Source organism: Gorilla gorilla, chromosome 9, assembly GCF_029281585.2.
Source record: "Gorilla gorilla gorilla isolate KB3781 chromosome 9, NHGRI_mGorGor1-v2.1_pri, whole genome shotgun sequence".
Classification (NCBI taxonomy): domain Eukaryota; kingdom Metazoa; phylum Chordata; class Mammalia; order Primates; family Hominidae; genus Gorilla; species Gorilla gorilla.
The window spans coordinates 63,278,407-63,422,585 of NC_073233.2; the positions used below are offsets into that span (position 1 = coordinate 63,278,407).

Genomic DNA, 144,179 nt, shown 5'->3' on the forward strand with positions numbered 1-144,179 from the left:
TTGCTTATGATTGCTTTGGCCATTGAGGTTCTCTTTTCATTGCATATGAATTTTAGAATAGTTTTTGCTAATACCAGGAAGAATATCATTGGTAGTTTGATTGGAATAGCATTGAACCTGTAAATTGCTTTGAGATGTATGGCCATTTTAACAAGATTGCTTCTAAGTTTTTCTATTTGTTTGTATCATCTCTGATTTCTTTGAGCATTGTTTTGTAATTATTTTGCAAGGATCTTTTTCCTCCCTCTTTAGCTGTATTTCTCAGTACTTTATTCCTTTTGTGGCTAATGTGAATGGGATTCCATTCTTTATGGCTCTCAGCTTGGATGGTATTGGTGTATAGAAATGCTATTTTTTTTTAAGGTGGAGTCTTGCTCTGTTGCTAGGGTAGAGTGCAGTGCCACGATCTTGGCTCACTGCAAACTCCACCTCCTGGCTTCAAGTGATTCTCCTGCTTCAGCCTCCCAACTGGTTGGGACTACAGGTGTGCACCACCATGCCTAGCTAATTTTTGTATTTTTAGTAGAGATGGGGTTTCACCATGTTGGCCAAGATGGTCTCAATCTCTTGACCTCGTGATCTGCCCCCTGTCATCCTCCCAAACTGCTGGGATTACAGGCATGAGCCACTGTGCCTGGCCAGAAATGCTATTGATTTTTGTACATTGGTTTTGTATCCTGAAACTTTGCTAAAGTTATTTATCACACCTAGGAGCTTTTGGACAAAGACTGGAATTTTATAGTTATAGAATCATATAGTCCGAAGAGAGATAGTTTGGCTTTCTTTTTTTTTTTCTAATTGGATGCCTTTTATTTCTCTTCTCTGATTGTTCTGCTAGGATTTCCAGTACTATGTTGAATAAGTGTGGTGAGAGTGTCATCTTTGTCTTGTTCCACTTCTCGAGGGGATTGCTTTCAGATTTTGCCCTTTCAGAAAGATATTGTCTGTGTGTTTGTCATAGATGACTCATATTATTTTGTGGTATGTTCCTTCAATGTCTAGTTTTTTGAAGGTTTTTCACATGAGGGAATGTTGAATTTTATTGAAAGCCTTCTGCATCTATTGAGACAATTATGAGGTTTATACTTTTTGTTCTGTTTATATGATGAATCACCTTCATTGATTTGTGTATGTTGAACTAACCTTGCATCCCAGGGATAAAGCAAACTTGATCACGATGGATTAGCTTTCTGAAGAGCTGATGGGTTCAATTTGCTAGTATTTTCTGGAAGATTTCTGCATCTATGTTTATCAAGGACATTGACATGCAGTTTTGCTTTTCTATTGTGCCTCTGCCATGTTCTGGTATCAGGATGATGCTAACCTCATAGAATGAGTGACAGAGGAATCCATCCTCCTCAATTGTTAGGAATAATTTCAGTAGAAATTATACCAACTCTTCTTTACACAACCTGTAGAATTCAGATGTGAATCCATCTGGTCCTGGGCTTTTTCTGGTTGGATGACTTTTTATTACTGATTCAATTTCAGAACTCATTATTAGCCTGTTCAGTGATTCAATTTCTACCTGGTTCAATCTTGGGAGGCTGTATGTTTTCCAGAATTTATCAATTTGTTCTAGGTGTGTTAGTTTGTGTGTATAAAGGTGTTCATAGTAGTAGTCTTTGAGGTTTTTTTTTTTTGTATTTTTCTGGATTCAGTGGTAATGTCCCCTTTGTCATGTCTGATTGTTCTTATGTGGATCTTCTCTCTTCCTTTATTAGTTTAGCTAGCAAGCAGACTTCAATTTTATTTAGTCTTTCAAAGAACCAATTTCTGGTATCATTTTTCTTTGTATGTTTTTATGTATCTCAATTTCTTTCAGTTCAGCTCTGATTTTGGTTATTTCTTGTCTTCTGTAGGCATTGGGGTTATTTTGCTCTTGTTTGTCTAGTTCATCTTGGTGTGATGTTAAGTTGTTAATTTAAGATTTCGCTATCGTTTTTTGACATGCACTCTTAATGCTATAAACTTTCCTTTTAACGTTACTTTAGCTGTGTCACAGAGATTTTGGTATGTTGTATATTTTTTTCCCATTAGTTTCAAAGAATTCTTGATTTGTTCCTAAATTTCATTGTTTACCCAGAAGTCATTTGGGAATCGGTTAATTTCCATGTAGTTGTATTGTTTTAAGTGATCTTCTTAATATTGATTTCTATTGACATTGTGTTGTGGTCTGAAAGTGTGTTTGGTATGATTCCTTTTTTTTAATTTTAATTTGCTGAGAATTCTTTTATGTCAGATTGTGTGGTTGATTTTAGAGTATGTGCCACGGGCACATGAGAAGAATGTATATTCTGTTGTTGGGAGGAGGATTTAGTAGGTATGTGTTAGGTTGATTTGGTCATGTTGAGTTCAGGTCCCAAATGTCTTGGTTAGTTTTCTGCCTTGATGATCTGTCTAATACTGTCAATGGGGTGCTGGAGTCTCCCATTATTAATATGTGGTTATTTGATCTCTTCATAGGTCTCTAAGAACTTGTTGTATAAATCTGGGTTCTCCTGTATTGGGTGCATGTATATATTTAGAATAGTTATTTCTTCTTGTTGAATTGAACCCTTTACTATTATAGAATGCCCTTCCTTGCCTTTTTTTTCTTGATACAGAGTTTTGCTCTTGTCATCCAAGCTGGAGTGCAGTGGCACGATCTCGGCTCACTGCAACCTCTGCCTCCTGGGTTCAAGTGATTCTCCTGCCTCAGCCTCCCGAGTAGCTGGGATTACAGGCATGTGCCACCACGCCTAGCTAATTTTTGTATTTTTAGTAGAGATGGGGTTTCACCTTGTTGACTAGGCTGGTCTTCAACTCCTGACCTCAGGTGATTGGCCCACCTTGGCCTCCCAAAGTGCCTTCTTTGCCTTTTTTGATTATTGTTGTTGTAAAGTTACTTTAGTCTGAAGTTAGAATAGCAACTCTTGATTTTTTCTTTTTAAAGTTCGTTTTGTCTGAAATTAGAATGGCAACTCCTGTTTTTTTTTTTTTTTCTATTTTCTGTTTGCTGGGTAGGTTTTTCTCCATCCCTTTGCTTTGAGCCTATGGGTATCATTGCATGTGAGATAGCAGCATACCATCAGAGACCACTTCTTTATTCATTATGCCACTCTGGGTCTTTTAATTGAGGCATTTAGCACATTTACAATGAAGCTTAATATCGATATGTGTGGATTTTATCCCACCATCATGATGTTAGCTGGTTATTTTGTAGACTTGACTATGCAGTTGCTTTATAGGGTCAATTGTCTACCTACTTAAGTGTTTTTTTTTTTTTTTTTTTTTTTGGTAGTGGCCAGAAACAGTCTTTCATTTCCTTATTTAGCATTCTTTTAAGGACCTCTTGTGAGGCAGGTCTTGTTGTAGTAATATATTTCCTTATCATTTGCTTGTCTGAGAAGGAATTTATTTCTCCTTTGCTTATGAAGCTTAGTTTGGCTGGATATAACATTCTTGGCTGGAGTTTCTTGCCTTTAAGAATACTAAATACAGGCTTCCATTCTCTTCTGGCTTGTAAAGTTTCTGCCAAAAGGTCTGCTGTTAGCCTGATGGGGTTCCCTTTTTAGGTGACCTGCTTCTTCTCTCTAACTGTCTTTAATATATTTTGTTTCATGTCGACCTTGGAGAATCTGATGAGTGTGTACTGGAGATGGTCATCTTGTATAGTATCTCACAGGGGTTCTAATATGGCTTAGCTACATCCCCACCCAAATCTCATTTTGAATTGTAGTTCCCATAATCCCCATGTGTTGTGAGAGGGACCTGGTGGGAGGTAATTAAATCATGGGGGAGGATTATTCCCATACTGTTATCATAACAGTGAATAAGTCTCATGAGATCTGATGGTTTTATAAATGGGAGTTCCCCTACACAAGCTCCCTTGCCTGCCACCATGTAAGACGTGGCTTTGCTCCTTCCTCACCTTTCGCCATGATTGGGAGGCCTCCCCAGCCATGTGGAACTGTGAGTCCATTAAACCTCTTTTTCTTTATGTATTACCCAGTTTTGGGTATGTCTTTATTAGCAGCATGAGAACAAACTAATACAGTTTTTTTGTGTTTCCTGAATTTAAATGTTGGACTTTCTGGAGAGGTTGGGGAAATTTTCTTGGATGATATCCTCAAATATGTTTTCCAAGTTGCTTGCTTTCTCTCCCTTTCTTTCAGGGGCACCAGTGATTTGTAGATTTCACCTCTTTACATAGTTCCACATTTCTCAGAGGTTTTGCTCACTCTTTTGTTATTTTTTCTTTATTTTTTTCCGGCTAAGTTAATTCAGAGAACCAGTCTTTGGGCTCTGAGATTGTGTCCTCAACTTGGTCTATTTTGCTGTTAATACTTGCAATTCTATTATGAAATTCTTGTAGTGTGTTTCTCACCTCTATTAGATCAGTTTTTTGCTTTCTTAAAGTGACCATTTTGTCTTTTAGCTCCTGTATTTTTTTTTTTTTTTGTATTTCTTAAATTCCTTGGATTGGGTTTCAACCTTCTCCTGAATCTTAATAATCTTCCTTCCTATCTAAATTCTGAATTCTATGCCTGCCATTTCAGCCTGGTTAAGAACCATTTCTGGGGAAGTAATGTGGTCATTTGGAGGTAAGAAGACACTGTGGCTTTTTGAGTTCCAAGAGTTCTTGTGCTAGTTTTTGTTTTTTTTGTTGTTGTTGTTGTTCTGTTTTGTTTTGTTTTTTCATCTGTGTGGACTGATGTTCCTTAAACCTTTTAAATTGCCGTCATTTGGATGGGATATTTTGCTTTTATCTTCTTTGATGTTTTCGAGGGTTTGACTGTGGTATAAGAAGGGTATAAGCTAGCTGACTGGTTTTGATTCTGGAAGATTTCAGGGAGCAAAGGCTCAGCTCAACACTCCTTGGCTGTGTGCTCTAACACTGAGGGCTGCTACCAGCCTTGTTCTCTGGTCCCTCAAGACTAAGAATCTGCTGCACTGGAGGGACCAAGATGTTCCTGGTCTGCTGGCCCCAACACTCTGATTAGGGGTGTTGGCCAAAGTGCTTCACTGAGGTAGTGACAGCAGGATCCTTGCTTGCTAGTGTATGTCAGTAGCCATGATGGTGACTGAGTTGCCTATACATCATCAGCAGGGTCAGAACATTGGTGGGTGTGGGGCATTGGCAGTGGCACTAGCATATACACACTCACACTGGTGGTGGTGGCAGTGCAGTGGGGATGGTATGCTAGTAGGTGTAGGAGTGCTGGCATCCATGCACACTGATTGGCTTTTGGGTCTCTATAATATGCGCTCTAATTTAACTTTAACATTTGCCACCCCCCTCAGGTTTTTACTTATTTATTTACTTATGTTTTAACTTTAAGTTTAGGGGTATACATGTAAATTTGTTACATAGGCAAACTTGTGTTATGGGGATTTGTTGTGTAGGTCATTTTATCACCCAGGCTTTGAGCCCAGTACCTATTAGTTATTTTTCCTAATCCTTTCCCTCCTCCCAGCTTCCACCTTCAAGTAGGCCCAGTGTGTGCTGTTCCCCTCTATGTATCCATGTGTTCTCATCACTTAGCTTCCACTTATAAGTAAGAACATGCAGTATTTGGTTTTCTGTTTCTACAGTAGTTTACTAGGAATAATGACCTCTAGCTCCATCCATGTCCCTGCAAAGGCTATGATCTTTTTCTTTCTTATGGCTGCATAGTATTCCATGATGTATATATCACATCTTCTTTAGCCAGTCTATTGTTGATGGGCATTTAGGTTGACTCTATATCTTTGCTATTGTGAATAGTGCTGCAATGAAGATATGTGTGCATGCATATTTATAATAGAACAATTTATATTCCTTTGGGTTTATAACCAGTAATGGGATTGCTGGGTCAAATAGTATTTCTATCTTTAGGTCTTAGAGGAATTGTCGCACTGTCTTTCACAATGACTGAACCAATTTACACACCCACCAACAGTGTATAAGTGTTCCTTTTCTCCCACAACCTTGCCAGCATCTGTTATTTTTTTACTTTTTTTTTTTTTTTTAGATGGAGTCTCAATCTGTCCCCTAGGCTGGAGTGCGGTGGCGCCATCTCAGCTCTCTGCAAGCTCCACCTCCCAGGTTCACGCCATTCTCCTGCCTCAGCCTCCCGAGTAGTTGGGACTACAGGTGCTTGCTACCATGCCTGGCTAATTTTTTGTATTTTTTTTTTTTTAGTAGAGACGGGATTTCACCCTGTTAACCAGGATGGTCTCCAACTCCTGACCTCGTGATCCACCTGCCTCAGCCTCCCAAAGTCCTGGGATTACAGGCGTGAGCCACTGCACCTGGCCTTGACTTTTTAATAATTCCATTCTTACCAGTGTTAGGTGGTATCTTATTGTGGTTTTGATTTGCATTTGTCTAATGATCAGTGAAGTTGAGCTTTTTTTCACATGATTGTTGGCCACATGTATGTCTTGTTATGAAACAGTGCCTGTTCATGTCCTTCGTGCACTTTTTTATGGGATTTTTTTTAATGTTTGTATGTACATTTGTTTATGTTTCTTACAGATGCTGGATATTAGACCTTTGTCAGATACATAGTTTGCAAAAATTTCTCTGTCACATTCTCTGTAGGTTGTCTGTTTACTCTGTTGATAATTTCTTTTGCTGTACAGAACCTCTTTAATTTAATTAGTTCCCATTTGTCAGTTTTTGCTTTTGTTGCAATTGCTTTTAGCATGTTCATCATTGAATGTTTATAGCAGCACAATTGACAATTGCAAAATTGTTGAACCAACCCAGAAGCCCATTGATCATGGAATACTACACAGCCACAAAAAGGAATGAATTAACAACATTTGTTGTGACCTGGATGAGACTGGAGACTATTATTCTAAGTGATGTAACTCAGAAATAGAAAACCAAACATTGTGTGCTCTCACTGATATGTGGGAACTGAGCTATGAGGATGCAAAGGCACGTGAATGATACAATGGACTCTTGGGACTTGGGGTAAAGAGTAGGAGGAGGGTGAGGGATAAAAGACTACAAATATGGTGCAGTTTATACATGGGTGATGACTGCACCAAAATCTCACAAATCACCACTAAAGAACTTACCCATGTAACTAAATACCACCTTACCCCAATAACTTATGGAAAAAATAAAATAAAACAAGAAACAAAACAAATTGATTAAAAACAGCAAGATGGAAGACTTCAACACAATCATATAAATAATTATTTTAAGTGTGATCTAAATATATCAGTTAACAAGCAGAGATATAACTATGTGATTAAAAGTAAGGGTATAGATGGCCAGGCTTGGTGGCTCACTCCTGTAATCCCAGCACTTTGGGAGGCCAAGGAGGGCAGATCATGAGGTCAGGAGATCCAGACCATCCTGGCTAACATGGTGAAACCCTGTCTCTACTAAAAATACAAAAAATTAGCCAGGCATGGTGGCACGCGCCTGTAGTCCCAATAAATATAGATAACTGGCTTTAGACGAAAGAGGAAAGTGTAATCTGATAGAGAAGAGGCTGAGGCAGGAGAATCACTTGAACCCAGGAAACAGAGGTTGCAGTGAGCCAAGACTGCACCACTGCCACTGCACTCTAGCCTGGGTGACAGAGCGAGACTCCATCTCAAAAAAAAAAAAAAGGAACTGTATAGAGAAAGATATACCACAAAAACACTAACTGAAAGAAAACTAAAGAAATATTAACTTCTAACAAAGTGGCCTTCAGAAAATGAAAACTATAAGCAGTAAAGAACATTACATAATGACAAAGGGATCAATTCTCTGAGAAAGCATGACTACCCTAATATATGTGATCCTAAAATCAGAGTTTCAAAATACATGAACCCCACATTGATAGATCTGATAGATAAATAAACAAATCAAAAATTACAGTTGAAGACTTCAATGACCTTCTCTCAGTAATTGATAGAAAGTAGAAAATAATTCAGTAAATCTGACGATTATTTCAACAGCACTACTAAGTAACTTGATCCAATTGACATCTATAAAACATTTCATATCAACAACAGCAGAATAAACATTCTTTATGAGTGAACATGGAACATACACCAAAATGTACTATATTCTCAGTGATTTAACAAGCCTTAACAAGTCATACCATAAACTTTCAACCTCAATAGACTTAAACTAGAAATTAATAACACAAAAATATCTGAAAGGGTTCTAATATTTAGAAATTAAACAATATCCATAAAGAATTCATGGGTGAAAGTGAAAATTTCTAGAAAGAATTTTTAAAAATATTTGAAACTAAATGAAAACTCATCCTCCCAAAATTAGCAGCATGCAACAATAGCAGCACTTTGAGGAACATTTATAGTACTGAAGGTATACATTTTAAAAATGAAAAATCTCAATAACACAAGCTTCTACCTAAGAAAATTAGAGAAGAAGTTCAAGCCTAAACCAAGTAGAATGAAGAAAATAATAATATTAGAATAGAAATAAGTTAAACTGAAAACAGAAAAACAATACAGGAAATAAAATCAAAAGCTAGTTCTTTGAAAAACACAATGAAACTGATAAACTTCATTTCAGCTTAATAAAGAGACAATGTGAGAAAGAGATAAAGAAGACACACATTACCAATATCAGAAATAAAGAGGGGACATGACTCTTCATACTCCAGACAGCAACAGGATAATAAGTTTGATATCATGAACAACTCTGTCTGATAAATTCTACAACTTAGGTAAAATAGAAAAATTTGAAAGCCATGTACAATGAAAACTCAGTAAAAAAGAAATTTATAACCTTACTAGCCCTATATATATTTTAGAAATTGAATTCGTTGTTAAAACCTTTTAAAAATGCTGTCCCAGAAGGCTTCACTGCTGAATTCTATCAAACACTTAAGGAAGCAAAAATACCAATTCTACACATTCTCCTTAAGTGAAAAGGAAATATTTCCCAATTCATTTTGTGAGATATCACCCTAATAACAAAATAGATAAAAATGCTGCAATAAATGAAATCTAAATACCATTATTTTTTATGTATATAGATGTAAAACCTTTAACAAAACGTTAGAAAATTGCATCCAGCAATCAAAATAAATATGCTACAACCAAGTTGGGTTTATCCAAGCAATACAAGGCTGGGTAAACAATTGGAAAACAATCAATGTAGTTTACCATGTTAAAAGACAGAATAAGAAAAGATGTATGGTCATATCAATAAATGCAGAAACAATTTTTAACAAAATTCAACATATTTTAAAGCTAAAAGCTCTAAGTAAACTAGGAACAAAAATGAACTTCCTTAGTCAAATAAAGAATGCCCATGAATAACCAATAGCTAACATAATAATTAATGATGAAAAACTAACTTATATTATCTAAGATGTAGAACATGGTGAGAATGTCTTTTTTCACTGCTTATTATTTAATACTATGTGGAAGGACCTAGCTAGTGCAATAGGCAAAAATAATTAAATTTATAAAGTTTAAAAAAGAAGAAAGAAAATGGTCTTTATTTTCAGCCAACATGATTGTGTTAATGTTACAGAGAATCTACAAAAATCTCTTGGAACTAATAAATGAATTTAGCAAATTCATAGGATACATAGTCCACATACAAAATCAACTGCATTCTTACATATGAGCAATGAAAATTTGAAATATAAAATTTAAAAAAGTGTAACGCCTATTTGCATATAAATTTAATAAAATATGTGCAAGGTCTGTGTGCAGAAAACTATAAAAAACTGATGAAATAAATTAAAGATGATCTAAGCAAACTCACAGATATGCCACGGTCATTGATTAGAAGATTCAGTATTGTTAAGACACCAATTTCTCCAATGAATTTTAGATTTAATGCAATCACAATAAAAATTCCAGCAAGCTTTTTTTTTAATAGATACCAACAAGTTGATTCTGAAATTCACACAAAAAGGCAAAGTAACTGGAAGAGCTAACATAATTCCAGAAAACAATGTTGGAGGGTCCAGATGACCAAATTTCCAGACTTATTAAAAGTTATAGTAATCAAGGCAGTGTTTTATTGGTGACAATGTAGATACATAAATCAAAATACAGAACCCAGAAATAGGCCAATAAATATAGATAACTGACTTTTGACAAAAGAGAGAATGTAGTTTGATAGAGAAAGGATAAGCTTTTTATCAAATAATATTAGAAAAGCTGAATGTTCATATGCAAAAAAATGAGCCTAGATCGATGCCTCACAGCATATACTATAAATAGATTAAAATGTGTTAAAGACCTAAAAGTACTCTTTAAACTTGCCTTTAAAGAACTTGGGAAGATATACTTAGATGCTTTCTGTTAAGGGGGAAGAGAATCCCTGGAGTAGGAGAGTGTTTTGAGTAAACAAATACAGTTAGAAAAATGAATGGGCACAAATGTCTGCAAGAAAAGAAAAGAGGAACATAAGGGACCCCATGGAGAAAATGCTAAGATCTGAAAACAATATGAAAACACTGACTAAATCAAGGGTGGGGGAAGACATATAACAAACAGAGAGAAAAAATGTTGAAAAAGAAAGTTTAATTGGCTTGTAAGAAATAGACTGATCATAAGCAAATCTTCCAGAATCCTTTGGTAATAGTACTTTAGGGGCAAAGCAAACTTACAGGTTGAATTATTTTTTTAATACCTTGGTCTATGACCTTAGGGTATTATTATACTTTTATTATTTTAATGTTCTAATCATTAAATAAGACAGATAAATTAATGCATAGAATAATGAATAATTATACAGAGAGTTCCCATATAACTCCCCCTCAAGGCAAGAAATGGCATTTCTGTTATTTCAGTTGCATCCTCTTTCTCTCCCTATTTGTAATCTGTATTCTAGGAGCATCACTTCCTTGCCTTGTAACTGTTTTATGCCCTAGGTTCTTCATCTCTGAAATGCAAATGGTAGTGATATCTATCCTGCAGTGTTGTTACAAAGATAAATAAGACAAATGTCAATTTGTTCATTATGACATAGAGTAAATGTTTACTAAATATTTGCTCTTATTAGTGGTGCTCACATAACAAAATAGAAGCAAGGACTAGCTCTGAATATAGATGTAAAAAAGGAAAAGTTTATTGAAAATGACATGACCAATGCAAAATTACAGAATGTTCAACTGTATTGTTGACAAATATTAAAATGAATATTTTGTAAACTCAAAAAAGTTATACTTTTCCTGACAAGTCACCTTAAATGTAAATAAAGTGTATAAGAACACATACTTTTCCCCAGAGAACATGATGAAAGCACTGCATGGGAATTGATAGAAATAATTTTCTTACATAGGAACCAGAACTAGAGTTTCCCTCTCAGATTATAGAGAATGGAAAAAGAAACTCAAATTGCATAAACAGCAGATTTCAGCCATAAAGAACTTTGTAATAAATAGGATTCAAGTTACATGTTCTGGTAACGTGGGTCTAAGAGGATGCTAACTGGTGAACTGATTACATGGGGGACATAAAAATAATTAACTGTAAGTAAGTAAGCAATGCCTTGGGAAGAAATAAAAGTGTAACTTTAGAATATAGCCTTTACCTAAAATTTTGCCTAGCATTTGAGCTTGAAAACCTTCAGAAATCACTTGGTTCTATTTGGACTATGATTTGGGTAGTTTTTGAAAACAAGGCAAGTACTCCTCTTGCCTTCAAACTTTTTTTAAGGGGTGGCCTCCCATCATTTATTTGATTTGGTGATATGACAGGTAATAGTTACTAACATGGTATGAGTTTTGTGTTTGTTTGTGCATAAATTGGGGAAAACAGGAGGTGAAATATCAGTAGCACTCAACATGCTGAAGATGTCAAGTCAGATGTTGCAAAGAAACAATTTAAATAGTTAAGGAATGACTAATTTCAATGAAGAGAGGATGGAATTGACTATAAAGGAAAAAGGAATAGATTCCGAATAAATTCAGAGCATATGTGAGTCAATTATTTTTTCTCTCTTAGCATTGCCCTCATAAACATGTGATATTTGTTGAAAATATATTTTTTACTCCTGTGTTAAGAAATCATATTAAGCAGTAGCTAATTTTTAAACAAGCTGTACTGCAAATTCTATAGACTAAGACATTTTTGGATTAAATGAACACTAAGTTTAAGGAGGACCTGGTTGTCCACTGGGGATGAGATGACATATTCTAGAAAAATAAGATAAATGTCAACAGATAATAGCGCCTACTTTCTTGGAGAACTGCATGTGAGAAAAGGGACATGCTGTTACAACTCTTGAGAGATAGCCTGAAAAACTTTGACAAAAAAGAAAGTAATTCTGAAAATGATATTGTGAGAAGAGTTCTTAGATAGAATTGAGGCTAGTGTCCTCATTTTGCAGAAAGGAAACATATGGGCCAAGAATATAAGGTCATAAATCTAAGTGGCAGTGTTAGGGTATACACTCAAATCACTTTTCCCCCAGCAATTTTTCTTACATGGACAATAGCTGAAAATGCAGTATTGCTATTCATGTTTGGGAGAACAAAATATATCTTGCTTCCTGCAGAAATATGTGAGCTGTACTTTTGTTGCTTTCTAGAGCTGGCTTATATAAGGATCCCGAACTGATTCAGTTTGTGTTTTTAATAAATACTTTGGCCTAATTTATAGTTCTATATTTCAACTTAGACATTTTCCATTTAAGTATGAGTGTCTAAAATGGAGCGATGACTGAAATTCAAGAAGTGTCCTACTTTGCCTGAGAAATTCAGACATGTATGCAAACTTCAGAGTTGGGACAGTCAGGATTAATGTTCAGTTTATCCCGTGTGAGTTTTCTCACTTTCACATGGACATATGGTGAGAGGGTTATAAATTCAGATTTTGGAGTCAGAAAACTCAGATTTTAAGCCTTAGTTTGCTATATACCATTTGTGTTACTATGTACAATTTCCTAAAGCTCTAGAATCCTAATGTAATTTTCATGTGTTTTACTTGTGATATATTAATATTAGCACAACGATATCATCCCTTGTACACTATTTTATTCTTTTAAATGTCCTTTCTCATCTATTATTAAGGTTGAGCTTCAGCATCAATCTCTAAGTACACAGAGGAAGACATATTTCCTTACATTTAAAGTGAAGATAAAGCATTTTAAAACAAGTTAATAAATTTGCAAGATTACATTTGAAGTTAGTGGCTGAATTAAGACAAGTAACGGGGATTGCCTCCAAATTATAAAGCATGATTAGATTTTTACTGGTAAATTAAAAAAAAAACACTAACATTGTAGTAGTTAAACATGGTGGTTCTATGTCTGTAAAAAAGTTGAACCCAGAAGAAAAATTGCCAGGTAGAGAATTTAGTCATCAGCTGTAGCTGACAAAACCAAGACAACAATTATAGGGATTCAAATTACGTTTTTAGTAAACTTACAGTAAATGAAGACAGAGTGATGCACTGGTTTTTTCTGAGAACATTCTGTGCCTTACTTTACTTAGAGGCTTAATTTTATGTAAGAGTCTTAATATGCTTGTTGGGGTTAAGAAGTGTATTTCAGGTGGGTTTTAAATAACATACATAAATTTGTGAAAATGGAAATGTATAAGAAGCAATTTTAAGAATAATTCAAACTAGTAGTGTATTCAATATTATAATTTTCTTCTTCAAATAAAATGAAATTGCCTTTCTTATTTATTGGCAAAGATTAGTGTGATTATGGAGAAGATCATAACCTTTTTCTCAAAAAAATGCCTTTAATCTAATTCTAGTTCTTGAAATTCCACTATGAAAATGAATGTCTTCTTGAAATTTCAATTTCTATTACAATGAAATTATTCATTGTATTGGTAACAATGTTAACTTGGTAACATGGAGAGATGAGGAAGAAATTTAATGGGCTTTGAGAAGTCAAGAATGAAATTAGGGCTGAAAATGTATATTATAAATGGACAGTCATTCTGAGGACATCTGGTAAGAATTAATTAAAATATTTTGATGTAATATTATTTTTAGAAAGCAATGAAACACATTGGATAATTCAGTGTCATCTTTGCAGCAACATCCAAGACTAACAACTTAAGATATGTTTGTTCACCACCTACAACGTTGGTTTTAGTTTATGCAATCAAATCCCATTTGTTGATATCAATATTGCTAATGCTTAGTGCTATGGTTAATTCAATGAATTTTCTACATTATTTTAAAAATAATATTTGTATGACTTGTTTCCTTAATAAATTTTGAATCCCAGAGAGTAAAAGCAGTATCCTTTGCAAGGAATTATTTTGTATTACAATATTGTATATTACATTAGACTTTGGAAATAAACATTCCCTATGATAGAATTTTAATATTGTTGATTGAACAATAGAATTCATACCTACTAGGGCAGGGATTGATCACAGTGTGCTAGAGAGCTAATGGAAATCATCTAGAATATATATATATATACATGGAGAGTCTTATTAGAAAGGCATTTTAATTGAATACCAGATAATTACTCTCTGAACCACTTGAATGAGGTAAATTAAATCTCGCTAGTTCCTCAAATAAAGTATGATCATTGTACTTCTTAACAAAGACTTGTAAGCTTATAAATTATGTCATTTCAGGTGACTTATATGTTCTATCTACACTGGACCATGGAAAAAAGCAATAATAGCACTTTGTTTATTCTCTTGGGGTTTTCCCAAAATAAGAACATTGAAGTCCTCTGCTTTGTATTATTTTTGTTTTGCTACATTGCTATTTGGATGGGAAACTTACTCATAATGATTTCTATCACGTGCACCCAGCTCATTCACCAACCCATGTACTTCTTCCTCAATTACCTCTCACTCTCCGACCTTTGCTACACATCCACAGTGACCCCCAAATTAATGGTTGACTTGCTGGCAGAAAGAAAGACCATTTCCTATAATAACTGTATGATACAACTCTTTACCACCCATTTTTTTGGAGGCATAGAGATCTTCATTCTCACAGGGATGGCCTATGACTGCTATGTGGCCATCTGCAAGCCCCTGCACTACACCATTATCATGAGCAGGCAAAGGTGTAACACAATCATCATAGTTTGTTGTACTGGGGGATTAATACATTCTGCCAGTCAGTTTCTTCTCACCATCTTTGTACCATTTTGTGGCCCAAATGAGATAGATCACTACTTCTGTGATGTGTATCCTTTGCTGAAATTGGCCTGTTCTAATATACACATGATAGGTCTCTTAGTCATTGCTAATTCAGGCTTAATTGCTTTGGTGACATTTGTTGTCTTGTTGTTGTCTTATGTTTTTATATTGTATACCATCAGAGCATACTCTGCAGAGAGCCGCAGCAAAGCTCTTGCCACTTGTAGTTCTCATGTAATGGTTGTGGTCCTGTTTTTTGCACCTGCATTGTTCATTTACATTAGACCGGTCACAACATTCTCAGAAGATAAAGTGTTTGCCCTTTTTTATACCATCATTGCTCCCATGTTCAACCCTCTCATCTACACGCTGAGAAACACAGAGATGAAGAATGCCATGTGGAAAGTGTGGTGTTGTCAAATACTCCTGAAAAGAAATTAACTTTTCTGAATTGTTTCTGCTTTTCATGCCGTGGTTCCCTGAGACCACACTGATGAATGAGAAAGATTCACTCTCATCTTGCTCTTGTCCTTAATGTTTGGAGAGAAAAGTGGGCAAACAGGAAGCATATCCCTTCTGTGGTTTTATACTTCTACATTGGCATCTCTTTAACAAATTGAACGTTATTCTTATCCATACTCTCCTCCGCCTTTCTTAATCATTACGATTGTGCTTATGTGACATGAAATAACCAGAAAATTTCTCAAAAATAAAGGATTACATGGCGTTGTGTTGAAAAAGTAAAACGGATTATGTGTTTTTTGTGCCTTAAACTTCTGAGAAGATCAATGAAATATTACTCTCAGCTTTTACATTTTTACTCAAGTCTAAACACAAAAAATGCATGTATTGCCTGTGTACAGCTCACGAATTTTTGCAAACTGAGCATGATTGTGAAATCAGCAACTGAATTAAGAGACAGAAATTATCAGCACATCAGAGGTCCTCCTTATTCCTCTTTATGATTAATACCTCCCAAAGATAACCACAATATTTATTCCTAAAATAAATAGTTTTCGGCTGGGCACGGTGCCTCATGCCTGTAATCCCAGCACTCTGGGAGGCTGAGGCGGGTGGATCATGAGGTCAGGAATTCGAGACCAGCCTGGCCAAGATGGTGAAACCCAGTCACTACTAAAAATACAAAAATTAGCTGGGCTCAGAGGGGAGCACCTGTAATCCCAGCTACTCGGGAGGCTGAGGCAGGAGAATCGCTTGAACTCAGAAAGCGGAGGTTGCAGTGAGCCGAGATCATGCCACGGCACTCTAGCCTGGGTGACAGAACAAGATTCCATCTCAAATAATAATAACAATAATAATAATAATGTTTTTATCTGTTCTTGTACTTTGAAGAGTAAGAGTGATTGAGATTTTGCTGCTGAGTGTGTGTCTTCTCAGTATTTCATTTGTGAGTCACTTCTCATGTTGGTAAGTTTTCTGACTGTTTTCATTGATGTATACGGTATCTTATCATATGAATATATAACGATTGATTTATCCATTCACTTGCTGCCAGACATTTGGGTGGTTTCCCATTTAGGGTTACTATGTATAGTGCGGCTTTGAACATTTTGAAACATGTCTTTTTTGGTGACTGTAAGTCTTTTATTATTTCATTATACTTTATAATGTAATTAAAACAATTTTAAGATAGTAGTACTATATTTGTATTAATATTCTTTCATAATATATTACCGATATAAAATGAAAGATATTTATTGAAAAAATAATTATCCATAGAAAAACACTAAGTGAAATAAAACATTTAGAAATAAGTAAGTGGAACCTCTTGCACTTCTAGGATCCACACAATGGGGTATGGGATAAGCTGATTAATGCAAAATTGTCTGTCAATCATAGGGAAAAAGGAAGAAAGCTCTTAGAATGGTAATTTACACAATGAAGCTTAGAAAAACTTCCAGAAATGCAGCATTAGATTATGATAGCAAGATTAAGACACAGGTATCACCACTGAAAAATGTTATCAAATAGAATATTCATTGTAGCATACGAAGTCACTTGCCATATTAAATGGAACTGGGAAAATTCTGTATTTAGCTTCTAAGAAGGAATAAAAAATATACTTCACTGTACTCCCAATAAGGGCAGTGATGCCAAATGAAGAAGGCATGCTATGAGTTTATACTAATACTGGATTGTCACACACACACTCAAACACACATATGTGTGTGCAGGCACATAATGCACAAAATAAAGTCTTTTCAGGAATTTATACTTAAGGCATAGTTGAAATAAATCTGCTCAAAAGCAAATGATCACACAATAAAAATGACTGAATATAGGAGGACATTAGGTTGGAAACAGCTACGTCAGAGCACAGCATACAAAGACGGTTTACTGTAATTAATGGAAACAAAATATAAATCTTTATTGTATAAAATAGAAAATGATTTTAAAGTCAAATTACAACATTGGTTTAAAAATTTTCTGGGCTGTTAGAAAACAAACAAAATAACTTCAAGAAATAAATAAAATGTTATTTTTATTAGAAACTCAGTGGATAAAACATAGTAGTGTATCCTAATTAATCAGTGAATTCCAGATATCAATAAAATTACTCAGAACAAAGAAGAGAGAGACAAAGATGTGGAAAAAGTTAAAGGGATATTAAGAGACCTTAGAAATGGAATAAATGGGGGCAACATATATCTACCAAACTTCAGGATTTATAAAATAGTGAGAAAATACAATTAAAGAGATAATAATTGACAGTTTCTAGAACTATGAGAAATATTTAGAAAAAAAATTACAACAAAGTGAAAGAGTTGCTCTCAAAAAGAGCCCTATAAAATATTACTTCTAATTAATAATAATTTAAAACACAGGGTAGAATGCAGTGACTCACACCTGTAATCCCAGCACTTTGGGAGGCCGAGGCGAACAGATCACCTGCGATCGGGAATTTGAGACCAACCTGACCAACATGGAGATACCCTGTCTCTACTAAAAATGCAAAATTCGCTGGTGTGGTGGCACATGCCTGTAATCCTAGCTACTCAGGAAGCTGAGGCAGGAGAATCGCTTGAACCTGGGAGGTGGAGTTTGCAGTGAGCAGAGATCACGCCATTGCACTCCAGTCTGGGCAACAAGAGCGAAACTCCGTCTCAAAAATACATAAATAAATAAAAATTAAAACACAGAAAGACTAGAAGTCAGAAGAAAATAAAATTACATTTTAAAAGTGCCAAATATAAAATATTATCCTTGAAGTCTATATTTTTTCAAGAAAAGTGAAGTGGTGAGTCTTCAGTAGAATAAAACAAAATAAACCGCAATTTAAAAATGGCCAAGAGTTCACTATACAGACACACTCACTTAAAGTAGTTGTAAATATTAATTTTTATTAAGAGGAAAGATGATGTTCCAAGAAGGAAAATTTAAAATCCAGGAAGGAATAATGAATCAGGAAAATACTAACCTTATTTGTAAACTGAAATATTGTGTTAAAAATATTAATCATGTCTAATATATAAGATGAAAAATAGAGGAGAGAACAAAAAACTTAGACCACAACATCGTGGAAGTTGAAAAGAAGTATTGTTTGGTAGGAAATAAAAGACACTGATTAAATTCAGACTTGGTAATATTAATGTACAGATGATTTTTTGAGTAATTACTAAAATAGCAGGAGTGGGAGAGAAAAAGAGACAAAGAAATGTATTATTATTATTTTTTGAGACAGAGTCTCCCTCTATCACCAGGCTGGAGTGCAGTGGCACGATCTTGGCACACTGCAACCTCCGCCTCCAGGGTTCAAGCGATTCTCCTGCCTCAGCCTCCTGAGTAGCTGGGACTACAGGTGCATACCACCACGCCCAGCTAATTTTTGTACTTTTAGTAGAGACAGGGTTTCACCATATTGGCCAAGTTGGTTTTGAACTCCTGGCCTTGTGATCTGCCCGCCTCGGCCTCCCAAAATCCTGGGATTACATGCATGACCCACTGCACCCAGCCAGGAATGTATTTTTAAAAAGGAACAATACCATTCCAAATAAAAGGCAAGAAAATGGGAAAGAAACAGAAAAATTGGGCAAAAGCAAAAATAAAAGCAAAAAAAATCATAGAAGCCAATTAAAATATATAAGTAAAACGAAATTAACACAATGTAGTAAATTCTTCAGCAGGATAATGAAAATTATCATAATGGTTTAAAATACAGTTTGTCAAACGTGCTTTCACAAAAGATGTACCTAAACCATCGATTACACATACACATGAAAGTGAAACTGAAGGCATGAAAAGGATAAAGCAGGCAAATATGTTAGCATTTGAAGCAATATTGATTATTGTGTCTTAAATAATTAAATATTAATTGAATTTGCAAGATAGAAACATTTACAAATTCTAACTTTGCATGGATGGAGAAGGATAGAGAGAATTTGATCCAAAACCATAAGCAGCATTAATAGACATATATAGAACAGTATAGTCAACAACTAAATTAAAGGGATTTATCATATTTTGTAGTTAATTCTTCCACAGAATAATTAATTATAATTAACCTGCCACAAATTAACTCTTCATCAGCATTGAATAATCCACACCACAATCTAGATCTAGGTTTTAAACCCTTTACAAAAATTATCTTAAAATAGATCACAGGCCTAAACGTAAAATATAAAACTATAAAATTCTTACAAGGTAACGTTACAGAAAATCTAGATGACCATGAGTTTGGTGATGACTTTTTAGATATAACCTCAGAAGTATCATCCTTGAAAGAAAGAGTTGATGATCTAGATTTCGTAAAATAAACATTTCTTTGCTGTGACAGGTAATATCAAAAGAATGAAAAGACAAGCCACAAACTTGAAGAAAAACTGGCAAAAAACATCTGATAAAAGACTGTTATCCAAAATATACAAAGAAATCTTAAAGCAAACAATAAGAAAACAAACAACGTGGAATCAACCTAAATGCCCATCAATGATAGATTGGATAAATAAAATGTGATTTTATATATATATGTATACATATATACATATGATTTTACATATATACATATATATATACATGTGATTTTATATATATATATGTATACATATATATACACCCTGAAATACTATGCAGCCATATAAAAGAATGAAATTATGTCTTTGTCTTTTGCAGGAACATGGATGGAGCTGGATGCCATTATCCTTAGCAAACTAATATTGCATGTTCTCACTTATAACTGGGAGCTAAATGATGAGATCACATGGACACACAGAGGGAAACAACACATACTGGGGCCTTTTGGAGAGTAGAGTGTGGGAGGTGGGAGAGGAGCAGAAAACATAACTGTTGGGTACTAGGCTTAGTACATGGATGACAAAATAATCTGTGGAGCAAATCTCCATGACAAGAGTATACCTATATAAAAATAATAAAGAGAAAAATAGAAAGAAAAGAACCAGACTAAAGAAATAGGCTGAAGTCTTTAACAGACATCTCACCAAAGAGGAGATACAGATGACATGGAAGCCTATGGAAAGATACGACATATCGCAGGTCACCAGAAGAATATGAATTAAAGCAACAATGATATACCACTGCATATCTATTAAAATGACCAAATCCATAATACTGGCAATGCCAAATGCTGGCGAGTGTGTAGAGCAAAGGGAACACTCATTCATTGTTGTTGGGAATGAAAAATGGCACAGCCACCATAGACGAGAGTTTAGCAGTTTCTCAAGTACTAAACATACTTTTACCATAAGATACAGCAATTATACCACTTGGTATTTACCCAAAGAAGTGAAAAACTTATGTCCATGCAAAACCCTGGCATTCAGGTGTTTATGTTAGGTTTCTCTGCGTCACCAAACTTGGAAGCAACCAAGATGTCTTTCAGTAGGTCTATGCATAAATAAACTGTGGTATATTCAGACAATTAAATATCGTTCAGCACTAAAAAGAAAGAAGCTATTAACCCATGAAAAGACATGGAGGAGACTTAAATGCATATTATTAAGTGAAATAAGCCAATCTGAAAATACTAATAATGTATGACTACAACTATATGACATTTTGGAAAAGGTAAAGTTATCGAGATAGTAAAACTGTGTTGGGGTTTGGGAAGGATAAATAGGTGGGGTGCAGGTAATTTTAGGGAAATGAAACTACTCTGTATGATATAAGAGTGCAGAAATGTCTTTATACATAGTCCAAACCCACAGAATATACAATACCAAGAATGAATCCAAGCGAATCTCATTATAAAACCCTGTTGTATAACAAGAATAAACCCTATGGACTTTCAATTATAGTGATGTATCCATGTAGATTCACCAGTTGTAAAGAATGAAACGCTCTGGTTGGACAATGTTAATAATAAACGAAGTTATGCATGAGTAGGGCAAGAGGCTATATAGGAAGCCTTCTATATATGCCTTCTGTTCAATTTTGCTGCGTGAGAAACTAAAAGTGCCCTAAAGATAGTGTATTTTTTAAAAAAGACAGAAAAGAGGATAGAATTTTATACTACACAAAAACATTTCTTGATTAGGTCAAAGTAATAAAGAACATTGGGAAGAAAGTTATAGAGGAGACAAAGTAAACTGCAGCAATAGAAACTTAAATTCAAAAATGTTAATAACGTTAAATATAATTATACTGCATTTAAAAGACAAAAGTTGTTAGAGTAAACGTTATAGGATGTTTTTCAGCAAACACTCTTCTGCAAAGGAAAATAATGGACTAATGATACACAAAACAACATGATAAATCTCAAAACAGTCTAGACACAAATGAATAAATGCTTCAATCAGTCATAATAAGTTTACAATTGGAAAAACTAAAATTGAATCATAAAAACCAGAAAAGTAGTTGTATCTGGGGGAATGAACTGAAAAGGTGCATGACAAAACTTCTGAGTTGTTGAGTTTTCTACATCTTGAATTTATTAGTGGTTACATGAATATATACATGTGTCAAAAATCATCAAAGCATATACTTCAAAACATTGCACTTCATTGTATGTAAATTTAATCTAGAGAAAACAATGTATTACAAAAAAGCGTTCATATCTATTGGTCTCAAGAAAAATATGGCTTTCAAATCCCACTTATAAGTGAGAACATGCCTTATTTGGTTTTCTGTTCCTGTGTTAGTTTGCTAAGGATGATGGCCTTCAGCTCCATCCATGCCCCATCAAAGAACATGATCTCATTCTTTTTTATGGCTGCAGAGTATTCCATTGTGTATATGTATCACATTTTTTTATCCAGTCTATCATTGATGGATATTTTGGTTGATTCCATGTCTTTGTTATTGTGAATAGTGTTTCAATGAACATATGTGTGCATGTGTCTTTATAATAGAATGATTTATATTCCTCCAGGTAGATACCCAGTAATGGGATTGTTGGATGGAATGGGATTTCTGCCTTTAGATCTCTGAGGACTCACCACATTGTCCTCCACAACAGTTGAACTAATTTACACTCCCATCAATGGGAATATCTTTAAGAATGCTACGGCAAGTGAAAGAAGCAAGTTACAAAAAACTACATATTGTATTATTATTTTTATGTAAAAAAAAGTCCAGAGATGCCAATCTGTAGTAATAGAAAGTAGATTAGTGTTTGCCTAGAGCTGGTGGTGGTGGTGTGAGAGAGGAATGAGGAGTGATTGCTAATGAGAATGGGGTTTCTTTTTGAGGGGACAAAGATGTTGTAAACTTAGATTGTGTTGATGGTTGCCCAACCCTGTTTATGAAACATCAATTAAACCGTACACTTTAAATTGATGAACTACATAGTATATGAATCATATCTCAATAAAGCTATTATAATAAATGAATGTTAAATCTATTGACCGTTGCTGTGTATGTACTATTCTTATATCTTTTATTAATTTACTATCATTCTCCTATCACATGACATGTAGCTGTCTTTTTTTAATCCAAGAGATAATTCTCATCAGATATCCTTCCTTTGCACACATTTCTGTTATAAAATATGGACATTAAAATTCCATTATTTATATATTATATTTAGCATTTGTCCCAAAACATATTTTTAAACATCTCCTAGATCTCAAAGTACATTTTGCAAAGTAGGAATAGAAGATATACTGACTCGCCCCACCACTCATCCAAATAACTGAGCAGCAGAATAGGGATCTCCAAAGATGTTCACATCTTAGTCCTCAGAACTTATCAATATATTTTGTTACATGATAAGGTGATTAAGATTGTAGATAAAAATTAAGTTTGCTAATCAGTTGACCTTAAAACAAAGATGTTATCCTGCACTATCCATGTGGGCTCAACATATTCACAAGGTTTATTTAAAATGGGAAAGTGAAGCAGAATAAGTTAAATTTGAAGACGCTACACTGCCTGCTTTGGAGATGAAGGAAAGGGGCCATAAGGAAGCTGGTAGATTCTAGAAGCTGGAACAGAATGAGTTTTCCCCTACAGACTTCAGAAGGATTCACATCCTTTCCATTGCCTTGATTTTAGCCCAGTGAGCCTCATTTTGGACTTCTCACCTGCAGAACTGTGAAATACTGACTTTGTATTGATTTAAGCCACTAAGTTTGTGGTAATTCGTTGCAGCAGCAGCAGGAAACTAACACACTAGCTTAATCATGATGAATGTTTCCACAAACCTGGGCGTAATTGCTCTTTTACTTCCTGCTCTTTATTTTTCACTCATTTCTTCTGCTAACTCCAGATAGTGAAAATATAACTAGGATCTCTTGGACATTTTGGATGTTGTTTGAAATAAAGAAAAAGGTAAGATAAGGTAAGAAGAGTAAAGTAAAAAAGTCAACCATGGGGAAAGAAACTAATAGAAATAGGAAGAGAAAAAGCAAGATTATTGTTAGTTTTCGTGAGTCAACCTTAAGGATTTATAACATAAAAGTAAATGAATTAAATTCAACACCATACTTATTCCAAGCATAGGCCAAACATGAACCTTATCCCACCTATTTCTCCATAAATCAGCATAGAATCAATTAAGAAGAAAAGCAATGTTCCCAAATAGCACAATCGAATATACTATTTTCTATTACAATATAGCTTTCAAGAAAGAACAATTACAATTCAATAAATAACATAAAACGGATATCTCAATATGTTATATCAAATATGGACTATTTAATGCATATAGTAAAGCATATTAATTCAAAAACAAGGTTTAGAATGATAAAATTATTACTTCTCTTGGCTGAATTGCTTTGGATTAGGGCTATAGTCGTTAATATGAGAATTGATCGTTTTTTGTATTTAGCAACAATTTTTAAAATTTAATTTTAAAAAATTGAACAGACACTAGAATTAAAGTTCATTGGTAGGGCTGCAATTTGGTTTTGACTATGGAGGAAGACTTTGGGGAAAAGCTGTCTCCAAGGTCATTTATCATTTTGCATCTTCCTCTTTAAGTAGACCTGTAAGAACAGAGAAAAGAGCATTTATTGTCAAAGACCCTGTGAAATGGCAGGTATCATTAGGTGAGAAAACCAGGAACAACAAAGACTCATTTCTACCAGCCTTTCAGTTTGGGGGGTCAGGTATTTTCTGGTACTAGTTATTCACAAAGGAATTCCCCAGGCATCACTGTTACTTTACTTTGAGCAGCTGCACCCAAATTAACTCAAGAAGAGATAGAAAAATAAAGTGAACTCAAGCTCTGGAAAATACTGGTGAGATTTTTTTTCTTTTAAAACGAATACAGAATATTTGTGGAAAAAGATAATTAAATTGTTAGATTTTGAAAATTTGTAAAATAATGGAAAAATATTGTTCTCTGAAATACAGAGGGAATGAAATTATTAAAATCATGATAGTAAGATAGTAACATGTACCTAAACATGACTGTGAGGAAGGGTAGGATGGACACAAATAAGAAAATGTCAATAATTTCAAAGGAAAGTGAGTCATTATGCCCAACATGTCCAGATAAAGGAGGAAGGCATCCTTGTGATGGATATTGGCTTAAGGAGAGAAACAGCAAGATGTTACTGCATCACTTGGAGTCAAGAGAGGCCATGATTCAGAAGGTTAACAGCCTTTACTAGGATGCACATTCTGATAAATGGAACTTTAGATCTCAATCCTGCAATTAAGATAAATGAATACCTGAATAAAATAGATTGGTGAATGAAAAAGAAATTCCTCTAGAACCTTGTGATATGGACGGTAGGGGAAAAAATCCTCAGGCTTGTGTGCAAAAGCCCAGTTTCTTCTAGATGAGAGCAAAGCAACATAAATAATTGTTTCCCAAAACTGCTATGTTGTGAGCTTCCTTAAGTTGAGGGGCTCTCTTAGTGGAGGATAGTATTTTTCTTTTAATTCAGCAGGACAACTGAAGAGGAATGAGCATGTAAAAGCAGGGGATGTGCTTGAGACTGTATCTAAATCATATTACTATTACTCTTACAATCATTATTTTGTAATGCACAAGAGATAGCACACCTTTAATGACTATTGTGCCAACTCTAACATGAATACCTGAAGAAACACAATCCTATAGATTCCCAAAACCTGGAAGTATTAGGCACGACTTCACTGCATAAGGATAGCTGAGAGCACAGAGTTTAGTAGGAGTTGTCAGCATTCAGCTGGATGGATCTTGAGAGGATCTACAGGTCTCTGCTAGACCACCTGTAATTGGAGGGATCATTTACACCTGCGGTTGATTAGAGAAAGAATCCTAAAAGCTCCTTTAATCAAAACTATTACAAATACCCTTTTCCATCCATGTACCAATGACCCCATTGTAGTGCCTGAAATTTCACCAATGAATATTCATCCATTTAGATAAATGTCATTTTCCTAAACCCATTAAAATTGTCATTCAGTGATGATCTCTTCCAGAAATATAAATCGACCAAATTGGGAGAATGAATATGGCCAGAATAAAACTTGAAAGATTAGAAAGATGTATGAAGCAATGTTGACATTAAGGGACAGTCTTCTCTTTTTTACACCATTTTCTTCATTTCAGTTAATAGACAAATGTTTAAAAATACAAAGCAAAGTCAGTCCTGGAAAATCCTAAAGTATTCTGAGTTTGCACATGGAGAAATTACATAAGACTTCACTCCCTCCTCTCCTTTCAAATCAAACAGGTCTTGCTTTGTCTCTAGAAGTTTCTTTTATTGCTTTACCTTATTTCTGCCTTCCTATCAGGGTTTTATGAATATTTCATACTGACAGAAGTGATTTAAGTTCACGGCTGAAATAACTATTAATGCGATATGTAACAGTGAAATTGAAACTGTCATTTCACAAATGGGATGAGAGAATTTCTGTTAAGTTAAATAATTTACCTTGGGGGTTACAGTAGTATCATTTTAGAATCAAGTTTGTGTAATTTTGCTCCTCTTTCTATTACATCACACTACATCTTGACTATCAGGGCTCGAGACAACACTGGTGGAGGTGCATACATCATGTGCACAAAGATAGAGTTTCATGAGAAGAACTTGCAAAGCGCAAGAGTGGTTAAACTTGCAGAGAAATTGCAGAGTTTGTGAGTGGATGTGATAATCAGGCCTGGCAGTATTCAAAAGGTGAAATGTGGGCGTATGTTTTCACTTATGGGTCGAAAATAAAGCAATCATTTCCAGACATTTGCCAGTAGATAACATAGATGTTACCATATCCCAAAATACAGAAGTTGTTTCAAAACTCAGTGTCTTATACAAAATAAAAACTAAATAAAGTTTAGAAACAGCTAAATAAACATTAATAAAAAGTGAGAGAAGAGAGGCGTATGGTAACATATATATGAGATTGAGGGGATTTACTTTATCTCTCTGGATTTTGCTTTCTCACCTGAAGTGAATGAATGTGATCTTATCTTGAGGTAAGATGATCAAAATAGATGCACTTCAATTTCTTCAAGTATGCATGCCAATCAGCATTTTTTCCTCTTTTGATCTACTGTGATTTTCCATTGGTTCTGTGTTAGAAATAAAATACAGTCTTTTTTATGTTTTCTTTTTTTCAGGTAATTTAATTGTCTCCTAAGAACTTGACCCATTCCATGGAAAAAATAAACAACGTAACTGAATTCATTTTCTGGGGTCTTTCTCAGAGCCCAGAGATTGAGAAAGTTTGTTTTGTGGTGTTTTCTTTCTTCTACATAATCATTCTTCTGGGAAATCTCCTCATAATGCTGACAGTTTGCCTGAGCAACCTGTTTAAGTCACCCATGTATTTCTTTCTCAGCTTCTTGTCTTTTGTGGACATTTGTTACTCTTCAGTCACAGCTCCCAAGATGATTGTTGACCTGTTAGCAAAGGACAAAACCATCTCCTATGTGGGGTGCATGTTGCAACTGTTTGGAGTACATTTCTTTGGTTGCACTGAGATCTTCATCCTCACTGTAATGGCCTATGATCGTTATGTGGCTATCTGTAAACCCCTACATTATATGACCATCATGAACCGGGAGACATGCAATAAAATGTTATTAGGGACATGGGTAGGTGGGTTCTTACACTCCATTATCCAAGTGGCTCTAACAGTCCAACTACCCTTTTGTGGACCCAATGAGATAGATCACTACTTTTGTGATGTTCACCCTGTGTTGAAACTTGCCTGCACAGAAACATACATTGTTGGTGTTGTTGTGACAGCCAACAGTGGTACCATTGCTCTGGGGAGTTTTGTTATCTTGCTAATCTCCTACAGCATCATCCTAGTTTCCCTGAGAAAGCAGTCAGCAGAAGGCAGGCGCAAAGCCCTCTCCACCTGTGGCTCCCACATTGCCGTGGTCATTATCTTTTTCGGCCCCTGTACTTTTATGTACATGCGCCCTGATACTACCTTTTCAGAGGATAAGATGGTGGCTGTATTTTACACCATTATCACTCCCATGTTAAATCCTCTGATTTATACACTGAGAAATGCAGAAGTAAAGAACGCAATGAAGAAACTGTGGGGCAGACATGTTTTCTTGGAGGCTAAAGGGAAATAGTTGGACTTAATAATTTAAGCTAGATGACCTTAAAATTTCTCAGCCTTGGTTAACTCATTTGTGCAATCAAGACAATAACAACCTCATGGGATTTGGAGTGGAAAAATGAGACAATAACACATTCAAAAGAGTAAGGTATTATTTTTCATTATTATAGTATTTTTTATACTATTTCATATTTAGATAACTTCCTGAAATATCTATGACACAGAAATATTATTAAACTTAGAATCACAAAAGTGCAGAAGAGCAATTCCTCTTGGCTTTCCTTTGAGGACAGATTTCTATTACCCTACCTTGCTATTCACTGGTTTTAGCATCATCCCTGAAAGCAGAAACTCACCATATGTATAAAGTGGAGGAAATAAATTTTAAAAAATTTAGAATTTCCAAAAGTGTGGGAAGTCTTTTCATATTTTGGGGCTTAAATTGTGAGGTTTCGGGCAGTACAGTATCACTCATATATTTCCTTCTAAAAAAACAACTCTCTACCCTGCTGCTTAGGCTATGTATAGAGTAGTGGGGAATTGATAAGGTTGTAATGTGTGCTGACTGCTGACATCCTGGGAGCAGCAAGAGGAAAGGGCCTCATAGTTCACACTGTAGATTTCACTTATCCTTGCACATGCGTGTTTCATCACTGTCCTCCACATTAATACTGGGAATTATTTAGCTCAGTCTTTCAAAAGAATAAACCTCCAATCTTTTGTGAAGTAATATAGAGGAATTCTTACCTGTCTGTGTAGAAAATGGCCTGTGGAAATAAAATAATTTTCATGTAATACAATGTATGTTTCACTCCTACATTCTGTAGAATCATATGCTACAAGCATTTAGCATCTCAGGAGTTTTGCAGGTGAACTAACTTGCTAGTTTTCTCTGTCCTTGCTCAGATGGCTATAACTTCCCCCACAATACTAAGTTAACTACTTAGTAACACTGTTCTCTATTTCTCAAAAAATGTGTGAAAATCTTTCACCAGCTGGTATTTCCTGTCTGCTTTTTTGTCATTGTGGATTAACATATAATTTCTATTTTGCTCGTATTTTAGCAACAATTCAGATGGCAGAGGAAATACATTTTTGTGGATACTTTACTATGTTTCACAGAGATTCTATTTTTTAAAGTATGCATTTATTAGCTTTTGTCATAATACAATGACAAAAGAAGAGAAGAAAAGAATAAAATCAAAAGTTACATAATATTACCATACAGATGTCTTATTTACATGAAAATATAAAGGAACACATGCATATTGAACTGTCCAAAAACTCAAACAGTTCAATAATGTAAAAAATGAAAGAAAAACATAATAATCACTTTCCTATCTTTTCTTACAAACACACCATTGTTCTCAGTTTCTTATGATTCCTTCCATTAAAAATAATCCTATACCTATATTCACTTATAATTTCTATTTTATTTTATGTTTGTAGTCACACAAAGGAATAGTATAAACATTGACACATAACTTTTTCCTTTAGAGAATAATATACTCTGACCATCTCTTCACGACAGCACTTACAAATGAAACCCCAGGGTCTAGTCAGATTGGACGTGGATGCTCTCACCATGGCAGTTACACTAGAGACCATGCCAGAAAACAGTCCTCTCCCAGGGAAGGTCAAAGCAGCCGGCAGTGTGAGAGGGTGTTCGCAATTCATTGAGCATGTGGCCAGAGACTGGGAGGTAGTAACTGAGAATGTCCTTAGGATTGCGACCAGTCCTGTTTTCCAAACTAGACCTAAAGAAAAACACAACTGAGATAACTTCCTTAGTGTTGCAACAATTCCCAGAACCATAGCTGATAGAGAACATCTTCCTCTTCCAGTACCCATTTTCTCACCCTTGATTTCTTTCACCCTTGGCCAGAATTTCAGTTAGTTTGGGTTGTCTGCCTTGTGGGGTGACTGAAAGCTTTATCTATAAGAGTTTGATCCCTAGTTGCCTTGTTCTTATTTACTGTAGTTGCTGCAATTGTCCAGTTACAGATATCCCTGGTGTGCAAGTGCTAAGAGAGATTCCACTACATTCTCTGCATTCTGGATATAATCATCTCTGTCCTAATCCATTATAACAACACTAGCTACTCATAAAAACCAGAATCAAGTACCCTAGTAAAAATAGTAACTGTTTTTTTTTTTTTTTTTGCGTGCCGGTCCATTTGTATAAGGAGCACAAAATAGTGTTCCTGCTGTGTTCCTGGAAAATATCTTCTTCTCTCTAGAAACCGGGACTTCTGTCCTCATGAATCCGAAGACTAAGAAAGTGAGTTTCTGGGAGTGTAAAAAATAGAAAACACTCATTTTCACCCTTTGGATCTCAGAATGATGTGTGGCAGGCAAATGGGGACTCCACACCGCATATCAGGCATCGGTTCAGCATTCAATGCATAGGCGGAATCTTGAAGACAGCATCCTGTCTCCTCCAGCGCTGACTTCTAGCTAGTCCCTTGATTGAGCTCTTAACAATCCTTTCCCCTCTTTAAAGAAGCTAGAAGCTTACGGGTGATGGGCTATATGGTAAGATCAGTGAATTCTGAGATCATGAGAACATTTTATATCTCCTTTGCCCTAAAAGGTCCTAGGCAATCTTTAAGGGATGTTATATCAATGTATCAATCTGTCTGCAAGTTGTCAAATGTTGGTGTAGATGAAGGCCCTATGGAGATGGGAGGCAAATCTATGTCTACAGTGTCTATTGTTTCTGATTAGGAGCAATTGCTTTCACTTTCAGGGTGGAAGAGGTTTTGTATAATTAACCCGCTATCAGTCACATAAATATTTTCCCAGAGATAGGCATCACATTGAGTGCTCAGGCATGGATTCTGCTACTGGCATATTGGACACTCAGAGGGGGCAGACGGCAGATCAGCATTTATGGTAGGGAGCTCGTGTCTCTGAGCCCAAGCATAAAACATCCTTGCCAGTGTAGACACTCAGTCCATGTGCTTATTGTGCCATCACTGGAATATCCTTAGGCTGGATCATGTCAGAGCACAGTCCATCCTCATCATGTAGATAGTTAAAGCCTGTTCTCTTGTACATGGTTTCAAGTTAGTTCCAACTTCAATAGGTCTATTCACATAACTCTTTTCCAGATCACTTGGTCCAGTCTTCTGACCTTCCAGACACTTGATCAACAAACTAGGCATTTTCCACTGCTTCAAGTCAATGTGTATTTATTACCCAGGACTCTTCCCCTTCTATACAAAGTTGAAACCAAGAATATTATTCAGGGTTTTGTCCACTAGCAGAAATTCTCTAGGCTACGTACCTTTGAGGCCACCATTTAGGGCTGGGATGTCATTTTAGGTTAATATCAATGTATTGTGGTGACTTGTTTGTGAACCTGAACAGAATCCTTTCCTCCTCTGTCAGATCATCTCAGAGCATTCCCTGTGAGGCCATATGTGTGACTTGAGGAAGAGGCATTGATTTAACAGAGATGAGTCATATGAGAGTCAGAACTATCCATTTGTTCCTGAACCACTCTTTTCTTCTGATCTGCTCAGGCCAAGCTTTTACCAGTTCAGGCTTGTATTTGTTGAATTCAGATTGTTTTATTCCAAGTATTATATTTTATTCTATTTATTTCATATATTAACATAAAACCTTGAAAAAATTTGATTATTCATTTTTTCCCATTCTTTTCTCTAAATTGGTGTCAAGATTATCCTTTTGAAAGCAGCCTTCCCATAGAATATAGGAAAAAATTTTTTCCTGCTTGTCAGAGGGAATATTTCAAGACATGATAAAAGGTATTAGCATCCTAGACAATAGTATTCCCTAAAGTTTCCCTTATTTTGCATATTGAAAACAATTCCAATGTTGTAATAAATTTAACTTTTGGTTTGTCTATTTAGCCTACAAGAACAGTAAGTTAATCTTCCTCATACTCAGTAATTAGATACAAATGAGGATGTGGAGGTGCCTCAAGGACACCAAAGATATGAGGGAAAAAGAGGAAAAATACAAATGGATGGTGGAGAGGGTGATAGAAAACAGAAAGGCATTGGTTAAAGAAGCTGTGGATCACCAAGAAATACTTCTACTCCCACCAGTGATTTAAAGTTGCCCCTCCCTGCATTGGGGAACGAATTTTTCTAGCTTCTGTAACACACTTATAATTTATTTGCAAGTAGTATGCAGGAAAGGAAGTGTGATGTCTCAAAACAAGAGGTTCTAGTCTGTGGGATATAGACATCTCCCTCTGAGTACCCTCATATTTATAGCAAGTGGTCTGAGAATTAATATGTATACCAAGAACTTAATCTCACTTTTTTCAACTTCATTTCTATTTGTTTTATTAACTCAAGTTAGTAAAATAACACTTATTAAAACACATTTTATTAATATAATTTTATTCTACCAAATATGTATTGAATGCTTTTTATATACTAGGCTCTGTTTATCATTTTATAAAAGTCTGATCTTTTAATCCATATAAATATTCCATGAAGTAGGTAATAAAACTGAAAGAAAACTGAAACTCACAGAACTTAAGCAGCTTGCCCAGATTGACACTTATCTACCCTAAGAAAATGTTGAAAATGACAATTAATGGCCGGCATTAAATAATCAATTGCTATATAAGTAAATTAATAAATAAGACAAATGAAAACACAGTGGAAGAGAGCTTGGGTAATAGTTTATAACTAACTTTTCTGTAAAATTACCTATGCGATGGTTAAGGATATAAATAAAATATTCTTTCTGAACTACACTAAAACTAATTATTTAGAAGAATAGCAATGTAAGTGAGGTCGGGACTTGAGATACATCAAATGCTCCAGTAGAAATCTCTTTCACTGATACGACTTAGCACTTACAATCAACACATCAAATGAGATGTTGAAAATGTCAGGATGCGCCTATTATACAGTGCAATATTTTTCATAATATGGTATGGAATGTAGTCTCAATAAGGAGAAAACGTGCAATATTTGGTGGTCATTTGCTGTTTTTATGTACAATATCTAAATACTTTTGCAGATGCATCCTGCCTGCCTTGTAAGAACACTAACGTCAAGTTGTGGAAACTCTCTTGGTGGGCTCTGAACTCCGATTTTCCTCTAAGTAGCCATAACTTTGACATTTTCAGTATATCTGTGTAATATTTGGATTGGGTTAATTTCTTCCCAAGGGTGTTAATATGACTCTCGCTAGATTGATTATAAAACAAGTCTCCTAGGAGTTAATCTTTGGATTGAAGCATTATTAGCGAACAAATGCAAAGTCAACACATTTTTCTGGGCTGTTGAGAGAAGTCATTTTATTTTTCCTAATAGAGTTGCTGAGAGTACAGATACAGGACTCCTGCTTATAATCTTACCATGAGTGAAAAAAGTCAACACAGAAGGAAGCAGAGCCAACAGATAATTAGAAGGAACTAGTTCTTATAATAAAATTTTAACAACAGAATGTACCTATTTTCAAACAATTTTATCATATTTATTTTCTGTTATTGCTTTTTACATTTATTTAACTACTATAACAAATACATGTAAATTTACTATCCATACCAAAACTTAAACTGTTACCAAAAATTAAATCCATTTTTAACCTCTTTTCTATGCTGTCCCCTGTCTTACCTGAAAGGTAGCCAATATCCTGATTTTGTTAATGCATAATTCTCTTATTGCTTAAAAATAAAATATATTTGCCTAAGATTGATATGTTTTTTAAAGATTTATCTGGTTTTGAATTTTAAAGAATTTAACATACTATATGTAGAGTTTTAGGCATTGATTTTACTTTTTATTCAGCATTAAGTTATTAAGTTTTTTATTGGTTATTAAGTATAGTTGTAGATACATTTCATTGATATACAGTATTGTTTGTGTGATTATTTCAAAATGGGTTTATCTCTTACCTTGTCAATGAATAGTTGACTTCAATGAATAGTACAAATGTGGACATTTTTGGAGTGTTTGTGTACCAACTTAGTAAGTTGACCACACTAGGAGAGAAGGATTGGGTAGCAGAATGTCCTATTTTTTGTTATTGTTTTCTTTTTTGAGATTTTGTTATTGTTTTAATTAGAGGAAAGGATAAATTTTTATTCCACAAGACAACCTGGGTTTACATTTTTTACTGTCAATTTTAAAGTGTCAATTTTTAGTCATTTGATCTAAGTGATATGCGGGATAAAATTTCTTGAACACTAAAATAAACTGGTATCCTGTGAAAATTTGTGATCTAGAAGGTTAGATTTGAGGTATTTGATTATGCTTCTGGTAATGAGAAACTTATCTAGAAAAATATTCTCATCTACCTCTACACACCTACATTAATTAAAGATCACTTGCATAAGTTAGGAGGGCATAATAATGAAGAATCTTGGGATATTTTATATCTTAGAATTCTTTCGTTCTCAGAATATAGCCTGGACACAAAAGCCCAGTCAAGTAGAATAAGATCTCCTGTCTGAAAAATTATAATGAGATGTATCATCTTTACTTTCTTATTTACTTGTTTCACAGCTCAATAAATAGACTTCCAGAACCTTGAGCCTTAAATGAACGTGGTAGCTTCTATTGGCAGACTTTGTCTGCAGTTACTTTAGCCTATAAGAAATTCTTTAAAATGAAGACCTCAAAAAGGCTGGCAATCAAAGACCAATTTGCCTTGGTCAACCCAGCTTTACCTCACTTTTCTTGCTTGTGGTTTTCAGAAAAACTGTAGATTGTGCTGGAAATGCAACATTCTGAGATGAGTCACTGTGTGGAATAGCCCAGGCTATGTTTCTGCTCCTCCGAACAGGATGTCCTACAACACTTTAGCATTTCAGCTAGTTAGGTGTCCTTGGGGCATAAAATCCAGAGAGAACTTCTTTTAGTGTCCACCAGCTATAGGCAACATGAGGCAAACACAGATGAGGTTCCATCTGCCCTTGGCAGCTTTTCTGAGCTTTAGGTGACTGACTTGCCATGAGTCCTAGATTTTACTGTCACTTGCAGGCTATCTGTGAGTAATAAAGTGAAAATGTTTTGTCTCATCAGACTCAGGCAAGTGGTGGAAATTACAGCCCAAGATGCAGTGGGCTGAAGTGTTCACACCCCTATTCCTGGTGGGTGACATTGTGATAGTCTTTACTATCCTTTGCTCAGTGGAAGTCCTCCCTTGGGACTGATAGCCTGTGCACAGTGAATCTACTACATAATTTTCATTCTATTGCATCAGTTTAAAACTCAACATAATTTATTAGATTATATAGAGAGGTTAAATGCATAGGTCGAGTGTTTCTCTAGTGTGTAATTTATTGGAGCCTTCACTAGTCTTGCCATCCTATCTGAAACCAGAAAGCCTCCATTTATGTTTAAAGTCTAGGAAATTAAAACAAACAAACAAACAAATAAACAAACAAAACCCAGTTATTTGGAATCTCCAAATGTGTGGCCAGTGTCTGTATATTTTTAGTTTATTTTGTGGGCAAGCAGCCAGTATAGCAGTCATATATTTTCATCTAGAAAAAGAATCCTCCACCTTCTTACTTAGCATATGTGCATAGTAGTGGAAAATTAAGGAGGTCATTATGTGTGCTGGCTGCTGACATCCTGGGAGCAGCAAGAGGAAAGAGCCCCATAGTTCACAGTGTAGATTTTCACTTATCCTTGTACATGGTGCTGCACATTTCATCACTGCCCTTCACATTAATACTAGCAATTGTTTAGTTCAACCTTTCAAAAAAATAAACCTCCAGTCGTTTGAAGGATAGTGTAAAAGAAATATCACTCAGCTGTGTGGAAAATAATGGCCATGAAATTCAACGGATGTTTCACCACTACATTCTGTAGAACCTGATGGTCCAAGCTTTTAGCATCTCAGGAGTTTTGCACGTGAATTAACTTGCTAGTTTTCTCTATCCCTACTCAGACGGCTACAAAACTTCCTCTACCCTGCTAAATCAGTTACCTGGTAATATTCCTCTATATTTCCAAAAATGTGTGAAAAATCTTTCAACCAGCTGGTATTTCCTGTCTCGTCCGTTTTGTCATTGTGGATTAACACATAATTTTCTATTTTACTCTTATGTTAATAACAATTTAGATGGCATAGGAAATACATTTTTACAGATAGTTCACCATATTTAGCAAAACTTCTATTTTAAAAGTATATACTTATTAGTTTTTGTTGTAATATAATGACATAAAAAGAAGAAAATCAAAAGTTGCATAATATCACCATGCAGATGAATTATTTACATAAAAATATAAAGGAGCACATGCATAAGTTTTGAAAATTCAAATATTTCAATAATGTAAAGAATGAAAAAATCCAATCATCTTCTTTTCCATTCTTAAAAAGGTACTCATCGTTAAATGTTTCTTATCATTCTTTCTATTAAAAATAATCTTATGCCTTTATCCACTTGTAGTTTCTATTTTACACTGTGCTTATAGTCACAAAAAAAAGATAGTCTAACCCTTGTCACATAACTTCCTCTTTTAAAGAAAAATGTATACTAACTATCTTTCCATAGCAACACTTAGAAATGAAACTCCAGGATCTAGTCAGTGGGTGCTCTGGACCCACCGCAGATACACTGGAGACTGTGTCAGAAAACAGTCCTCTCAGCCGGGCACGGTGGCTCACACCTGTAATCCCAGCACTTTGGGAGGCCAAGGCAGGCAGATCACCTGAGGTCAGGAGTTCGAGACCAGCCCTGGCCAACATGTAGTGAAACCCCATCTCTACTAAAAAATAAAAAAAAAATTAGCTGGGTGTGGTGGCACATGCCTGTAGTCCCAGCTACTTGGGAAGCAGAGGCAGGAGAATGACTTTAACCTGGGGGGCAGAGGTTGTAGTGAGCCAAGATCACACCACTGCACTCCAACCTGAGCAACAGAGCAAGACTCAGTCTCTCTCGCAAAACAAACAAACAAAACAAACAAACAAACAAACAAAAAACACTTTGGGAGGCCGAGGCAGGTGGATTGCCTGAGCTCAGGAGTTCAAGACCAGCCTGGGCAACATGGAGAAACCCCATCTCTGCTAAAATACAAAAAATTAGACTGGCGCCTCAGCGTTCGCCTGTGGTCCCAGCTACTCAGGAGGCTGAGGCAGGAGAATTACTTGAAGCCAGGAGGCAGAAGTTGCAGTGAAAGGAGATGGCACTACTGCACTCCGGCTTGGGTGACAGAGTGGGAATCCATCTCCAAAAAACAAAAACAAAAATGAAAAAAACACAGTCCTCTCCCAGAGAATGCCAAAGCATCTGGTAGTGTGAGAGGATGAGATGAACGTGATAGCAGCCAGTGTTCTCAATTGAGTGTGTGGCTGGAGTCTAGGTGGTAATAATTGAGAATCCCCTTAGAATTGTGACCAGTCATGTTTTTCAAACTAAACCTAAAGAAGGACACAGACCTGAGATACGTTCCTTACTGCAGCAATTCCCACAATAGCTGATAGAGACCATCTCCCCCTAACACCTCTCATTCTAGATTTCTCTCACTCTTGGCCAGAACCTTCAGTTGGTTTGGGTTGTCTGCCTTGTGCGGTGACTGAAAAATTTGTCTACAGGAGTTCTATCCCTTGTTCTTATTGGGTTGTAGTTGCTGAAAATATCTAGTTACAGTTATCGTTGGGTGTGTAACTGCTAAGAGAGATTCCACTACGGTCTCTGTATTCCGAATACACTCATCTCTGTCCCAATCTATAGTGTCAACCCTAGCTACTCCCAACAACCAGAATCAAGTATCCCAGCCAGAACAATAACTCTTTTTTTTAATCTGCTGATTTACTTGTATAAGAAACACAAAGTAGTGATTTCTGCTGTGTTCCTGGTAAATATTATATTCTTCTCTAGAAACCAGGACCTCTGTCCTCATGAAACTGAAGACTAGGAAAGTGAGCTCCTCGGAGTACAAACAACATAAAACACTCTACTTTTATCCCTTGGCTCTCAAAATGATGTATGGTAGGCAAATGGGAACTACACACCATATATCAAATATCAAATATATGGTGTGTAGGGATCGGATCAGGATGCATATACAGAATCCTGGGAACAGTATCCCATCTCCTCCAGAGCTGACTTCTAGCTATTCCCTTGATTGAGTTCTTAACAGACCCTTCCCCTCTTCTATGAAGCTGAATGCTTATGGATGATGGGCTACATGGGAAGATCAGTGAATTCTGAGGTCATCGGAACATTTTACATCTCCTTTGCCCCAAAATGGGTACCAGATCCTAGGCAATGTTTAAGGGATATTACGTCAACATATCAGTCTGTCTGCAAGTTGTCAAATGTTGGTATAGGTGAAGGCACTGTGGAGATGAAAAGCAAATCTATGTCTACAGTATTTATTGTTTCTGATAAGGAGAAATTGCTTCCATTTTCAGGATGGAAGAGGTCTTATATAATCAACCCGCTATCAGGCACATGACTATTTTCCTAGGAACTGGCATCACACTGAGTGTTCTGGCACGGAATCTGCTACTGGAAGGTTGGACACTAAGAGGTGGCAGAAGGCAGATCAGCATTTGTGGTAGGGAGCTCATCTTGCTGAGCCCAGGCATAGCTCACATTCTTGCCAGTACAGACACATTCTGTTCATGTGCCTTTTGTGCTGTTACTGGATACCATTAGGATGGATAGGCAGAGCATAGTTCATCCTGATCATCTGGATAATTAAATTCTACTCTCTTGTACATCTTTTCTAGTTAGTTCTCACTTGTATAGGCCAACTTACACAAGTCTTTTCTAGACCACTTTGCTCAGACTTTTCATCTTCCAGATGGATCAACAACCTAGGCACTTGCTACTGCCCCTGAATCAATGTATATCAATAATCCAAGGCACCTCTCTCTCTTTATACTAGGCAGAAAACAAATTTGTGACTAAGGACTTTGTTCACCAGCATAATTTTTCCATGCTACTTATCTTTGAGACCACTTTTGAATTATACTGTGATGGGCAGCTGTTCCTTACAGATTAATGCCCATGTATTGAGTTGACTTGTCTGAAAACCCAACCAAAATCCTTTCCTCCTCTGTCCATTCATCACAGATTACTGCCAATGAGGCCGTACACATGAGTTTGGAAAGAGGCATTGATTTAACAAGAGTGAGTGATATGAGAATTAGAATCATTCATTTGTTCATGTATTACTCTTGCCTTCTGACCTGCTTAGGTCAACCTCTTACCATTTCAGGCTGTATATCCATCAGAACTTAAGATTTGTTGAATCTGATAATATCCAGTTCATAATGTGTAGTTGGAGGTTGCAAAGAATTTTAGTATTCCTGATCGGTCACTCAGTATCTTTTGCATGTGCTATTTAAAAATAGCTGATTTTGTCTTCTGTATTTATAAGGATCGATAAGTATGCATTTACCTGCTGTCAAAATTTCTGCGATCAATCTAAGTGTAAAGTACTCAGGAAAAGGAGCTGTGATTGATACACCATCATTACCCACTATAATCCATTTGGTTTTAGCAGAGACCAGATGAGTTAATAAAAGAGACAAAGGTGACAGCCATCTCCACTGCAGAAATATACTTTTTATCCAAACATCTCCATTGCTCTATTCAAGTTCCTTTCTTCTGCATTATTTGGAAATGTCACTAAAATAATTCGTATCTGTGATGTAACTATTTCTGTTTCAAATCCTAAAAAGATTTCCCTGGGTTATCACATTCCTTGTTTAATCTGTTAATATTATCAAAGTTTCTACCATCAGCTTATTGCACTCTGTATTTCTAGCTCACATAAATATCTCTACCTTAATTTGAGCTATCTATCTTGTAGTCATAATAGCCCTCTCTTATAAACAAATTACTATAATTGTTGATTCAAGAGAAACATTAATGCTTCCCCAAATTAGAAGAGATTCCATTAAAAATAAAAAGTAGATTTTACAAAAAGAATAACTATGTGACTACAACTCCAGCAGTGAGAGTCTCCCTAATATCAATAGCTCTTTCAGAAGGGTGGATTTTCTCTCTGGGTTCTGTCACTGTTTTAGAAAGATCTAGGTAAACTTATGAACACTTATGATAAGATTTCAGTATATCGCTTAAGAAATTGAAAGGGAGATTACTTAAGTCATATATACTGTCCCTTACAACAAGAAGCTTCTACACTTATTTAAATCTGGTACTTTCTGCTGAGTCAGGAAGAACAACTAAGTTGATCATCAGACATGACAAAACCAAAGTATCTAATTAAAAAAACCATTAAGAAGAGGGAAAATCTGTCAGACTGTGAGTATATATATGGGTAACTATTAGCAGGGAACTCCAGAAGAAGTCAACATGGAGAAGAACAGACAAACATCAGACCAAAGCCATAAATGACATTTGGCAGTCAGGAGAGCCAGAAACACAGCAGTAAAGGAAATGAACTTTATGTATCTTTTTGTACCTCATGCTGTCTCTTCCTCACATAAAATTGACTCAACACTAATCAATGTTATTTATCCACATTGTCTTTTTTCCTGAAGGAACTAACACTCATGCTCCAAGAGTTACATTAAATCAACAATAAGGAGATAATAGTCTCTATTGACTTCTTCCAGGCCATTCCAAACTATAATGAAGAATTTGGGACCTTCATTCACGTTTTTACATCTGAGATCAATTTCTTGCTCCACAACTTTCTCATGGCACTTTTCACTTCTGCATTCCTCAGCGTATAAATCAGAGGGTTGAGCAAAGGTGTTCCAAGTGTATAAAACACAGCTATCATCTTATCCATGGGGAATGTGGTTGCAGGGCGTGTGTATATAAATATGCAAGGTCCAAAGAACAAGATGACCACAATAATGTGGGAGACACAGGTGGAAAGTGCTTTCTTTCTTCCTTCAGCACTGTGGTTTCTCAGAGAACGCAAGATGATGGCATAGGAGAACATCAGCGTGAAAAAACTCAGTGTACAAATGGCCCCACTGTTGGAAACCAAGAGTAGGTTGACCACATATGTGTCTGAACAGGCTAGTTTCAACAAGGGCTGCAAGTCACAGAAATAGTGGTCAATCACATTGGGGCCACAGAAAGGCAAACGCAAGGCAAGAAATATCTGAGCTAAAGAATGCACACAAGATCCCATCCAGGCCACAGCCACCAACACACCACATACCCGGTGGCTCATGATGGTCACGTAGTGCAGGGGCTTACAGATGGCCACATAGCGGTCAACAGCCATGAGGATAAGGATGAAAATCTCCAGGCAGCCAAAGAAATGGAATGTAAAGACTTGGATCATGCACTCGCTGAAAGAGATAGTGTTATTCTTTGAAAGGGCATCCACAATCATTCTAGGGGCTATGGAAGTAGAGAAACAGGTATCAGATAAGGACAAGTAGAAAAGAAAGAAGTACATTGGGCTCTGAAGTGTCTGGCTGGTCTTGATGGTAGTAATAATCAACAAGTTACCCAACAATGTCCCCAAATAGAAGAAAAATATAATAACAAACACTATTTTCTTCCATAAAGGATCCTGTGTCAACCCAAGCAGAATAAACTCAGTCGCATTGTTATTCAGTTGCATGGTTTCCATGAATGAGAAGAGGCAAATATGAAATTTTTTATCTGAAAAAAGGAATTAATTTATTGTATGTTATGTGATGTTATTCAGCATTTTATGCAAAATTGAATATTTCTCATCAGAGACATTTTATTAGTGGTTTCTTAATAAGTCACTTCAGTACTTTGTTTTTCAATTTTAATGACCATTTCATAGGGTTACTATGAGTCTCAAATATGCTTATGAATATCATACTTTGCTGTAGCATTCTTCACATACAAGCCCTTGTTAACTTTGGCATCATTCTGATTACTTTTTCCAGTTCAATGTATGTAAAAAGGTATGGATCTATTGTAAATTAACTTCATTTTTTTCCACTTTCAATAAATATTAGCATCTATTTTTTGCATGGTTTATCACTCAGCATTTAGGATATAGTAAACTGCCCTTGGAGATCTATGATATAAAGTCCCACACCACCACCATCCCATAGAGAACGTCTTATTTATACATAGTTTATAATTACAGATTCATATAGATATATATTATTTATAAATACATAATAATCTCAACTTCTATGCAAAATTTCCCCCAGGTATTCCAGGTTAAAAAGAGGCTAAGGAAACACCTACAACCTCTAATTAATATGCTCCTACCTTGAAGCATCATTATGATTGTACTGACGTGTACTAATAAATTCAAATGAATATTCTTTGATAGTTGGTAATATCTTAAATTCTGCATTTCTAATTTTCTCCTTCTTATTTATTAAAACACCTCTTGGAACGCTCAGAATTCCTGAGTTTACATTTATATGAAAAGAAATGAGAATGGGGTATTATTACTCACTAGTTTATGATTTCACAATTTAAGTTTTCAGCTTGAGCATTTTGTGACTGGGGTGGTTTGGAGGAATGTCACCAGAAAGTTAGTGTAGGCCCGGGTCATAGTCTTAATCCCCAGCAGGTTTTTCATTATCCATGTATCTGAAAACCCCATGTTCCTAGAGCAGAGCAGAGATTCAGAAGAGGGAGGAAAATGTGGTTTTAGAGAAAAGAGAGATTATAGTTAGTCGGTAATTGACTTCTTCAATTTTTTTTTCCAGGAAAGTCAATGATCATTCAACTTTGAAATGTCACTTCTTTCAATGAAGATTTGTTTATTTTAATGTGGAAAAAATATTACCATGAGGCTTCACTTTCAATAACAAAATATTTACTCGAGATCTTTCTTGTTAAGATGATATTGGAAGGTACATATATACACATCAAAATATAACCGGAAGTGTAATTTATTTATCTATAACCTAGAAGACATACTTAACCCATTGTATTTCTCCCCAATTCCATCCTTACCTTCAAAACGTCGTGTTGAAAGTTGTGAGTTGGCCAAGGCAAATAGTATGATAGATAAAACAGACACAGAATTCCCCTTATATATATTTCTTCCTCCCCTGGATAAATTTTACTCTCCTGAACAGATTTGAAATATACCTTATTTTCCTCCAAAAAAAAAAAAAGGAAAATGATGAAGTTATTCACTTTGGAGTGCTCAGAATAAAAAAGTATATGTATCTTTGGATTCTATAACCTCTGAAAAGTGCCTTAAACTATAAGGGAACTAAGTTGGTATGTTAATCATTACAATAAGCTTATTTTTTCCTTATTCATTTAAAACAGTGATCCATCTTAAAGTATTTGTACTTGAGAAAAACATGGTAGACTTTGGAGGCAATGGTCATTTTCATCTCTAATATTCCATGATTTTGAGCATTCTGTTGAGTGTACAGCTGTTGGTCTTCATATTAACAATCCCATCAGGCTATTTCCAGAACAAGATTATTAATATTATACATTTGGACATAGTTTTTTAGGTAAATTAAAATTATATATATATAATTTAATTAACTTTTTTTGCTTTATTATTTTAAATTATATATAGTTTAAAATTATATATAATTTAATTATAGTTAACTAACTATAATTAATTAAATAATCATTATAAATCCTCATCAAATATTTATTCAATAGTTTAATCAATAGTCAATATCTGTCTTCCTCTCTGGAATTCCTTTCCATTTCTAGCTACTCCAACCATCTCGAAACTTCAAGACCCAACTGTGAAGAAACGTCCTGTAAGTGGCCTTCAATAATTGTCTTGCAATAAAGAAATTACCTCTGCTGCTTTTCAAGGCCTACCATTATACTTTTTCTTATACCATTACACATAATTGCTTAAAGACAATTATTTGTGTACTTCTTTCAGCTTCCTTCTTGGAATAAGAATATTGGAAAGCTAGGTGTTCTCTGGATATTACTTTCCACTGTACCAAATCCAGTGTCTAGTATAACATAGGTGCTTGGTGTTTTTAACTTGAACATTCTCTCTTACCTCTAAAAATGTAATAGTAGTATCGGTTATTTTAATATTATTCTGATTGCAAAACACATTCACATCATTGATTTACTTGAGCTATTAAGAATAGTAGACTGACAAATATGCTCTTCACTTAAAATGCCAAAAAAACAAAACAAAACAAAACAAAACAGCCTGAGATCAATTTTAAATAACTCAGTCAAGTAGCTCCATGACCTGGAGTAGATGTTCTCTGCACATCATCACATGGCCATGGAAGGCTTTGGGACTCTGACTCCCATAAAAATGATCATCTCAAGAATTTTTTTTTTCTTTATATGAATCCTTGGCCCTTAAGAGATGCAAGGAAAGCCTTTACATTTTTCATAGCCTCCTGATAGTAATGCACACTTTTGTGCATGTGTGTGTGCATGATTCTACATTCACTTTTTTTCCAGAGAAGTATTAACAACTTTCAAGTTCTCAAAGGAATCAGACACAAAAGTGGGTTACAATGGTCTGGAGACAAAGCAGCACCAGTAATATAGCATATCTTCTAATAACTACTGCATTTGCTTCAATTTCTCAAACAAGATTAGCTAACTTTAAGATGGCTGGCTACACTGGTCAAACAATAGTAAACAGGCAATGGAGGTTTTGGAGGCAACAGAGAAGAGCTGAAAGAAAAGCAACCAGGACACCGTGGAGGACAAATGAGGGTAGAATTCAGGGTTAGGAGGCTCCTTCTATGCTTCTATGTGGTATTGCAGATGCCACAGTGAGAAGCAATGTTTTCCTTAAGGATTCTCTTAAACTACCCAGCCCTCCCTAAATCAGTTTTATACTCGACTTCTATAGTTGAGAGAATCCCTATTCTCATTTATTTATAGGCATAATTTACCATTCTCTGCGGTAAAGAAAACAGGTTGTCCCAAGCTGCTGTATCCTTCCAAATGCCAAATTCAAGCCTGATATAATCTGTCCTCCTTGGGCGCCTCACTCTAGTCACTGAATCCCATGATTCCTGTTATCCAGCCAAGAGATGCCGTGAAAAACCACCCGGCCTGAGAAACGAAAGGTTGTCATGCAATTCAACACCCATTACCTACGCTTCCTATATCAGGTTGTTGTTCCAAATGTCATATAATTAATATTTAATTACCTCTCTTTCCAAATCTTACTAAATAGATAGCAGGAGAATAATGGAGTTATGAGGGTGTTAAACATGACACATGGGCAAAGGCTGGGCAGGGACAAATATTGAACAAGAGAGAAGATTTTTTTAACCCAAAATATTATCAACCACGTTCCTACCACATATATAGCATATTATTTTTCATCTTCAATATTTAACATTAACCTCCACATTTTCAGGTTTGCTCTAAACATTTCCTGAGGAGTAGTTATTTAACTTTTTATATGAAATCTCAAATGTGTATCAATTACAAATTATATTATGGTACCTTTTAAGAAACAAGGAAGGGGCAATAATTCTATGCTGTGGTATACAGTATGCTCTTCAAATTTGTCACTGGGAGGAAAATTTGGCATTCTCCAGAAACTTTGTTAAGGTCACTATTCTCTATTAGCCTTTTCTCTAGTTGTTTAACAGGCATAATCTTTCCTAAGTCTCCAGTACTCATCAACCTTTAGTGAGTGCTTATCTTGCACAGGTATCTTACATTTAAAAACAAAATAGTGAACTTTTATTCACTCTGCCATCTCAAGAAACTGTACTAAACCTCAAGACAAGGAAAGTATCCTTTTCTCCCCACACAAAAATGATGGCTTTTCATATGACTAGCACTCATAAAATATTTTTTGAGTTCAAAAGATGATTTTATTCCAAAGGTGATGTATTATTCCACATTAACAGTAAACCTTTAAATTTTGGGTTGTTTTTTTCCTGCCATTTTTTTTCTCAGAGAATTTGAGAACTGTACAGTTTCAAAACATAGAAATATATTTTTAAATTATTTTGAATTAATCTGTAATAACTCTCTGAGCTCACAAAGATGAAAATAACCTATCACTTACATGCCAGAAGAGTCTCTAAATTAGTCTTGCCCGTACATCCCTTTTTGAAAGCAGCCTTCCCATAGAATATGTTTTAAAATGTTTCTTTCTACAGCCTTGAGGGAATAGTTTAACACATAATGACTGAAGAGAAGAGCATTCTAGAGAGAATTATTCCCTAAAGTTTTTCTTTATTTTGCCAATCAGAAACTTCTCAGGTGTTGTGATAAATTTAGCTTTTGTTTTGTGTATTTAGTCAAAACAAAAAAGTTAAACTAACAAGTTAACAACAAGTTAACCCTTCTCATATCCAGTAACCAGATAGATGCAAGGATGTGGAGGTGTTAGGTGCTTCAGGCACACCAAAGGTACCAGTGAAAAAGAGGAGAAATATAATATAGGTGATGGAGAGGGTAAGACAGAACAGGAAGAAGAAAAACTAGCATCATTGGTTAAAAAAAAAGTGGTTCACCAAGAAATAACTCTGCATCCACCCAGTGCCCTAACTTGCCACTCCCTGAATTAGGAAACAAACTTTTTTAGCTCCTGTAACACACTTGTAGTACATTCGCAAGTACAATCTAGAGAAGGCAGAGTGGTGTTCTGAAACTAGAGATTCTATTCTGTGGGCTACAGACAAACCCCCACCAATGAACCACAGATTTATAGCAAGTCACCTGAGGATTGACATATATGATCAGCACTGAATCTCATACTTTTTTTCAAATTAATTTCCATTTTATTTACTAACTCATGTTAGTAAATAAAAACATGTATTAAGGAATAAACTTTGTTGGAATAATATTACTTCACCAAATTTTTATTGAATACCTTTTATATACTTGGCTCCGTGCTTGTCACTTTACATAAGTTATATATTTAGAGTTCACATAACTATCCCATGAGTTATGTGTTAATGTTAACAAGAAGAGTCAAACTCTGTAAAATATTTTAAGAGATTTATTCTGAGCCAATTATGAGTGACCATGGCCTGTGACACAGCCCTCAGGAGGTCCTGAGAACATGTGCCAAAGGTGGTCGGGGCACAGCTTGGTTTTATATATTTTAGGGAGGCATGAGACATCAATCAAATACATTTAAGAAATACATTGGTTTGGTTCAGAAAGGCTGGACAACTCAAAGTGCAGACTTCCAGGCTATAGGTAAATATAAACATTTTCTGGTTGTCAATTGGTTGAGTTTATCTGAAGACTTAGGATCAATAGAAAGGAATGTTCAGGTTAAGATAAAGCATTGCAGAGACCAAGTTTTATTGTGCAAAGGAAGCTCTCAGCAGACTTCAGAGAGAGCAGGTTGTAAAATGTTTCTTATTGGACCTAAAATGGTGCCCAACTCTTCGTTGATTATCTCCTGGACCTGGAAAGGAAGGAAGGAAAATAAAAGTGAAAAGGATATTCTTTATAAAATGTAGATTTTTCCCACAAGGAACAGTTTTGCAGTGCCATTTTGAGATATGACAGAGAAACATGTTTTGGGGTAAAATATTTTGATTTTCTTCCTTGTTATACCAGAGTCAGATTGGAAAGTAAGTCATGACATACAGGGTCAAATAAAGCCCTTCTGATGAGAATTTATGGTTTGCAGGGCATGACTCCCCAGACCCCCTAGATAGAAATTTGAGTAAGATTAAAATATTAGAGCTTAGTCCTCAGTAATAACATTTCACATGAGAGAAAACTGAAACTCACAGAAGCTAAGCAGCTTGCCCAGGTTACATATTTAGTAAGTTCAATATTAAGATCTGTACCAATTACTGTTTTATTCTGTGTTTTTTCCTCTTTCCACTTTTTTTATACTAGCCTAAGACCAGAGAGTACTAGAAAGTGTTGATGATGAATGATATTCAGAATGGCTGAGTAGTGGTATCTCAGGTTGAGGATCTTAGAATAAAAGTAAGGTAATGAGGACAGGTTGAAATTCAGGCAACCATGGCATATACAAGTAGAAATATTCAGTAGACCATTGAATTTTTTAAGTATAAATTTCAAGTCAGTACTGCAGAATTTGATTTGGAAATCATTATTTGTAAATGACAGTTTAAATCATGAGGTTGTGTGACATCATCCAAAAGAAACAGAGAGACTGAAGAATTGAGCCAGAACCAAAATGTTGTGTTGCACCAAAATTTAAAGGAACAACCGAAGGATCTCAATATACATGTTCAAAGGATCATAATAAAATCATGAAAATATAAAACCCAATGAGTAGACTTTCAGCAAGCAGTGTGTGAGTTCTGTGCATAAGATCACATGAGCATGACAGCCTGAAATTCACACACATACAAGTCCTGATTGAGGTGATCAATTACTAGAGAAATTTAAAATAGAAAAATTTTATATAAGGCCAGAAACCAGGAAAGAATTTTTATTTCCTCCTCAAACTCTTAGCAGTACTCTAAATTGTAAGCATTTGTTGAGGTTAGGAATCATGACTATCTTGTTCTCCATCATATCTACCATAATAAGCACTTGTAAACCACAATTTATAGTATGTAAGTAATAATCAATAGCAATGATTGATGAGATACCATTATAGATTAACAAACCACCACTAAAGAATTTACTCACGTAACCAAATACCACCTGTACCCTAATAACTTAAGGGAAAATACTAAATAAACAATAAATGAAATGAAATAAACTAATAAAAATGGGAATAGAAATAATAAAAAATCAATGGTAAATGGATGAATGAATAAAACAAATAAAATCAAATTTAAAAAATATGAAATACATACTTATATTTTCTGTAAAACTACCTCTGTAATGGTAAATAAAAGAATCTTTTCTATTTCTTTCTGAACTGCACTAAGACCACTAATTTATAAGGCAACAGATAGAAGTGAGGTCTGATCCTCCAACACAACAAATACTCCTTCAGGAATCCCTTTCATAGAAGTGATTTACTGATGCAATCAATAGCACTGGGAGACCTCAAGCCTATTATGGGGACATTGAAAATGTTGGTTGTCTCCATGATAGAATATAATTTTCATGATGTGTGGAATGTAGTATCAATAAGGAGGATGCATTCAACTTTTGCAGGACATTTATTATTTTGCCACACACCATCTAAATACTTTTGTGGGTACATCCAACCTACTTCATAATGGTGGCTAAACCAGAGTTATAAAAACTGCCTCAGTGAGCCCTGATTTTCTGTGTCTGACAGGAGCCCGTTTTCCTGCTTGGATAACAGAACCCTGATTTTCCTCTGAAAAACCACAACTTGCCCAAATTCAGTATATGAGGTTTGGGTAGTGTTGTTTCTCAAAAATGGAAATATGGCTCCTGCTTGGTCAATCAGAAAACATATATACAAAGCTGTGATGATCAGATCAGGAATCTAGTAGCAAATGAGATGTAAATTCAATGCTTTCACTTGAAATATTGAGAACAATTGTTCTTTTTTTTAAAAAAAAAAAAAAAAAAAAGGAGTTTCTGAAAGTACAGACCCACAACTCTTGCCTGTTATCTCACCAGGAGCAGAGAAAGCCTGATCAAAAATGGAACTAATACAGAAGAAAGCAGAGTCAACAGACAAGCAGAAGGAACCAGTTCTAGCAATGTCAACTGTAGAGTTCACCTCTTTCCAAACTACTCTATTTTATTTATTTTATATTATTGCTTTTTCTACCTTTGTTTAAGTAGTACAACAAATACTTGTAAATTTATACCCATCTCCAAAATTAAAATGTTACTAATGATTAAATCTATTTTAATCCCTTTCCTATTCTCTAACTTGTTCATGTATAGCTATCTTCCTTTTTAAAACTAAATTATCTTTCTCACATATGTATGTTTTTTATTTTTACCTGGTTTTGAATTTTAAATAACTTATCATGCTGTATGCAGAATTTTCACTCAATATAGTTACTAAGTTTTGTATCCATTGTTGAATGTAGTTATAGAATTATTTTCACTGCTATATCATGTTTTATTGTGTGATCATTTCAAAACATGCTTAACCATTATCCTGTCAATCAATATTTGACTACTATAAACGGTACAACTATGAACTTTTTTTTTTTTTGAGTTGGAGTCTCTCACTGTCGCCCAGGCTGGAGTGCAGTGGCACAATCCCAGCTCACTGCAACCTCCGTCTCCCAGATTCACGCGATTCTCCTGCCTCAGTCTCCTGAGTATCTGGGATTACAGGCACACACCACCACATCCGGCTAATTTTTTTGTATTTTTAGTAGAGATGGGGTTTCACTACGTTGGTCAGCCTGGTCTTGAACTCCCGACCTCGTGATCTGCCCGCCTGGTCCTCCCAAAGTGCTGGGATTACAGGTGTGAGCCACGGCACCCAGCCAACTATGAACATTTTTTAACATGTCCCCTCGGAATGAAATTGACAGGAATGCATTACAGGATATCCCAATATTCAGCATTATAGGATAATATTATGACATTTATACAAGCAGCCCAGGAAATACAATCGCACTACGTGCAAAAACAGAAGAGGGCTGGAGTATTTGCAAACAGAACTAATAATCTCCACATTATAAGGAAAGAATTAAATTGAAGAATGCTCAGTTTTGTTATTGTTGTTTTTATTAGGTACATGGATAAATTGGTAATCCACAAAAAACATGGGTTTATCAGTCAATTTTAAAATGTCAATACTTAGTCACTGGATATGTGTCATATTTAGACTAAAATAGATATCTAAATAGATGTCTAGTAAAAGAAGTAGAATTTCTTTGAGCCATAAAGATGTCACTTCACTTGTTAAATAGTATTAAACTATGTCATCTGGAAAGTTAGATTTGAGCCATAAGATTATGCTTCTATTAATAGCAACCACATTTTCAAAAATATTTTCTTCTACCACTATATACTGGAATTAATTAAAGATGACTTGCAGAGGTTAGCAAAGGCATAATAATAAAAATTTTAGAAAACGTATGATATATTAGGGTTCTTTGTTTCCTAGGCTATAGCCTGGACTCAAAAGCCTGGCCAAGTAGAATAAGATCTCTTGCCTGGAAAATGGCAATGAGCTGTTCTCTCTTACAGGTTTGTCAGACATCTCAATAAATAGATGAACTTCCAGAACTGTGAATCTTAAGCAGATCTGATTGACAGATTCTACTGACAGACACTTTGGCCTCAAAGATAGATTTACCTTTATCCTATTTGATAATTAATATAAAACCCAATATAATGTATTAGATGATGTATAAATGTCAGTTGCATATGTCAAATGTTTCTCTAGGGTATAATTTATTGGGGCCAGGAGCTATGCTGAGGTGATGGTGATGATGCATTCTTTAGATCAGCCCTGCTTACAGATTCCTTGGAACTTCAGCCCCTGCCTCTGGCTCATGAAGCAGGTAAAGGAAAAATGCATTCCCTGAGGTCTATGGCAAACTGTGGTCAATATCTCCTTCCAACATGGTCTCTTGGTCTCCAAGGCTGATGCAATACTTTAATTATTTGAATATTTGCTGCCAAAACTGCTTCTATGCTAATTGGCACTGTTGTTTACCAACTCTCCTGTGATAACTTCTAGCAGCCAATAATTTCTTGGTCAGAAGCATCAGAGAAGAATCTGAAGCTTTGGTGACTATTGAGCCACCACAAATGGTCCCTACTACCAGGCCCCAACTCCCCTAACATAGCAAATATTCCCTGAAATCATTACATCAGTTGCCTTCACGGTGTTTCTCTATCCAGTAACCTACCCAGTCAAGAATTGTGCTAGCGCCTCATTTGTTTCTCCCAGTCTGTGAATTCACACCAATTCTCTGCCTTTTCACAGGGTATATTCCTGTTAACATTTTATCCCCTTCCTTTTATGCAGATCAAATGCATAGATCTCCTCTCACTCAAGACCTTCATGTCTCTTCAAAGTTTCCATTAATTATACATATGGTACCTGTGGGTACCTTTTTAGTGTATAGACAATTATTTCTCAAATTTGAGTACCTTGTAGCAGAGTTTTAAACAGCAATGCTCTAAAGTTGAACTTCAGCCTTAGTATTTAGCCAAAGTAATTTGTCAGCTTAGAAGTCAGCATTGGAAAGGCTAAAGAGCTAAGTGACTACATCCATGTCATTTCTGACATTTCCATCCTTCATGGATATGACCATGTAGGTTACCAACAAGTACCCACAGGTACCACTTATAAATTAGTCATGGCAATCAGACTCACTGTTAAAATATGAATGTTGACTCTCAAATATTGATTTCAAATCTTGATAAACATTCTAGAGTAACTTGGAGAGAATATCTCTTATTTGTTTTGCCTTTTACATTTTGGTTTTCTTTTGGATATCAAACATTAACTAGATTTACATTTTTATAATATCAGTTATTATAATGCTAACCTTTTTTCCAAAATGAGAACACATAAATGACAGCCACAGCTGTAACTGATGCTAAATCCCTTTAGTAATAAGCATAAATAGGGTCACAAAGCAAAATGAAATTACACAATTTTTAAAACTTTACATCTCATATAGAATAAAATCTTATTTTTTTCTTGTTGCCTTACACAAGTTAATAAAATTACCTGACAGGACTAACATAGTTCTGTACTATTTGTAAGTGTGCATGCACATACACAGAACCCACTAAGATGTCTGAAATTTATCTTTCAATAATATTTTTACTCTTTGTTTGGTTTGGACAGTTGTAGAGAATGATGGCTATTAGAAGGGATCTGGATGATTTTCTCCAGTAAGATGTTGAAGAAATGTTTCCAGGATAGGGCAGGAAAGGGGAGAGGGAGAAAGAAGAGTTAGGAAGCAGGATACTGGGTCAAATTAAGAATGCAGTCTTTGGAGGAAAGGAAAATAAGTTCTTCATCCACGGGGATGGTGAATGCTCTAGGTGCCAGTTCTGGTACCCACCAGGATTTCCAAAATGATGTCTCTTGATTGATTTTCAGCAGAGAAGGCCACAACAGAAATTAATCTAGGGTTTCCAGCTACTGACGAACTAACAATTGTCAAGATTTCTATTCTTCCTATGTGGATCAGACAAGGGTTGCTGAGTATGTAGGGGAGGCCACTGTAATATCAGAGGTATAAGTGGTGTATGGTTAAGTCAACCGATTAGGGATAATATCTGAAATCAGCTTTGTGACATGTACTATGTGGGAGCTGAGGCCTCTGGGAATGTAGGATCAGAGCTTCTTCCATAGGTCATAGAAATCAATAAGGAAATGTGCTTTGAGATAGGAGTCAACTTTATTTGAGTGTAGAGCTGTTAGTTTGCTTCTTGGTCACCTTGGTTAGCTTTGGCAAACTCTAGCCTCAGGATCTCTGGGTTCTTAGTATGGGAGCAAATGCCATGCAACTCATATTCAGCCACTTCTGCTTTCACTTCAGCCACCCAAGGTGACAGTCTTGGTTGCCTGAATGTAATCCTGATCAATGACATTGGTTAACTTATTTTTCTTGACGGTTTTTAAAAATGCCTATTCTTTGTGTTATTATGTCTGAATTTTTGAAAACTACAATTTATTATGTACATCATTTTGGATATTTTTCTTTTAATATTTTTGTGATGATAGGGTGGGAATTCTGTTTTTACTTTTATTGCTATCCTATGTGAAGAATTTCTTTAAAAAATGTGTTTTCTTGAAGGATTCCTGACCTAAATGAATTACATATTTTAAAATGAAATAAAATGATTAAAAATATTTTTATATTTTAAATTTCAATATTATATAAAGATTAGACTTTTGACATGTTAGCCTCAATTATTCTCCTTGATTTAAAATTATTTAAATAAAGAAAATTCTTGTCTGAAAAAATCTCTAACATTCTTCCCAAAATTTTATGCAACAAACAAAAATTCTTGTTTCATGAAAGGGTCATATATGCAAAGTGACTTCCAAACACAGAACGAGCTGAGAAACCAAAGAATGAGGGAGACAAATTCAGCTTATTGGTAAAAAGGTGATTTATTGGGGAAACTTACAGGGATAAACATGATGTTGGGCAGCCGCAAGACAGATAAATCTCTACACCAAAATCCCCAAGACCCAGGGCTTATATCTCGGGGAAAAATATATGTGCTCTGGAAGGGACATGTAGGTGACTAATAGAATCTACAAGCATCACAGCCTATGATGTATTCAACAGTATCAAGGGTTGTCTTAGAAGAAAGGTGAAACTTACAGTGAATAGGCGTTTCTACATAAATAATAATACATCAGCTAGACATCTTGGAGGCATTCTCAGACTTGGGGTTAATCAGCAGTTACATGAAGGATTAGCATCTAAAATAGAGTCATTCTTGTTCCCACACCTTTAATACTGCATTACACATCAATCTATTTTCCTATTTATTTAATTACATGAAATATCTTAATTGTGTTATGTCTGTTCTTGCACTGCTATAAAGAAATACCTGAAACTGGGTAATTTATAAAGAAAAGAGGTTTAATAGTTCCGCAGGCTGCATAGGAAGTATGGCAGCATCTGCTTAGCTTCTCAGAGGCTTTAGGAAACTTCCATTCACGGCACAAGATGAAGAGGAAGCCAGTTTTCTCTACTACATTTATATATATTTTCATTTTAAACTTGTATCTTTTAAAAATTTATCATGTTGTAAGTATTTTTTAAAAATTTGTAAGTGTAAGTATCTTTTAAAAATTTACCATGTTGTAAGTATTTTTCCATGTTGTAATATTTTACCATGTTGTAATATTTTTCCAGATAGTTGCACATTGCCCATCAACTTTTTGGAATAACTATTTTTTTCCCATAATTTGAGATACCTACCACCTTAATCTTATTCCAAAATTTGGTACCTATTATGATCAGGGGTTTGTGTTCAGTTATGGTTATTGTCAATTTGTGCTATATTTTAATATTTTATAGGCCTTTCCTCCAATTTTTAGTCTAAAGTTATCAGACCAGATTTTACGTTTTTATTTATTTTTAAAATATAAACAAACATGGCTCATTAAAAAATATTTATTAGTTATTTTACTGGGAAACTCTTTAATCTGTATGTTAATTTGTGGAGAGTTGAAATCTTTAGGATATTGATATCTTTAGGGCATCAGTCAGGACTAGTGATATTAGATAGAAAATTCCTGGAACTCACACAGAACCTGTAAGAGTTTGGGTTTCCCACTCACCAGAATAGAACAACACAATTCTCAGTGCCCCAGGGAAAGTATTCAGAAATGGTTGGCCTCAGTAGTGACTTAACAAACTGTCATAAACCAAACACTGCTCTAGTCCACTAAAGAAAGTTCAAAAATGCTTAAAGGAATGTAAAGTATCTGGCAAACAAGATAAAGTTCATACTATTTATCATCCAATAAAACTTTAGTAAGTATATAAAGTAGCAGGACTATATAATCCAAAATCAGAGGAAACACAAGTTCAAACCAACACAAAAACGACAACAACTTTTGAATTTGTAAATTGAATGCATTAAAATAATTATTATAACTATGTTTAATATTTTCAAGACAATAAACATAAAATTGAATATGCTATGCAGAGATATGAGAAACATAAAAAAGACCCACACTGAAATGTTAGCAATTAAAAAATACAGTAACTGAGATGAAAACACACTGGATGGAAGATTAACTGAAGAGTGAACACTGCCTAAGACTGGCCACTGCTGCAAAAAAAGGTTAGCGAACTTGAAGATGTACCAAGTATCTAAATTGAAGAATAAAAAAGATCAACTGAAAAATAAATAAACATAACTTTGACTGGCTGTGAGAAAATGTTAAATAGCCTAACATATAAGTAATTGGAATCCTCACAGAATACATTTGGAGAAAGAACAGAAAAAATATATATGTGAGGAAATAATGGCCAAAAATTTTCCAAATTTGATGAAAATTATAAACCCACAGATCCAAGAATTCAACAAACTCTAAGCAAAAATATTATGAAGAAAACTATACTAAAAGATATTTCACAACAAATTGGTAAAACAGTGATAAAAAGAACATTTTAAAAGCAGCTAAAGTGAAAAACACATTATGTACAGAGGAATAAAGGTAAGAATTGCAGTAGATTTCTCACCAGAAACAATGTAACCCAGAAGACAGTGGAGCAAAATGGAATTGTCAACCCAGAATCAACACTCAGCAATAACATCTTTTCACACACAAAAAAATGTGAATTAAAGACTTGTAGATATTTAAAAGTCAAGAAATGCATCAGCACCCAACTGCACTACGCTAAATGTTAAGCTAGTCTTTTAGTCAGAAGGAAAATGAATTCCAGATGGAAATCTGGATCTACTGAATGGAATGAAGGCCACGAGAAATGATCAATGTATGAGTTCTATGTCCCCAAATGTCAACATTGATTTATGTTTCATTATTGAAAAATATACATTTTGTGACAAAATAAGATAATTTACATCTTAATATTTTTCCATCTATAAACTAAATATTAAATACTCAAATTTAAATGCCATTTTGATGTAGCTACCACACCCCTTTTAAAGTCTCTGAAAGTTAAGTATGCTATCCCCTATAACATAGACCAAAACCAGAGTATAAAATGAGCTTATTGTAATTTTTACATTTAATTTTATTTTTAATTGACAAATTATTATTGTATATATTCATGGGGTACAACATGATGTTTCAATACATGTATACATTATGGAATGACCAAATCAGCCTAATTAACATATTAATTACTTTACATACTTATCTTTTTTTTGTAGTAAGAACATTTAAAGTACAATCTTTTAGCAATGATTAAATACATTGTAATTGATGACAGTCACCCTGCTGCGCAACAGATACTGCAAAATACATTTCTCCTAACCAGACGTTGTACCCTTTGCCTAACAGCTCCCTTTTCTTGATCTACCTCCTTTCCTAGCTTCTGGTAACCACCATTCTACTCTCTACTTCTATGAGTTTGACTTTTTCAGATTCCACATAAAAGTGAGATCATGTGTTTGTCTTTTTAAAAGCTTCATAAACTATGAAAAATATCATCAATTTACCAAAAAGGCCTTAACTTATGAAAAGAATCTGTTGATTTTAAGGAATGTCTCTCTACTGTATTAACTCTGCTTTAGCAGACATTTGTCAATATAGATAAATGCCCTGCCCCTGAGACCAGAAGCCATCCTCCCAAGAGTAGAAGCCTGTGGTCCTGGAATTGTAACATGCTCTAGGTAAAAATGTAACTGTGTAAGAAGAGTTATTTTAACAGTCTGCTCCATGAAAACTGGTTGGAACCACATTTACAATGACAGGTACAATAAAGTGGAAGAATTTTGCTAATTGTAGGAAGAACTAGAAACAAATATTTGAAATAAATTAGGAACAGATGAAGCTCAAGATGGCTTCTGGAGCAGCTGCAGCTTTAGTATCTGGACTGCCTCCAGATTTAAAATGTCTTAAAATCTATTTGGAGGGGGTTAAAACAGACGATTTACAGAACTAATAACTGATGCCCAACACTTCAGATCATTCAGAGAAAAACAGAAGGATAAAGACTTTCAATCTGAAGGGAAAAAGAAAAGCCTATTAATAAGGGAGTTGACAATATATTTTTTAAAACTGGGAAATTTGTCAAACGTGTGGACAAATAAGCTAAGGTCATGCTATCATAAATGTGTAGATGTAGATATATTCTCAGAACCATTTAATAAACTGTTACAAGAACAAACCACACACCCTAATCCCTGCTCAGATTAGGACAATCTGGTTAATTGTAATTTCGGTACCTAAATCACCCTTTGACTAATTTCCTTCCCACAAGGTGGTGCCCAAGTCAAATGGCAGACCAAGTTGCAGCTCCTTGAACCTCACCAACCTCAAGTTTAATCAAATCCTGGAGGATTTTGCAGATTGATTTATGTCTTCAGAAAGTGTTAACAGATTGAGTGAATTTTTTAGCAAGTTGTTCCTCACTCTATGACTGTTACTTTGAGACCACACTAACAGGTCTCACTTTAAATTCATGACCTGGATCTCAAGTGAGCTCTTGAAGTGGATAGAGCATCACCCTGGAGGTCCATGGTCCATTTATTCTCCCCCTGTCCTAAAGGATGATTTCACATCCCTCAATAGCTCCTTCGTTTTCCTCAGTCTCAACAGATGACTCTCCTCTCTACTTCACAGATAAATGGTAAATCAATCAGAAAACTATTTCTGTAAACTCATATCAACCTATCACCACACCCTCCAGCATTTGTGCCCACATAGGCAGCCTCCCTGCCTGTCATCACAGAATCCTACTACCTATAACCTATCTGTGTTACTATCTAAAGCCAGTATCCTCCACACATGCACCAGACCACATTCCTCTTGTCTACGTAAGAGCAATGGTCTGATGATTCATTGCTCTATCTTCTTAGCATTATTTTCTCTCTACAGGATCATTCCCATCACCATGAAAACATCCCATTATGTCTTCTGTCGTGCAAATTCCCTTCTCTTAGCAGAATATTCCTCTGGATTTAGTCACATTGACACAAATGACAGAATTTCCTTTTTCATGACTGTATAATATTACTATATATATACACACATATACACACACACACACACACATATATATATATCACTTTTTTTCTGTTCATCCACTAATGAACACTTAGTTTGTTTCATATCTTGGCTATTGTAAAGAATAATTTTGAAATAAACATGGGGGTGCAGACATCTCTTTAACATACTCCCCTTAATTCCTTTGAGTGAATACCCAAAAAGTGGAATTGCTGGATCATATGGTAATTCTATTTTTAGTTTTTTGAGACGCTTCTATACTGTTTTCCAAAATGATTCTATTAATTTATGCTAAGTGATATAAACCAGGCACAGAAAAACAAAATCTGCTTTATCTCACTAATGTGAGACCTAAAAAAGTCAAATTCATATCCTTCGCCCACTTTTTGATGGGGTTGTTTGTTTTTTCTTGTAAATTTGAGTTCATTGTAGATTCTGGATATTAGCCCTTTGTCAGATAGTAGATTGCAAAAATTTTCTCCCATTCTGTAGGTTGCCTGTTCACTCTGATGGTAGTTTCTTTTGCTGTGAAGAAGCTCTTTAGTTTAATTAGATCCCATTTGTCAATTTTGGCTTTTGTTGCCATTGTTTTTCGTGTTTTAGACATGAAGTCCTTTCCCATGCCTATGTCCTGAATGGTATTGCCTAGGTTTTCTTCTAGGGTTTTTATGGCTTTAGGTCTAACATTTAAGTCTTTAATCCATTTAGAATTAACCACATGTTCTCACTCATAGGTGGGAATTGAACAATGAGAACACATTGACACAGGAAGGGGAACATCACACACCGGGGCCTGTTGTGGGGTGGAGGGAGTGGGGAGGGATAGCATTAGGAGATATACCTAATGTTAAATGACGAGTTAACGGGTGCAGCACACCAACATGGCACATGTATACATATGTAACAAACCTGCACGTTGTGCGTATGTACCCTAAAACTTAAAGTATAATAAAAAAAAAACAGTCAAATTCATAGAAGCAAATAGTAGAATGGTGGTTGCCAGATACTGGGGAAGAGGAACAGATGAGGAAAGAGGAGATATTAGTCAAAGTGTACAAAGCGTCAGTCACACAGGAGAAATAAGTGCTGGTGATCTATTGCACAACATGGTGACCATAATTAATAATAATGTATTGTATATTTCAAATTGCTAAAGACCACATTTTAAACATTCACATTACAAAAAATGATAACCAGATAAGGTGATGGATATGTTAAATAGCTTGCTTTGATCATTCTAAAATATATACATATATCACAATATCACATTGCATCCCATAAATATTATACAATTACTATTTGTAGAATAACAATTTAAAAGTAAATTCAAAAATATATTTAAAAATCCCTTCTCTTAATCCCACTTATTTGCCAGCTAGTTTTTTTTTTTGTTAATTTATTCCCCTTCATAGTAAAATATGTTGGAATGATTTTATGTTTCTAACATCTTTTACTTGATCTCTCTAATTTCTTTTCTCTCAGTTAATCTTAAACCTGGGCCAGGCAGCTCTCCCCACCACTCTTCCTTAAACATTGCTGGTCAATATTGCAAATCACCTCCACATTATTAAATCCAATGGTTAGTTCTCACCCATCATTTTACTAGAGCTATCAGCACTATTCGAAATACTTTTTCATTCTTACGTTCTGATACACTTTAGTCATCTGTCTTCCAACTTAACCTTAGTTTCTTGGTTTTCCTCCTACTTCACAGGTCACTCCTTCTCGTTCTCCCTTGTGAGTCTGCCTTTCTCCCTGACCTCTTAAGATTGTAGCTCCCCAGGGCTCCTCTGGGTCCTCTAAATATACTGCTTCAGTAAATGCATCCAGTCTCATAGCTTTAAATGTTATCTTACTGCTTAATGTTCACAAATATTTATTTGTATCCCAGACCATGCTTTCTAACTCCAGACTCATATGTCTAACTGCTTGTCCAAATCTTCACTTTTTTGTCTAATAAACATTTCAAACTTAGAATGAAAAAAAGCTTCCCATTCCATAGCCCCTAACCACCACCACCACAACCACCACCACTACCACCACCACCACCATCACCACCACCACAACCACCACCACTACCACCACCACCATCACCACCACCACCACCACAACCACCACCACCACCACAACCACCACCACCACCACCACCACCAGCACAACCACCACCACAACCATCACCACTACCACCACCACCATCACCACCACTACCACCACAACCACCACCACTACCACCACCACAACCACCACCACTACCACCACCACCACCAGCACAACCACCACCACAACCATCACCACTACCACCACCACCATCACCACCACTACCACCACAACCACCACCACTACCACCACCACAACCACCACCACTACCACCACCACCACCAGCACAACCACCACCACAACCATCACCACTACCACCACCACCATCACCACCACTACCACCACAACCACCACCACTACCACCACCACAACCACCACCACTACCACCACCACCATCACCACCACCACCATCACCACAACCACCACCACCACCACTACCACCACCACTACCACCACCACCACCACCACCACCACCGCCACAACCACCGCCACAACCACCACCATGACCGCCGCCACAACCGCCGCCACTACCACCGCCATCACCGCCTCCACCATCGCCGCCACCACCACCACAACCACCACCACTACCACAACCACCACCACAACCACCACCACTACCACCACCACCATCACCACCACCACCACAACCACCACTACCACCACCACCACAACCACCACCACTACCACCACCACCACCACCACAACCACCACCACCACCACCACCACCACAACCACCACCACTACCACCACCACCACCACCATTGCCACCACCACCACCACCACAACCACCACCACCACAACCACCACCACTACCACCACCACCACCACAACCACCACCACCACCACCACCATCACCACCACCACAACCACCACCACCACCACAACCACCACCACCACCATCACCACCACCACAACCACCACCACCACCACCACCATCACCACCACCACAACCACCACCACCACCATCACCACCACCACAACCACCACCACCACCACCACCACCTCCATGTTCCTTTCGTAGGCTTCGTCTTCTCATTTGATGGCAATTTCATCCTGTCAATTTCTCCAACTAAAAACCTATTCTTCTATAGCATGAATGTTGGTGACCCTCTATTATAGTTTGGATGTTTGCCACAAAACCTCATAATAAAATGTGGTCCCTGACGTTGGATGTGGTCCCTAATGAGAGGTGTTTGGGTCATGGGGGTGGATCTTTTATGAGTAATACAGTGAGAACCCAACACTTCTCAGGGCCTTCAGTAACACCACCCTAGTGTGGGTAATGTTTAGTTCTCATCTAGATCACTGAAATTCATTCCCTAACTTGTCCCCATGCTTCTACATCCACTGCCCCTAACTTTGTTCCAGTGGAATCCTAACATGACAGCCAAAGTGATCTTGTCACAGATAAGGAAAGGCTTGTCTTGCCTCTGATGAAAACTCTCAAATGGGGATCCATTTCACTCTCATCAAAAATTAAGTGACTACCATGTTTATGACCTCATCTCTTCCTACTCTCCAGGTTTCTGCCTCACTGGCTAGCTGACTGTTCTTCAAATCCAGTAGACACACTCCTCTATGCAGTATCCACGTGGCAGTCTCCTCACCCCCTTCAAGTGTTTGTTCAGCATGATGCTCTCCATGAAGCCTTCCCTGACCACCTACTTAAAGTTGCAGATCATCTTCAACTTGGATGGTTCTCCTTCCCACACCTCACTTTTCATTTTTCTATGGTACACTTATATTTCCTGTTTTTTCTTTTTCTTTTTTTTCTTTCTTTTCTTTTTTTTTTTTTTCGAGACAGAGTGATGCAACTTCTGCTCACTGCAACCTCTGCTTCCCGGGTTCAATCAATTCTCCTGCCTCAGCCTCCTGAGTAGCTGGGAGTACAGGTGCCTGCCACTATGCCTGGCTAATTGTTTTTTGTATTTTTAGTAGAGACAGGGTTTCACCATCTTGGCCAGGCTAATCTCGAACTCCTGACCTCAGGTGATCGGCGTGCTTTGGCCTCCCAAAGTGCTAGGATTACAGGCATGAGCCACTGGCCCCGGCCAGTACACATAGACTTCTAACAAAAGATGCCATCCACTTATTTGTTGGTTTATTGTTCATTTTCTCTTTCCCTCACTAGAAACTAAGATCATCAAGGGAGGAATCTTTATTTGTTCCATTCACTGTTTTATCTCAAGCACCTGAACTATATCTGGCCCATAGTAGTTATGCAATATTTCTAGAAATATTTGGAAGGAATGATTACAAATCTAATATGGTAGAACAAAAATATGAGAAAACTTGGTGTACTCAGATCTTTGGTCATACATGGTAAAAAGAAATCAAACCAAAACAAATATAGACCTGACTTCAAGAAGTCACACAAACATTTTCAAAACATTGCAAATTATTTTCAAAACATCTAATCATATATAAATTACTGTAAATCATATGAATTAGTTTAAGTATTTTAAAATGTTGATTACATAAGACATTTGGAAAATTAACCATGACATAAAATGATCATTTTTAACATCATTTTTAAAATGGCTTAGAATACAGTGTTAGGCATTATGGGTAAAAGCTATTCCAGTTACCAAAGAATTTTCATTCTGTTTTCTTTTTATCCTTTACTACCTTAACACAGTCTTTCAAGATATCTGAGTATGAAACATTTATCCTTTCCTGTGAATAGCCATAGTCCATATTTGTTGATTATTTTTCATGTTTTACATACTAAACTAGCCACTGAAAATCAAGTGATGAGAAAAATATATAAGAGGCAATGCTCTCGTGGTGATTATACTCAGGTGAACGACATAAAAATACTAACAAATACAAACTAAATGAAAAGTATAAGTTCAGATAGTGAAGCGTATGATGAAAGAATTAAACAACGTGTGATAAACAGATATTAGATGTATTACTGTAGTCATTAGAACAGCAGCTGGGTTGGAGATTTAAAGAAGTAAATGAACAGCTGTGTGTTATTCCCCTCCCCATTTTCCCCTACCATGAACCGGTTATGCTAGCCCATGTCTAAATGGTTCCAGTTTATGGGACAACATTAGACAGTTAACAAAAATGACCCTGAAACGGAAGCCTGTGCACAATTTGCAAGGATTAGGCTCTGAAAATTGGAATGATCATTCTAGTTCTTGATAACTTTACAAGTTGCTGGACATAAAGGAGTCAATGTGAATAGAATCACTTTTTATAGAGTGGAGATGTGTTACGATTTTTTATTCATTTTGTCTTGAGGTCTCTCTCCTGAGAGTGCCCACAGCTCCAGCCCTGCTCAGACCGGGAATTCAAAGGATGTAGACATGGATATTTACAATGTGCCTTTTGTGGATACTTCTTTGTCCTGGCGGACAGCCCAGTGCCTAAGGGTCTGACTAGGATCGAGAATTTCCTCTCACAGGAAATCTGTACTGGTAGATGTCCTTATGGCTCTTGTCTGACCTGTGCCCAATTTATTCTTACCAGGATTGCCACTTTCTGTGACTGCCCTCACTGGAGAGGGTAGGTGTGGGTGAGTGTGCGTCAGATGAAACACAATGAAGAAGTGAAACCAAAATGCATGAAACAGAAGAAAGGTATGACTCACAGGTTTCAGAGAGGTGAAGAGTGCCCACAGGAGTCTGACCGAAGTCCAGAGGCAGCAGGGGGCTCAACAAGGGGAAGCAAGAAAGAGAGGATCTGTGGGCCTATGCTTTTATTAAAGTCCATGGGCATTATCCTTTAGTTTTTCCTGCGGGGGTTGTGAATTGGCTAATTTAAAGAAGACTGGTAAGTAAAGGGAGGACTGATGTGCATAACTCTGACATTGACTATTTGGTTTTATCATAGCCAGCAATTGTGAGTGTGTTGAGTTGTGGGTCAGTAAGTGAGTAACAAACAGGATATGTCACAAACAGCCAGGCCAAAGGTGGCAGAGTATGACTGGGTTTTAGACAATTTACGTTGGGCCTAAAAATAAATGCCAAAGAAGCAACCACATTAAACAAATTTATCACAAGAAGGAGTGCAAGCTATAAGGCATTACTTCCAAAATGGTAAAATATTACTTAAAAATGTCAGTTATGAAGAAATTGGAAATAATTTAAATGAACAGTTTTGCCTAGATGCATATTTTCTGATCAAAATGGCAACTTCCTGGGTTCACATATGACTCCTGTGTTGGAAATGGAATCTAGAGATGAGATTTGACTGAGGTTTCTGCCAGTTTGTATGTTCTAGTTACTGTAAGATTGTGGCCATTCTGCAATTCAGGTAGAGATCACGGTGCAGAAACATGATTTAATGGTTAATACTGTGATCTAAATTTCTGCTTGTGGAGAAGCATGTGTGTCTGGCCCCAGGGGTGTTCTTGCCCCTGAGAACACCCTATTATTGAAGAAAATAGATGGGAATTCACTGGACTACAGATCAGATTTTCCATCAGTGGAGAACTGGCCTCAAGGGATGCAACTAGAATGATGCATTTGTGACCCATCGCAGCTGCTCAAATGGACAAAACACATTCATACGGCCCTGGTCAGTCACTCAGTGGAGATCATATATTCATGATCCACCTACTCAGAAATGGATCGCAAACTTTCTCCACATTCATCTAAAAGTGCAGTCAACTGGAATTCAAAAAGAAACATAAAATGATTTGGTAAACGCTGTACTTAGATACCTTTTTAGCAATTGTTCTTAATTGGAGACTGTTCTTAGTTATAAATGCCTTGGTAACCCAGGAAAGTTATTTCTTCATTATTAGGCTTACAGATTTTTACTGCTCCTGCTTTAAAACTTTCTTTGAAAACACTTGAAATCCTAGTTCTACGAATCTGACCAAGATTTAATAACTGAATGACTTTTCCCCGATTTATATCTGGAAAGCTTATTTCCACAGTCGGGAATATTAACCTGAAATAAATTCACCTGGTTTTGGACTTGAAGAAGTTATTTCATGTGAATTAATTTTGGGTGTGATAAGATCTTTCGTTATGACTCAGATGACCTTAGAATGTTTTTACAACTCCCCACTTTTAAATGGCTATAAAAACTAAGCTCTAAAATTCGTATTATTTGGTTAAATATTTAGCACGTAGATTTTAGTTATTGCATAGAATTATAGCATAGAAATTACCTTAAAATTATTAGTTAAATTAATTTCATTAAGTATATACATTTTTAAAAGTATGTCTCTTATATAGTATGTCAGTAATTCACACTGAATACCTGTTTGCTCTAACTTTAAGCAATATTTATTCCTGAATAAGCAAATTCAAGTTATGAACTAGGTTTTATACTAGAGTTATTACTTAAGATAGAACACATTATTTTACTTGATCTCCTTTTGTACCCTTTGAGCAAATTTTTTAAAAATTAAATGAGCCAGACTCTAAGAAATGAAAATTGGTAAATAAAATAATATGTGTTGATTTCCAAAGAGTGCTCATAGTATCCAAGCGAAGGAGTACATAACCTATCTGGAAATAGTTACTAGGAGAGTCTACGATGCATTTTTCCCCCAATTTCACTTTCTTTTTTCTCCTCCTCTCTTTCTCCCTCTCACCTCCCCATATCTCCTCTTACTTTTTTTTTCTCTCTGCCTTTGTGTATGTATATTTCTATCTCTATAGCTATATATCTGGATCTCTCACTTTCCTTTCATTTCTTTCCTCTTCTCTTCCTCCTTTTTATTTTTGGGATGAAGGCCCTTTAATTCTTTTGTACTATTAGTCTTCAATCTCTGATTTTTTAAAAAGTGTTGCTTTGCTTAAAATGTATAACATATAACTAATATTGTATCAGATTGGTGGTTTTAATTTAATAATGAGTTCAATTTTCATGTTTCTCTATGTGTCAAAACATAACTACTAAATTTAGTTATAAGTGTATCTACCAACAGGAATGGCTATAGAGATGGTGATGGAACTGGTGATGGTAGTGGTGATGCTGGTGGTTTAGTGGTATTGACAATACAGGTAATTTAGGAACATTCTGAGAAAACACTGACAACTTATTATAAACTCCAGTTTCAAAAATTACAACATTATTACCACTTCTATTCTTTAAAATTCTATTAGAGTTAGCTACATTGTCACTAGTCCCTAGTTTTATGAAAAGAGAAAGGAATTGGGAAGTTATTTGCATTAAGGGATTGTTTTGAAGTCCTTCAGTGATAAATCCTAGTTGGCTAGTTGAATAGTCACAGAGCTTAATGGTCTATCTAGGTACTGAAGCATTCATTTGGAAAAAACATTGCATATGTGTGTGTGTGTGTGTGTGTATATGTATATATGTGTTTATATATATTTATCCAAATAGAATCGAGAAAGAAAGATCAGCCACAGAAACAGGTTTTCTGGAATTTAAATCCTAGCCATAACACTCATTAACTCTATTACTTTGAGGAAGTGACAAACTCACTATGATAAATTCTAATTATTGCTATTAACATTGTTTTTTAAAATGAGCATATTTATAAATCTACTTAGACTAAAATAATTATTACTGTATTTTATCTAGTAATATATGTTTGCTGAACAAAATTCTGATTTATTTTATTATATACAATGCATATCTATTAGATAGTAAGAATAAAAATAATCAAATTGAAAAATAAGAAATGTAAATAGAAAGGAAAAATGTCTTTACTACATTATTGCTGAGAATGAACATTTTGGGAGCAAAATTTGGCAATGCCTATTCAAGTTTTAAAATGTTCATATTCCTTGATTCTGCAATTATATTGTTAAAAATTATCTTACAGTAATACAATTTATTCAATATGTGTATATATACATGCATGTATATATGCATATATATATTCAAATTGTATATATACACATGTGTATACATAGATACATGTAAACATGTACATATAAAAACAATGTGTGTGTGTATATATATATACACACATATATATACACATATATATGTGTGTATATATATATACACACATGCACACATACCATATATACCAACTTATGAAGATTTTCAATGCAGCATAGCTAAAATAACAGAAAATATAAATAATATAGATCTTCATATAGAGACATGCAGTGCTATCAATAATATTTATTAAAATTAGAGTATATATGTGTATGTATTGGGACCTATTGATGTGTAATTACTAAATTGCATATACAAAATCCTAATCTAATATTTCTAAGTACAAATGCACATATGAAAGAATAAGTCATCCTTAATAAATTGAAAAGTGTTCCAGAAGTCAAAATTAGAACCTGGTGTATGTGACTCACATTCCTTGCTCTGTGTTTTACACTGCACAAAGTCCCTTTGTCCCTCCTCTGGGCCTTTGTACATCTGCTCCACCTGCTGGGAGTAGCCCCTGGTCTTACTTTATCTTAGCCACAGTCCAGCTTTAAGGCTTAAATCATTTATTTTCTTTCATTTCTTTATGAAAACAGTTCAGTTATTTCTATTCAACAGTTATTTCTATTGTCATTATTTTACCTGCCCTTTATTTAAGAAAATAGGTCATATTTGACAGTTTTTTGGATTATCTGTTGTCTACTTAAATTAGTAGGAAAAGTGAGGGAAGTATAAAGAATTAATTATAATTGCCCCTGTCTTTCCTAGAGCAGCTCTTTAAAAAAGAATTCCTTACTACCCACTGTGCAAGAACATGCCATGAAGGTGGCTGATGGTGTGATTCAAGATTGAACTGGAAGTTCAAGGTACAGTTTAATTATTGATGTAGGCTGAATTGTCTAGGAATACACAGGATAAAAGATGACAGTTAGAAAATGTCATCATTGAGCTTATTGGATAGGGAAATAGCAACCAGACTCTAGAAGAGATTTACTTTCACACATGGAGGATGGGCTGGCACCAGCATTATCTATGTCCCACTGCTCACTGCAGTTTCCTTCCAATTGATAAATGATATTGATGTCCACTGCAACCTTACTATTCCCAGGAACTTTGAGAAATGTGGAAGAAGTAGCAATTATTAAGCATTTGCTTATGGAAATAAGAGAAACATGTAATAAACATAAAGTAATGATATATAGAAAACACATCTTGTGAGTGGGTGGTGACAGTGGCTGTAGGCAGTGGGGAGAATTGGTTGACTGAGGGCATAGACAGAGGCACTAGGCAAGCCTGGACTTTACAGACATGTGACATGATCAGGAAAACAAACACGAATACTGCACTCCCACCCTTTATGGGTATTACCTCCATTAGCCTTCACGGCAGTTTTGTGAGCCATCAGGCGAAAATACTGGGGCGCTGTGAGGCAAAGGAGTTGGTAGCCTGGGCATCGGAGTTAGTCACATGCCTGCAAGAAACTGTGAGGCAGCTATGCAATTTCTCTAAACCTCAGTTGCTGCTTCAGAAAATCCAGTCATAATACTTATTTCATATGGCTGTTCATGATAATCAAATGAGAAAAAGATGTTTAGTCATTGCCCATAATCAGTAAGTAATACAAACATGGTAGCTATGGCTTCTCTTTCACTAATCGTGCTGTTGCAGAAATTGAGGAATGGAGAGGTTGAGATTGCAAAGCCAGTATGTAGCCTGGCTAGGACTTAGAGGTAGGTTTGCTGTGTCTGAATTCAGGAACATACCCTTTGAACAGAAGATTAAGTATGGAAAAAAATAACAGGGTGTGAGTCTGGCAGGAAGTGAGTTGGACTGACGGTGGAATAAATACAGTGAAGCACATGAGAAATGAAGTCCAAACAGTAAGAGAAAAGGGGCTGGTGATGAGAGCTGAATGTCAGGTGGAAAAGTTCAATTCTGTTCCGTATCAACACAGAGTCATACTATGTCCCAAACTTAAGGACAGACAGGGCATATATATTCTAGAATAGCGGCTTTCATTTTTCTGAACATGAAATGAACAACCCCTCTAAGGAAATCCTACCCAGAGACATAAACAATTAATGCAAATAACAACTGAGTGTTTGTGTTTGAAGAGGACAGAGCCAGTCCTGCTGATACTCATCTAGGAAACCATCCTTGTACTGCAGATGAAAAAACCAAGGTTCGGAGATGCCAGCAGCATGCTCAAATACAGATTAAGTTAGTGATGCAAAGTGGAATAAAATCTACTTGTCATTTATTGACTCCCAAGCCAGCGTTCCTTTAACTTCACAAGGATTGTTGCAAGAAAGTACTCAGTCCTCGGGCTAGGGAGGAGAGGATGAGACTAAGTAATATATGGCACTTCCACAGTTTCCTGTGGTTGTTCTGCATTCAGTGTAAGGGATGGGGGTGGAGTGGGCTACTGAAAAGCAGGAGTGACTTCTCAGCATTAACAGAGGGGCATAATCCAAATATCAATGTGAAGCTTTGCTTTTTGCAAAATTTCTTAGATGTGGCATCCAGGTCTGCTTTATAGTCCCTAGTAATATGAGGCATTCTTTACTGCAGGTTTTTCTCTTGGTTGCAGTAGTAACTCCCCTGAAATACAATCTATTCTTCTCTTCTCAAGTGGTGGGATATACTAGGTATGAATCGAAGCTGTGTGAGCAAAATGCCAGCTCCACCAGAAACTAGTTATATAATCTCGTGCAAGATATTTAACTCCTAAGGGCTTTGGTCTCTCTTTACGATGGGAGTAGTATAGGTACCTACCTCATGTGGTATCATGAGGTTTAAATGAAATAATACAGCTAACATATTTGGCATAGTGCCCAGCAGCATTGTTAGCCTAAAAGCTAATTGCTTAGTTGTTGTCATTATGCTCTGAAATCCTTTGTTCCATTTAGGAAACAGAGGAAACTGAAAGGAATGACTTAGGCTAATTCAAGGTTCAAGTCAGTTGTATTGGGGATCTGGAGTTTTGCCGAACCATGATGGTTTATAATCTTCATTACTGAACAGTGAAGTCAGGGATTATATAGTAACTACTTTTAGGTATATGATGATCATTTAAAATTTAGAAGAAAAGCACACAATTGGAAAAGAATCAATATTTTTTTAAAAAAACACAAGAATAACCTACTTCATCACATTATTTTTAAGATAAACAGGATAATAATTGTAATATACTTAGCATAGTGATTGGTGAATGATAAATCTCACATCATAATTACTAGAGAAGCTGTACTGATATTTGAGGGTACTGATTCTGGCATCAGAAAATGAGGTCCAAATTCTGGCTTCACTACTGAATAGCTATGTGACCTTGCTTAAGGTTCCTAAACTGTATGAGAGTAGGTTCCTGTTTCTGTAAAACAAAGTCAATCATATAATTATTCTAATGCCTGGAATAAGGAATTGCCTCCAAGGTGAGGTGGGTGCTAAAAAAGTTATCTATTAATAATAACTATTATAAAGGTAGAACAAGGAGGAAAAAATCTATTTCACATAGAAACACAATTTAGAAAGGGAGGAGAAAAGGCTTGGGGAAGCCTTGCATAAATAAAGTATTTCTCTTTTAAATTATTTATTTAGCACATTCTTAGAAGTCAAATGCCTAGATGGAGAATACATGGGTAAAAACAAAGAACAAATTCCCTGAGGTCCTGGAAATACAGGAAGCCAAATTAGTCACTAATTATAAATCATATCTTGCTTATTTAGGATTCTCAACTCTCAGCTGGAACTCATATCAACACCTGAGAAATGGAAAATCAAAACAATGTGACTGAATTCATTCTTCTGGGTCTCACAGAGAACCTGGAGCTGCGGAAAATATTTTCTGCCATGTTTCTTGTCATGTATGTAGCCACAGTGCTGGAAAATCTACTTATTGTGGTAACTATTATCACAAGTCAGAGTCTGAGGTCACCTATGTACTTTTTTCTTACCTTCTTGTCCCTTTTGGATGTCATGTTCTCATCTGTTGTTGCCCCCAAGGTGATTGTAGACGCCCTCTCCAAGAGCACTACCATCTCTCTTAAAGGCTGCCTGACCCAGCTCTTTGCCGAGCATTTCTTTGGCGGTGTGGGGATCATCCTCCTCACTGTGATGGCCTATGACCGCTACGTGGCCATCTGTAAGCCCCTGCACTACACGATCATCATGAGTCCACGGGTGTGCTGCCTAATGGTAGGAGGGGCTTGGGTGGGGGGATTTATGCACGCAATGATACAACTTCTCTTCATGTATCAAATACCCTTTTGTGGTCCTAATATCATAGATCACTTTATATGTGATTTGTTTCAGTTGTTGACACTTGCCTGCATGGACACCCACATCCTGGGCCTCTTAGTTACCCTCAACAGTGGGATGATGTGTGTGGCCATCTTTCTTACCTTAATTGCGTCCTACACGGTCATCCTATGCTCCCTGAAGTCTTACATCTCTAAAGGGCGGCACAAAGCCCTCTCTACCTGCAGCTCCCACCTCACGGTGGTTGTATTGTTCTTTGTCCCCTGTATTCTCTTGTACATGAGGCCTGTGGTCACTCACCCCATAGACAAGGCAATGGCTGTGTCAGACTCAATCATCACACCCATGTTAAATCCCTTGATCTATACACTGAGGAATGCAGAGGTGAAAAGTGCCATGAAGAAACTCTGGATGAAATGGGAGGCTTTGGTTGGGAAATAACTGCAATGCTGAGAACATCATGTATTTCCCAAAAGGAGAAGTCATTCTTTCAGAAATGTGTAAGAGCTAAAACTGTCCATTCCTCGGTGGCTGTCAAAGGAAGCTTTTTTTGAGACAGAGTCTCGCTGTGTCACCCAGGCTGGAGTGCAGTGGCACTATCTTGGCTCTGCAGTCTCCACCTCCTGGGTGATTATTCTGCCTTAGCCTCCCCAGTAGCTGGGACTACAGGCACGTGCCGTGACACTCGACTAATTTTTTTATATTCAGTAGGATGGAATTTCACCCTGTTGCAAAATCTGGTCTTGAACTCCTGAGCGCAAGTGATTCCCCTGCCTCTACCTCCCAAAGTGCTGGGATTACAGACATGAGCTCTGTGCCCGGCAGAGAGGAAGCTTTTAAAATTGTAAAACCGGGTTTATGATTCAGATTCTGTGCAATTTAGATATTATGATAATTTCCTGCTTTATACCCTTCCCTAGCTTCCCATTGTCTTAGAAACAAATATCAATAATATAATATATATTCAATAATTTAATGAGTGATGAGATTAGAAGTTTGAATTAATATGTGAATAAATTGTATAAGGAAACTGACTATTTGAAAAAGAGATATTTAAAAGTATGTCACAAAGTAAATAATTAAGTACTACTTATGGGATTTTATTTGTGTAGGATACACCAAAAACAAAGAAGGAAAGATGCAGAGTAAGCTAAAAATATTTTTAAAATCTAGTTACACTGAAGGTGGGGGCATGGGAGATAGTGATGGAGATAGTGATAGGGACGTGGTGTTTAAAGTCAACCATATAGAGTCAGCCCTCTGTATCCACGGGTTCAATATCAACCAATCACAGATCAAAAATATTTGGGGAAAAAAAAACCCAAAACCAAAAAATGACAAAATAACGATAAAACATAATACAAACTTAAAAATACAGTATAGCAATTATTTATATAACATTTACCTTGTATTAGGTACTACAAGTGATCATGGGATGATTTAAAGTCTACAACAGGATGTACACTGGGCATATGCAAATACTCTGCCATGTTATATATGGGACTTCCATATCCACAGATTTCGTTATTCACGGTGGCCCTGGAACCAGACACTGAGGGGTCACTGTACTCTCTTGTAATGTTCTCCTTTGATAAGTAAGGCAAGTGCAGTAGTTTATCGTTTGTGCAATTAATATTAAACATTTTTAGAAGATAACATGAAATAAGCCTGATTTTTTCTTTTTTAAGAAAACATAGTGCTTAAAATTTCCAGACACAATGGAGTTATTGGTCTCCCCTATTGCTATAAGTAACTGAAACCTAGACAAAATATATAAGACACCTGTTTTTAATATTAGGCAATATAGAACTGGGGAGTCCCTTAGAGAAGGGAAGCTAATTAGGTGAGTGCAAGGACTGCTGCAGGCTTCTGCTAGGGGAAACTTCTGGACCATGGTCTAGGCACGGAGAAGCCAGTATGTCATCACAGTTGAAACAGAGATCATAGCCCAGGGTAGTGGAAGAAGCTGTAATCTGTGGAGCAGAGTACTAGAGAGGAAGGAGCTATGCAGTCTTCACAGGGTCCAGTGCAGCCTGAGATAGTTGCCAAATACTAAGAATACTAAGGTGTTCCCGTGTGGAGTGAAACTCAAGACAGACTAAAGAACAACAACACTCAACATACATGTTCCTTGCAATTTAGGACTTTGCCTGAATTTGCCTAGTAACATAGGGGCAAGCTGAAAACACATCATCATTTTGTAACTGAAAGACAGGCACCTCAGTTGCCCTGGCAGAAGACAAAAGATATTGGAGACTTGAGCATGTTTATTGACTCAGCCTAAATGGAAACACATTATCTCCACTCACATGTCTTGCATTTCCAATGTGAAGACATATTTCATATATCTACAGTGGCCAGGCAGATAATTTCTAAGATTTTTCCACCTAACTGAAAGGGAGCATAAAATATAGCAGAGCACATGGAATATTTCCTGTGAATTACTGTCTCCAATATAACGTGTCAGTGAAGTGCCAGGTTTTAAATGTGTCTCTCTCATTCCAAAGTTTGAACTCTTACAACCAATTTTATTAAGCAATATGACTTGAGAACCTCAGCTTGGTTGTTTCATAGAGATGATCCCTGCTTTTGAACAATGGGGAAGATTCAAAAAATACTTTAAAATGTTTCAGTTTATTTAAACACTTTTGATGTGACAGACAAAGGTGGTAGCAGATGCAAATAAAACCAAAAATAGTGACTTATATCCATAGAGCACTTATCATATCCCAGGCACTTTTCTAAGCACTTTATAAACATTACCTCCTTTAATCCTCATTACAAATCTATAAGTTCACTACTGCTATCAATCATTTTGCCAGATAACCATCTGAATCCAGAAAGATTAAGTAACTTGCTCGATAAATTGCTAAACCAAATTTTAAATCCAGTTTGGCTCCAGGCTTGTAAACTCATCTGTACCGAGACCTTGGGTACAATAAGTGGAAGAGATAGACAAATTAATTGAATTTAGTAGGTAAAATCATGTACTGGAGAAGGGGTATGAGCTAAAATTAATAAAAAATGATGGCAATAAAATCTTGTTTTCAGGCTCATTGGCATATAAACTGTGGGAGAAAAACAATATCCACTTAAGCAGAATCAGCCTATGGAGGGGAGAATCAGGAAAACAAAACAATAAAGAAGATGCTCACATAAGAGAAATTATGGAGAATTCTATTTATAATTGACCTGAGATCCACAAGATATAATGAAAAAGGATTTGGGAAATTAAAGCTATCCTGGAAAAAGATAGTTTATATTGCTGGAGGGTATTTCAAATATAAAGTTAAAACATTTTCTTTAAAAAATAGGCAGTCCTTAGTTAAAAAAACATTCATGTATCTTTTTTTTTCAAATCCCAGACACTCATACAACACCTGCACTTGCTATTGGGCTTTTGACATAGCATAATCTATGAGAATGTGGGCTATAAAGACAGGGCTTCCTTTTCAGGGCTGCCTAAAATAGTTCTCAACAATAATACGGAGTCAGTAAATTGAATTTAATTTTGAGTAGGGAATATTTCTGTGGACGCTGTTGGTGACAGGTACCTGTGGCAGAGACTGCTAATTGTCCACTAAAGCCCATTCTTCCCTCCTCTGCAGCAATACAAGGGTAACCACCTGAGCAGTGCCTACCTTCCTTAGCCCCTATGCATCTAGATGTAGCTCTGTGACTAAGTTTTTGTCAATTGGATGTAATCAGAGGAATATGTGTAACTTGCAGGCTGAAATCCACAATGTTGGACGTGTGTTCCTCAAGTTCATAGCCCCTTCTTGACACCTAATACCAGGCTGGTGGTGTCACAGTTATAGATAACCACGCCTTGTGGCTATGCTTCTCAGATTGGTATGTATACATGAAATACCCAGGGTTAAATTCAGATTACAATTCATCAGGTCTAGGGAGGGGCCCAAGATTGTGCAATAATTCCAGCATGTGGCTCACACTTTGACCCTGAAGGCCCTAGGGGTGATCAGGCAAGAGTTTGAAAGGAACCTGACTCTCTGAATGAAAAGGAGGGTATGCGCTGCCAGCCTGGACCATTTACATGGGACTGCTGCAAGCAAAAGAGTAAAAAAGAATAAAATTTCTATACCTTATAGCACTAGGTCATTGGGTTTTTCATTTATACAATGTAGCATTACTCTAAGTAGAAGAGAAGTCAGAATATTCATGAGACCATTCTTTTCTTTCCCTTTTCTCTTTTATTAACTTTTATTTTAAGTTCAAGATTATATTTGCAGATTTGTTACATAGGTAAACTTGTGTCATGGGGGTTTGCTCTGCAGATTATTTCATCACCCAGGTATTAAGCCCAGTACCCAATAGTTATTTTTTCTACCCCTCTCCCTCCTCCAACCCTCCACCCTCAAGTAGACCCCTGTCTATTATACCCTTCTTTGTGTTCATGAGTTCTCATCATTTAGCTTCCACTTATAAATGAGAACATGCGGTATTTGATTTTTTTTTCCTGCATTAGTTTGCTAGGATAATAGCCTCCAGCTCCATCCATGTCCCTCCAAAGGACATGATCTTGTTATTTTGTATGGCTGCATTTGAGAAACGCAAATCAAAACCACAATGAGATTATCTCCCACCAGTCAGAATGGCTATTATCAAAAAGTAAAAAAACAACAGATGCTGGTGAGGTTGTAGAGGAAAAGGAACACTTATACACTGTTGGTGAGAGTGTCACTTAGTTCAACCATTGTGGAAGACAGCGTTGCAATTCCTTAAAGACCTAAAGACAGAAATACTGTTTGACCCGGCAATCCCATTACTGGGTATATACCCAAAAGAATATAAATCGTTCCATTATAAAGACACACGCACATGTACGTTCATTGCAGCACTCTTCTCTTTACAATCCTGTATTCCTAGAAGGAGGATAGAAGGAGGAAATTCTGATATTTCACGTTACAGACAAAAGTGAAATTCCTTACTCAACATTCTGAGTATTTTTCCATTGCGTTAACTATCAAAACTCATACCAATAATGTTTAAAGTGAATGAAAATGCATGTAATGGGAGAAAGTTTCAGGAATTACCCGCCAGTGTTTCATCTTCTTGTTGCTCCACCCTGGGGCAACTGTGGGTAAGGGTTAAGTATTCAATTTGCAGGGAAACACTGCATTTTTTAATTCCAAGAGAGAGACAGCTTCTCATGGACTGGTTCATTTTGACAAAAAAAAAAAAAAAAAGTCCCTTCAATGTAAGCCAGAATGTGAGTTTATAATGGACTATAATTCATGCCTGCTTGCTTCTTATCCTCCAATCACAATATAGCAGTGCTTAAAGCCATCAATATAGCAATTACACTTGAACACTGAAATTATGTGGTTATGCCTGGTTGTAAATTGGTTGTAAGATGACTCAGAACAAACTTACATATGTTTTGAAATTATCATTTAAATGAAAACTTAAAGTGAAACATTCTTAGAGAAATTAGCAATCCCTAGTATTATGATCTCCAGTTAAAACTCTTTAAAATTTCAGGTATTCAATAACACAGCTACCACAAATAGTAAATGAATTTCTATTATGTTCAAAGCATGCGACATCTGGTTTAGACTACATCCCTAATCAAAATAGACATAAGACTGCATCAATCCATAGGAACAACAATTATTGTTTTGGTACCAGGATAGCAATGAGTGTTTCTTAAAGAATAACATATTTAATTGTGTAGTAGTTCAGTGAAAAAAAATTATGTATATAAATATCCAAATATTTATAGATTAATCCAAATTCTTATTTTTTTTTTTTTACTGGCAGACTTGGTATTTCATGACTTTAAAAGCACAGTTTCTGAAGATTAAATGAATTTTTCTCTATTCATGTTATTTGAAAAGAGTATAAGGCAAGTCTTTTTACTCTATTGGTATGGAACATTGAGACTGAAATTTGAGAATATTGTTTTAAAATATTGAAGTTTTTCCCATTGCCAATCCGGCATTACCTCCACAAATGACAACTTATTACCATATGTGTACAGGATGAAATATTAAGTGTTATAGTAGTTAAATTGAAAGCCTAATACTTTGTAATGATTCCATAGCAGAGAAGTGCTACATCACACATTTAGTTTTATAATTATAGTGGTATGTTTTACAAAGATCCGAGAGTCTATTACCTGTCATGAGCTGAGAAGTATGATAATTCCTCCCACTGCTATCTTCTCTAATACATGCCTTCTTCCTTATTGGAGCAAGCAATAAACTGAGTAAGATTTAGAAAATCTAGTTTTCAAACTTCTAAAGTTTATTAGTTCTTTGATCTAGGAAATTCACTCAGTTTTTTGTAATTGGTTCCTTCCATGCTGAAAAGAAGATGGTTAGATTAGATGGGTATTTTAATTATTAAATCATCCTCATAGCTAGACATACTTATTATTTAATATTTCTTTTCAAGATCACTTCCATTTTATATAAATTTATATTAAAGAATGCTGTAACTATGACAATATATTTAAAGAAATAAGAAAAAGTTATCAAATGTTATAGGACTAGTATAACTTTTTCATAATTTTGAGGATAATACCTGATGTCTTTGTGTTAAAAAAGGAGACTAAAAAGTATTAAAGAGATATTGACAGAAAATGATCAATTTTGACTTTCCCTTAATAATGTTATCAAAGATACTGAGCTAAATTGAAACAGGAATTATACTCTTAGTGTAGTATACAATGTATTCTAAAGCTATATCAGTTAACCATCAAATAATCTTAAATATCACTAGTAATACAGCTACACAATTTAGAAAATGCTGAACTTATTACATCATACATCTTATTGCACTGAACAATTTTGCATTATTAATAATTTAGTATCTGTGGAGTCCAGATTTGGTTGCCATATCTAATCTAGGAGTAAGGTAAAAAGTCCACATGGATGCCGTGTAATTCCTCGAGAATGAAGAGAATAGAATTTGGAAATGCATGCTGTCTGTAGTACATTCTTCCATTGCCTTTGTGTATGTCCTGCCCTGATCATATACAAAGTAACATACAAATCTGAAAAATAAATCATGCAACATATAACAACTGAGTACGTCCTGATGTACTCAGTTTATCTTACAGTTACATTGTGTGATAACTCTACCTTTTATTGACTTTTGGTGCCTATAATTTATTCTAGTACAGCCAGAACACACATTGTGAAGAATGCAAATGACCTATGCATTTATTTGTTTTCTTTCTTTCTTTGCAGCATTAATATTAATTACTCTTGAGTTTATCTTAAAACATTATCTTTTATACTAAAGTTTAAATAATAGGTATAAACAATATTTCCATTTAAAAATGTAAGTAACTGACAGAAAAACTCCAACTTTTTGCTGTATTTTCAACTATATTTTGCCTTGTAACATAGCTAGCAAAGTTATTTTCTCAAGTTCAATATGCAGTGCCCAACCCCCAAGGCCCCTGCACTTGCATTTCAAAGAACATTGCCCACTAATCATACAGCTCAGTTTAGGCAAATTTTTTAGATGTAAATGCATTCCTTGATCATATGTCTGCACATGGTTCAGGGAAGTGTTACATTTTATGCTGGGAGAAGGGAAAATTACCTAAAATGAAAACCCTGTTATGAATAAGGAACAGAATTAAAAATTATAAACGAAATTTCCATGTGCATTTAATTAATTTTTGTTGATTCTAAATGTTACAAATAAGAATAGTGAAATATATTGTTTTGGAGAACTAGTATTTTTTTAAATCATTATATTTTCAAACAATAAAATGTATTCTTAATGTTACTAATGTGACACAGTATTTGGAAAAATGTTTCAAAAACTATTAGAGAAACCAGATATGATTTCTAAGAACAAATATAGTTAATATATTGATTCTGAATTAACTTCAGTGATTTGTGTAACTAGATTCCATGATCCGTTGATAGTTTTTACATGATTGTGATTACATTGTAAATGTTTTAATCCAAATTCATTTTTCCCTAGATACTTTATTTTTGCATAGCACACAACATATGGAAAGTCAAAGGAACATATAAAAATTCATACTCATGAGCCTTTCCTCTATCCAGAACATACAAATATTTGTCTTTGTGTTCTTATTTTGTAATGTTGCCATCTTGGTGGGAAACTTTCTGATCCTTATCTCTTTTTAACCAACCAACGCACTATTTCTTCAGGCTCTATGAATATCTACTATACCTCCTGTGTCACACCCAAAATAATTGGTGATCTAGTACTGGGAAGAATAAACATCTCCTATGATAGGAGTCTTTCCCATGCACTTCTTTGGAATCATTGAAATCTTCATCCCTACAGTCATGGCTTTTGATCACTATGTTGCCATCTGCAAACCTCCCCGCTACGTAATTATCATGAATAGGACAAAATACAATACTCTAATCTCGGTTGCTTGGCTGTTGGAGCTTTCCATTCTTCGTTTCAGTTTTCTATGAAAATCTGGTCGCCTTTCTGTGGCTCTAACAAAATTGATGACTAATGTTAAGATATTTTTCCTTTACTGAAAGTCGCTTGTACTGATACGTGCATCACTGGTGTCCTCGTGGTTGCCAATTCTGGAATGTTTGCCTGGTAACCTTGTTCTGTCGTTTGGCTCTTATGTCATTATACTATTCCCCTTAAAAAATCATTCAGTAGAGGGAAGATGCAAAGCCCTCTCTACCTGTGGATCTCATATCACCGTGGTAATCTTACTCTTCGAACCTTCAATCTTTGCCTACCTTAGACCTTCTCACTTTTCCTGAGGACAAAATATCTGCTCTGTTTTACACTATTATTGCTCCAATGTTCAACCACCTAATCTATAATCTGAGAAATACAGAGATGAAAAAGGCCATGAGAAAAGTTTGGTACCAAATATCATTTTCAGAAGAAAAACAGCTGATTTGTCCTACTCAGTGTACTAAAGAACTTTATGCAGCAGGAAAAGTGTACATGTCCCCAACGACTGCTGTTAGGTTATAAATTTTTTCCTTTTCTAGTTTAAAATTTTACTGTGGTAAAATATGTATAACATAAATTTACCATTTTAATCGTTTAAGTGTATAGTTCAGTGGCTTTACATTCATGTTGTGGTTCAACCATCATCACCATCCAGCTCCAGAACTTTTTCTTCTTTCCAAACTAAACCTCTCTGCTCTTTAACACTAACTCTCCAATGCCCCTCCCCCCAGTTTCTGGCAATGACTATTCTCCTTTTTGTCTCTATACATTTTTTATTAATACATAATAATGGTACATATTTATGACCTACACGTGATATGTTGATACATGCAGACAATGTGTAATGATCAAAGCAGGGTATTTATGATTTCCGTCACCTCAAATATTTATTATTTCTTTGTGTTGGGAGCATTTTAATTCTTCTCCTCCAGCTATTTTGAAATATACAATAATTAAATTATTGTTACCTGCAGTCATCCTACTGTGACACCAAACACTAGAATGTATTTCTCTGAATCTTTTTCAGTCTTTACGTACTAATATATATCACCATTTCCATTTATAAATTCCAGTTTTGTGACTTACTGGGAAAGATTCGGTTGTGTCCAAAATTATATCTAAAACTCTCTTGGATAGTCTCATCCACTCCTAATTTTCTACAAGTTGTTTCATCACGAATGAATGATGTCTTTAATCAAATTATTTTTCTGGATCTATTGAGATGGCAACATTTAGTTTCCTTCTTCCCTTTAATCTGTTAAGGTGGTGAATTATATTGATTTATTTTCCAGTGTTAACTCAGCTTTAGCTTTTCTAGGACGAACACAACACGAAACATACATTGATACCGAAACTAGACAAGGACAATTTAAGAAGAACAAATTTCAAACCAATTTGTCTCATAGACATAGAAGAAAATATCCTAAGACACATTCTTGGATAAAAAAACAAGCAATATATAAAATGATACTATACCATGACTGAGTCAGGTTTTAAATCTTTGAATCCAATTCATTCACTTATAATTGTCAGAAATGGACTGAAGTGTATCAGCAAAATAACAATTTCACAAGTGTATCTGAAATTGGGAAGAGTATATATATTTTGAAATTATTCTGGGCTAGAGGAATGCTGTCTATGTCATATAGAGTAAGCAATTCTGAGGCTGACGGTGTATTTCAAAAATAATCTGCATCTGAAATTTGCACATGGAAACTCGAAAACCTTTCTAGCATTCTGTAAGAATGAAGTAGACTGAAAATGGTTTTCAGATATTAAAAAAATAGTATTTTTATTATTGAGCTTTACTTCCGGAGAAGATAGTCAACTAAATCTTACATGATGGGCACTCTAATATAAACTATGTAATGAAAAAGTACACAGGGAATTTTGCTTAAAACGTGGAAAATAAAAGATGGTCAAATCTGTCCTCTGTGAGCTGCAAAAACCACTTCTCCATTATCCTTTTAAAGCATCACTGGGGCCAGGCGCAGTGGCTCATGCCTGTAATCCCAGCTACTCGGGAGGCTGAGGCAGGAGAATCGCTTGAACCTGGGAGGCAGTGGTTGCAGTGAGCCGAGATCGTGCCACTGCACTCCAGCCTGGGTGACACAGCGAGACTCTGTCTCAAAAAAAAAAAAAAAAAAAAAAAACAGTAATACACACAAAAGAGAAGGAAAAGGAGAGAAAAAGAAGTCAATTTATAGCAAATTTATATTGAAGGAGTATATACATCATAATTGGGACAAGTCACCAATAAAGAAATGAATATCGTGTTAGGTTTTACCACTTCTCTAATACCAAGTATTAGAAAACATTATAGCAATGTCTACAGTTTTCTAGAGAAAAAAGGTTGAGAACGATAAACTTTATTTCTAGTCTTACTGTCTTTAATAAGTGTAGGAAATAAAATGACATCTTCACATTTGTTTGGCTTCATAATATACACTACCTACATGTCGTTTTGAATAAAAATTCCAAAAAGTATTTTTACTGATTAACATTCACCATCTTTGTTCATATCATGCTTGATGAGTTTAAGTCATTCCTCATTTTTGTGTCATAGCCTACTTATGTTTACACTGATCCCTCAAATTCTACTATAAATGTTGAAACTTTTCTAATGCAACCAGCCTCTAAGAAACCTTTAATTCCCACTTTGATGGTGTTAGCAAGTAAAAGGAATTACTTATTTTATAGTTATATTTCAAATTTGGCCAATATACTATTGGCACAGGAATTTCATTAAAATTTTGCATGTCATCATTCAGACAGTAATTCCTTAAGCAATATATTTTCTACCAAGAACTTAATGCACAGGGAAATATTTTTTTAATATTATTTAAAAATTGAGGAATAAAAAATTCATTATATGAAAGTATAAAATACATACAATAAACAAATTTGCAAAAATTCAAAGATCAAATATTATATTAAAACATTCTAAAATATTGGATGTAATTATTATTAGAAAGAGAAAAAGATAAATTTTTTATTTGTATTTTTCAAGAGTAGTACTACTGTGATAACTAGAAAAGTAGCTTAAAAATGCATGTACAGTATGAACCAATTTTGTTTTATCAATGTGCACACATATACCTTAATAATGTTTGCATCAAACTAGAGGGAGAATATATTTTATATGCATTTTTTAATTCCCTTTTTTTTAAAAAAAGCCAACATAGAAGGATAAATGTAGATTTTTTTTCATTGGAGAAAGGAGAATTCATTTGAGCAAATGAATGAGAAAGTAAGTCTGCAAAGTTACCAATGCAAGGGCCCCAAATCAGAGCTTGAAGAGTATATGTAGGGCCAGAGAAGGGGACGATCAGAAGGGATCTCATGGAAAGACCTCTGTGTGTTTAGAAGAGAAATAATTGTGGAAATGCTACATAGACTGGAGGAGACATCCAGAATAAAAGTGTAGTAATGTTTGAAAAAAGATGACCTTAGGAGTGTTGAAAATAGACTAGACAAAAATAAAATACCTAGAATGACTTTCAAATTAATTCTTTGGAGTCAAATCAAACCCCATAACCTGCCCTAGGCAGCTTCAATGCCTTGGATATGGATTTAGAATTGTCTGACATGTTTTTCACTTCTACAAATTATTAAATATCTCACATAAAGACTTCAGAAGAAAAAAGAAGAGACAGAGAGAATTACAGTGGAAGTATCCCTGTAACTGTCACATGAATCAAGAAGCAGACTACTCTCATGATCTCCAAAGCCACTCGACATCCTTTCTGGCCTCACTCCTTCCCTTCTCCTGGAATTAACAATTTTCCTGACTTTTACAATTTCTTTCTGACCTCACAACTTTAGGCAAAGTATGTATCTTATCTGTGATGGCATTTTTCTCATGGGTAAAATAAGGACACTCTTAGAGCCCATCCCATCAGGTCACTGGGAAGATTAAACCAGAGTGCTTAGGATATGGTGCCTAATAAATACTCAACATGCATTTGCCATGGTTTCTTCTGCTCACATAGCACATGGAAGTCAGCTCTAACATTATATATAGAGTTAGAAGAAGAAAGAAAGGAAAGAAAGAAATATGAAAATGATGTAAGGGCTTGAGAAAAAATTAAAACATGTTCTTTTAAAAAATTAAAATATGTTCTATATTTTTCCAAATTCTTTTAATGGAAGTTTTACATATCCACACAAAAGAATACTAAAGTTTGTTTGTTTATATTTTTCTGAAATTCTACCTAGCACTTGTAAACAAACTAAAACCTATTATAGTTCTCTCAGAGAACACAATATATACATTTTTTGAGGGAAGATGAAGACCATTATCTACCATAAAAGCCTGAGATGTCCATCTCCCTTCAGTCAATTTATGGATATTATGGAAATCATAAGTCCTTCAGTTAAAAAAGTTCTTTTTTTTCCATCAGAAAACTCCTTATATAAAATGCAAGAGAGTTCAGTCATTGGAGCCCCTGAGACTATATGATTGAGATTCCTAAATCACATGCAAAGATAATTGTAGCTTGCATACTATTTATAATCCAGATTCTATCCTAGCTGCAGCAAGCCTGCCAACTTGAATCTAAAGGAAATGGACTTGGTGAGCTTACCATTTCAGAAAGTAAATTCAAACAACTTTCAAGGAATAACCAATGCTCTAGAATGAAAGGAACACAGTTTTAAAATTTATATTTTAAGTATTTAGTTAATCATATGAGTCTGGACATCTCTAGAAATAATTTTAGTGATGCATATATAGATTGTGTTTTGCCTTATTTGGATATTCAAATTATTCCACTTACCTTCAAACTGTTGCTCTGAGCATACAAATTCCCATTGTAACAGCTGTCAGTTATCTCTAAAATGATACACTGTTGTTTCCATGAATTGCTAATAGACTGAGCTAAGTAAAATATGGCATTCAAGAAGCTGAAATGAAATAATCTAAATAACAGGAGAATGAACAGAATTTCAATGAGGACAGAGAGAAAACACTGGAAAGGAAGGAACAGGAATGGATTTACAACAATTGAAGCAGAACAATTGAATCAGAGCTACTGATGGTTAGTGTACAATCGAAACAATTACAACATATGTGGTAAATTATTTTCCCTTTTCTATTATCCTGCCTAACTGCGTGGTCTTTGTTGCATATATTTTTGTCTCCTTTTTATAGAACACAGACTGACTGTCAGTTAAATTTAAATATAGCCATCCTCTCAGAATTTGATAGATCTTTTTTTTTTAGCTTAGGGCAGCAATACATTCAAATAGTTGCCCAATGAGGATGTAACATGATATCCTAAAGGGATAGATAGCGATAGAGAATGATGCTTAACTGGGTAGCAAATTTCAAATAAAAAAATACAGTGGTAGAATTTCTGGTAGAATGTCAACAAAATATTGATCAAGAAAAAGCAGGATTCACAGGTTACAAAGAGAACATATGGACATAAAGATGGGAACAGTAAACACTGGGAAGTACTAGAGGGGGCAAGGCTTGAAAAACTACCTATTGAGTATTATGCTCACGACCTGGGTGACAGGATCATTCGTACCTGAAAGCTCTGCATCACAAAGCGAACACACATAACAAACCTGCACGTGTACCATTGAATCTAAAATGAAAGTTTTTTTAAAAAAAGGAAATGAGAAGACCCTAACTGAAAGGACATGTAAGATCACTGCAATAACCACTACCATAATCATTATTCCTCATTCTTCTAAAGAAAAAAAAAAGTCCACCCAAGAATTAACCAGTCAGATACCCTAGGAAGGTCACTAAACAATCAAATGGAAATAACTCAAAATTGGGTCTGTGTGTACGTTATCCTATTTACTTTGTTGCCTGCCCTTGTTGCCTGTAATTAATGTATGGTAATGAATTTTAATTATTGAATAATTTATTTATATAATATTTTAAGTCATTGAAGTTATTTATTTTAATAATTCGACAAGTATTTGCTGATTGTGTAAATGAATGGTAGCCTGTATTTCATAAGAGACAAACAAAAATAAAAGTCTTGGAAATAATTATTTATGGAGTGGCAAAGATGGACTTATTGACAATTTCATGCACTTTATCTAGTTAATTACCTCAATATAACTGGAAATAAATTACTCATCAGCAGTATACTCATTAGTAATACAACAATCTGAGAAAAAAGTATTACATACCCCAAATTACACAGATCATGGAGGGGTGAGTAGAATTCAAATTTAAATTTGTGCAAGCACTTCTTAATATTTCAAGACAGAACATAAAACAGTCTCTGTCCTTGAGGGATTTAGGATCATGAAAATCAAGGATGCATAGAGTTTACTTTGGCATACATTAAAAATTGAAATGTTTGAGTCATTGAGAACCTCTATTTTAAACAATAACAGTATGAAATATTTATTGATTACATGTTATATATTAAGTCTATATTTTATAGACTTAGAGAGTTTGGTTTAATTTATTATCTCATTTTGTCATCTGCCTATCAAAATTATAAGGGCTTATAGCTCAAGGCCAATAGCTCTGGAGGTCATCTGATTTGCACAGAAGAATAAAGTAATTATGAAACGAGTAGAGAATTTTATATTAAATCTGTTCTACTGTTTTGGTTCTACATCTTTTATGTATGAGCTTAGGCTCTGGATTCAACAAAATCTGATTTCAAGTTCTGATTTGCTGCATACTAGTTTGATAATCTGTATATACTTTTTCAGGAAAACCTTAATTAATTTTTACATTTCTAAAATATTATTACTCTTGGATGTCCATCAAACTGAGCATAATAGCATAGTCATCTGCATAGTGTTTTTTTCTTTTCAAAGTTCAACATATATCTTTAAATTTAAAACTTTGAACTATCTGATTTATATGAGGATAAATTATGTCTCAAATTTTACAGTGTGGAAGGAAATGAAATGAAGAGTACACATTTAGAATTGATGGCTGAGTCAAGAATAGAAACGTGATGTCAACTCAAACTCTAAAATTAAGAAGCTAGAAATATAGATGGTAGTAGATATACAGTTAACCACATGTGCATGAGGAAGTTGAAGATAAAGGGAGGATTGATAACATGGGAAATAAAGCCTTAGCTTTGGCCTTAAGAATGGAGCAACTGGAGAGTCAAACAGGTATTTAGAAATATTGTTAGTTCAAAGGTCAGACAATATCTAGTTAGTAGAAAACTTAATTTCATGTACATAAATGAAGATAGAATAATTGTTTGACTTTGCCCTGATACTCTAACAATCTTAGTTTCTTGAGAGACGTTAGTTCATGTATGAACCATAATTTTTATTTAGGTTTTTTGAGAAAAACAATTCAGGTGGGTTTTTTTGTCTCCATGCCCATGATTAAAATAATGGATTTGTTTATGCCTATTGATATGAACCAATAAATAATGAATTGTCAAAGCCAGTCACTTAAATATTATTTTAAAATGAAAATATCCTCTTTATAGTAAAGAAATTTTCCCACCTGTAAGTATATTACATGCCGACAGTATAATTGGAGGCATATAAGAACAATTACTTTTCAATGGCTAATTCTAAATCTTGGAATTGCACCTTAAATAAATTCAGTTGTTTGAAGGCCTCATTTTTGTTATGATATATTTTTAAAATTAATTTGGAGAATGGCACAGTTAACAATCTCTAAAAGAAGAGGTGAGCAGGAAATTTAAGAGTTAATGGACAAAAAAGACAGCTACAAGATTATGGCAGAGGAAAGAGCTCAAATTTTAAGCAAAAATGATAATACTAATGATATTTAGGGTCAAATTTATAGTAAAGACAATTAGACTATTTGGTTAAAAATTCTGTTATTTTACCAACAGTTTTGAGACTTAAACTAAATTACCAGGAGCTCTGGTCAACCCCAACTACATTGCCTAGATTTTCATAGAACAAATCCTATTGATTTAATATTTGCAGATTCATGAGGATGTTCAAACTTTATTCACTCTATATTTGACTTTTAGTTAAAATTTCTTCCATTTAGAACTAGGGGATTTGACTAAGGGACCTCAAAGTTTTCTTATTGCTTAAATAATTTTATAATCCTAAAATGTTATTTTCTTCATGGGAATCAAATTAACTGGACTGTACTCTTGATGACTGCTAGAGTATTGATTTGGTAACTCTAGCGTTTAAATAAAAAATTCAGACGTTAATAGTCTCTGGTTAATAAAGATTTATTTTGGCTTCACAACCATTTTGTGATAATGTCCAGGCCAATTTCCTCATTTATAAATGAGATAACTTTAACTCAGAGAAATGAAGTGATTTGTATCCAAATTCACACACTGTAATATAATTAGGTAACAGAATCCAGGTTCTATTGAAAGTGTGTCTGCACATAAACCTTTTCTCATAAACTTCCAAAAAAACTTTGTATCTGGATTTATTCAATGTGAGGACTTTTCATGGATTTTGACAAGAAGCATTAGTTGGACAAAATAGGGAATAGAAATACAGATTCCAATTCAAGAAACAGAAAAAATTGACTTAAAAATATACAAAGTCAAGAGCAAAACCATCCAGGTAAAGCTGCCTTCTGCTCCTCTATGTTAGTTTTAACTGCTGCTTTATTCTGTGGCTTATTTAAGTCTATGATTCTAACTGAAGTGCCTACAGAAATAAACCTATTTCTGTTATAAAGGATCAGCATTTTAGTGTCAAAATCAAAAATAAGGAAAGGGAAAGCAAGCAATCCAAGTTTACTATAACCAATTGCATGAGCTTCTTGCTGAGAGTTTTTTATTTTTCACTTTGTGAATATATGTATATATATATATGTAATTATGTTAATCCTTAATTTGGTTTTCTACATCGCTCTAAAACGATTTGAGGTATAACATACTTTCCACCACATATTTCACAGTTAAACTTTACATTTGTAAAAAAATAAATATTCATGACATACTTTCATCTGTAACCAAATTTGAGTTTATAAGGATTCATGACCACATTCTTTGTGAGAAGTTAATTGTGTATTGGGAAATGTTTGGCAATGAATAATGATTCTTTAACCATGTTTAAAATGGATTGAACACATTTATTTAAACATTTTTTTAAATTGACTGATTGAATGCATTCATTTTATCAATGTTATAATGTCCCAAAAATGACTTCTAGAAATCCTCATGATACTAATTAGAAAAAGAAAATATTTGTATTAAATATCAGTTTTCATTGTCTGAAATTCTGTAATCATATCCCTTAAACATAGTTGCATAATATTAGTATTATCATCAATACTCTCCATGACATTTCTGACACTGACTTATGCTTAATGTCCTTTCAGGTGGCTTTTATGCATTCTGTCTGCACTGGTTCATGGAAAATAGGAATATTGTCACTGTCTTTATTCTCCCAGGACTTTCTCAAAACAAGAACATTGAAGTTTTTTGGTTTGTATTATTTGTATTTTGCTACATTGCTATTTGGATGGAAAACTTCATCATAATGATTTCTATCACGTACATTTAGCTAATTGACAAACCCATGTATTTCTTCCTTAATTACCTCTCACTCTCAGATCTTTGCTACATATCCACTGTGGCCCCCAAGCTAACGATTGACCTACTAACAGAAAGGAAGATCGTTTCCTATAATAACTGCATGATACAGCTATTTATCATTCACTTCCTTGGAGGCATTGAGATCTTCATCCTCAAAGCAATGGCCTATGACCACTACATGGCCATCTGCAAGCCCCTGCACTACACCATCATCACGACCAAGCAAAGCTGTAACACCATCATCATAGCTTGTTGTACTGGGGGATTTATACACTCTGCCAGTCAGTTTCTTCTTACCATCTTCTTACCGTTCTGTGGTCTTAATGAGATAGATCACTACTTCTGCTATGGGTATCCTCTGCTGAAGTTGGCTCGCACTGATATATACAGAATTGGTCTCTTGGTAATTGTTAATTCAGGCCTGATTTCTTTGTTGACTTTTGTGATTTTGATGGTGTCTTATTATTTGATATTATCCACCATCAGGGTTTACCCTGCTGAGAGTCGTACCAAAGCTCTTTCAACCTGTAGCTCTCACATAATAGTTGTGGTCCTATTCTTTGTGCCTGCCCTCTTCATTTACATCAGACCAGCCATAACTTTTCCAGAAGATAAAGTGTTTGTTCTCTTCTGTACCATCATTGCTCCCATGTTCAGTCCTCTGATCTACACGCTGAGAAAGGTGGAGAGGAAGAACGCTGTAAGGAAAATGTGGTGTCATCAATTGCTTCTGGCAAGGAAGTAACTTGTATGAAAGGCATTTTAGAATTTCATTTTAATGCCTAAATATCAGCCTTAGAATTAATATAATACAAAAGCATATATGGTGCATGCAAGAGCCAGCTACAGATAAAAGCTCAGTATCTCCAGCATTTGCTCAGACCTCTTCTGCTTGGGCAATTTTTATTATTTTATTTTAATGCTTATTCCTCCTTTATTCTTCTCACATACCTGCCTCAAGTTCTCCTTGATTTGACATTTTATTTAGAATGTTTAATGAAGTCTAGTCTCCCATCCTCTTGATGTTTAATTTTATTCTAAGGGGAAATTGAATAAATTTATTCTATTTTATTATATTAGACAGAAACTAATGGAAACCCATGCAGTAAAGGAGAAATATACTCCTATTCCCAGCATCTCAGATGAAAGTATATAAATGTAGATTTTTCAGCTCAAGATAATAGGTAAATGAGTGGAACATTTAAGTCCTTTAGCTACTCAACATTTATAAACACACTTCTCTACAGTAAGTCCTCACTTAACATCATTGGTAAGTTCTTGGAAACTGCCAGTCTAAATGAAATGACATATAATGAGACATATTATATGGCATTTCATATAATATGAAATTACAACTTCATATTCTCTCAAATATTCTATGACATATTTCTGGTCTTAACACCCACCAAATTTCTAAATAAAGACCAAAACACTTCTAATATTAAATATTGAAATAAATGTGAGCCGTACATACATTTAGGAAAGGTTAATAAGCACAAGTAAGATCATTATTTGCCCAGTGATGGAGATTCAGATTCATAGGTAGCTGAAGCCTTTCCAGGCAGCTCAGGGTGCAAGGTGGGAACCACTCTGCGTAGGACTCCGTCCCGTCACAGGACACACGCACATGCAGACCCACACTCACTCCTCCTGGGACCTTGTAGACATGCTGGTTCACCAAAGCAGCATTGCTTGGGATGTGGGAGGAAGCCAGAGAAAATCCATGCACACATGGGGAGACCATACAAACTCCACACAGACAGTGGCCCTGGCCGGGAATTGAGTTTTTTTTTTTTTTTTTTTCTCATCAACCTTATAACAAGATGAGATTTAATGAAACAATGCTATTCGAGGACCAGCTGTATATTTTGGAAACTCCTTTAGAAAATAACACCTCTATGCTGCCATTGAGTAAGGTGCTTCTGCAAAGGTAGTCTCACTCTCCTTCTCCCCCCAAAACATAATATCCCAACCATTCTGGATAATGTTATATTTCAATGTCAGTTTATCTTCCAGTCCAGGTTATTATAATTCCTTTGAAATGATCTGTAATCCAAAGGATACATTGTAAAATCAACGACCTAAAACACTAAATATAAAATAATAAGAAAAAAGAGAGGACAAAATTTGTAATATATATATTTATATATATAAAAACACACACATATGTGAAAAATATACATTGCTACAATAGTCGTTGTTTCTGTAACTGGTCATGAGATTTTAGTCAATATTCACACCTTTATTTCTTACACTTCTCTTTTCTTTGACTTCAGGCTAAACTTCGGCTGACCTGGGTTCATTTTTACTAGGATAAACCAAATCTTGGTTCTTGAAATTCCGAATCCTTAATGGCCTTACCAGTTTTTTGTTGTTGCTTTATTTCTTCATGAAGTTTTTCTGCTAGTTATGGATATGTTAAAAGGTCCCTTAAAGAATCTCCAGAATTCCAGATATTGGTCATTCTTGCCTCCATTGTGGCCAATACCAATCTCCCTTGTCCCCAGTACCAGTCACTCCAGCCCCATTTTTCTCTGTTTGTTCATTAAAGCCATGATGTGGCCAAATTATCCAGCTGACAATTTCTCTAATTCAATAAAGTAATTGCTGTGTTTCTTGATAAAAGCACAACATCTGTGTAACTAAGACATAACCACCTGAATTGAAAAATACTGGGACAGAAAGCAAACATTCTGGGTTTTAGGGCAACAAACCCATTTACAGTAAATAATAAAAGGAGGTACTGCCATGTACATCCTTTGATTTCCGTAACTGTTTATTTTTGTTCTTCTTATTATTTTTTTAAGCCAAGGAAGAAACAATATCCTATTTTGGCCAATATATCCTTCAGGAGAACCTCCAACTTTTCACTTCGTTGTCTCTGAATTAACACTTGAATGTTCAGTAAGACATTTCACCAGGGTATCAAACCAGTTACTTCAAAGTAGTGGGGTATGTATTAGTTTTCTAGGGCTGCCATAACAAAGTAACACAGGCCTGTTGGCTGACACAACAGAACATCATTTTCCAGTCAGTTCTGAAGTTTGGAAGCCCAAGATCAAGGTGTCCCTTGGTCAGGTTTTTCCAGAGGTCTTTCTCGTTGGCTTTGCAGAGGCCTGCTTATCACTGTGTCCTCACATGGCTCTTTCTCTGTGGGGTCACATCCCTGGTGCTACTTGTGTCCATCCAAATTTTCACTTCTTAAAAAGACACAAATCAGATTCAGTTAAGGTCTACCCTAATTTTTACTTCATTACCTCTCATTTTCACTTAATTACCTCTTTAAGAGCTTACCTCCAAATATACATTCTGAGGTACTGGAAGTTAGGGCTTCGACATGTGAGTTTTAAGGGCGCACAATACTGATAGGAAAATAATATTCCATGTCCATATGTTTGGTTACTGTATGGCTCAGGAGGCCAATTTAAGGATTTGAACTGCCACTAAGAATGGCTATTTCAGCTAGGGATTTAGGAACTATGGAAATAAACAGGACAGTGAGTGTGCATATCCATTGGGGTCACTAAAAGATGGACTTGGGCAGCACTAAATCTACAAAAACAATTTTAAAGAAATATACCTAAACCATAAAGGTGCAGAATGGTTGAAAAGAAAGGGTAAATAGCTATTGTGCAAGTACTAACTAAGGAAAGATGGTATTTGTATTAATGATCAGGTATATGTGCCAATAGTACTGAGGAAATTTCAATACACTAGGAATTTATGAAAATTCTAAGTTCATATCAACCTAGAAGTTTATAGATTTGATGGGATCTCATGGACATATACAGCTCACTTGAACCAGAGACTCTAGAGTACACATTTCATTTAAGTACACACAAGTTACTTTAAAAAATACTACATGCTATGCTATCAGCATGCTATGCTATCAGCTCAAATTTCAAATCTGTATTACACTAACTTTGTGACATAATGCAACAGCTGATGACAATGCAAATAAAGTAAATATCTGCAGTAATTAGATAAGTATTTTAAATAAATTAAAATTTAAAAACATACATTAAAACACCTTAGTTGGTAAAACAAATCATAATAGAAATCAATTAATTCTTAGACCTTAAAGAGAACAACCATGCTACCTGTTTAAGCTTATGCAGGCTTCTGTTTTGAGATAAAATGTTTAACTTGTATCTAGAAGTCCTTTACATAGAAATATCCCCTAGAAAAGCAGAGCATATGGTGGGGGTAAAAGGCCTGTGTGAGAACATAAGAGAGATACTGAGGCTGATGTTTGGTGCCCCCTTTTGTCCTTTATTTTATTTTATTTTTCCAGGCTGGTCTCAAAATCCTGAGCTCAGGTCGCCCTCCTCGGCCTCCCAAAGTTCTGGAGTTACAGGTGTGAGCCACTGCACTTGGCCCCTTTTTTCCTTGAGTAAAGATGATTTTCAGCAGCAACCAGGAGGAAGAGAGACTAAACATAACCAATGTTGGCAATAGAGTGGAGCAACTAGGAAGCGCCACTGGCGGATTCTAAATTTATATAACCAGCAAACGACTTCAGAAGAAAATTGACTAAAATTGAGCATACAGTTTCCACATCCCAGAATTCCACTACTAGTCACAAACATACATATGTATACAAACATCCATACAAATGTATGTTCACCAAAAGAGACGAAATTCAGAAAGAATTATTTGAAATAGTCATAAACTCTTAATAATATGTCCATCAAAAGTAGAATGAATAAATAGATGATAGCATATTTACACAACAGGAAGGAGCAATGAAATAAAAGAACACTGGCCGGGCGCGGTGGCTCACGCCTGTAATTCCAACACTTTGGGAGGCTGAGCCGGGTGGATCACAAGCTCAGGAGTTCGAGACCACTCTGGCTAACACAGTGAAACCTCGTCGCTACTGAAAATACAAAAAATTAGCCGAGCGTGGTGGCGGGCGCCTGCAGTCCAAGCTACTTGGGAGATTGAGGCAGGAGAATGGCGTGAACCCGGGAGGCAGAGCTTGCAGTAAGCCGAGATCGGGCCACTGCACTCCATTCTGGGCGAAAGAGTGGGACTCTGTCTAAAAAATAAAAAAGAACACTGCTGCACAAGATATGCAAAATATCACAAATATATTCTTAAGTAAAAGAAGACTGACCAAAGGAGTAGATAGTATATGACTTAATCTGCATAGTGTTGATAATAGGCAAAATTAATCTGTGGTAACAGAAGTCAACATAGTAATTATATTTGGGATTTGGAGGATGAGTGTCTTCAGGGTTGTTGCCATGTACTTTTGCGTAGTTTGGATGTTGATGATATGGGAATATTCCTTATTTGAAAACTCAGAGTGTAATTTATGATTGTGCATTTTTCTATATGTAGATTAAACTTTAATGAAAGCCTTTTAGAATAAAAATATTTAAGTAATTGATAAATTACTGTGGCATTGAAGGAAAATTTAAAACATTAAATAGCTACACTGGAAAAACAGAGGCTGAAATATGATGAATTATGTCCAGCATAAGAAGTTGGAAAATGACTGGTAGACTGTACAAAAATAAAGAATAGGAAAAAATAATATAACATGCGAACGATTGAACAAAATGGAAAAGAAACATTTAATGTTGCTTTTCAATATCAAATGTGGACAAATTTGGAAGTTTATTACATGTGCATAACTTCTTACTTAATATTCTAAAATCAGAAAAACCTTTATCTGAATCCTAATTTTTCTCCTTTATATTGGTAGAGAAACTTAACCAATTCAAGCATACTTATGAAATTCATGGATTTATCAGAGGGTGAACATTCATGTATTTTTCTGTGGAAATAAACACATATGACAATGAATTGCTACTCCAGATTCTATTAGAATATTACATAATATATAGTTTATAGAAAGCAGAATTTTTTAAAATTTGTAAAATTCTGAATTGGTGTAAACATCCAAAACACATGTACATTGTAAAGGAAATTAGTGGATTTTATTTGGGCTGACAACTAAGATAAACAAAATATCTATTCAGATTCATATTAAAAAGCACATAGTGTTAAGAATAAAAAATAGACATTAAAGATACTCTAGAAATTGAAATAATATTTTTTAAAAGTCACTAAATAGAAAATTTTAACTAAAATGGAAAATTTACAATATGAAATTAAAATATCTAATTCAATAATTAAAATAATTTTTGAAAGTTTCTTCATTCTCTTAGACTAAAACTAATTAGATCCTTATTATAAAACACTAGGCCCAAGAAATTCTATAGAAAGTTTTAGCAAACATTCAAGGAAGTGATAATTCCAATCCTGTACAAACTCCTTCAGAAAATAAGGAAGAAATAGGCCATTTATTTTATAAAAGTAGTGTACACTTAACATCATAATCGAGCTAGAAAGGGGATTAGAACCCAATTTCATGCATGGGTATGAATGTGAGTCTTAACCAAAATATTAGTAAGGTGAATCCAGCAATATATGAAAAACCCTAACGCTTCACATCTGATAAGTTTACTAAGAGCACAAGGTCTTTTTCTACATTGTATATCCACTCATACATTAAAGGAGAAAAAACTATGTAATCCCCTCAAAAGATTTTATTAAAAATATGATAGAAATTCTTAACTAATGCTTACAAGAAAATTTCTTACATGTGGTATACGTTGTATAAAACAAATAAATGAGCATAGTATTTAATTTTGAGAGGTTGAAACTATTCTACTCAACAGAAACACATTAAGAATGTCTATTATCTTTGTTCTATTTATCATTGGACTGGAGGTCCTAGCAAGTACACTATAACAAGCAGAAGAAATAAAAGCTTCAAGAATAGAAAAAAATATATAAAAATAGTATTCAAAAATTATGTGCGTATTTATGTAGAAAAAGCATCTGGATATATAATGAATATAAGGGATTATTCACTGTATTCAGAAATATGACCTATAACAAAAGCCAAATTCATTTCCAAATACAAGCAGCAACAGAAAAATAAAACTTTAAGTAAACACAACTTATCATAGAAAACACATAAGGTACCTATTAACAAATTTTATAAATCATAAACAAAATTATACACTTTTTAGAAGACATTATAGAAAATTTTGCACAATACGAAGATGTTCGTTGTACCTTATTCTTAGGGAGATACTGCATAGAGGGCATTTCCTTCCAAACTGGTTTATAGAGTCCATGCAATCACAGTTAATGTATTTCTTTTTTGTTGTTGTTTTTTTAAATTATACTTTAAGTTTTAGGGTACATATGCACAACGTGCAGGCTAGTTGCATATGTATACATGTGCCATGTTGGTGTGCTGCACCCATTAACTCGTCATTTAACATTATGTATATCTCCTAATGTTATCCTTCCCCCCTCCCCCCAACCCACAACAGGCCCTGGTGTGTGATGTTCCCCTTCCTGTGTCCATGTGTTCTCATTGTTCAGTTCCCACCTATGAGTGAGAACATGCAGTGTTTGGTTTTTGGTCCTTGTGATAGTTTGCTGAGAATGATGATTTCCAGCTTCATCCATGTCCCTACAAAGGACATGAACTCATCATTTTTTATGGCTGCATAGTATTCCATGGTGTATATGTGCCACATTTTCTTAATCCAGTCTATCATTATTGGACATTTGGGTTGGTTCCAAGTCTTTGCTATTGTGAATAGTGCCTCAATAAACATACGTGTGCATGTGTCTTTATAGCAGCATGATTTATAGTCCTTTGGGTATATACCCAGTAATGGGATGGCTGGGTCAAATGGTATTTCTAGTTCTAGATCCCTGAGGAATCGCCACACTGACTTCCACAATGGTTGAACTCGTTTACAGTCCCACCAACAGTGTAAAAGTGCTCCTATTTCTCCCCATCCTCTCCAGCACCTGTTGTTTCCTGACTTTTTAATGATCGCCATTCTAACTGGTGTGAGATGGTATCTCATTGTGGTTTTGATTTGCATTTCTCTGATGGCCAGTGATGATGAGCATTTTTTCATGTTTCTTTTGGCTGCATAAATGTCTTCTTTTGAGAAGTGTTTGTTCATATCCTTCACCCACTTGTTGATGGGGTTGTTTGTTTTTTTCTTGTAAATTTGTTTGAGTTCATTGTAGATTCTGGATATTAGCCCTTTGTCAGATGAGTAGATTGCAAAAATTTTCTCCCATTCTGTAGGTTGCCTGTTCACTCTGATGGTAGTTTCTTTTGCTGTGCAGAAGCTCTTTAGTTTAATTAGATCCCATTTGTCAATTTTGGCTTTTGTTGCCATTGCTTTTGATGTTTTAGACACGAAGTCCTTCTAATGGAGCTCACTGAGCATATTCTAAAATATATGAGATATATTAAAGGACATTAAAGCCATGATACTCCCAAACAGTAAAAATGGTGGGGGGGGCGGGAATTGGATGCAATAAATTTGAGGAATTTCAGGGCTGATTAAGGAAAAATATGTGAGCATGAATAGATGGTAGCATGCAATGAGCTTTATTGGAAGCTCAGACAGATTTGTAAGTGAGGAAAATTCCCTCACAGCATGAGACCATCCATCAGCACTGCCTAGAATGGGAGGAAAGCAAGGGAACTGCAAGGGGAGAGGATAAGAGAAGAGGCGTACAGGCATAAGTAATATCAATCAGCAGCAAGGTGAGGAGTCTGTGGGTCTGAGAGCTCCGGGGGCAAGTAGTGACTTGAGGTCTCATAACCACAAGGTTCACCTTTTTCATGGCTAGCTGATGTTGGGTGCAGTTTCATAAAGTATGCAAAGCAGGCTAGCTCTAAATGAGTAAAAATCTGCTTTTATGGCCTATGTTTACTACCATTGGATATATAAAAAGTTGAGTTATGGTGCTGGTGGACTTCTGAGCTAATGGTTCTCACTCTGCTCTGAAGAAGTTAACAACAAAGAAGAAAAATACAGATGCTATCTTTGGCTCATTTATGCAACATTGGCCTTTGCAGATAACACCATTTATTATATATATATGCATTAAACAGTGTCATATTGCTTCACAGGGAGTGAAATAATAATGCAGTGTAAAATGCATATTAAAATCCCAGTGAAATAAGATTTTGCCATCCCCAATACTGCAAAATTTAAAGTTATAAATGCCCATGTTTTAGCAAGGATGTTAAATTATGAGAACTCTCAAGCACTGCTTGTGAATGTCAATTTTTACAATCTGTGGGATAGGGAGTGAGTATTAAGTTGAATGTATTCATTCTCTGTAACTCAGCAATTCAAGTATCATTTACGCTCATCATGGATATTGTTACACGTTTCTACCTAGAGCCAATTCTAAGAATGTTCACAACAGCTTTGTCTGAATTAGCAGATAAAAACAAAACAAGACAAATCATTTGTTCAAGAATAGAGGAATAGATAAATAAATTGCAGGTTATGCATAGCACAAAACACTAAAGAAAAAAATGAACTAAATGTTTTTATCCTAATATGAATCTCCAAAAATATAATTTTGAGAGAAGAAAGCTATTTACAGAAGATTCAAGTTCAAAAGCAGGCAAAATTAGATAATATATTGTTTTAGAACTATATCTATATCTACATATTAATAGGATATATTCGTATTTTATGTATCAATATTTATATATTTACATTAATACTACTGATATAAAAATAAACAAGATATTTATAAATATGTAATTCAATGAGTAGTTACTTCTGAATGGGAGGAAGGGCATAGTTTGGGGAAGGAACCTTAATTCATTTAAAAAGAACACATAACATTCTATTTTATGAGGTTGGTGGTATAATATAATTCATTTTATATGAGTCTTTAAGCTGCAGCCATATATATAATATCTGTTTTATTTTATATATGTTATAATTAAAATTATAAAACTCAATTTTGTGTTGAAAAACAAATATTATACTTAAAAAAAGAAATAGTGAATTAGAAAATATGCTGGAAAATTCTCCAGACACCAGTGCAAAATGTTAAAAGCTAAAGATACTGTTTAAAATATGTAGATTATATGGAAGAATCGCATGTACATACAAGTGGAATTCCAGAAGTTATGAAACAGTTATCAAATGAGTAATTTTAGGAAATCACTTTTTAAGGAAAACATAATAATTCAGATAATTATGCATCGATCACTGGTATACATTGATTATCCAATGATTGCTAATTGACATAGGTGAAAACAAAATTATTTATAATACACTATAGTTAAACGTATAACATTTTAGGTTTGAAATGTATAAACTTTCCCTTCGTAGTTGTGCTGAGATGTGACCCTTATTATTGTTCTAGTAGCCACATACTGAGAATAAATCTGAAGAAAATTAGCATTATTTTGCAAGAAAATAGCTTCAGGTGAGGTTACCGTAGATCTCCATCCAGACAATAAACAGCTATCCTTTTCTGTAAATGAGGAAGTGACTGATTGTATTTGCCCAGAGCCAGAATTGATTTTTTGAGACTCTCAGAGTCAACACCCAATGTCACTACCTCAATTACAGAGTCTTATTTTTAGAGCCCATTTGTTGACATAACAAACTGTAGAATTATGGCTCAGATTCAGACATCAACAAAATAGGACTTTTCAGCGCTGGCTCCCATTCAGAAATAGCAACTGGACTTCTATCCAAGCATAATAACCTTCACAAGAGCAAAGAAAACCAGGTGAGAGATTGCAGCAATTGGGCATAGCACAGAAATAATGAAACATGCATTGAAGAGGGCATGAAAGAGAATTTTATATTACCTGTGTCACTCCTTTCCCAACCCTAGGCAGCACGGCTTCGAGAGAGATACCCTCTGCTTGGAGGGAAGAGAAGTAAGTGAGCACCAAACTTTTCCTTAGACAATACCAGGTCTGCTCCAGTAAAATTCAGCATTGTTCAGGTCCACATGGCCCCAGACTTCAGGCTAACACCTATGGACGGGGCCCAGGCTTGATGATGTGCCTGACTGCATCCCACAGCCCCAAGCTCCAGGCCAGCACAGCAGATTCAGTTTCAAGGTTTACCTCAGGACAAGGTTGGCCCCAGTGGCTGCAGGCTCCAAACAGTCCACACTACTCAGCTGACCCTTACAACCACAGGTTTCAGCCCCATTCCAATGCCAAGTCAGTTCTCATGGCCTCAATCACCAGTCCAGCACCTGCAAACTCTGGCTCTCGGCCTGCTCAGTATGAAATTGGTCCCTGCAACCCTATTCTCTAGGCCAACCTCTGTGGCCTTAAGCTCCAGCAGACACAGCAACCAGGCCTGTTGTAGCAGACACAGAGACCTAGCCCAATCCAGAAGACCCCAATGCTTGGCCAGCTCCCAAGAACATACACCCCGAAAACCACCTGTGGACCCAGGTTGCTGGTTTACCCTGATGGCCTTTGGACTCAGACTGGCTACTGCATCTTTAGGACCTAGACCCACCCTCATGGATCTAGTCTCCACCATGAGACTCCCATACCCTGCCTCCAGGCTGACTCCATGACACAGGCTTTATGCCAACCACTGTGGCTCTAGGTACCATGCCATCATGATTCCAGTCTTCAGAAATATACCACAGACACAGGCTCCATGCCTTCCCAGCAGGAGGTCAGCCCCAGGCTCTCGGCTTGTCCTAGTGCCCCCCAGGCCAGGTCTGTTCTAGCAGACCTAGGCACTAGGACTACCCACTAGACAGTAGAACGTGGATGGTCCCCACCAACCAAGGCTCCAGGATGACTCATTCAGACCCAGGCTCTAAGCCAGCTCCCTGGCTGCAAAACATAAGCCCACCTCTGTAGACCTCAGATCCAGGCCCACTCCAATATCAGGCCCATACCCATGGATTTCAGGATCCAGGCTCAGCCCAGTGGACCAAGGTTCCAGGCTTAGGTGCTGGAATTAGCACTTCAATGGCTCCTGCAGATGCAAGTTAAACACCAGGTCAGCTCCTGTGGAATCTCCCTGGTCAGACTCCAGGTCAACAGGTCCTGGAGTCCAGTCTGGAGTGGATCCAGACTCCAGGCCAATGCCATGGACCCAGTTGCCAGATCTGTTGACTGCTGACTCAAGAACCAGAAGTCTACCTGAGGAATCCAGCAGCAAGTCCACCTGCAGGACATGCAAAACAGCCTAGTCAGAATCTCTGAATAGGTTGACTGGTCAAGCCTTTCTCAGACAAAGCCACTCTTCAAAGATTGAAATAAATCTCTACTTCCTCAAATGCACAAACAACAATGCATGGTCCCAAGTATCAAGAACAACAAGGGAAATGTGACATTACAACAAATAAACAAATAGATAAATAAAAAACAAATAAAAATGCTAGTAGCTAACTCTAAAATAATGGAGATGTCTGAACTGCCTGAGAAATAATTTGATATAATTTTAACAAGATCGGTGAACTTCCAGAAAATACTGAGAAATAATTCAACAAAATCAAGAAAACAATACATGACCAAACAAGAAATTTAACAGATTGAATTTGAAAAAAAGAACAAACAGAAATTATGGAGCTGAAAAATAAAATGAACAAAAGAAAAAATGCAAAAGAAAAATATTAACAGAAGGATTTATCAGAGAGAATCTGTGAACTTGAAGGCAGGTTATTTGAAAATATACAGTCAGTTAAAAATAAAGGGAAAAATGGAAAGGAATGGAAAAAGCTTACAGGACATATGGGACATCATCAAAAAAGCAAATTTGCAACTTATAGGAGTTGGAGGGAAAGAGAGAGAAAGACATAAAACTCATTTAAAAAATAATAGCAGAAAATATTCCAAATGTAGGGAAAGCTATAAATATTCAAGTACAGTAAAGTGAAAAGTCTCCAATTAGATGCAATCCAAACAAGATGATGCAAAGATATAACTAATATGTCCAAAATCATAGACAGAAAATCTCATATTAGAAAGAATATAGTAAGACCAGCAACAAATTTCTCAGCAGAAACCTCACAGGTCTGGAGATAGTGGGATGATAGATTTAAGTGCTAAAGGAAACACACAGACACACAGACACACAGACACACAGACACAGACACACACACACACACACACACACACACACCCCAAACTACCAACCCAGAATAACTTACCCAACAAAGCTATCCTTCAGAAACGAAGGAGAGAGAAGCTGAGGGACTTCACCATGACCAGATTAGTTTACAACAAATGCTAAAGAGAGTTCTTCAAACTGAAAGAAAAAAGCACTAACTAGTACCATGAAAACATATGAAAATATAAAACTCACTATTTAAAGTAAGTATATAGCCAAATTTGGAATACACCTGGACTATAATGATGATGTGTAAGTCACTGATATCTTTAGTTAGGTTTAATGACAAAAGTATTAACATAATAGTTATGATAATTTGTTTAGGGACATAAAATAGACAATGACACCAAAAACAAAAAATGTAAAGTGTAAATTGAATAAAAAGACTTACTTCATGTGAGTGATGTTACATTTTTATCAGCTTAAGATAGACTATTATAACTATAAGATGTTTTATGCACACCTCAACATAACCACAGTGCAAAAACCTGTAGTAGATACATAGAAGATGAAAAAGAAAAAATCAAACTGTACAACTAGGGAGAAATCACCTAATCACAAAGGAAGACAATAAGAGAGGAAAAAGGAAACAAGGATCTACAATACAACCAGAAACAATTTTTAAAATGGCAGTAGGTAACTTCTTATCTACCAACAAATACCTCAAATATAAATAGATTAAATTATCCTGTCAAAAGACATGACATAGAGTGGCTGAATGGATGAAAAAGAAAGAAAAACGAAAAAAAAAAACAAGACCCATCTAAAAAAAAAAACCAAGACCCATCTATCTTCTGCCTATAAGAGACACACTTCACTGATAAGGAAACATATACATTTTAAAACATGGGCCCTTTCACTGTTGTGTTGCTTTTTTTTTATTTTTCCCAAGACTCCAATTATGTAAGTATTGAATTATTTTTGTGTTTTTTTATTTTTCCCTAGACTCCAATTATATACATATTGAATCTTCTTTGACTGTTGACATTTCACTTATTTTTTGTCTACCCTTTTCCTTTCTTTTTTATTTTTCATTTTCTTGATTGTTTTCCTAATTATTTTTGGTATACTTTATTAAATTTATATTTGTGTTTAGTCTCCCTTTTCTATTTTGTAACTGTGTCTTGATTTCTCAAATGGACTATTTCTTCAATTTGTTTATTGAGTCTGCCCAACATTTTTTAGGTATAAGCCCTTTTTGTCTATTTATATTTTATTTAAAATGTTTAATTCAAGATATTTTTAATACTTAAAAATGCTTGTTAAATTATATTTAATTTAATCTGAAGTGTTATGGTATAATTTCCTTCTGCCCATTTTTGCATCATTATATTTTCATTGGTTGGAATATTTTGATCTTATTTGCTGACTCCCCTCCCACCCTTGTAGTATATTGCACGGACAGAGACATGTTTGTGTGCTAACTTTGTGTACTATGATGAAGTTTTCAGGTGGCTTAGAAAATTCCCGGTTTTAGATTGTTATATTCTAACATTATAGTGTGTGTGTGTCCCTGTGTGAGTTCCTGTGTATGTAGAAAGATAGGTATATATGTAGTTTGATTGATAGATTTATACATAGATGTCTATATATAGGTAGATAAGTGCAGTCAGCCATACTCAGTCTATGAGTTCCACATCTGTGTATCTAATTAGCTGTAGATAAAAAATATTCAAGAATAAAATTGCCTCTGCACTGAACATGTGTAGATGTTTTTTCTCAGCATTATTTTCTAAACAATACAGTAGAATAACTATTTAGATAGTATTAGGTGTTATAAGTAATCTAGAGATAATTTATAGTATACCCGAAGATATGCATAGGTTATATGCAAATACTATGCTATTTTATATCAGAAACTTGAGCATCTGCAGATTTTGATAACCCTGGAGGTCATGAAATCAATCCCTTATGAATACCGAGGGACAACTGTACATATACACACACATATAGCTGTGTATGTATGTATATCTAAATACATAACAATACACAAAAATATTTATAAAATATTACCTCCAAGATACTTCGTTGTAGTGAGTGTGTGTGTGTGTGTTTTGTTTTAGGAGAATCCTCAATTTACTTGCGTTACTTCTTCTTTCTTAACCATTACAACTCCACAGGGCAATGTCTTTTTTCTACTCTCCTCCTTTTCCCTGGAAATAACTTTTCAAGGTTTTTCACAACAAGTTTTATGCAATAACTCAGCTTTTTTTTCCCCTAGGTAATGCTTTTTTCTATCAGGCCTTGACTCGGTTTTTAATTTCTGTTATGAGAGTAGAACTTTCTTATTGATTTTATCCATTTGATTCCACTAGTAGGATTTCTATTTCCCTTTTCTCTTTTCTAAGCTGTCTCTTCAGACTTCACTCTACCCACATGGAATTATGACATTTTCAAATTCAGTTATTTTCTTCTGAAAAATATTTATCTACCTATAGTCAACTTTCACTTCATAGGGTCATCTGTCTTAAAGTGATGCACAAATGTGTGATTTATTTATTTACTTTCTTTGATCTGAATGGTTTGGGGGAGGATAGATACAAAGAGTAACTTTTAAGTGCTGTTATTAGCTTAAAGCCTTTTTCTATGTCTTTTCTATGGAATTTCTTATTTTCATTTCATTGATATAGATATACACTACCATAAAATGTATTCTGGTAATTGTCCTATGTATACCTTCTGTAATAATTTTGCTGTTGTGATCTGGATCATCCCTGTATTATTTTTAATGGCAAGGTTTTACATTCTTAAATGAAATGTCTTATTGTTTAGTAAAATATTGTTATTAATTTATGCTTTTCTTCTGTCTTCATGGAATTCTATTTGCATATTTTTCAACTTTTGCAGACTTTATAGTTTTTAATATGTTAAAATACAGTCATGTTTTATGACTGCTCATGTGTATGTGAAAACTGTATTCTTATTACTGGTATCACTCTGTCCTCTAGTGGGTATTCTGTTTTTGCCACCTGTAACAGAAAAATTTATTCCCTCAGCTACTATTCAGGAGGTGGATTTTGTACTACTAGACTATATGAAAACAAATTCTACCAATTACAATTGGCTAAGAATGATACAACAATTAGACAAGAATTGACTTGTAATATTGATGAAAAGTAAAATATTTTGTTCTCATTATGTCAAACTAGGATAAAATTTAAAAAAATTTCTTCATGCAAGAAAGAATATTGGACTAAGAGTTATTTGTCAACCTCTTATATAATTTGGTAGGTTTCCTTGGAAAATCATTGAAATATTCAAGTTTTGGTTAACCATTTGTAATATTTTTGAAAACCTTACAAACACATTTGGAAATTCTTTGAGAATTAAATGGTGTAAAAGTTTGATTTGTAAACATATAGTTTTTCAAAATGTAAAGGAAAATGCAAAATGCAAACAGTATGTGATATATAGGTGTACTTAATGCACGTTGTTCACATGTACCCTAAAACTTAAAGTATAATAATAATAAAATTTAAAAAAATGTGTATGCGGTTTATGCATAATATATATATATGTTTCTGTATTGCTTGATTCTTCTCTGTATGTATATATGTCCGTCCTGTATCAGCTAGCTATCTATCTACCTATCCATCATCCATCACCCATCTGTATTTAAATTAGTGCTTCCCTTAAGCCTTCTGTTTCAAACATCAGGCATAAAGAGGATTTTGTTGCTCAGAGGCAATAGCTCTGCATTTATTTCTCCCCAAGTCCCTGGTAAGCACTAATTTTTTTGTCTCTGTAATTTGATGTTTCTAGGTACCTCTTATACATAGTATCTTACAATATTTGCCTTTTGTGTCTGGCTTATTTCACTTAGCTTAATGTTTTCATGGTTCATCCATGTTGAATTATCTCTCCGTGGACACTTGGGTTGTTTCTACTTTGAGCTACTGTGAATAATACTGTGAAGAACATTGGTACACAAATATATGTTTGAATCTCTGCTCTCAATTATTTGGGTATCTATTGGAAGTGGAATTGCTGGGTCATGTGTATTTTCACGTCTAATTATTGGAGGAACTACCATAGGTTTTTGTAGAGCAGCTTCACCATTTTACATTCTCACCAGTAATATTCAAGGAGTCCAATTCATTCCATCTCCCCTGAAACCTGTTATTTTCCACCTTTTCCTTCTTTTTCTTTGTTTGTTTTTTCTTTTTCATAATTGCCATCCTAAAGGGTGTGAGGTGGTAGCTGTTTTGTTTATTTATTTGTGTGTGTGTGTGTGTGTGTGTTATTATTGTCATAAGACCAAACACATGAGCTCAACGTTCAACAGAATTTTAATTTTATGCAGTATGTTTTTAAAAAAAAACTATAAGCACAATGTTGTACAGCAGAACTCTAGAACTCTAGAATCTGTTCGTTTTAAATAAAGGAGCTGCTGTTCATTGTGGTTTTGGTTTGCATATCCCTAATTAGTAGTGCTGGACATATTTCCACATGCTTATTAGCATGTGTGTAGCTTCTTTGAAGACATGTGTATTCAAGTTCTTTGCCTGTTTTTGAATTGGGCTGTTTTTGTTTTGTAGACTTATAGGAGTTTTTAAAGTATATATTCTGTACATTAATCACTTAGAAATATGATTTCAAAAGATTTTATCCTATATTTTGGGCTGCCATTTTAGTCTGTTAGGAGTGTTCTTTGAAGTTTTTAGTTTTTAATTTTGATGAAGTCCATTATATATATATGTATGTATGTATATACATATATACACATTATATATACATGTATATAATGTGTATATATACATATATGTACATATACATGTACATATACATGTACATACATATATTGTATACATATATATGTATGTAAATACTTTTGGTGTCATATACAATAAATAATTAACAAAGTCAGTATCATGAAGTTTTTTTTCTAGGTCTTCCCCTGACAAGGTTTGCATCTGTATCCCCACAAAATCTCATGTAACACCCCAGTGTTGGAGGTGGGAACTGGTGGTAGGTGATTGAATTGTGGGGGTGGTTTCTCATGAATGGTTTAGCACCATCCTCTCGGTGCTGTTCTTGTGACATTGAGTGAGTGAGGTCTCATGAGACCTGGTTATCTAAAAGTGTGTAGCACCCCCTGCCACCCCATCTCTTCCTCTTGCTTCAGCCACGTAAGATGTGCCTGCTTCCCCTTCGCCTTTCACCATAATTGTAAGTTTCCTGAGACCTCCTCAGAAGCCAAGAAGATGCCAACATCATGCTTCCCGTACAGCTTGCAGAACCATGAGCCAATTGAACCACTTTTCTTTATATATTACCCAGTCTCAGGTATTTCTTTACAGCAGTGTGAGAACTGACTCATGTATATCCTAAGAGTTGTATAGTTTTGGCTCTTACCTTTAGGTCTTTAATCCATTTTAAGTTAATTTTTTGTTCATTGTGTAAGATAAGGGTTCAAATTTCTCTGGCAGGAGGCTAGTTTTCTCAATACCATCTGTTAAAAAGACTGGCCTCTTCCTATTGAATAATCTTGGCACTGATGTGTAATACATTTGACCATATATATGTATGTTTACTTCTGGGTTGTCTATTCTATTCTATTAGTCTATATAACTTTCTTTATAACAGTACTTTACTGCTTTGATTACTATAGTTCTGTGGTAAGTATGAAATCAGAAAGTGTGAAACCTCAAACTTTGTTTTCCTTTTTCAAGATTGTTTTGGCCTTTTAGGGTCTCATGTAATTCTGTCTAGATTTTAGAATGGATTTTTCTATTAAAAATGTCATTGGGATTTTGATAGAGTTTTCACTGTATTTGTAATTGCTATGGGGAGTATTGGCATCTTAAAATATAAAGCCTTCAAATCTATGAACATGAGATGACTTTTCATTTATTTATATCCTCTTTAATTTCTCTCAGCAACATTTTATGCTTTCCAGTGTATTATTCTTTTGTCTGTTTGGCTAAGTTTATTCCTGAGTATTTCATTGTTTTTGAAGCAAATGCAAATAACTTGTTTTCTTAATTTTTTGGGGTGGGGCTTGATTTTTGCAAGTATAGAAATGCAACAGATTTTTGTACATTTAATTTGTATCCTGCAATTTTTCTGGATTTGTTTACTAGTTCTAGGAGTTATATTTGGGTAAGGGTGTTTGGAATCTTTAGGATTTTCTATATATAAGATATGTCGGCTGGTTATGGCAGCTCACGCCTATAATACCAGCACTTTGGAAGGCTGAGGCGGGTGGATCACCTGAAGTCAGGAGTTCAAGACCAGCCTGGTCAACATGGTGAAGCCCTGTCTCTACTAAAAATACAAAAAGTGAACTGGCCATGGTGATGGGCACCTGTAATCCCAGCTATTCAGAAGGCTGAGGCAGGAGAATCACTTGAACATGGGAGGCAGAGGTTGCATTGAGCCAAGGTTGTGCCATTGCACTCCAGCCTGGGCAACAAGAGTGAAACCCTGTAAAAAATAAAAATAAAAAAAAATGAAAAAAAGTCATCTGCTAAAATTCTGATTTTCTTCTGTCAAATTTGGATGGTTTTAAAAAACTTTTCTTTCCTAATTGCTCTGGCTAGAACCTTTAAAACGATTTTGAATGAAAGTGGTGAAAGAAAACATCCTTGTCTTATTCTTGAACTTTGAGGAAAATCTTTCAGTCTTTCCACCTTTGAGTATTAATTAGCTGTAGGTTTTTCATATATCGCTGGCCTTTAATATACTGAAGATGTTTTCTCTATTCTTGGTTTTTTTAGTGGTTTTATTATGAAAGAGTGTGCACTTTTGTCAAATCGCTTTTCTGCACTAATTGAGAAGATCAGGTATTTTTTCATTTACACTGTTAATGTGGTGTATTATACTGATTAATTTTAATGTGGTAAGTTGTACTATACTTACATTCCAGGAGTAAATTCCACTTGCCATGTGTTTAATTTTAATGTCTTTTTACATGCTGTTGAATACAGTTTGTAGTATTCTCTTGAAGAATTTTCGCATCTCTATTTGTAATGAAATTCACAATGAATTTCGAGAATCACCAAACTACATATCTAATAAATTAAAAAATAATGCATATCACATTTACTTAAAGAAAAGTTGAACAGGTATTTATATAAGTTGAATAACCATTTGCTACCTAAAATGAAGCTCACAGTGCAATGTTATATAAAAAGGATAATACAAAATATAGCTATGATATTTATTATATAAGCTTTGTATCAGATACACACTAATACATACATACACACATGGGAGTAAGAAAACTGGAAATAAAGAAACAATTGAGAGTATTTATCTCTGGATTGTTGCCCAATGGCTGTTTTTTTTTCTTTTGTACATTTTTGTATTTTCAGGTATTTTAAATTAAAATATATTGTGTGGTTCAACATATTTAAAAGATCATGGGATTAAAGTTTATGATGAAATTATTCACCAGTTATTACAAGAAATTACATGCAACCAGGATATCACATGGGGCATTGTTTTATGTAATTGCTTTATTTGTGGCCTCTTAGGCAATACTTCAATTATATTCTCTAGGGTTAACATCCCTAAGGCCTTTGTGGCATATATATTTGTGACACAGTTTGGTGTCAGGATTCAGTCTTTTGGTATCATTTTTCTCCCTGTTATCACTGAGTTTATTTGAAAAAATCAGGGGAAAAAAAGTCATTTTCTTGAAACATTTATTGAAATATATTACAAACTCCTGCCTGCCACTTTTATTGTGATTTGCTTTTTTTTTTTTTTTTCAGTTCTCCACAGGAACTTTCCTGGAGTCCGTTAATCTTTGCAAAAGAAGCGTCAGTAAATGAATAAGTCAATTTATTCTGTACTTAAGTGAGTTATTCAATTCTTACTTTATATAACTTTAGAAGGAAAAGAGTGTGTTCCAACAATCTTTGCAGGAGGCAAACCCATATGTAAATCTAACTGCCGTTCCGTTAACTAGGAATATTATCTTTCACCATATTGATTATTATTAATTTGCCTGTATTCTTTTTATCACAATATTATTCTTCTTTTTATGGGCACAAACTTTAGTTTTAATAAGTAATAAGAATTGTATGCTGTGTTGTATAATTTGCAATTACATGCATTATTCCTCGGAATAATTCTTAGAAAAACAGTTTTGAGTTCAAAGACAATATTTTATAATTTTACAGTTTCTAAAATGCCTATTACAGTGCTGAGTGCATAGCAAATGCACAATCGGATAGCCATGTTGGGTGTCACTACAAAAGAGGGAAAGCCTGTGCACAGCACCTTGAGCCCTCATTCAGCTCAAAAAGGGTGACACTTCCTGGGGCTAAATGGGAGATTGTGAACTTTGGCTCCAAATCTTTCAGTCAAGAAATAGAGTGTAGGAAGTGGGTTCAAAAGTGCCACACATAGAAAAGATGTTTGGGTAACAATAAGTCGAATATATATTATAAAATACATATCTTTGATGGAAACGATTTTCTTTTCAGGCCCAGTCTGCTCAGAGTTTGTTAGAACATCCTTAGGAAAGAATACAGATATTGGAAAATGCTTGAAAAAGTATGTTCAGTTAGGAAATTTGCACTCAATGAGTTTTGTGTCAAACTAAAACATAAGTTTAGAAAATAACAACAAATGTAGATGATCAAATCACAGGTGTCAAATGAAGTGAATTTAAAGGAGCAATTAAAGAAAGGAACCGCATGGATATGTAAGTTGTACATAAAATACTTTTATATGTAACCCTAACCCTAACCCTAACCTATATAATTCTCTCCATATATAATCATATATATATATACACTGCATGTACTTATGTTTTCTGCAAAATATAAGTGCGTGCAGTATATTCTCTTGGAGGCTAAACATTGTAACAACTCAGTGTAAACTATAGAGTGTTTAATTTCACCTAATGATAAAGCATAGAATTTTTACAGAATGCTGTGTGGAATGGTGTTCTTTTTATGCCTACTGCTATTTTAGCTTTCGGTAAGCAGTCATGACATGGTTCTGGATTAAACTGGCACAAAACAGTAATTGAATTATTTTGAATGAACTCAGAACATTTTTTAAAAATCCAATACCTCATTTTCCCTTCTAACTCTCCTTGTTTTATTCTAATTCAAGATGCTTAGGTCCCATGGGGTTTCACTATAGCTACTTGTTCTGTAGGACTCCAGGTGTGCCTCAGTGCATTGTGAGTTTACGATGTGGTCCTGATTTAATAGGCAAGTCAAGCTTCTTTAGTATTATTATAAACTTTTACCCCAATACATGTATAATATGTGGCTAGATTTATTCACTCATATATACATTCATTTATTCAATCAAGATTGTTGAGAATCTACTATGTCCTAGCCTTCCATATTTGCCCTCATTAATATTATTTTATTGTAGAACAACAATTTGTTGAAATGGCAAAGAAGAAAACATGAGTAAAATATATATTACAGATGTTGCATAATATTGATATTTTTCAGGGTTTATAGTTACTGATAATGACATAACTACTATGACCATGATGAATGAGTCAAGTTGAGATAAAATTATTGGAAAAGATGAAGAAACTAAAAGTATAGGATACCAGAAAGATTATCTGTGTCTCTATTGTAAGCAATTCAATGCAAACAAAACAAAACAAAAATGTCCTAACCAAATAAAAACCATTGTAATTCTTCTGGAAGTGATGTCTCATCTTTGAAGACTTGGAGGAGAACTGAATTTTGACCACCTGAGAATGTTGTGGCAGAAAGTACTTCAGAATAATAAAAATGATCTGGATGTATTATTATTGTTTGCTCCCAAACCAAATCATTCTAAATATCTGATATTATAATATATCAAGGAAAGGAAACAGATTTTTTCATTTTTTCAATAATTATATAAATGTGGCTGATCAAGTGCATCATTCACATTATACAGGAAGGAACTGAAATATGTGGAGATAAATGTGTGATTAAATGTAGGGAGGTCATTGGAAAGGGAAATTCAGAAATAGCTATAGAAACAACTGTTACAAAAATGTAATGATCATTTTACTCCATCATTAATTTCCTTTTTGGAGTTCCAAGTTCTCATCATTTAATAGGTGAAGAAGTGAAAAAATTACCGAAACTCAAAATAAGCATTGTATTGAAATGAAATAAAATGGAAATGCTTATCTTCCTCCAAGATAAGCGTTTTCACTAAACTCTGACTCATGCAAAAGGTAGACTGGCCCTTCTCGTGAAGCCAGTTGCCTCTGAGGCTACTGAACCGGATGGTTTAAAATATACCAGAGCCAACTGCACTTTTGTTCTTCCTCTCTCAGTTCCCATATTTTATTATTACATTGACATACATTTTATATGCACTGTATAATTGTGATATTAGCAAATTCTAGCTTTTGAAACAATGTAATTGTTGAAACTAAGTATATCCATAAGTCTTTTTATAGATAATCACTAAACCTCTCAACATTTCCTCATTTTACTTGGCCTTGTCCAAATATTTCTTCTTGCATCTCTGAATCAACTTCCCTATTTTGTCCCAGGGACCAAGAAAATCAGACTTCTGAAGTCACCTTCATCCTCTTGGGCTTCTCAGAATATCCAGACCTTCAGACGCCCCTGTTCCTGGTGTTCCTGACCATCTACACAGTCACTGTGCTGGGGAATCTAGGCATGATCATAGTCATCAGGATCAGCCCCAAACTCCACACCCCCATGTACTTTTTCCTCAGCCACTTGTCCTTTGTTGATTTCTGTTATTCCACCACAATTACACCAAAACTGCTGGAGAACTTGGTTGTGGAAGATAGAACTATCTCCTTCACAGGATGCATCATGCAGTTCTTCTTTGTCTGCATATTTGTAGTGACAGAAACATTCATGCTGGCAGTGATGGCCTATGACCGATATGTGGCGGTGTGTAACCCTCTTCTCTACACAGTTGCAATGTCCCAGAGGCTTTGCTCCTTGTTGGTGGCTACATCATACTGTTGGGGGACAGTCTGTTCCCTGACACCTACTTTCTACTGGAATTATCCTTCAGAGGAAATAATATCATTAATAACTTTGTCTGTGAGCACGCTGTCATTGTTGCTGTGTCTTGCTCTGACCCCTATGTGAGCCAGGAGATCACTTTAGTTTCTGCCAACATTCAATGAAATAAGCAGCCTGGTGATCATTCTCACTTCCTATGCTTTCATTTTTATCACTGTCATGAAGACGCCTTCCACTGGGGGGCGCAAGAAAGCGTTCTCCACGTGTGCCTCCCACTTGACGGCCATTACCATTTTCCATGGGACTATCCTTTTCCTCTACTGTGTTCCTAACTCAAGTTCGCGGCTCATGGTCAAGGTGGCCTCTGCCTTTTGCACAGTGGTCATTCCCATGCTGAACCCCTTGATCTATAGCCTCAGGAACAAAGATGTAAAAGAGACAGTTAGGAGGTTACTCATTACCAAATTATTATGTCTCATATTATAAAATCTAGAAGTCATACTTATTCCTATTGAAGAATATTGTGCAGAACTGCCCAAAAGTTGTAGAATTGCTAACAATCCAAATCCCTTTTTCAAACAGTAAAGCAGTGCATGTACTTAATGTAACCCCTACTTAACTGGTTATTTGACATCTGTTCAAATTCTAGTAGATTAGCTAACAAGTAACACAGTAATTTTATCTCTAATGATTTAACTTATCATTAAACTCAGAATTTGTCATGTAAAGATTTCTGAGTTAATATACATTACCCTTTTGTTGCTCAGTTAACCTTCTGTTCTTTTTCAGTTGTTGGAGAATGGGCTTGTAGATTTGTTCTGAAAATATATAGCTTACCGTGAAGGAAGATATAGCAAATGCAATACAGTAAACTAAGACATGTTCAGCACTCAGACACTAAGTTTAAAAGTAATATTTATTTAATTCCACATAGGGCACATTGGTATATAATAAATGTGTATAAGGCGTCAGTCTGCCCACAAAGTCCAGAATATTGTTTGGTAAAATTGTATTGGTTAACATAAAATTTTATTTGATCATTATACACAATATATCAAAAAATGAAAATAGCCACATATTTTAGAAATAGACATTTTGAAATCTGAATTTGTCATTCACTACAATCTTGATTTTCATATAAGTTATAAATTTGATCCATAACAGAATACCATAAATGTCAGTGATACATAACATTAGGTAATTATTAATTTTTTGTCAATTGATTTGGCAGTCCTGATAGTATCAGCTGGTGCATCTTGGTTAATATTATCTAGTCTAACGGGTCTAACGGGAACTCATAGACCTACATAACGATTGAGTAGCTCTGCCTCTGTATCTGTGGTCCTCTGAACCATTGGGCTAGCTGGAGTATTTTCTTCCAGTGTTGATGGGTGAGTCACAAGGGGAAACGTACAACAAAAGCTAGTTCAAGCTTCCATTCGCCTCATGTTTTTTAGCATTATTTTAGGCAAAGAGAATCACATTGCTGGGCTCAAAGTTAATGACTGAGGAAGAATATCTGCCTCTTATTGTAGAATTGAAAAGTTACGTGGCAAATAATGTAGATACACAGAGGAATGAAGGATTCTGCCTACTATTTCTATATATCTAAATTGTTGGGAAATTTTAGTTAATGGGAAATTATCCTTCTTATTCCAGATAAATTTTTGTTCTAGTTTGACAAAAGTCTTCTGTAAATTGATGAGACATTTAATCGACTTAACTAAATGACTGTTTTTGTTGATTGTCACTTGCTGTTGATAGTTAATGTTTAAGAGGAAAGACAAAGTCTTGGTAAATTTCCATATATCATGGTTCCTGTATTCCTGACTCTCATGTTCAAATAAAAATGGCAATTTCCTTTATTTTAAAGTTTATTATAAAACTATTTAACCTAATCCATTTATCTGATTGTTTAGCAATACATAAAAATATTTTTTAACAAATCATATTATATAACTATAGTATTGCATAACTTATTTAACTTCTAATTGTTCATCAAACAGAGGACATATACACTTAAGTAAATGTTCTAGTCAAGTACATTAATAGGTTGTGTGTATGTTAACAAAAACATTTTAAGAAAAAAGAAAAATGCATTTAGAGAATGTGAAAACAGTATAAAATGAACTATACTTGGCACATTCTAAAGGTCCTTGGATTTAAAATCCTATTTGAAAAAAAAGATAGATATTAGGTAAATTATAATTTGTAAACTATAATTAGCTTTCTATATTGTAGGAGAAAACAAAACAATAACTTTGAAGAAAACGGGTTTATTACAGTAAGACGGCTGTGAACATTTCTGTCGGAATCTTTGTAAAGGCACATACAGCACTTTTATTTCCTTTTACAAGTACCTAGGAAAGATAGCCGAGTCATATGGTAGGTGTACGTTTAATTTCTTAAGAAGCTTCCAAATGATCTTTAAAGTGGCTGTACCATTTAAAATCCTCCTAGCCGGGTATGATACTTCTGATTGTTCCCCATCTTGGACAAATAACTATATGGTCATTATTTTCAATCTTAGAAATTCTTACAAGTATGTAACGGTATCTTATTGGATTTGTGTTTGCATTCATCTGATAAGTAATTAAGTTGAATATATTTTCATGTGATTATTGGTTATTTGTATTTTTTTTGTAAAGTCTATGTTCAAATACTCTGCCTATTTTTAATTGCAATTCTTTTCTTATTATTGGGGCTTGATAATTATTTATATATTATAGGTACAAATCTTTTTTCTCCTCAAATGTGTGATTTGAAATATTTCTTTGAATATGTGGCTTATCTTTCACCCTCTTTAGAGTGTGTTTTGAAAAACAGATATTCTGGATTTGTGTAATAATGTATATAGAAATGCAAAGTAAGTGAAATATCCAAAAATATTTTTAAAAGAGAATGACTGGAGGAATTGAAGGTTTACTATAAAACAAAAGGAAACAAACCAGTGTGGTTTAGGTATAAAAACAGACAAATTGAGACTATAATAGAATAAATAAAATAGAATCCAGATATAATCCAAGAAACATATAATCAATTGATCTTTGAAAACGTATCTGAAAAAAACTGGATAATTGAATGGGGGAAAATAACCTCATTTCCTACCTCTCTCCAGAGAAAATTAATTCGATATTTATTATCAAATTAATTAACCATAACAGCTGAAACACTAAGGCCTCTGGAATAAAGAACAGGTGATTATCTATATGAAAATCGACAAATGAGACTGTCAATAATTAAAAACTGCCTATCATCAAATTAGATCATTATAAAAAGAAGAGACAATCCATAGATTAGAAGTAATTACCTGTAGACTGGGAGTGTATATTAACAATATATAGAGTTGTCAATTACTAAATATATATATAACAAATAATAAGAAAATTAAATTAAAATAGACTAATGTGCAATTACTTTGTAAAAATATATAGATGGATAATAATCTCACAAAAATATTCCAACAGTATATGTTTTCAAGGGAATGTAAATTAAATATCAGTTTACACACTATGATTGCTTGAAGTTTTAAAAATAATGAATTTTTTAAAAAGGCACAAATACTAGTTTTCAAAAGTTTTCATTCCCTGTGGTCACATGATCTACTAAAATATCACTTTCCAAAACTTTTAGATATATATTTTGAAGTGTTCTCTCTAGCTTTTTTTATGTTCTCTATATCTCTATCTTTGCTGCAAGTTGTATCAGTTCCTCATAGATGTCACAAAATTTATTAAGTTTCTGTAATAGCTTTTTGGCCTTAGAAACACCTTTCATAGTCTGGTGAAGCATATGAGATCTTCTTTAGAAAAACATTTAAAAATAAAATAGATATAAATGTAAATCAAACATATTATATTTATATAAAATTACCAAATATTAAAAATATTAAATTTATGGACTTGTATAATATTTGTGCTTTATTATTCATATTAGATAATATCTACATACATGCACATTAACTACTATAATTTGGAATAAGGATGATCATAGTAATATTTTTAGGTAGGTTATAATATATAAATAATAAAAATATATCTGTGATTTCTATGGTTAGAGTATTGCTAACAGTACTGTGGTTTGTGGTCTACCTTCATAATTAAAAACACACTAAATTTCAGTTAGAGTTAAACAAAAATAATTATGAGTTTTTTCCATATTATTTCATCATAAACTAGCAGATCATTTAAAATACATTGTATAACAGATCTGTAGAACTTATTCACCTTGCATAACTGAAAATGTGTACCCCTTGAACAACAGCTCCCAATTTCCTCCTCCACTAGACCCTGGTAAACACCTTTCTACTCTCTGCTTCTATGAGTTTGGCTCTTTTAGATACTTCATATAAGTAGAATCATAATAATGTAGGACATTTTCTTGACTCTTTCACAGGTCTTGCAACGGGGGTGCCTTGTTTACTCAGCCTGCCCTGCTCAACCCCTTGCTGAGGGGAGCCTGAGAGTGAACCAGTACAGGAACTGGAGTGGGCAAGTGCAGAACCAACTGCTTTGGTGCCAGCAGGAGCAAACTCCATGTGAGCCGCAGGGCAGTGCCTGTGACCCCCAGACCCCAGAGGGTGTGTTAAAATGCTTTCTTAGCCGTGCTTTCTGCAGACAGCCGTGTGTTACCAGCTCAACGGGCCCTTTGCCTCATCACATGAGGAAATTGCCTTCCACCAGTAAGGGCAAAGGGCCAGGGTGACAAACCTTTTAGGTATCCACATCTGGTGCATCCTGAATTTTTGTCTGGTGCCCAGGACGAATGAGGTCATGTGGACGAACTGAAAGATGGTGAATGTGGAGAATTTTATTGAATGATGAAAGCTGCTCTCAGTGGAGAGGGAGGAGCTGGAAAGGGGATGGGAAGGGAAGGTTGCTGTCCCCTGAAGTCAATCCGCCTTTCTGACTTTCTTTTCCAAAGTCAAGTTGCTTCATCCAGCCACTGTCTTTGAAGTCAAAGTCACCTCTCTCTGACATCCAGCCACTTCTTCCTGAGGTTCAGCCACTTTTCTTCTCTGCTAGCTGGGTCTGGGGTCTTACAGGCACAGGATGGGGGTGGGGTGAGCCATACGTAGTTTTGGAAAAGACAACATTCAACTGGTAAAAAGACGTTATGCAGAAAGAACCAATCAGGGGAGAGCAGACACATAGGGATGGAAGTTCTCACTTAGGGCCACGGGTTTCAGGCTGTTTAGCTTGAAGGTGGGGTTTTGCCAAAGACCTGCCCTTGTCTGCCTAGAATTTCTCTGCCTCCTGTCATTATCAAGAACATATTTGTACTTCTGTTGCTCATTTATCTAATTTAGCATAAGGCCCTCTAGGTTAATTTCTGTTACCACATATAGCAGGATTCGCTTCTTTTTAAAGCTGAATAATATTCCACTTTATGTATATACCAGATTTTTTGTGTCCATTCGTCTGTCAATGGGCTTTTAGATTGTTTCCATATTTTGAGTATTGTGAATAATGCTGGAGTGAACACAGTAGTGTAGATATCTCTTCAAGATCTGGATTTCAGTTCTTTTGGTTACATACCCAAAAGTGAGATTGCTGGGTCGTATACTAATTCTAGTTTTAATATTTTAAGGAATGTTGATATGTTTCCCATGGTGGCTGCACCACTTTATATGCCCATCAGCAATGGACAAGCATCCTTTATCTCCACATCCTTGCAACACTAATTATTATTATTATGTTTCATCATAGCCATACTAAAAGGTATGAGGTGATAGCTCATTGTGGTTTTGTCTTGTAATTCCCAGATGACTAGTAATTTCATCGTCTTTTCATGTACATATTGGCCACCTGTATGTCCTTAATGGAGAAATGTCTGTCTAAATCCTATGCCTGTTTTAATTGGCTGTTTCCCTTGTGTTGTTGAATTGTAGGAGTTCCTTATATATTTCACATATTAACTTCTTATAAAACATATGATTTGCAAATATTTTCTTCCATTTCCTAGGTTGCCTTTTCACTCTATTGATTGTTTCTTTTGCTGTGCAACTTTTTAGTTTGATACAGTTCCACTGACCTATTTTCACTTTTATTGTTTGTGTTTTTGTTGCCATGTTCAAGAAATAATGGACAAAACCAATGTCAGGAAGATTTTCCCCTATATTTTCTTCTAGGCATTTTACAGTTAATGACCCTAAATTTAATTTTTTAATCTTTTTTGAGTTGACTTTTGTGTATCATGTCAGAAGAGGATCTGACGTCATTCTTTTGCATGTGGATATCCAGTTTTCCTAACACCATTTGTTGAAGAGACTATCCTTTTTCCCATTATGTATTCTTGGTACATTTGTTAAAGGTTAGATGTCTGTATGTGTGTGGGTTATGTCTGGGCTTTCTATTTTGCCCAATGGTCTATGTGTCTGTTTACATGCTAGTACAATACTATTTTATTTATTGCAATTTTGTAATATATTTTGAAATCAGGAAGAGTGATGCCTCCAGCATTTTTCTCTTTTTTTTCTTGTTTCCTTTAGCTGCTTTGATCTTTTGCATGTTTACAAAAATTTTAGTTTTCTATTCTATTTTGTAAAAATAGAAAAGAAATCTAGATCTATGTGATTTTAATTGGCATTGCATTAAATCGTTACATATATTTGAGTAGAATGAACATTTTAACATTAAGTTTTCTAATCCATGACCATGGGATGTGAAGCATAAAATTAACAGAAATATGGAAATAATAAATGTTAGGACAGAAATAAATGAGATAAGTAATATAAAAAACAATACAATAAATCAATAAAACTCAGGTTTTTAAAAAATATAAACATAATTGGCCAAATAATAGGTGGACCAAGAAAAAAAAGAGAAGACTCAAATATAATCAGAAATGAAAGAGGAAACATTGCACTAACCGACCAATGCATAGAAATTAAGAAGGATCAAAATTGACTACTATAAACAATTGTACGCCTACAAATTGGATGACTTATAAGAGATGAAAAAATTTTTTAGAAATGTACAACCTACAATGGCTGAATCATGAAGAAATAGAAACTCTGAACAGATCAAAGACTAATAACAAGATTGAATCAGTAATCAAAAACCTCCCAACAAAGAAAATGCGGGACAAGATGGTTTCACTTGTGAATTCTACCAAACATATAAAAAGTACAAACACTAGTCCTTCTAAAAACATTCCAACAATTAAAGAAGTGAGAACACTTTGAGACTCATTTTATGGAACTGGCATTATGTTGATAACAAAGACAGACAAAGATAGTACAAGAAAAGGAAACCACAGGCAAATATACTCAATGAACAGATTCCTATTGCTTTTCTATCTGTAGTTCCTTAGTTGTATCATGTCTGAGACACCATCAGCTCTTTTGCCCTTGTTTCCCTATGTGTGATATGAGGTCCTCTGCAATGGAACGAGCTTTTTTCTGAAGACACGTTTAAAGGGGTGTTGCATGAGTCCCTCTTCCTCACATGCAAAATACAACTATAACCTCAGATGTACCATGATGATGGTGAAACACAAGTAGAAAGGAACATGAGCCCCTGCATTACTAACATGTGGCAGAGATGCCCAATGTTTAGGAGTGCATTTTGGACCTGCACTAGTGAGAAATAAGTCTTTATTCTCTAAAAGCATGTTAGATAGAGTACCGAAATTAATGGATATATCATCCTTTCCATAAAGTGGCATTTTCCATAAACTGGTTTATTTTTAGAAACATGTAACCCAGTTTTTTTCCAGATTCAATAGTCAGCATAAACATCTGAAGATCATTTAGCCATATTTTAAAAAGGCAAACAGAAATTGTTTTCTATTAAAAAAAAAACAATGGTGTGACTACCAAATGAAGTTTGTATTGCTAACAAAGGATAAATAAAAGATGTAGCATTATTTAGGCAGCTCTGTATTTCAACATATAATAACATAAATATATCTTCATAAAAAGAGAAAATAAATTCAACATGAGGTAATGATAACTATCTCTGGACTATTGTTTTATAGCTGATTTTTCCCTTTCACGTTTGTATTTTACACCTATGTAAAGTCAAGATATATTCACTATTAAGATTAATTAAGTGAAGTTGGTAAGACAAACGTCAGGGGCTTTAGAAAGGCACTATACAAACAAGATATCACATGGGACAATGTTATATCTAATTGCTCAAATGGTAGCCTCCAAGGCAATACTTCAGTGATATTCTCTAGTCACGAGGTCCCCAAGGCCTTGGGGGCATATATTTGTGACACAGTTTGGTGCTAGGACTTAGTTTCTAGATGTGACCTTATCTCTGCTATCTATGAGTTTTCTTAAAGGTTGGGTAAAAAAGTAACATTTAAAATCTTCAAGGAAATATACTCTCGACACTTCTACTGTTGTTTTCAGGTTTGTTTCTATTAATTAAGTGCTAAGCGGGAGCATTATTGGAGTTCGTTAATTTCAGCAAAAGATCCTTCAGTAAATGAATCACTCAGATGCCTCTGTATTTAGGTGAGTTGATTTAGTTTTTTAAAAATTTTATTTCAGAAGGAAAATACTGAGTTCTGGTAATCTTACTACGAGACAAACACACGTGTAGGTTGAAGTGCCCTCAAATCCACTTAGTTCATTCAACAAGCAGAGGACCTATGTTGTTATATCCCGATTGCTTCTCCCTTTCAAATGATGTCAATTCTGATTTTCTCATTCGGCTCCCACCATGTACTCAGCAATGAGATCAATACTTTGGCAGATAAAGAAGAATAAAGCAAAATTGGCCTTATCTTTAAGCTTTCTATACTTTCTGAGGAGATAAGTGAGACTAATAACCAAATCTGTAAATGATAGGATATGGTTTATGGTAACTGTGAGTTGTAAGCACTAATGTTTGCAATATATACAGAGGAGAAGAAACAATGAGTAATCTTTATAACAGTAGATGGTAAAATAAAGCATTATGAAAGTGAGAATAGATAGAAAGCAAACTTTATGTAAATGAGCATGTGCTCTATAACAACTTGATACATCTACCATGACTTTGAGAAGAATGTGTTAGTGGTAATGAGATTGAATATCTAGATCTAAGCAGTTTGGGAAAATCCAGGCTGCACAATGCAGTTTTCATGCATTCATCAATAAAAAACACTTGGAATTGTTAAAGTCATTGGCTCTCAGGTTAAAGTGATTACAGAAAATTATTCTTGCGATGTTGCAAAGGATATTTCAAATTGAGGATAGTGACTGGGAAATACAGTCATAATCTAGTTTTATAGTGTTAAGATTTTTATAAATAATTGTTTCAGGGAAATTGCTGAGTAATTGGTCCTTTTGGAAGATATCTTTCCTACAGGCACAAGCTTGTGGGAACTAGAGAAAGCTATTGTGTAATGGAAAAACATAAAGGAGAATGGGGAAAATATAGTTATGACTTAGACTAAAGCCACAAATAAAATTCTAAAGTACTTCCATTGTGTGGGTTCAGGAAACTGATTCTCTGCATTGTATTCACAAATGTGTCCACATGTTGATAGCTGTCCTATATAGGCCTCATTTCAATAACTACTTAAGGTTTCTGAAACCACACTAATTAGCTATAATTCTAATAAATATAAAAGTGAATATCTAATATGCTTTATACCGTGTCTTATAACCACTACATTCATTAGCAATCTTTCTGCTTCCATTCTACTGATTTAAATTTTATATCATGAATATATTATCACATTTTACCATTGAGGAAATGCCTAGTGGCATCAAGGCATATTGAAAGAATACTATGGTGTCCTGTTTGAGATGGGTCTTCCTGACACTTATTCTTGGCAAAGCTTTAAACTTAAATCAAAAGGACAGAATGCATTTTTCCTAAAAACTAATATTTATTTGCAGTACTCAGTACTTTCATGTTTATTATTGTTTGTCACCTACCTGTCTTCTGAGATTTGCCACATCAGAAAATGAAAAACTTTTCATTTAAAATTACTTCAACTATTTTATCACTACAGAAACATACATATTTTGTTGCAATAATCTTCTCATAAGTGATATAATACATCATTAAAAATAACATGAAAATTTTTTCAAGTTGAGTTCAACATGCATGAGAAAGATTAGCATATTAGTGTAACACAGCTCCAGAATGTGTTGAAAGTATTGGATTATAAGGAATGAGAAAGGTGTTAAAAATAAAACCACCAATAAACTGTTAAATTTACCATTTTACAGGAATGTTAACATTTTACAATTTGTTAAGAGTTGTAAGTTAACTGTCTCAAAGCTTTAGAGGTACAGCAGGAATGAAACTGTAGAAAAGTATATATTTCCTCCAACAGAAATATTTGCACTTATCTCAGATTCATGCAAACTTAGAGTGGCTCTCCTCATGAAGCCTGCTGTCTTATTATCTGAAATATAGGAAGGTCTACCCTGTTTTGTTCTTCCTGTCTTAATTTTGTTTTTTATTATTCCATTCACAAAATAATCCTATTCACCTTGTAATTTTTATATAAGTACTCTACCTTTTGAAACAATTTGACAGTGGAAACCTAGAATTTTCAGCAACACTCTTAATAAAGACCCACTAAGTCTCTCAATATTTCTTCCTTTCTGTTTCTTATTGCACATATTGGCTTCTACTTCTCTGGATCAACTTTCTTATTTTTTTTTCACAGGATTCGAAAAAATCAGACTGCTGGAGTCACCTTCATCCTCTTGGGCTTCTCAGAATATCCAGACCTTCAGATGCCCCTGTTCCTGGTCTTCCTGACCATCTACACAATCGCTGTGATGGGGAATCTGGGCATGATCATGGTCATCAGGATCAACCCCAAACTCCACACCCCCATGTACTTTTTCCTCAGCCACTTGTCCTTTGTTGATTTCTGTTATTCCACCACAATTACACCAAAACTGCTGGAGAACTTGGTTGTGGAAGACAGAACCATCTCCTTCACAGGATGCATCATGCAATTCTTCTTTGCCTGTATATTTGTAGTGACAGAAACATTCATGCTGGCAGCGATGGCCTATGACAGATTTGTGGCAGTGTGTAACCCTCTGCTTTACACGGTTGCAATGTCCCAGAGGCTTTGCTCCTTGTTAGTGGCTGCATCATACTCTTGGAGTTTAGTTTGTTCCTTAACATACACATACTTTCTGTTGACTTTATCTTTTTGTAGGACTAACTTCATTAATAACTTTGTCTGTGAGCACGCTGCCATTGTTGCTGTGTCCTGCTCTGACCCCTACATGAGCCAGAAGGTCATTTTAGTTTCTGCAACATTCAATGAAATAAGCAGCCTGGTGATCATTCTCACTTCCTATGCTTTCATTTTTATCACTGTCATGAAGACGCCTTCCACTGGGAGGCGCAAGAAAGCGTTCTCCACGTGTGCCTCCCACCTGACCGCCATTACCATTTTCCATGGGACTATCCTTTTTCTCTACTGTGTTCCTAACTCCAAAAGTTCATGGCTCATGGTCAAGGTGGCCTCTGTCTTTTACACAGTGGTCATTCCCATGCTGAACCCCTTGATCTATAGCCTCAGGAACAAAGATGTAAAAGAGACAGTCAGGAAGTTAGTCATTATCAAATTATTATGTCATAAAATATAATGCTAGAAATATTAATTATTTATCCTTGAGAGCAGCACTGCAGTTGTTCAATAACTAGTCATTGCATGAAATTATGATAACCCTCCAACTGACAGTACAATATCTATTCACACTGATGTTTAGTAAAATAACTTTAAAGTTATAAATACTGTAAGTATGAAATCTCAGACCATTTAAACTAAATTTTTGATCCAGAATATTGTAATACAAAAGTTTTTGTATTAGTATACGTTTATTGTGATTGTCCAGGTCAAATTTCAGTTCAATTTAAATCTTGCAAAATGTAAAAATTTTTGAGATGATCTGAAGAATAGTAGTTTATAATGAGGAAGTTTACCTGATAACATAAAATTACTATGATAAGAGCTGTTCAGTATAAAACACTATCTACAAAATAATTACAATTAATTCTGTATGGGCAACTTTGGCATTAGAAGATTTGCAGACAAACAAAAATAAATAAGAAAATTATCTTCCTTACGAAGTCCAGAATCTGGTATAGTTAAGTTATACTTGGTATTATAAATTATATTTTTCTTTATGCACGATAATAAGAAGATGGTAAATATTTTTGCAAATAAATGCCCATCACCCTAGTTCTGCCACTGATGCCAATATGATTGTGCATGTTATTTATTTATTAAAAATTTTATTGAGATAATTTTCTATTCATTTTCCTTTGTAAGAAATAATATAGAGGAATTCCAATTATCTTTTAACCAGTTTCCCCCTATGATAGTACAATATAACAACCAGGATAATAATATTGAGATAATACACATATATTATTCAAGCATTAGTTATGTATTGATAAAAGAAATATTCATAAACTTAATGATATCTAACAGTAAGCAATCCTTTCGAATAAGTGACTTGACTGGGGTAGCTCTGTTGATATCAGTTGGGCCACTTGGGTGTCAAGAATGGGGTAACTTGATCAGCTACCTTTGGATCTAGAGACCTGTATGTATGTCATCTTCTTTGGACCCTTTGGCTGACAGTCTTTGTTGAAAGCAGAGCCACGATAGAGTATTCCAAAAATAAAAGCATACTTAAAGTTCCTGTTTGGGTCTCACCTGTTAACATTTTATGAGTCAGAGAAAATCACATGTCCAAGCCCCAAAGCAAGAGTTGAGAAAGTTATCTACTTCTTGTAGAACTGCAAAATTACAAGTCAAGAGTGATGGGTACAGGGAGAAATGAAAAACTGGGTTCAAAATCGATTGAAACATTTACATCTTTAAACACATTCTTCCTTGATAATGCCAGATAACTTTACTGCAGAAAACAGATAACCCATGGCTCTAACTGGTTTTAGAGGAGTTTTCAAATAATTGAAATAATTTGATTGCCTTAACCAAATGGCTGGTTGAGATTAAGTATAAGAACTTACATTTTCTCCTTGTGTCTTGCCAGTCATGATTAAGGCTTACGAGCACAGAATATGAAGTCAACCATGTGTTGAAGGTCCAATCCAACCTGTTAAGTGATACTTGTTTCCCCTCAAGGTTTATCTTTATTTCCAAATAAAAATTCAATAATTTTTTACCGTAATGCTTTACACCAACTTACATGTGTATGTAACTTACTGTTTAGGAATACACAACAAAATTCTCAACACTTACAGAATATAGCAAAAGTAACAGAGGATTTACTTTAATTTTTAACTGTAGATAATGAGTCATAATTAAATGCTCTAGTCGAGTATTTTTAAAGCTGTGTGTATGTGTGTGCATATGTGTATAGTTTAATAAAGATGTTAAGGAGCACAAAAAAGGATTTAGAAAGTTTGAGTATGCATCGCAGAATATTTAGTATATTCAATAAGGTTTCCAGGATAAAGTTAGAATATACTATTTTTTAAATATTGATTTTGAAGATGTAAGCTGTAATTTGGTAGGTTTCTTTTAGTAGAAAATAAAAATCAAAGGAAAAAAGAATAGTTGCTAATCCCTTTAATACAAGTTTTTTTTTATTTTGGTAAATGTTCATAAATGGGCAGTTTACACAAATATAATGCAATTTCCCCCCCAAATTCTCAAATTATACTTTGAGCGTGAAAGCAAACATGTTAACTGTGAAGATAAATACATTTTAGATAATGTAAGTGAGTTTGCTAATGGTCATATTAAGTGATAGCTATGGGCTATTTTTTTTTCTACAAATACATTCGTATGCTGCTCTTCTTTTAAACTTTTGGATACAGTAGGTATAAATGTGACTTTTTTCTCACGGAGGGCTGTGGCAGGACATTTGCTATCATATGCACAATACTAAAGCAAGTTATATAGTTTAATGCTCACTTCTTAGTGGATTAACAACTATAAAAATTATATCTGGACCATTTTATGTAAATGTCAACTTTCATATTATGTTGACTAAATGAAGACGGCATCAAAGATTGTATTAGTGTTGGACAAATATATCATTACGTGATTATATTACATAACACTTTGCTTACATGAGTGGTTTTTACTGCTATCAAACATAATAGGAAAACAGAGTCCCTATAAAGAAAATGGAAACATATATGATTGATTAAGAAAAGGATAAATATTTGATTCAATAGTCAGTATTTCCTGCTTATGGCATTCTCGATACATAGAATATTTAAGCTCAAGGATACCTTGTTGGTAAAAGTTTTCCCCTGAAACTTGTTGTCATGCAGTTTAAGCACCAGGAAAAAATCCTAAGGAGAGTAAATAACAACAAGCCTGAACCTGTGGATCTGAGAGAAACAAAATTCAGGAAGAATTTCTGGAGGTAATTCTTGGCTATTTTAGATAACAACTTATAAACAGAATATAGAATACAGCAATACTAATAACAAAGTTTTCACATAAATTTCAACAATATATGAAACAAGTTGTATATTATTCTAGGAATTTAAAGTGGATATATCATTTAAAACTCATCAATGAATTTACCATATTAGCAAAATAAGGGAGAAAAGCATATGTTTATTTCAATTTATAAAGATATTTATTAAAATTCATATCTTGTATTAGTCAAAATTCTCCAGAGAAACAGAACCAAGGGGATGGATATCTGCTTAGCTGTATCTATATCTGTCCATAGAGAGGTATTTATTTATTTTAAAGAATTAGCTCATGCGATTATAAAGGCTGACAAATGCTGAGAACTTCAGGGTAAATTAGCAAGCTGGATCCCAGGGGAGCCAATGATGAAATTCTAGTCTAATTTGGAAGGCCCAAGAACTAGAGAGCCAGGGGTGTATTTCCAGTCAGAAGGTCAACAGTTTTGACTGGAGCTGATGTTCCAGTTTCAGTCTATAGGCAAACACCTAATGTCCCAGTTCAAAGGCAGAAAGAGGAAAGAATTTTCCTTTGCTTGGGAGAGAAGTAGCCTTTTGTTAGACTCAGGCATTTACTGATGGACGCGTCCCATCCGCATTAGCAAGGGCAATCTACTTTACTTACTTTACTTTAGTTGTTAATCTCATCCAAAAACACCCTTATAAAAACATCCATAATAATGTTTGACTGAATATCTGGGCACCCCGTGGCCCAGTTAATTGATGCATACAATTAACTTTCATGCACCTGTTCATAATAAAACAAAACAGAAGAAAACAAAAGCTCCCAGAAAAATAGAAATAGAAATGTCTTAATCTTTTACCTACCAAATCTATAGGTAAATATCACAATTAAGGTTAAAATAATCGGCTAGGTGCAGTGGCTCCTGCCTGTAATCCCAGCAATTTGGGAGGCCGAGGTGGGCGGATCACAAAGTCGGGAGATTGAGACCATCCTGGCCAACATGGCAAAACTCCGTCTCTACTAAAAATACAAAAATTAGCTGGGCGTGGTGGTGTGTGCTTGTGATACCAGCTGCTCAGGAGGCTGAGGCAGGAGAATGGCTTGAACCAGGGAGTTGGAGGTTTCAGTGAGCCGAGATCGCACCACTGCACTCCAGCCTGGAGACAGAGTGAGACTCTGTCTCAAAAAAAAAAAAAAAAAAAAATGAAAAAACAACAAAAAAAGAGAAAAGAAATAATAGAAGCTTTGTTTTAAATTTCAACTCAAGAGAAGAATGTTCATTATTTCCACTTCTGTGGAAAGGTTGTTCTAGACAATTGAGTAAGACAGGAAAAAAAGAACATTAGTGAAGATAGGATAACACTTTCATGTTTTAAGATAATATAATTGTATGAACATCCAAATCCAAAAAGATCTATCAAAACCAATTAGAGTTAGTAAGGGAATTTAAAAGATCTCTCAATGTAAGATAATTAACATTTTTTTTTCCTAGATCTGTGATATCTGTCTACATCCTTCCACATTGTATTAATCCCAGCATCCCTCAGCTTTAGAGATAGTAGTTCTTTTCTGCAGTAACCACTACTGTGGTATATTAAGGTTTTATGGGGTTTTTGCCTTTTCATCAATTGTTTAACAATTGTAAAAATAATTTTTCTGTACTAAATGTTATGTTTTGAAATCCCTAGAAAAGATTGTGTTTTTCTCGAATGGATTCAGACTCTTGGTAATAATGTTCTCTGAACTAGACCTTCAAATATGGGTATCTAATCATACACTTGGCCGTGAAGACAGGGCTAAGCATCTTTAAAATAGAAATTGTATTCAGTAATCCGTGGTGTATAGTAACATGGCTAACTAAATAATCCTTTGTGCATGATTATAATGAAGTGCTCACTGAATCAAATGCCTGGAGGACTGAGGTGGGGGTTTCACAAAACTGTCATGGAAGTGGTGGTGATTACAAGAACTGGGATCTTCTGAATGCCTGGGAGAGCTTGCAAAAAGATGATAAAAATTCAGGGCATCCAAATGTTGGTATAATTTACTATCAGAGAACTAGAGATATTTAAGACACTGGGCAAGTGTCCTCAATTTCTTAGTGAGAAACTGATGTGTCAGAGATGATGTCTTAAATAAATCCTATAAAAATACAAGTATTCTTAACATCAGAAAAGAATTCTTCTGATCTTGTGTTCTGCAGAATGTTGAGATATCCTCTCCAAAGCAAATGACAACTTAGGGCAACTTGTACTGCAATTAAGTGATTTAAAATGTACTGAGTCTTTCAGTTATGGAGGCAACACATATCACATTTGAGTAAGCTGTCGCAAACCATTCAAAAAGTAACCTTCAGCTTGCCTCTCTTGCATGATTCCTTACCAGACACTCTTATTGTCCCACCTCTATCTTTTGAATTTTACTCCCAGTGATTGTGGTAGTCAGCCATACATGGAACCCCCAATGATCCCATTCTCTGGTATTCACATCATTGTAGAGTCTCCTCCCATACTTTACCTGGCTTGGTCTGCGTGATGAATAGCATGTGGTAGGAATGAGAATACATAATACTTGAGGTTCAGTCTTAACAGGCTGGATTCTCTCTCTCTGTCTTTTTCCACCTACATTAGGTCTCTCATTCGGGAGGAAGTGGCCATATTTGAATAACCCTGTGAAGGGACCTTTGGGATGAGGAACCTAAGCTTCTGGCCAACAGCCTTCAAGGAACAAGAGGTGCCAGCAACCTTGTGAGTGAGCTTGGATGCAGAAGTTTGACATTATTTAAGCCTTGAGATTACTGTAGCTCAGGAAGGCTGGTTGCAACCTCATGGGAGACTCTAAACTTGGAGCTAAGCTGCTCCTGGATTTCTGATGCATAGAAACCATGAGGTAATCAGTGTTTATTGTTTCAAACTGCGAAGTTTTGGGGATACTTTTTAGTTGTCAATGAATAATTAATGCAAATGTATTAGTCAGTTCTCACACTTCTATCAAGAACTACCTTGAGACTTGGTGATTTATGAAGAAAAGAGGTTTAATTGACATACAGTTCACAGGGTGTACAGGAGGCAGGTCTAAGGAGGCCTCAGGAAACTTTCAATCATGGCAGAAAGGTGAAGAGGAAGCAGGAATGTCTTCTCATGGCTGGCAGGAGAGACAGAGTAAAAGGGGAAGTGTACACACTTTAAACCACCATATTTTCTGAGAACTCATTTACCATCAGGAGAACAGCAAGGGGGAAGTCTGCCTCTTGAATCACCTACCAGGTCCCTCCTCCAACACTTAGGATCACAATCGACATGAGATTTGGGTGGGGACGCAGAGTCAAACTATATCAGTGGATTTTTGGTGCCTGGGAATATATTGTTGCCAAATAAAAACACAAGATGTTAAGGTGGCTTTGGAAATGAGCAATCAGTTTTGAACAAAATATCATTCAAATCTTAATATGTTTTGGAGATCTTTGATAAGATTACAGTTTAGAGATTCCAGGTGAGTGAGAAAAATATTATTGGAAGTTGTAGAAAGGAATATTCTTGTTATGTAGGGCAGATGTTTAGTAATGCTATTGCCTATAGTAATTTGAAAAGTACAAAATGTGCCTAATATTCTGGGTTATCTAACAACAGATTTTTTCTAAGTGAAATGTTTAAAGTTCTACCTGGTTTCTCCTTGAAGATTAGAGTAAGGCATGAGAGGCAAGAAACAAACTAAATTATTAATGTTGAAAGATCCAGGATTTGATGGCTTTGAAATCTCTTAGCCTCCCATAATGGGAAAAGTTGGCAAAATTAAGAAATGGTTTCCAAGGATGATCAAATCCATGGCATTGCTGTGAAAACATGATTTAAAGATGAAGTCTAGGATTTGACTATAAAATCTGAAAAAAAATAGAAAAACCTCAGAAAGATATAAAGTGGTATCTCAGAGTATATTCACACAAAAGACTTTCAAAAGAGATTAAAAGTGCTCCACCTCCTCTATCAACAACAAGGCTTTTAGGAACCTTAAGTGTGCCATCTCTGAGCCATCTCATAGAAGCCCAAGGTAGGGAAAGACTTATATCTAAAAGACTTAAGGATGTGTTTTTATCTCTAATATAGTGGAATTCAATAAGATTCATAGAAGATCCACAAAGTTCATTTATGTATATATGTGTACATGTATACACACACACACACACACACACACACATATATACACAAACACACACACACAGAAAGAGAGAGAGAGAGATCACTACCTTGAATTGAAAGACACAGTGACTGAAAAAAATTGAAAGGGGCCTATGAGTTATCAAAATTCTATTAGAAGAAAACAAGCTAAGAAACCTGCTAAGTTGCAAATATGTCCCACATTTCATGAGAAGAAAGGATGATTCAGACCGTGGCACCAAAAGTCCAGAGGTGAGAGCTAAGGAACCGAGACTAATTAGGCTAATTATTCCCAGATTTTGTAATTTAACCAAAGAAATTTCTAAATTTCCCTGGCTGGACTTCAGAATTCCAATGGATAAGTAATTCCTTTGCATCTGTTGAACCAGAATGTTTATAGCAATATCTCTTACCAGTACCAACATTGTATGCTAGGTTTATAGAGTAACCATTACTTGTCTCCTTAGTTTCATAGGTTGAGAGAAACTGGACTTGAGAACCTCTAATTAAGACAATACATCCATGGAGCTTCCTTTATATTTGGTCCTGATGGTGATTACATATTGTCAACTTTTACAAAATGCTGTGGTGGAATAAGGCATTTGGGCCCTTGGGAGGATTTGAGTGTTTTTTATGTGGCGAAGGGACAAGAGTCATTGTAGATCAGAAGGCGTCATGTAGCATCCCCAAAATGGCACCCAATAATTTCTACTTTCTTGTAATGATCCATTTGTTTGAAAGGTCCCCAAGATCTGTTTTAATCAGGTATGGTAAAATATAGAGACATTGACATGACTGTGTTAAAAGAAAAATTTTATTATACTTACAGATCCCTAGAAAGAGGAGGCATGACATGTTCCGCAGTGCTACACAAACAAGCACCAGGATTGGTCCAGAAGTGGAAGGAGTGAGGGGAAATATGACAAGAATTTTTTTTTGAGATGGAATCTTGCTCTGTTCCCAGGCTGGAGTGCAATGGCACAATCTCAGCTCACTGCAATCTCTGCCTCCCAGGTTCAAGCGATTCTCCTGCCTCAGCCTCCAGAGTAGCTGGGATTACAGGCGCCTGCCACCACGCTAGGCTAATTTTGTGTATTTTTAGTAGAGTTGGGGTTTCACCATGTTGGCCATGCTGGTCTCAAACTTCTGACTCCAAGTGATCAGCCCACCTGGGCCTCCCAAAATGCTGGGATTACAGGCGTGAGCCACCGCGCCGGGTGAAATGTGAGCAGGGATCTTTATAAAGGAACTGCTGAACGGACTTGCAATTGGCTAGCTTGAATAATTTCAGCAGGCCCTTGTGTGTAGAGGCTTTCCCTAGGTGTCTAGTGCCTGGCCTTAGGGATGATTTAGGAAGGAGGATAATGGCCCAGAGCATGAGTGCCTGGTAGAGGAGGTGACCTGAGCAGTGGTTCTGGATTTGTTAGTTTGCAACTCTAGGGTGAGTTGTCTATCGTCTCTAAGAATTGGCAGACCATGGGTGGGCCCATCCCTCCAGGGTTCACAAGGCCCAAGATGTCAAAGAATCAGAATATAGAACATAAAATACACGGTTAGTACCCTTGTGTAGTCCCCTCCTAGATTGTGTAACCAATAGCATACTGCAAAAGTGCCAGTGTGTCAATGGGAGATTGGCTCACAAAGGTCTCCGGCTTGTGTGTTCTCTTGAATCCCTCATCTGGAATAAGCAAATAGCCATGCTTTGATCTGCCCTTTTGAGAAGCATGGGAAGGAACCGAAGCTTCTGGTGAATAGCCAGTGAGGAACTGCCAATAATCATGGAAGTGAGTATAAAGGTGGAATCTCCAACCTTATTGAGCCATAATATTACCACAGTTCTGAAGAGACCTTCAGCCAGAACCACCCACCTCAGCTGCTTCTGAATTCCTGATCTTCATAAATTATGGAAGAAAATAAATATTAGTTAAATAACTAAAATACTGTCCAATCTCTTACTGTCCAAATCATCATTGTTTTGCCTAAGGAATTTTTCTGAAGCTCAGTAGTTAGATCATCACAAAGGTGAGGCAAGTGAGATGTTTGAGGCAATGAATCCAACCAAACAGATCTCATTCAATGAGTGATAAAAGTTGATGTAAAAGATGCCAGTGAGGGCCAGGTGCAGTGGCTCACGCCTGTAATCTCAGCACTTTGGGAGGCCAAGTGGTGGGCAGATTATGAGGTCAGGATATCGAGACCATCCTGGTTAACACAGTGAAACCCCGTCTCTACTAAAATACAAAAAATTAGCCGGGCTTGGTGGCATGCACCTGTAATCCCAGCTACTTGGAAGGCTGAGGCAGGAGAATCGCTTGAACCCTGGAGGCGGATGTTGCAGTGAGCCGAGATTGTGCCACCGCACTCCAGCCTGGGTGACAGAGTGAGACTCTATCTAAAAAAAAAAAAAAAAATTCCAGTGTGATCTATTCCTGATGAGTGATTATTAGCTATATTCTGTACTATTTTCCAGACTATTCTCATGAGACTAAGCTTCATTGTCCTGCAGTTGTAGCTGACTTGTCAGTGCATCTTATTTGGTTGTCTTTTCTTTCCTGTTTCACTTACACATCTACTATTAATTAGTTTTACTTATTAAATAAATTACCATATTAAATAAATTACTTATTAAATAAATTATCTGAGCATGACTGCTTGTATCTAATCTGCTTTGGGGAAAATAAAAAAACACACACACACACACAATTTTAGTTCAAAAGAAATCTTTAGCTTTGGCCCGGGCTACCTGAAATGTTTCTCTGATTTGAGTATTTTAAGTCGGCAGATTGGATGATACTCACAGTGTTAGATTCCACAAATGGAGGACACTACAGTGAGATTGGTAAACTAAAGCAGAGTAAAGCTTTTCCTCATTGTGTGTGTCTGTGTTCTTGTTCCTGTAAGCATATGATATCTTTCTCTGTAGCAAAACCTGGTTCAAACTTCAACATTGTTAATCCCCTCAATTCAGCATATGGCTGTACTTCCTTTAATTTAATCATATGTACTTCCTTTAATTTGACTGTATATAATAATGTTGGATGGATGTAAAACAATCCAGATTAGATTATTATTGAGAATATTTTCTCTCTCTCTGACTATTCCATTGGAGAAATACATTTCTCATTTCAACTGGGATTGCTATTATACCTTATATTAGTAATACCTACAATATTCATGTGTTTTTTTGTGGTCCCTCTTGAGTTTCTACCATAACTGTAAGAAGACCATGCCCAGGTAGCCTGCTAGTCTCAGAAGAAAGAGAAACATGAGGATCAGGACTACCCTCAGTAACTCCCCAGCTGCAGTGTGTAACAAAGCCACATTAGCTGATCCACTGTTGTGTGAGCAAGAAATGTATGCTCAATGCTTTATTGTGCTGGGGTATTATAATTTGCATATGTAGCAATAACTTGATGATACAGAACTTGGAATTTTGAAGTGAGATGCTCACCTTTGTGTGTGTCACACAAACACACACATACACACACAACTCTGAGATAGGTAGGCTTTGTTCTAGGCCAATTGGTGAATGGTGAGTGATTGGAAGTAAAGGGGGCTATTCAACATAAACCAATGTTTTATATCTTTTTATAATTAAAAGTTCTTTAAGGAAGTCAATGGATTGATTTTATATGTGGTTAAAATTGTGTGTGTGTTCACTTTTGTGATGTTGGTAATTCAGATGCTATCTGTTTTGCTATATCGTGTGATATGGATATGCAGTTATTTTACCTCCATACATCGAGAGGCATGTTCTTTCTCCACATATCTGTAGCGTAATACCTGCCATATTGAAGTACCTCTTGATAACTTAGTCTGTTTCTGAACATTTTATTATCTTCTACTGTGTGTGCATCTGTTTCTACAATATTATCACACTGCATTAATTACCATATAGTAAAGCTAGTCTTGACATTCTGTTGAAAAAAGCCTCAGGGAATTTTTTTTTTTTTTTTTTTTTTGCTCTAGATACTTACTATTCTTGGCCTTTCACACTTTCAGAAAAATTTGAGGATGTTCTTGTCACTCTCCAAAGTAAATGACAATGATGATAATGATAATGAAGACGATGATGACAAAAATGGTAACAGAGTGGTATTTTTATTGGACAGAATGAAGTTTATTTTGAGAGAATGGATATATATTTTTCCAGTCTTTGAACTTAATACAATTCTATGTAGGTTTGCATTAAATCCTCTTAACATATTTTGATACACTTATCTTTAGAGTTACAGACCTACCCCTAGGTATTGAATATTTGATGCTATCATGAGTAGTCTATTCTTAAATATTTCATTCTAGTTTGCTGCTTTTATAAAGACATACAGTTGATTTTAATATATTTGTTTTGAATTCAGAAACATTACAAAACTCTCATTCATTTTTTCCCTTATCCATGTTATCTCTACATTACTATGTATTATTATCTGTGAAATGTCATCTTATGAAAATGATGACCTTTTTTGTTTTATCTGTCTATCTATTGATCTATCTGTAACTGATCCTTGTTTATATGCATTATTACACAACTGTAGTGGTTAAAAGTTACAGTACAATGATTGACAAAATAAAGAAAGCTGTAAATATTTATGATTTCAAAAGTAACATCTTATGTTTTAATATTAAGCCTGTTTGTCCTGTAGTTATTTGAAGCTCCTTTATGAAATTAAGAAACATATAATTTTATTTGCTCAGGAAGTTTTTACATGCTTTGATATTAAATTTTAAAAGAAATAGTTCTTATGAGTGTTTATATAATCAAATGCCTTTAGTGTTTTAATATATCATTGTTTGGAGGTATTTGAAGTAACATTAAATTATTACTAATTATTATTATTGTCATGGAAAATTTATCTAAAAGTTTAAGAAAAAGACATTGCTCAGACACTTCTTAGGCCTGAATTCCCCTGGATTTGTTATTCCAGTTTACTTTTATATTTTCCCTTTATTTTCTATCAGAGTCCTTTAGGATACTGTTAACTTTTATATCTTAGAAAAATAAAATAATTTCTCCCACTTGGAAAATTTTTTTATTATACTTTAAGTTCTGGGTTACATGTGCAGAACATGCAGTTTTGTTACACAACCATCTGATATGTGACAAAACTGATACACACAAGCAATGGGGAAAAGATTCCCTATTTAATAAATGGTGTTGGGAAAACTGGCTAGCTATATGCGATAACTGAAACTGGACCCCTTCCTTACATCTTGTGTAAAAATTAACTCAAGATGGATCAAAGACTTAAATGTAAGACCTGGGACCATAAAAATCCTAGGAGAAAACCTGGGCAAGACCATTCAGGGCATAGGCATGGGCGAAAACTTCATGTCTAAAACACCAAAAGCAATGACAACAAAAGCCAAAATTGACAAATGGGATCTAATTAGACTAAAGAGCTTCTGCACAGCAAAAGAAACTATTATAATCAGAGTGAACAGGCAACCTACAGAATAGAAAATTTTTGCAATCTACCCTTCTTGCAAAGGGCTAATATCCAGAATCTATAAGGAACTGAAACAAATTTCCAAGAAAAAAAAAAACAACCCCGTCAAAAAGTGGGTGAAGGTTGTGATCAGACACTTCTCAAAAGAAAAAATATTTTTATGACTGTTTCTTAAATAGCAATTGGATTGGGACTATAGACTCTGTCTTTTAATATCTCTCTTGCCTGGCCTCTTGGATCTCAACATTTCTTCTGAAAAAAAAAATTACCTATAGTTTAACTAGTTCATTTTTAAAAAATTTTCTCTTACTATACTTATTTTGGTAGCAAAAATAACAAATTATATCACTAAATCTATTCTCTCATTGATTACCTGACTGAGAAGAGTTTGGCACCTTTCTTTTAAATAAATCTTTAACTTTGAATTGGCAGAAATTTATCGAAATATTTCTTTTTTTAGCCCAAGAAGGTGACATGTCATCCATAATTCAGATCTCTATTTAAACAATTTGTTTATATAAAGCAATTTCGCACGCCTCTATTGAAATAGCCACAGCCTTGGTTTCTGTTTTAAAAAACATGTTCAGAACTTACGAAAATAATGACTTAAAGCTGTAATGAAACCACACATTGGAAGATAAAAAAAGTTAGTATTATGTGCACAGATCATTCCTTAACCAAAACCTGCATGCAACTCTGAACAAAGTTTGTAGCATTGGAATTTAGAATTGCAAGATAATAATACACATAATCAATACTTTTAAAATTAAAACTTGTTGCACAAATATGCTTGTGCCAACATGGGCTTTCATTGTCTTATTCATTTATTTATTTTTAATTTTTATGGCTACATAATAGTTGTACATGTATATGGGGTACATGTGAAGTTTTGATACAAGGATACCATGCATAATGATTAAATCAGGGTAATTGGGATATTCATCACATCAAGCACTGGTCATTTCTTCTTTTAAGAATATTCCAATTTCACTTTTCTAGTTATTTTGAAATATACAATAGATTATAGTTAACTACAGTTGCCCTATTGTGTATGGACTACTACTAGATCTTATTCCTTCTAACTAACTGTATTTTGGTTAGATATAATTAATCTTTGATCATTAATCAACACCTGTTTATACACCACTCTCCCCACTACCCTTTTCAGCCTCTGATAACCATTATTCTGTTTTCTATGTCCATGAGATTGACTTTTTACCTCCTACATATGAGTGAGAGCATGTAATATTTGGTTTTCTGTGCCTGGCAAATTTCCCTTAACTTAATGACCTCCAGTTCCATCTACATTGTTGCATGTGTTAATCCGTTTTTGTTCTGTTATAAAGGAAATTGTGATGCTGGACAATTTATAAAGAGAAAAGGGTTATTTGGCTTACAGTTCTGCAGGCTATACAAGAAGCATGGCATCGGCACCTGCTTCTGGTTAGGGTCTTAGGAAGCTCACAAACATGGTGGAAGTCAAAGGGGTAGCAGATGTGTCGTGGAAAGAAAGAGAGCAAGGCAGAGAGGAGGGAGGTCCCAGACTCTCACATGAACCAGCAGCTCTTGCATGAACTAATGGATCAAGGGCACCAAGCCATTCATGAGGAATCCATCCTCACAACCCAAACATCTACCACTAGGCCTCACCTCCAACACTGGAAATCACATTTCTACATGGAATTTGGAGAGGACAAACATCCAAACTACATAACCGCAAATGACAGAATTTCATTCCTTCTGTGACTGAATAATATTCCACTGGGTGTTTATACCACATTTTCTTTATCCATTCATTCATTGATGGATACAGGTTAATTCCATATCTTGGCTATTGTGAATAATGCTGCAATAGACATGCAAGTGCAGGTATACCTTTGATATACTGATTTCTTTTTCTTTGGCTAGATACCCAGTAGTGGATTGCTGGATTGTGTATTAGATCTATATTTTGCTTGTCTTTACTTTTTTAGTTTTGGCTTATACACTAAGATGTCTATAAAATAGAAAAGTAAAAAAAAACTTCTGTTTCTGAGTGATAATATTTTAAAGTAATCCTTGGCTTAGATTCTAAAATTCTTTTCATTGATTTAATCCCTGATTTGACTTCAACTGGAATATCAGGTAAAATGTATTGATGGAGGTCGGTCTTAGAAATTTCCAAGCAGATATTTAATTTTTGCTGCCCATGGCCTATTAAAAATAGCTCATAATATAAATATAAACCATAACTAGCTGCTTAAATTTAGCCTATCAATTAGTCTAAATTTTTCAATACTAGCTGCATCAGAATTTCCAAACCTTTTGAATAGTTGTAATTTCTGTTTCCAAATGCCACTACACGTGTGCATGTCTCAAGACTTCATGGTCAGTGACCAATGAGGTGGTATATTATTGGGTCAATATTTGACACCATTTTTTTTCTTCTCTGATTTGTGCCCTACAGGAATAGATTCAGAAATTACATTACACGGATTTAAAATATCAGTACTATGACTTATATGGTTATGCTGAAAACTATAGCTGGATATACAGTGCAATTCTGATACCTAACATATCCCTATTCTTTGAAACACTAGCTCAAGGCATGTTTAGACTATAACAATAAGCCAACATAATTGAATGTAAAAATATGTACAATGTAATGTTAAAAATGTTTGTGTATAAATAAATGCATACACATAAAGCAACAGAAAAATATTTTAAAAGCATATCCGCTCTAATTACATAGGGGTTATTAGAATAGTCATGGTTGTGTTTTTTGTTTTATTTTTATTTTTTCAAGTTTTTCAGTACAGCCTCTATATAGACGTATATTATTTTTTAAGACATGACCAACACTTAGCAACTCAGAAGAAATTATATTCTAAGTTACAGAAGAGAAAGTTTTCTCTAATTATTTTGTTTATATCTCATGACAATGAACTGTCAGGATTCTCCAGGGTCTGTGTCCCTGAAGTCAAGCAGTTAGATGTAAAACAAACAAAACGATCACAGAATGTGGTCTCAAGGTCTGTCCCTTCCTCAGAAGCATCTCTCTGCTCCTTTCAACTTCTTGACAGTTGGAAAAATGCCATTTCAGTACTTCATTGAATCACATTTTGTAAGAATTACCAACTGACTGATTGAAGGACTAGAAAACTTTAAACAAAATTTCCTTTTTAAGAGAGAAAGTGTGTGAAGCTCCTTAATACTAGGAAGAACACCTTCAACAAAAGGTGTATCAGGAAAATCCGGCTTCTGGTGAGTTGGCTCACTGTAGAGTCATTTCTTCACTTCCACATGAGGAATACTGGAATCTGGCACATTTGTGGCAGGGGAGAAAATCCATGTGAGTTGAATAACAGCAACATCTACTTAGTTCATGGTTTATATTCAACAGACTAAATTTTATTTTCATTACTTCTAGGACCATTGCCCTGAATTTGAAAATATAAAATCTCTACCTGTATGGTAGGTACTTCAGAGAAGGTTATAGAAGAGAGGTTGAATGTAAGTCTTGTCCTAAAGAAGAGATATTCTTCAGAGAAAAAGCTGAAAGGGCCACACACACACATATTAGAAAAATATTCCATCCGCCGTATAAATATTGTTATGGTATGGATGGAGAGAAAATAGAAGAGAAAAAGACATTTTAATTAACTTCAAGGAAAAAGACATTTTGATTAACTTCAAGGCTTTCTTGGAAGAATTATGCAAATGATTTCTGAAATAATGACACAATGTAAAACATGAAGGAGAAAGGTGGCATTTCAGAAGGATAGACAGTAGACTAGAAGTTATAAATGACTTGTTTTCTAAAATAAAGATTTAAAATAGTGCTATAAATAAACAATATTATGGTGACTAGATGATTTGGTTATATAGTTCTTGGGGATATTATAGAAACTAGGCCAAAAAGGTTCAATTTGATACATTTGTATAAACTATATTAAAAAACACTTACATTATTGTATTCCAGGCAAAGAGGGAGTTGAAAAATGTTAATCTTACAGATTTGACTATAGTTTGATAGGATAATTGGAAATCTTGTCTCTAGATGAGTAGTTGATGACAGTGGAAATTCAGCAAGAGGGACATTTTGAAGATTTTTTTCTCTCTCTCTCTTTATTTTAACATTTTCCTAATTGTCTGTCCCAAAGCCACAAACCTGAGTAGGCAAAAAAAAGAATCAGCAAGAACCACACAGGAATGCAATGGTAAAATGAAAATCCCATGTTTGCGGATTGAGAAACAGATATAATTTTGAATCCAAGATTGAGTGAGAACTCTAAAATTAAAGGATTCCAGGATATAACACTCTTTGAAAAATATCTTTTTAAATTTGCACTGCAAAGACATTTTCAAAACTTCAAACTGATGCAATTTTTCTGGGAGGTTTACACACTCAAAAATTAAAGTGTAAATGAGATGTTATCTGTCAAGGCTTTACCAAAGTATAGATTTGTAGCGAGATATTTTAAAGTCATACCCTATTAGAGAGTTTCGTGCTAAAGATTAAAGGACCTACCATATTGGTATCGACATTTCATACATGATGAAGTTAAGGCTCATATTATTAAACATTTTGCTAAAGTTACATATGTCATAAGTAGAAGGCTGAATCTGAAGTAGCGGGTTCTCTTTCCTAAGCCCATATTCTCTACAAGATGGCATGATGCGATGCTACCATTTTCTCCATAAATTTAGATCAGCTTCCCTCAATAAAGAAAATAACCATTGAGATTAGAGTTTCTGATTAGACAGTACAGTGGGAATTTTATTGTTTGCTTTGCTAAGAACAAGGATATAATTTATTCATTCAATCCTAGGAATCCTCCCGTGTATCAAGTGTAATTAGTTCAAAGCAATACCATTACTACTTTGATAACATTATGGCTATAATATTATCTTAACAATTATAGTCTTTATTATGCACTTTTCAGTGTCTATTTTGTCTGTGAACTAATAAATATACAATATGGACCTGGCTTTCAAGATAATTGTGAGATGGGCGAGGAAGTGTTGCATTTATTTTAGGTGATTGTGAACTCTGCTAGGTTTCAAAGCTTCCTACAATTATTTAACATAAGTTCCTGTTGAGCACAACATATATATTCTCCAGGAGTTGAGATGAAAGAATGTTTGATAGAGATTTAATGAATTGCCCAAATTGCAATAGGGCCTATAAAAATGGAACAGACTGAAGAATAGTAATATTAATTGAACCTGAAGAAACAGTGAAGGAATTCCAGATAGAGAGAGTGGCCTAATTAAGGCAAGTATCTGTGGTTAAGTACTGATGCAATTACAACAAAGGATTGAACAAACAGTGAAGGGAAGCAAGAAAAGAGTTAAACAGTGCATGAAATATAATAATAAATGCACAGTCCTAAAATCTGTCAGAAAATTTTAAGTGCACAAGCATGGAGGTGCGGCTTACCAGTAATAACTGAGGACAAAGCTTGGCATGGCAATAAAGTGACCTAAGGCAGTTCAACTATTTAACAACTTCTCAATTAGGCACTGTTATTAGATACATGGCAAATAAAAGAAGATTGCTGAGTTCATTGCCTCTTGGCATGGCAGTATACTCTTGGGAAAATGAGGTTTACTTCTCAGTGTCAATATCAGCTCAGAGAATCAATGGTATACTTAGAATATTGAGTAGGTTTTCTGGCATATTTAGTAACCAGGGTGAGGAGGAAAATGAAAAACCACAAATGCCCTCACCCCTGAGCCCCACAAAACAAACAAACAAACAAACAAACAAAAAAAAAACACTAAAATTGTTTAACTAGAGAGGAAAAGAGAGCCACGCAAAATGTCCTTAAATATTTAAAGGACTATAATGTGAAAGGGTTGAGTCTTAATTTCTGTGAATTCCAGACATAAAGTTTGATCCATTTGCATTAGAAAAGTACCCAAAAATGCAATAGAAAAATATCAGTATAGTGAATTTTCAAACACAGAACTACTAAGATGTTTACTTTCATAATAAGTTTCACTGACAGGGTTTGAAGAGAGATCAGTATACATGAGGAAAAATGAATAAAAGATAATACATATATAGTACTTGATGTATGGCTTTATACACAGACAAAAGAAAAAAATAGCTATTGTTGCTAAAATACTATTGCTTATTTTTAATCATAATAACATGGCAAGAAATCTGGAGCCATTGTAGTTTTTTAAGAAGAGAAATGAATAAGTAAATATGTACAGAAAAATGATTCTGGAATCAGTTAAGAATAGGGACTACAGGGAGAAAAATTGGGGGTTAGAAAATCAGTTGACAATTGTAATATTAATACAAGCAAGATATAACTAGGTTCTGATAAAAACAGGTGCAAGAATTAACCTTTCTACATCTCAGTTTTCTCATCTGTACATATTGGAATTATAATAATGTCAAATTGATAACATTGACATAAGGATTAAGTGTGTTAATATGTTCAAAGCTCTTATAACAGTTCCTTGCACAAGCAAATACTATATGTTTATTAAATAAAATTCAAACAGATGAGAAAATGTGAGGGAATGTACTTTAATGCAAGAAAGAAGCACTAAAAATATTACTAATGAAGATTGAAGAGAAGGCATGGGAAAATATTCAGAAATGCTCTTCTTTTCTGCTTGCCAAGCTTTGTCTTCTATTGGTTTAGAATCTTTCAGAAAGGACACTTAGTTTCCACTAGACAGAGTATGATCTAAACATTCCAAGGATTATTTCTTCAATGGAAGTTCTAGAACCTTTAGTGATAAAATGGCTTAATCTAGCTGTCCTGTAGTAATAAAATATTGTATCTCAAAATTCTTAACTTGTGTAGTTGTGACGCAACTAAAGTAATCCAAGTTCCTGAATGTAAAAACAAGCCTTTTTAATCAAAGCCTGTGAGTAAATGCATGAAGTTCACAGAAGGTCCACCCAAT

At 35.1% G+C, this 144,179-nt stretch overlaps 5 protein-coding genes and 2 pseudogenes across 5 annotated transcripts; 6 read left to right on the top strand and 1 right to left on the bottom strand.

Annotated features, from left to right (window-relative positions):
• Positions 1-14,546: 14,546 nt before the first annotated feature.
• On the top strand, positions 14,547-15,476 carry OR4P4 (olfactory receptor family 4 subfamily P member 4). The gene has a single exon (XM_019036262.2). It carries the CDS (start codon positions 14,547-14,549, stop codon positions 15,474-15,476), a length of 930 nt encoding a protein of 309 aa, XP_018891807.2.
• Positions 15,477-24,467: 8,991 nt separating this feature from the next.
• Positions 24,468-28,991, top strand: OR4S2 (olfactory receptor family 4 subfamily S member 2). The gene is made up of 2 exons (XM_004051099.3): positions 24,468-24,691; positions 27,004-28,991. Exon 2 carries the CDS (start codon positions 27,040-27,042, stop codon positions 27,973-27,975), a length of 936 nt encoding a protein of 311 aa, XP_004051147.3. The 5' UTR covers positions 24,468-24,691; positions 27,004-27,039; the 3' UTR covers positions 27,976-28,991.
• Positions 28,992-40,537: 11,546 nt separating this feature from the next.
• On the bottom strand, positions 40,538-41,470 carry LOC101129351 (olfactory receptor 4C16-like). Its single transcript, XM_019036065.3, has one exon. The coding sequence runs from the start codon at positions 41,468-41,470 to the stop codon at positions 40,538-40,540; it is 933 nt and encodes a 310-aa protein (XP_018891610.3).
• Positions 41,471-68,043: 26,573 nt separating this feature from the next.
• OR4C6 (olfactory receptor family 4 subfamily C member 6) lies at positions 68,044-71,983 on the top strand. The gene is made up of 2 exons (XM_031016485.3): positions 68,044-68,091; positions 70,952-71,983. The coding sequence occupies exon 2, from the start codon at positions 70,994-70,996 to the stop codon at positions 71,921-71,923; it is 930 nt and encodes a 309-aa protein (XP_030872345.3). The 5' UTR covers positions 68,044-68,091; positions 70,952-70,993; the 3' UTR covers positions 71,924-71,983.
• Positions 71,984-89,236: 17,253 nt separating this feature from the next.
• On the top strand, positions 89,237-90,166 carry LOC101131882 (olfactory receptor 4P4-like; annotated as a pseudogene).
• Positions 90,167-100,307: 10,141 nt separating this feature from the next.
• On the top strand, positions 100,308-118,024 carry LOC101132610 (olfactory receptor 5D13-like; annotated as a pseudogene).
• Positions 118,025-121,509: 3,485 nt separating this feature from the next.
• On the top strand, positions 121,510-127,354 carry OR5D3 (olfactory receptor family 5 subfamily D member 3). The gene is made up of 2 exons (XM_055354958.2): positions 121,510-121,787; positions 123,944-127,354. Exons 1-2 carry the CDS (start codon positions 121,759-121,761, stop codon positions 124,884-124,886), a joined length of 972 nt encoding a protein of 323 aa, XP_055210933.2. The 5' UTR covers positions 121,510-121,758; the 3' UTR covers positions 124,887-127,354.
• Positions 127,355-144,179: the final 16,825 nt, after the last annotated feature.

Coding starts and splice junctions, on each gene's coding strand:
- OR4C6 (XM_031016485.3), top strand. CDS start 70,994: ATGGAAAATCAAAACAATGTGACTGAATTCATTCTTCTGGGTCTCACA.
- OR5D3 (XM_055354958.2), top strand. CDS start 121,759: ATGAATCACTCAGATGCCTCTGTATTTAG. Junction 121,788..123,943: donor TCAGATGCCTCTGTATTTAG/GTGAGTTGATTT, acceptor TTTTTTTCACAG/GATTCGAAAAAATCAGACTG.
- OR4P4 (XM_019036262.2), top strand. CDS start 14,547: ATGGAAAAAAGCAATAATAGCACTTTGTTTATTCTCTTGGGGTTTTCC.
- OR4S2 (XM_004051099.3), top strand. CDS start 27,040: ATGGAAAAAATAAACAACGTAACTGAATTCATTTTCTGGGGTCTTTCT.
- LOC101129351 (XM_019036065.3), bottom strand. CDS start 41,470: ATGCAACTGAATAACAATGCGACTGAGTTTATTCTGCTTGGGTTGACA.